Consider the following 144,179-nt stretch of genomic DNA (forward strand, 5'->3'; position numbering starts at 1 on the left):
AAAACTTTTTTCTTTCTGAGAGCTAAAAATCAGGAGTACTTTTTTTCTTTTGGTTTAAGATTGTTCAGATTGCTCATATTCTCTCTTTGTCTCTGTGTGTTTCTTTAACATTTTATTGTGGCATATATGTAGAAAGTAGAATGGTATAATGAACTTTCCATATATTCATCTTTTTACCTCCGGAATTACCAACATTTTAACAGTCTTAAAACCAGTAGCTTTTAAGTACTTACGTTTGGCTCTTCTAGACAGACTTTTTTCCCAGTAAACTTTGGAGCTAAATTAGGTCTCCCTTTTAAGATTTCAGTTGCCTGCATATGTTTATTTAATACTATTCTTTTGGGAATCAAAAGAAGTTACAACACTGTGAAAACTTTATATTAGCAATTGTGGGCCATGAATTGTGAATATTTAGGCATTCATATTTGTACATGTCAAGGTAGGATATAGAATTATGCTCTACTAACATACAGCCCCCAAATCTCAGTGTCTTCTAACAGATGACTTATTGGCTTTGTTACTGGTTTACTGGGGACTCTGCTCGGCCTCATCCTCCTCAAGGACCCATGATAAGGGAATAGTTACTGCCTTGTATGTTGGTAGCATTGTCACGGAAGAATTAGAGAGCAGAGTAAATACAGAGTAATACTGTCTCTTTAGGCTTCTTTGTGGCATTAAGGCATAACATTTCTATTCATGTGTCACGTGTCAAAGGAAGTCATGTGGCTGAACATACTACAAGGGGATGGAAGAGTGCAAAACTGCCTTGTGCAGAGAAGAGAAACCAGAAAAATTTTGTGGATAGCACTAATAACTATCATAGCATCGTGATAAATATAAAATCTCATCTGCCTTTGAACTTTGTGTTAACAGCTCAGGTTTCAAGACCTGTTTACCATTCAAGACCCAGTGTTAGCAATGTTATTACAATTAACCTCACTGTTTTCTTAACTCTTGCTTATTTAATTTTGAGAAAGAATTTGCATGCGGGGTTGAGGGGAAAGAGGGAGAGAGAGAATCTTATTAATAAGCTCCACACCCAGCACAAACCCATCATCGCCTGGAGATGATGACCTGAGCTGAATCGAATTGGATTCTTAACCCACTGAGCTACCCAGGGGCCCCAACTTTTGTTTATTATAGTTATTGTGTTATAGTTATAGTTATAGTTATAGTTATTGTTATAGTGTAAAAGCCACTTTTAGATCAGATAATTAGAAAACCAAAACAAACAAACAAACAAAAAAAAAGGTAATTAGAAAACATCTTCAAGAGAAGAAGTGCCGGTTTCTAGATTAGATCCCTGGTCTTTCTGAAAGATAGACTTTTCAGTTCTCTCAGGTGATATAGTGTACCTGGGAAGGGGCAGAATAATTGTAGCTTCTTTACTTTTCTTTAACTGAGGACCATCATCCTGTTGGTCCTGCCCTCAGTCCTGCCCTTCATCCTGTTTTAAGTAGCATTTTGGGCTTGAATTCTGACATCAGTAAAACCCCAGGTCAGATCATTGGAATGTTTCAAGTGGGATTCAGGATTCTAGATCAGTTCTTTTTGTTAGTGTCTTTTGCTTTTGGAAACTGGGATTGAAACATATTCTGAACATCCCATATTATATCAGTTATAGCACCAGCCACATGTATATCACCTTCTGGAGGAAACTACCTAAACCCCACAGTCCCTGCTCAAAGGTCCTCTTGGATGGTCCTGTTTTATACCCCTCAGAAATGTGTGCCAGACACAATGGCTACACCTGGCTTGAAAAGATAAGTGAGGCCAACTAGGTCTTCTCCCTTTCTGAGAATTTTACTTCTGAGATTGGGATAGAGGCCCTGAGTCTAATACCATGTCTTGAGAAGGTAAAAGACATGATCATCCATGGACAGTCTGAGGAGGTCTGAGAGCGTGATGGTGGTGAAAAAAAGAGACAGAGTAGAGTTGATTGCCTGGAGATGAGAAGTCAGCCAGCTTCTAGAGTCTGTGTTATATCCTGTGGTCCTTGAGAAACAGCCTGCTAATTCCTGCTGCTAGAGTCCTTGTGTTTTTCAGAACCTTTGCATTTCTGCTTTTCTATGTGGGTCCTGGCTCGGTGATCATTTCTGTCCTGCTTGGCTTGGGATTTCTGGGTTTCTTGCATGCATTTTGTAGAATAAGATTAGTTACTAGTACTTGTTACATAGATCCAGGTAAGGGTAGCCGAGAGGTATTACTCTCTCAATGTATAAATCTAGATGAAGACTGCTCACGGCTGGTATGGTGGCTCCATGATTTTCTGAGTTCTTGGTTCTAGCTTTCTTTCTGCCGTCCCGGGGGTAGTTTTCTTCCTCATGGGCTAAAATGGAGCTTTAGCTATCACATTTGTGTTCCAGCAGGAAGGAGGAAGAGCAGAAGAAAGGGTAGTCTCTCGTCCTTTTAGTCTCTAGAAGTTATATACAAGACTTCTATATTTTATCTAGAACTTCACTGTGAGGGATACTGGGAAGTGTTATCTTTATTCCAGCAGTCTATGTATCTAGTAAAAATAAGGTCTGTAACTGCTGGAAAAGGGGGCATGAATATTGAGCTGACACTTCTTAGTTCTGCTTTATGTATCTTGAGGCAGTCTCTGTGCTTTGGTATGAAGAGAATAAATTTCTTCTCAGCATTTCCTTCTTTATTTTGTACCCGTTGTACTTGAGTTTCTGCTCCATGGTTTCAGCGAAAGTAAACAGACTTGTGTGTTCATTTATCAAACATTTTTTAAAAAGATTTTATGTATTCACAAGAGACAGAGAGGCAGAGACATAGGTAGAGGGAGAAGCAGGCTCCCCGAGGGGAAGCCGATGAGGGACCCCAGGATCACGACTTGAGCCGAAGGCAGACGCTCAACCGCTGTGCCACCTAGCCCAAAACAATGCTTTATTAATCTCATCTTATTCCATATATTCTGCATAAGCTGACAGCACTTTAACTGACCTGAATTTTGTATAAAATTCCATTTCAACCGAAGTTTATTGTGTAGATATATCCTAAAGCACCACTAATACCAAAGATCAATGTTTTTAAAAGACATAAAAAAGTAAATGAGGATGCGATTTAAAGTGAAACACCACCGGTAAGTCAGTTAGTGAAAAGACTGTCACATAAAGAAATGTTCAAAAGAAAACTTGGTTTTGATAAAACTAGGAAATTGGATTATCTGGAAAACTGAGATTTGCTATGAGAAGAATTTTCTATGACATAAAGCACTGTACATACAGTGATATGTATATTGCTTTTTTACCATGGTAGGTTTAGGGATTTGTTTTTAAAAAGCTTTTTTACTGGGGGTACCTCAGTGAGTTAAGCAGTGACTCTTGATTTTGGCTCAGGTTATGATCTTGGGGTCCTGGGATCAATGCCCGGTGTTGGCTCCCCATTCAGTAGGGAGTGTGCTTGAAGATTCCCTCTCCCTCAGCAATGCAATAAAGCATTGTTTCTGCAGCCTGTCTCCTGATATGTGGAAATAGTTTTGTTTTTCAGATCTCTTCTTTGAAAGGGTGTTTTCTCCTTGATTATTTTACTTGGAGCACATTACTACCATTGAGCCTCTTCTGTTTTCTCTGTCAAATTATGTGTTCATTGTGTATGCATTGAAAGCACTATTTTCCATAGTAGATTATTTGGATTAATTATAGTTTTAAATTTTAATTCTTTACTATTTTGATATCAGATACTTTGGGGTTATCCCACGAAAAAGTTTTCTATAAGAGAACTATAGTTGACCTTTGTTTTTTTTTTGTTTTGTTTTGTTTTTAATTTTTTATTTATTTATGATAGTCACAGAGAGAGAGAGAGGCAGAGACACAGGCGGAGGGAGAAGCAGGCTCCATGCACCGGGAGCCCGACGTGGGATTTGATCCCGGGTCTCCAGGATCGCGCCCTGGGCCAAAGGCAGGCGCCAAACCGCTGCGCCACCCAGGGATCCCTATAGTTGACCTTTGAACATGGGTTTGAACTGTGGGGATCCACTTATGTGGAAATATTTTTCAATAAATACAGTACTGTGAATGTGTTTTCTGTTCCTTAAGGTTTTAACATTTTCTTTTCTCTAGCTTGTTTCGTTGTAAGAGTATACTATATAGTATATAAACAAAATATGTGTTAATTGTCTGTTTCTCTTAGCAGTAAGTAGTTAAGTTTTAGAGTTATACACTGTTTTTTTTTTTTTTTGACTGCACAAGGGTTGGCACTTCTAATTCCCATGCTATTCAAGGGTTAACTGTATTTTTCAAAAGTGGAAGGTAGGAAAGACATATCATCAAAAGCATTTTGGAGAAATCAGTGGCTAAGAGACCAAAGGCAATTATTTTTCTATATTGAATATCATCAGCTCTGTGCTAACTCTTAATCTCTTTAGATTCTCTGCTTTGAATGACATGTCATAATAATGACATCCCAAATAATGTTAAATATTTTTCATGTTTAGAAATGAAATTAATACCTAGGATTTGAACTGTCTTACATGTAACATTTGTTTCTTTTGGGGGCACCTGGGTGGATTAGTGGTTGAGCATCTGCCTTTGGCTCAGGTGATCGATCCCAGTATCTTGGGATCAAGTCCTGTATTGGACTCCCCACAGGGAGCCTGCTTCTCCCTCTGCCTATGTCTCTACCTCTCTCTCTGTGTCTCTCATGAATAAATAAATAAAATCTAAAAAAAAAACAAAAAAAAAACCCAACCCAGAAAAACACATTAGTTTCTTTTTGACAGAGGTAGAAAATAAGGGCAGCCTGGGTGGCTCAGCGGTTTAGCACTGCCTTCAGTCCAGGGCATGATCCTGGAGACCCGGGATCAAGTCTCATGTCGGCTCCTTGCATGGACACAGTCCTCTGCCTGTGTCTCTGCCGCTCTCTCTGTCTCTCTCATGAATAAATAAATAAAATCTTTTAAAAATATCTAAAAAAAAAAAAAGAAGTAGAAAATAATCCTGAGTCATTATTCTGAAACAGATGGAACACAGGTCACCTCAGTTTTCTGTTTTTATCCTCTTTGTGCCTGGAACTGTAGAGGGATACTTTCACAGAATGACAGAATCTTAGAATTTCAGGGAATAGACCAGCTATATAATGGGAATCCAGTGCAAAATGAAGATGTGGGGCCCCTTTTCATTAAAAAAACTATTGAGAACTTGAAGACAGTGATGGCAGAGCATTCACCCAATTTACGGCCCCTCTAAGTATGGTGCCTGTGTAATGGCACAGGTCACGGATCCATGAAACTGCGCTGCAAGGAACTCTTGGAATTCATTTAGTGCAGGTCCCTCCATTTATAGATAAGGACATGTAGCCTTTATATGCAACCAAATGCTGGTTAATTGTTACTTTATACTGTATAGGAAGATCAAAAACTCAGCATTAAAGAATTGATGCTTCTGAAGGTTTTAATTTTTTTTCTACCTTTAAATCTGCAGCCATAGTTAGTGTGATTTAAAATTCTTATCAGTTTTTCTCAGTAATCATAAAAATAGTGATGTGAGTAGTTGAAATAAATAATCCCAAAGAATTTTATCCTGAAGTACTCAATCTCCATCCAACAAAGTCTTTTGTTTTTTCATCGATTATAGTTTTTGTCCTGCTGCAAAATTTATTGGCTTAGATTTAAACTTCTTTATTTTCTTGTAAATTCTCTGAGAGCTGGGAAAGAACCTACAGGATAGGGAATGAAAAGCAGCCAAGGCCCTTTAAAAAAATCTGCACTGTAGATGAACAAACTCTACAACTGAGAGTGATACCTGTATCATTGTGGCAGATGTCCTGTTGCTCGTAGGACTCGTGGAAGAATAGGCAGCGTGTATTTATTAAGGAAAACCTGCTGTACATACTCTTGTGCTGTAGTTTGAGCTATTAATCACAGATTCTGTTTGGTTTTTGTAGAATCACTTTAACTGTGACTGCTGATAGAAATAAATGGAAGCAACCTGCTATGTAAGCGTGATTCATGGTTAAATCACTTTAAAATTTGAATGTTGACCCTATGATGGCTACTCTTGGGGGGCATTTTTGTATCTTCATTAGCTTCCACAGTTTTGTATGATGTTTTAACTCACAGACAATAAAATGCAAGTAAAACCTGGTCTTCTAGCCTTGCAGTCTCAGCTGAATACACTGTTTAGCTCACTGAAGAGAACTTTCAGAAAAGTTTATTATGAGTAAACAAATTGTTCATAACATGTGAGAATTGAGAACACAATGAAGTTAAGGGAGTTTGTAATGTAAATAGTTACTGTGTGGTAGAGCTGTCTCTCTCACATCACAGAAATCAATTTAGCTGGTGAGCAACAGTAAGAATGGTTGCCCTTCTAAATGAAATCGTTTGGGGGTCATTTTTAATGTTTTGCTTGCAGTGTGGAGTTGCCTGCTAGAGTGCTGAATACACTTGACCTAACTTTCAGCTTTTGGACTTTTATTACAGTCCAGGGACTAACAAGGAGCCTTTGCTTCTCTGCAAGTTCAGGCCTATGATGTGGATCCTGGCCACCTCTTATACCACTGTTTGGGTAAAAACTAAGCAGGAAATATTCCTGTTTGAGAATGTTACTCTTTACAAAAAGGCCTTGAAATTTATTAAGTGCTTTATAGATGAAATTCACTAATGTGACAAACATTTATAAAATATGTATGATGTATAAGGCCCAGTGGTAGAGTGGGTGATAGATAAGATATAATTCCCATCTTTAGGAGATTAGACAAAAATAGCTGTAGTTAGCATAACAAATGTGATTCAGTGATTTAGTCATGGTTTGATAGTTATTAAGCACCTACCACTATGAATCAGACACTGTGTTCGATGCTGCATTCAGAAGTGCTCCTTCAAGGACTCACAGTCAAATGGCTGAACTTGGCAGACAAAAATATAACTGCGTGAAGACATCAGTAGAAGTGATATAGAGGGGAAGTCTGAGGAGGTGAGAACCCGTTCCTTGAGTACTAGCAATGTGTTAGCAGGCACGGTCCTAAGTCCTGGGAATACAAGACCTCTGCCTTTACGGACCTTTGGCCTGAATCTTGTGAGTTCAACAGATGGACAAACAGAGGCCATATGAAACAGGGGAAACAACATATGTGGAGTCATGGAAGTGGGACACAGCATGGCGTATTTGGGGAAGTCAGTGGGATTGAGTGCTACTGGGGCAGGGCACCTGAAGGAGGTGCAGAATGGAGCTGAAGTGTGTGGTCAGGTATGGTAGGCAGAGTCCCAAAGGCTCTGCTTGGAACTCTGTTCTGGCTGGGTCCTGGCCCTTCTTTCCAGGCTCCTCTTCAACGACTGTCTCAGAGAAGTCTCTCCTGAGCACGCATTGTAAAGGAACTGCCCAGTCACCTACCAACATGCCACTTCCCTTTTGTTTATTTATAGAGTGTTCCTTATTAGCTGACACTTTTGTTTATTGTCTGTATCCCAACACTTGACTAACGTTCCATGGTCTGTGGTATTGGTTGCTGTACCCCCAGCACCTAGAACCTAGCATAAAGCTTGCATTTAACAAAGGTTCATGGAGTAAATGTAGGTATAGTTTTTTTTTTTTAACTATGAATTTTGGATTTTATCATGTGGACAAGCAGTTCTCAATATTATTGTTTCCCAGATTCCTTTATATTTAAAAATTATTGGAGACCTCAAAGAGTTATGGTTTTGTGGGTTATGTCTATTGATATTTATGGTATAAAAGATAAAAACCTAGGCATTTAAAAAAACATTTTAATTCATTTCAAATAAGCCCATTACATGTTAATATAAATGTTTGGCTTCTCATACCAAATAGAAGATTCTTCTATCTTCTTTTGCATTCATTCCGTTGTGCTATCACATGTCATGTAGCCTCTGGAACTCAGCTATTTATGACAGACTGAGATAAAAAGGCAAATAATAACTTGGTATTAGTTTACAAATAGTTTTGACCTTGCAGACTCTTTTAAAGGGTATTGAGGACCCATGGAGATGGTCCCTGTATTACCATTTTAAGATTTGCTGCAATAGGTAGTTAGTTTTGAAACTTTTTAGTAGTAAGAATACATTTTCAGTTATCTTCTACCAAGCTCCAATGTATGGGACAGGTAAAAGTGCATATGTGTTGGAGGAGGATAGGGAGGAAGAAGATGAGGAGGTTCCTAGGGCCCTGCTTTTCCTTTCTCATTTCTTTAGCTAAGCTGCCAAAATGAACCAAGGGAATATGATGTGTGTGAGTGAGAGTGCTGGGGGTTCTGGCAGGTGAGCATACTTGGAGATTTTCCAGTTTACCATAGCTTAGCCTTCAGTAATTTTTTTGCGCCTCTTTGAATCATAGTTTTATATATCATTTTAAGCATTGAAATACTTGTATTAATATTTTATCAAAGCCATTTTCCTTTAAGTACAGTATCATAGGTTTGCTTTCATAAAAAGATTTATTTGCAACCAGAGGCCTAATTTTGTTTCTGAGGTTTACTTTTTCACTGAAATTTGCAGCAACCTTATAGAAGTATTTTTACATCATTAGACATCATCTAACTCAGGTTTTTTAGACAATTTTTCTTTGCATGTTTGAGCATATGTAAAAATTTAGTCAAGGCCCAATACATAATCAAGATGAAAGTAAGGAGCTGAAGGAAGTCTAATTGTAGTTGCCAAATAGAGGAAAGTTCTCATGGCCTGGAGAGGGGAGGAGAATGGCCCGCAGCTAGTTGGAGTGAGAGTGGAGCTTGGGCAGAGCTTTAAGCATTGTTACCACTAGCTGATTTTGGTATGGTACTCTATTGAAGTAATGTTATTTGTCTGCCACAGGCAGCATTCTCAATTTAGTTTATTTTGTTACATGGAACCATTTCTTTCTTTCTTTCTTTCTTTCTTTCTTTCTTTCTTTCTTTCTTTCTTTCTTTCTTTCTTTTTTATTTATTTATTTATTCATGAGGGACACACAGAGAGAGGCAGAGACACAGGCAGAGGGAGAAGCAGGCTCCATGCAGGGAGCCTGTTGTGGGACTCGATCCCAGGACCCAGGATCACGCCTGGGCCGAAGGCAGGCGCTAAACTGCTGAGCCACCCAGGGATCCCCCATGGAACCATTTCTAATTTTTTGTCTTTAAAAAGCTGATTGCAAGTTTCCTGTAAAGCTTTTGTTGTTGCAAATAAATCTTCTTTAAGTTTTGCCAGTCCTGTCCTTAGGGCATTTTATTTGACAGACAAAAGTAGCTCTGCTGAAACCTTCTATTCATTACCATCATTATTACCTGTATCATTAAAAGAGGGAGATCATGTATTGTATATAATTATAACACAGTATTTATTAATCTCCAGCTTTATTGTCTACCTTACAAGACATGGAAGGAAAAATTGAGTGATGTGGAGAAAGGCAATGAAAATAATTATAGGACTAAAAGTACTGTCTTGGATTTGGAGTTAAATATTTTAAGACCATGATTTAATAAGTCAGCTTTATACCTGATTCTTATGAAAAGAGAAAGCCCTGTTAAAGAGTTATAAATAGGGTACATCTCCATTAAAGAATGAGATATAATTGGACTAATTGCCTTCTGGATTAGGTAAATTTAACATTTATAAGACCTGCCTAATGGTGATAATTACATTCTGAGTATCTTTAGAAATATGAAAGAATACTCATTTAACTTTTTTTTAGTAAATATTTAAGTGCCTACTTTGATCTCATCATAATTTTATTTTAATTTTATTTTTAAAGATTTTATTTATTCATTCATAGAGATACAGAGAGAGAGGCAGAGACACAGGCAGAGGGAGAAGCAGGCTCCATGCAGGGAACTCGATGTGGGACTCTATTCTGGGTCTCCAGGATCACGCCCTGGGCTGCAGGCGGTGCTAAACTGCTGCGCCACTGGGGCTGCCCATAAGTTTATTTTTTTAAACATTTTTAAAAAGTTTAAGTAATCTCTACTCAGTGTGGAGCTTGAACCCATGACCCCAGGATCAAGAGTAACATGCTCTTAACAGCTGAGCTTGCCAGGTGCTCCCATAAGTTTATTTTAAAATTCCATTTATTTCAGTTTTATTTTTGGAATAGGTAGCATCATAACTTTTTTTAGTATCATCTCCAATTATTGATATTAAAATGTGCTGTGATTTCTTTGAAGTAGGTCAAGTCATATAGTATTAACAAGTCTGTGGATTGCTTCTCGTTGTACTTTACATCAAGAGAAGAGAAAAAGGGGAGCCTGAGTGGCTCAGTGATTGAGCATCTGCCTTTGGCTCAGGTCATGATCCTGGGGTCTGGGATTGACTCTCATGTAGGTCTCCCTGCAGGGAGCCTACTTTTGCCTCTGCCTATGTTTCTGCTCCTCTCTCTGTCTCTCATGCATGAATAAAAATCTTTAAAAAAAAAAAAAAAGAAGAGAAAAATACTTATAGTTTCATGTTATTTTATGTTTAATAAAAAAAAATAATTGTTACAATGTTGTGGGGAAATAGTAATAGGTGCCTTGTTGGAGATAGCAGTGCCCCCCCAACCCCTTACTCCTGATGCTTCTACCTGACCATTCAATTTCTTCTTTCTTTCTGATTGCTCTTACTGCTTTTTATGATAGAATTTAGTTTGCTTACATTTTTTGTTTGCTATCTGTAGGTCTCCTTTCACATAGAGTTTTTGAATGCATTAATCTGTTTAGTTTACTGATATATGCACATGCCTAGAACAGCATTTGGCAGATATTTGTTAGTTTGATGAATTTTTTTCTTTTGGTCCTTAGAAGTAGAGATACATCTGGGAAAAATGCTCAGTGAGGAGACTATTCAAAATATTTAGAGGCTCATAAAACAAAAAAACAACAAAAACCAAAATGTTTAGAGACTTCAGTTTCTAGAAATGTGGCAGATTACAGATATTTTTTTAAGTTCCTCTTTATGAAACATTAAAAATACTGGACCAAATACTCAGTATATTTAAAGAAATGCATAGTTGGGCTAACAAGTAAGGAACTCCTCAGGGGTCAAAAAAAAGAAATCTTGAATCTAGAGAGATAAACTAATGGTGATACTGGCTGCTATGCTGGGAGTTCTGGTATTTGTAGATTCCTAGAAGCCTAGAGCTTTGGACTTTGCTCTTAGGGTGACTATGGGGTACTAGGTAAAGTCTAGGGATCCAGCAAGGTGAGAGGTTGCAGAGACTGTGAATAAAGCTGAAATTTCCTGAACAGTGTTGGTGGGTAAACCAGGGGAAAAAATGAAACATTTGTCCCATGTTGTGGGGGAAATGTTGAGTGGGATAAGAAGAGTTGCCTCTCTCAGCCTTTCATAGGAAAGATAAGTCTTCCTTGAGAAATGGTAATGACAAGTTCAGTTTCACTGGATTTGGGGTTGGGGCTCATACTACTTGAATGGAGCAAAAAAACCTAAGCCAAGAATTTTGTGAAAGTGGTCTCAGGTTGTTAGGCCTGAGAAGCAGATTGTGAGGAAACATGGAGAGTACAGACCTCAGGGAATTGACACAGATAAAGTTTCTAGGAACATGAGCTCACAATTAAAAAAAATAAAAAACACTTCATATAAGCCACCATGAGTTAATCAGCTGAACTAGGAAACCGTGTAGTCGGGCATTCAGAAACTGCAGATATTGTAGTTGTCAGGTACAGAATAGAATATAAATATTTAATGGGTTCAGAGAGTATAAAAATATGGCTAAGGAACAAGAGACTATCAAAAGTAGTTAGACACGCTGAATTCAGCAATGTATAAAGGAAAATACTACATATTGAATAAAGGGTTTATTCCAAGAAGACAGGCTGGGAAAATTAGAAAATGCATTAGAAAATCTGTTTATGAAGTCATCCACAAAAACAGTTTAAAACTTAATTTTAGGGCAGCCCCAGTGGCGCAGCGGTTTGGCGCCGCCTGCAGCCTGGGGTGTGATCCTGGAGACTTGGGATCGAGTCCCACTTCGGGCTCCCTGCATGGAGCCTGCTTCTCCCTCTCCCTCTGCCTGTGTCTCTGCCTCTCTCTCTCTCTGTCTCTCATGAATAAATGAAATCTTAAAAAAGAAAAAAATTCAGTATTCTTTTAGTATACAAAAAACTAAGGAGTAGGAGAGATATTCCATAACCTTCTTAAGGCATTCCTCATCTCTCCAGCATTGTATTGGAGCTGCTAGTCAGTCAGTATGGTCAAAAAATAAATAAGGTAGATAGTTAGTTTCAAGACTATAAGGAATGAACAAAATGGTTTTCCTTCAAGTCAGTTTGAATATGTCACAGAAATTCAAATCCACAGATAAAACTTTAGGGTTTATAATAGTTACTGAATATAAGATTAATATAGTAAAATCACTTCTATTATTCTAACCTAACAGCTTACAATAAAGTGATATTTCACAACAGTTTAAAAAAAAAGCTACCTAGGAATAAATATCAAAAGGCAAGATCTTTATATAGAAAGTTATAAAAGTTATATTGGAAGACATTAAAGAAGACCCAAGTAAATTTGGGGACCAATTATGTTCATAGGGAGAAAGTCTGTCTTGTAAATTTATCAAGTAATCTGTATTTAATATATAAATTCATGCCATAAAAACCGTGCAGGGAATGGTTTTTATTGCTTTGTTTTTGTGGAACTTGACAAGTTAATCCTAAAATTTTTTGGAAAAGCAATGGCCAAGAATAGCCAAGATAATTTTCTGAAGACCACTTGTTCTACTAGATTTTAAGACTTAATATGAAACTTTAGTAATTGAAATCATGTAATAATTGGGTAAAGATAGACAAATAGGTAATGGAAGAAAATTGAAGTGAAAAACAGAACTGGACATACTTGGAAATCTGATATATGACAGAGCTAATGTTGCAAATCAAATAAGGAAATGGAATACTCCGTAAATGGTATTGTTACTTAGCCACATTGGGGAAAAAAAAGATTTCTTACCTCGCATCATATGAAAAAAAAATAATTCCAGATGGATTAAAAACTTAGTTACGAAATGAAAAATGTAAACTTTCAGAATAAAACTATTTTATGACGTCAGGCTTTCTTAACTAGATGCTAAAAGCAGAATTGTTACAGGAGAAGGTGAATAAATGTGGCTATATTAAGGTCTTTTATTTCTTTACAACAGAGTGCAGAGATTAGTCAGAAATACAGAAATAAAAGATATTTCTAACATAAAATTGACAAAATTTTTATCACAGTAAATATACATACATATGTATGTATATATGTCAGTACACATATACACGCCAATGTGAAAAAGAGAAATGGGCAATAGAAAAACCATTTCATATAAGAAAAATGAATAGCCACTAAATATTTGTCAACAAGGAAATGTAAATGAAAACTACATTGATTACAAAACTTGGACAATTCAAGTATACCACTGCTGTACTCTATGGCAAAAGTCAGTAAACTCTGTAAAGCTCCACAGAGTAAATATTTTAGGCTTTGCTGGCCATACAGTCTTTGGTGCAGTTACTCAGCTTTGCCGTGATAGTGCAAAAGCAGCCATAAACCATTCGTGAAGAAATAGAATGAGTGTGGTTGTGTTTTCATAAAATTTTGCTTATAAAAATAGCAGTTTGCTAACCCCAGCCCTGTGGCACCAAAGAAAAGTTGGTGAACTATTAACAAAAGTTAATAAACTATTAATACAGCAATGTGGACAAATCTTAAAAACATGTTGGAGTAAAAAGGTAGCAAAAGAATCCATTATACTATGATTCTGTTTGTATAAGTTTTGGAGGTGACTATAAAGAGTACAGATGTATGGATTTTACCATGATTACTGGGATTTGACTGATTTTGAATTCTGGTCTTGACAAAGTCTTTGTGACTTTGGCCAAATTACCCAACCGTTTAAAGCGTCAGTTTTCTTAATCTGTGAGGTGATGAGTTTAATAGTACCTAGCTCACTGGTTGTTGGGAGGATTATGTTACAGAGTGCCTCTGAATGAGCTGAGCACTCAGTAAGTTGTGTTTTCCTTCTTTAACTTTTATCCCCATTAAAGAAAAAAATAGCCTTTATAGCTTTAGGAACTCTAGTTATTTTTTTTTTTTATCCAGCTTTCCATGGCACATGGCTAATGGGACTAGTAGTAAGGCTGGAAATGTCTTGAAGTCTTGATGAGTAATGTTTCATTTCTTTATTTAGCACAGTTTATGAGACACTCTGTTGTTTTTTATTTTTTTAAAGGTTTTTATATTTATTTTAGAGAGAGCATGAGTGGAGGGAGGGGCAGAGGAGAGAATCTTCAAACAAACTTCTCCCTGAGCAGGAGCACCAGCCCAAGATCATGACCTGAGCCCAGTCAGCTGCTTAATGGAGTGAGCCACCCAGGCGCCCCCCCCCCGATATTTTTAATTAATTATTTAAAATAAATATTTATTTGATGGGATCCCTGGGTGGTGCAGCGGTTTGGCGTCTGCCTTTGTCCCAGGGCGCGATCCTGGAGACCTGGGATTGAATCCCACGTCGGGCTCCTGGTGCATGGAGCCTGCTTCTCCCTCTGTCTATGTCTCTGCCTCTCTCTCTCTCTCTCTCTCTCTCTGTGTGTGTGTGTGTGACTATCATAAATAAAAACAAACAAAAAAATTAAATATTTATTTGAGAGAGTACATGAGCAGGGGGGGAGGGGCAGACTGAGAGGGAGAAGCAGACTCCTCACTGAGCAGGGGCATCCCAGGATCATGATCGGAGCCCAAGGCAGATGCTTAACCTACTGAGCCACCCAGGCACCCCTCTGCTTTGTTTTAATGTCATGTTTAAATTACCCAAACTCATTTTTTAAAAAATATTTTATTTATTCATGAGAGACACAGAGAGAGAGAGGCAGAGACACAGGCAGGGGGAGAAGCAGGCTCTATGCAGGGAGCCCGACGCGGGACTTGATCCCGGGTCTCCAGGATCAGGCCCCGGGCTGAAGGCAGCGCTAAACCACTGAGCCACCTGGGCTGTCCCAAATCACCCAACTCATGGAAGCTTGCTAACTATTGACAGAAACAGCATCCGTTGTCACTTAACGTTCCTCTGTAGCATTTAGCATTATGGAGAACTTCTTTCTGAGAACTTAGTTCTTGGTTGGTTTTATGTGTCCCTCTAGATTCTGCTCTGACCTCTTAGACGTTTTGGTTCGTCAAATGTGCATGTTCTGCTTACTCCTAAAACTTATGACTTTTCAGCTTCCTCAGCTGAAACATGAAGATAAAACCCACTTGAAAGGTTTGTTATTAGGCTAACATTTTCCTATACACTATTACCTGTAGAGGAACCGTATACCCACAGATTCAGATTCATTTATGCTTGGGGTAGAGTCTTGTATGAAGACAAACAACTTTGTGAGTGGTTCTTCTTCCATTAGAGCAGCAGTCATACCTGGATGTAATGTGTATGGAACACTGCAGGCAGGCTGACATTTTCCCCTTGATCTCCGTGCCCTCAGCCAGGCCACCTGGAAGCCTTTATCACAGGTATTCATGGTGACTGAGGCCTTCCTAAGAATGGGACGTTGTCTAACTCTTCTTTGCTCTCCCTGATCTGGTGAAATGGTTAGCATAGAGTAAGTGGTGTTATTAAATTGAAGTTGAATGAATGTATTCATGCCTTGATTTTGTTCACAAAACACTAATGTTTGCAATATTTGGCCTGCCAGAGTAGGATGTTAAATCCATTCATAATCCTAACTTAGCTTTTAGCCATCTGGAACAAAGTTAAAAGTTATTTCTTTGTATTTCAGAAGATTCTAACATATATAAAAGTAAAAGAAATAGTAAAAGGAGTCCCCTTAAACCTGTATCCATCTCCCATATTCAGTGAAGGTAAGATTTGCCATAGGTGCTTCACCTTTTTTTTTTTTTTAAGATTTTATTTATTTATTCATGAGATACAGAGAGAGGCAGAGACATAGGCAGAGGGAGAAGCAGGAAGTAGGCTCTCTTTGGAGAGCTTGATGCTGGACTCAATCTCAGGACCCCAGAACCCTGACCTGAGCTGAAGGCGGATGCTCAACCATTGAGCCACCTAGGTGTCCTGATGCTTCACCTCTTAATTCCCTCCACCCCTGACTCCCAAGCACAGGTATTTGAAAGTAATACAAGACATCATGTCATTTTACCTCTAACATTCTTCAGTATGGCTCTTTCAAAAATGAAAACATTTTTTCAAATGTAGCCATAATGCTGTTGTTATTCCTGATAAAACTAACAATAATAATTCCTTAGTATCATCTAATACCAGTGGGTAGTCAGATTTCCCCAATGGGCTCCAAAATGTCTCAGTTGGTTTATACATTCAGGAGTTAAATCCACACATTACATTTGATTTTTATGGGGGGGGGGGAACCCCACAACTCTTTTATGGAGAAATAGAAAAATACCTAATTTTTATTATTTCTCTTCCTTTCTCCTTTGCTCTTTTTAAAATAACTCTCCCTCCAGATTAAGGTTCTTTATCATAAAACCATGAACTTTGGTATATCAGGTAAAGCTTTTATCTTCCCCTTTAAGACTGCTTTGCTGTTCTTTTTTTGGTAATCAAACACTTCATGTATATAGGGCAGTACTACAGTTAACAGCACAGCAAAATGCAAAACTGAAAGTTATAGTTAAATTTAACTGTTCTCTGCAGTGCTGTTAGTACTTGTCATTAAAGCAGTAAAATTATTTTACATTCATTAAAAAGTATATGCTCTTCGATAATGTTTAAATGTATCCTAACTATTTTAGTTATTCCTCTTGAATTTATAGTTATAAGAAGGAAGCTACATCGAGGCTATAACATAGTATGTGTGTTTGAAAAAAATCTGTGAACGTAATAAGTTCTCTAAATCTGAAATGGAGAAGGGTCATCTCCAGAAAAAATTCTTAGTTTTTATTACTAATAAAGTAAAACATGTGCAACTGTTTAGTGTAAGTAGGAGAGAGAACCCAAGTATTTAGAGGTTTTTGCAGAATACAATTTTGAGAATTCAGTGGAATTGAAAAAATGTAGATGAAATATTTTGAGTTATTGATATGAATATAGCAAGATTCTTTCAGGGATTTAAAAAAATTTTTCCCTGTTAACTTTCTATTACCTCCTCCTCCTTCCTCCTTCTCCTTCCCCTTCCTCCTCCTTCCTCCTTCTTTCTTCTTCTTTTTTTAGATTTATTTATTCAAGAGACAGAGAAGGCAGAGCCATAGGCAGAAGGAGAAGCAGGCTCCCTGTGGAGAGCCGGATGTGGAACTCAATCCCAGGACCCTGGGACCACGACCCCAGCCAAAGGCAGGCATAACCAACTGAGCCACTTAGGCGTGCCCTTTTCTATTACATTCTTAAATGTAAACATCCTAATTGCAGTGGATTTTTGTTTTTGGTTCTGAGATCAGGAAGCAAATCCTATTATCTGCCCCCAAAGGGCTAAAAAAAATTCCAGGAAAGGCTCTTGGGATGATATGGCCTATTAAGCATCTCAGCTAGTATCCTTGCAGAAGCCATCTGATTCTGCCAGATTGAGGGAGTGAGGCAGAGAAGAGTTATTCACAGAAACCAAAAGCAAGGGTCCAAAGAGTCGAGTAAGATCAGCAGGAGAGAATGCAGAGCAACCACTAACCTTATAAGCTAAGTAACAAAATTAAGTGGCATTAGGGAGAAACCAAATAAGTGAGAAATCAAATTAGGAAAAAAAAATCCACAAAAATGAATGTACCACATTGCTGACTAGCTAAGGAAAGAAGATGAAGAGTATGTTTTGCACTGCGTGGTATCTTTGAGAAGTCATGACTTACTAGATCATTATCTTTCTGTAACAGACCAATAAGTGAACAAGAGTTTTTGTTTTTGTTTCTTTTGTTCCTTTTTACCGGATAACTATTTCAAACCATTATCTTGGGCCAAAATCTAGAATCTGCCTTCATTCCAAACTTTTGTTTTCATCTGGTCTGTTGAGCAAATTTTAAAACCTTTTAGGTCCCAAAGGTCATTTGAGTTAATATACAAGTAACATCAGACAGTGTTGTAGGTGAAGTAGTAGAGAACTTTCCTGTTTGCAATTGTACAAGGCAAGTTTCATCTGAGGTACTATTGTCTTGTGATATTTTTGCTGCTTATATGATTCAGTTGTGGAGACAGAAAACTATGGCAGTGAGCTCTGGGGAATGCATGGAGAAGGAAAAATAGGGAAAAGGGAATGACAACAGAGATTTCCATTTAGTCTGCAAATTGTTTTTGGTTTTTCTCATCCCTAGTCTAGAGCCAAGAGACTGTGGGATTGTTTGTTATCCAAACCGGCGGTAGCAGTGCTGGTGGCAATAGTATAGTAGCTGTCTGCTCTCTCCAAGTGTGGTTGGCCTGTTTCTAGTGAATTCTTTATCCACTTTGGTTGGCCACCTCATAAAGTGTATGTGTTGCCTTTGTATTTTTTCTTGATCTGTGGGCCAGCGACATCTGTGGTTAACATTTGGGAATCTGTTTCAAATCTGGGAAGTGAAAGAAAGATTTTTTCTTAATAAAAAATTGAAAATATATAGGAAAGTACAGTAGCAGGATCTGCCTTTCCCTTATGTCTTTTTTCCCCCAATTTTCTTCTTTGTCAATTAAAAATCCTCTCTAAAGCACCTTTTTGGGGGAGGATCTACACCCCTCCTTCCCCCCCGCCCCCAAAGATGCTTTTAAAGAGGACTTTTTTCCTCTTTAAAAGAGAAAGTTGTGTGGCAGCTGTGTGGTCCTCAAGGGCTAGACGTCTGTCTTTCTGCTTTGCAGTCCTTAGCTTGAGGCTCTCTTTCTCAAGGTCATCTCATGGTTGCTGAGAAGGCCCTTGCACCCCTCATGTACTTATCCTAGGCAGGAGGATAAGAAAGGAGTAAGGGCAAAGGGCCCATGTCCCCGTGAAGTCCTTTCCCATAGCCCCACCCAGTGATTTCTGATATTATCTTATTGGCTACCTTAACCTGCTGGGCAGGCCAAGATGTGTAAATTGCCACTCTTAGTAATAGAGCAGTTTGATTTGTAAGACAGAACAGGAAAACAGGAATTTGGTGAAGAACTAGCGGTCTGCCACAATTTAGAACTTTTATATTAAAAAAAGTTTCTGTATTATGGATGTCTTTCCCTTCCTCCTTAGAACTATCCATAATGTGAATTTGGTATATTATATTCCTGCATATTATTCTGGCACAATTTAGAACTTTTATATTTAAAAAGTTCTTGTATTATGGATGTCCTTCCCTTCCTCCTTAGAACTATCCATAATGTGAATTTGGTATATTATATTCCTGCATATTATTCTGGCTTTACAGTATATGTTTGTGTCTATGAATAATGTCTTATTTTAATATGCTTTAAAACTGTGGAACATACTATACATATCCTGCACATACTGCTTTTTTTCATTCAACAACGTTTATCCATATTGATGTACATAGTTCTAGTTTAATTTTAACTACCATGTATTTTTCTGTTACACAGTCTCCATTTTCTTCTTGCTATACATTTAGGTTTTTACCTTTTTCTACTGTAAACAATGCTGTAGTCTTTGTATAAGTCATCTTATATGTGTGAGAGTCTCTCCAGGGTAGGTTCCTAAAGTGGAATTACTGAATAATGGGGTAGTGCTTATTTCAGCTGTTGTAGGTATTGCTGGATTGCTCTCCAAAGTAGCTGTGCCAGATTATTACACTTGGAACAATATTGTATGAGTGTCCCATTTCTTTATTCCTTACTAACAACACTTGTGTTTTGCCAGTTTGATGAGGTCAAATTCATTTTCCTGTATACTACTGAAGTTCAGCATTTTTTCATATGTTCATTGGCTATATACATTTCCTTGCCTCTGATTTACCCATTCTTTTTTAAAGATTTTATTTATTTATTCATAAGAGACACACAGAGAGAGGGGCAGAGACACAGGCAGAGGGAGAAGCAGGCTCCATGCAGGGAGCCCGATGTGGGACTTGATCCTGGGACTCTAGGATCATGCCCTGGACCGGAGGCAGGTGCTAAACCGCTGAGCCACCCAGGGATCCCCCCCCCCCCCGCCCCGATTTACCCATTCTGTGCCATTTTTCACTTGTGTGTTGAGTTGGAAAAGTTTGTTTTAAAAAAGGTTTTTAAATTTTATTTGACAGCGTGCATAAGCTGGCAGGAGGAGTGCCCTGACTTGGAAAAGTTTTTCAATACATTCTGATATTGTTTCTTGATTATTTCCCCTAGTCCTCGATTTCTCATTTAACTATCCACGATGTCATCTTTGGTCGTTTTTAAAAAATTAATTTTCGGAGCACCTGGGTGGCTCAGTTGGTTACGCATCTGCCTTCAGCTGATGTCATGATCCTGGGGTCTTGGGATAGAGTTCCAGTATAGGGCTTCCTGCTCAGTGAGAGCCTGGCTTCTCCCTCTCCCTCTGCTGCTACCTCTGGTTGTGCTCTCTCACTCTGTCAAATAAATAAATAAAATCTTTAAAAAAAAATTTTCATGTAGTAGAAATTACTTTTTCCTTTATGGTTTGTATTTTGAGTATTAAATTCTTACCTGAAGATATGAAGATATTTGCCTATATTTTAAAGTTTTAGAACTGTATATCCTTAAATCTTTAATTCTCTTGAACTTGTTCTTTTGTATGGTGTGAGGTAGGAATTTTATCTTATTTTTACATGTGGATGAACATTTATTAAACAGCTCATCTTTTTCACCCTGATTTGTAGTGCCACCTCTGTCATATATTAAGTGCATATTCATGTGGGTCTGATTCTGCACTCTCCATTCTGTTTTATTGGTTCTTTAGTCTGTCTCTGCCAGTGTATCACACTGACTTAATTACTGTAGCTTGATATATGGTAGACAGTTTTTTCACCCTGTTCAAAATTTTACTGGCTATCATGGTTATGCTCTTCCATGTGATTTTAGCCTACTTTTAAAGTCCTGTAAAAAAATTACATTGAGTTTTTTGAGTGGAACTATATTAAGTATATAGATTAACAGAATTTATTTCTTTAATAGACCATATTTGAGCATGCTGCTCTTTTTATTTTTTTAAAGATATTTCTAAGCAATTTTCTAGTTATTGGCAAAAAGAATTTATCGAATTTTGCATGTTGAACTTGTGTCCAGCAATCTTACTAAAAGTTCCCATTGTCCTTATTGTCTTGGGTTTTTCTGTCATTTTCTTTTTTGTTGTTTTTCTTCTTTTCAATTCTTTTTTTTTTTTTTAAAGGTTTTATTTATTTATTCATGAGAGACACAGGGAGAGAGAGGTAGAGACACAGGCAGAAGGAGAAGCAGGCTCCACGCAGGGAGCCCAACGTGGGACTCAATCCCGGGTATCCAGGATCACACCCCGGGCTGAAGACGGCACTAAACCCCTGAGCCACCGGGGCTGCCCTATCCAGTGCTCTTTAATAGTAGTTTTTACATTTTGGCCACAGTTTATAATTGTTGTTTGTGGGAGGATTAGTCCAGTATAAGTTGTTTCTCTTTTATGTGTGTCTTTCATGATTTCATTTTTTTAAAGGCTTTTTTTTTTTTTTAAGAGCAGTTTTAGGTTTACATTAAGATTGAGAGGAAGGTAGACAGAGTTCCCATATGCCTCCTGCCCCCACACATACATACCTCCCCCATTATAAGTATAGTTTCTCCTTTAGCACCTCTGAGAGAGCCTGACTTTTCCTAAATGTGCTCAACAGTTTTCCCCTTGTGTCCTATTGATTGAGGTTTGGTCACTTGGGCCAGCAAGAGGAATAGAACTGTCATGGCTAGTTTGAATGAATAATGAAGAGGTAGTCTAGCAGAGAATGATTAGTTGAATTCATTTGGGGTCTAATGGAGCAAAACTTGGGAGGAAGTGGGATAAGGAATAAGCAGTACCTGCTGCAGATGCTATCTTTGTGTCTGGCTTTCTCTCCTGGAAAGTTAATATACAGATAGATTTTTTAAGAGGAGGAATGATACTTTATAGTATTTTCACTGATCTTGATGTTGGATCTCAGTAATATTTACTTGACATTAACTGAACACCTATTGTATGCAAGATTTGGGGAAATACCTATTATGTGCCAGTGCTCAGCATTGGAGAAATAGCTAAATAAGACATAGGTTTTGCCTTCAGGTATGGTTGACCTAAAGTCCAGTGGAATAGGGTGGCTGAAGTGATAAGGGCGGGAAGATAGAGTTATTCTGTAATAATCTGATTTTAGGAAATTTATTTTTCAACAGGAAATGTGGGACATGTGGATTTGGGATATGAATTCATTTGAAAAACCACTTTGGGGTAAGTTGATAGCTGGGAGTGAATGGCTTCAGGGTTGCACTTCTCTTGACCTTGGGGTTTGCTTTTACAGCTATGTAGGTTTCATGCTATTGTTGATTGTACTTTATGCCTCATATATACCTAAGTGAATGATTTATACTAAAATCCCAATTTAGTTATTTGAGAAATGTAACCATCAAGCATAGTCCCAGTACTAATTAATCAATGCATTCATAGCTCATTAGGGATGTCAATTTGAAGACTAGATAAATATCAGATTTAGAAATAAAATGTTTCTTATTTCATAGGATTTAACCTGCTTGAGCTCACCCAATAATCTTGTCATGTGGGCTTGAAATCACCTATCCATCAGTGTTGAAGATTCAGGGTTGGAGGCACCTGAGTGGCTCAGTCAGTTAAGTGTCTGACTATGGCACAGGGTGTGATCCAGAAGTCCTGGGATAGAGCCCACATGGGGCTCCCTGCTGATCAGGGAAGCTGCTTCTCCCTCTGCCCCTCACCCTGCTCATGTGCTTGCGTGCGTGCGTGCTCTCTGTCTCTCAAATAAATAAATAAATACATCTTTTTTAAAAAACAGTTTGCCTCTGAACTTTTTTTTTTTAAAACAATACTCTGGCAGTTTGAATAATCGTTGCATCAGTGCATAAAAATTCCTGATTTTCATCTAAGAAAAGTTCCTAAGTTTTGTCTAAGAAAGTGCCTCTAGAACTGCTATTCAGTATTTAATGTGTGCTGTGATCTATAAGTGATGTGCATTACCTCCTTTAATTTAGTGAAATGGGACTGTAATTTGGGCATATTTTTTCAAAGGAATAAAGAGCCCCAGGTTTATGCAAATTAAGAGTAACATTGCTAGGATTGCTTGGCCTAGTCAGTGTTGGAATTGAAATTGGAATCCAAATTTAAATTTCAGCAGTTGGCCTAACTGGAATACTACTCTCTTTCTCTCTCTCTTTTTTAAAGATTTTATTTATTCATGAGAGACACAGAGAGAGAGAGAGGCAGAGACACAGGCTGAGGGAGAAGCAGGTCCCACCACAGGGAGCCGGATGGGGATTGGATGGTGGGATGGGAATCACACCTGAACCAAAGGCGGACACTCAACCACTGAGCCTCCCAGGCGTCCCTTACTTCTCTTTTAATATGCTGATTGTGTTGGGGGCTCCCAAGGCGACCCCAGGTTTAGTGATTGGCTAGGACTCCCAGGATTCAGCATAAGTCATAATAACAGCTAAGACTTACTACAGTAAAAGGATACAAAACCGAATTGGCAAAGGGAAAAAGTTACATGGGGTGAAGTCTGGAGGAAACCAGGCACAAACTTCTAAGAACCTCTCCCAGTGGAGTCACACATGATATGCTCTAGCAGTGAATTCTGATAATACATGTGAAGTGTTATCAGCTGGGGAAATTCATTAGACTCTGTGCCGTTGTCTTTATTGGGGCTATTCATGGTGGCACACTGTGCCTAAGATGCACCAAAATTTCAGTCTTCCAGAAGGAAAAATAGGTGTTTTGCACAAACCATATTGTTTGTACAAATAGTTTAGGCACAGTTAGGTACATTTATCATTTAAGTAAGTTTTATATCAGTGTAGGGAATTGTTTATTATTCAAGTTTCCAGATGCCAGTCAGGGCCAACCTTGCAACCAAGCCTTTCTAGGGATAGTAATATTGAGCCTGGTGTGTTAACTTTTATCCTGTACATTGATTTATTTAAGCAGATTGTGATTATGATCATTTAGCTTCTGAGAAATAATAAGAGAAGTACATAATATGGCAAACCAAAGTGCTTGAATGGTGTTCATGGCGGGGAGTTCCCATGACTGTATTAATATATGGTTTTAGATTTTTCTGGAAGGACTCCTCCAACTTAACATAATGTTCTACTCCCAGCTAAGGTTTATTAAGAGCAAAGGATGCAGTACAGGAATAGCAGGAAAAAGCTATATATACAGGTGACTGCTAGGAAGATCAGATACAAATGTTCATCTTTCCTCTATGAGGGATCACATGGACATGATTTTCTGTGGCCAGTCCTGGTGACTAAAACGTAGGACCCCAACCAGATACCAGGTGCACATCATAAATCTTGATACTTACTTTAAACAATGCTGACAGCCTGATAGATCCTGATCCACTGCCTCTAACATCCTTACCCAGTGACTGAACATTCCAGGAGTTTAGTTCTCAGAGTTTGGCCAGGGGTCTTTGCCATGGCTCCAGGCATTCCCTGCCCCCATCCCCCAACCCTCAGAGTAGCAAGGACTCAGTAAAACAGACCTGCTGTGTTAACTCTTTCTTCACAGTATCCTACATGAAATAATGTTGCCTTTGTTAAATATAGCATTTAATGCCGATACATTCTTTAGAATATGATATTCTAAACTTAGAAAAAAAATTGATAGTAAATATAGTTCCTAACTTTCACTTCTCTTAGAATTCTTTAATTCTTTTTACTTCTTTTAAATTCTTTTAGGGATTTGTATAATGGTGACTTCTCGATTTACCATTTTTGTCCACAACTATTTGTGTTATATATGTTAAAGAAGAGTATAGGAATATGATTTTAAACAGTTAAATTAAGATATTACAAAATTAACTTTCACTCAGTGAAGGTCTTCCCTGTGAACATGATAAGGATGTCTTTTTTATGGAATTTGCAGATGCACAGAAATACCAGTTTTGCAGAAAAAAAAAATAACATATAGCTTAAAAATTGGCTGATTCCACGATTTGAAACCAGTCTTTATTACTTTATCTGTTGCCATTTGAAACCTGTATTGTGTTGTGCAAAAAAGACAAAGTAGATAGGGAAAGTTCCATGCTTAAAAATGAGAAGTTCTGAGTTAATGAAGTTATTAGGTTTCTTTGTTGCAGAACTTCACAGCACCTTTAGAGCAGTAATATATAATATTATCTCAGGGCATATAGAGTATATACATTTCCCTAACGTACTTGACCATGGAATTTATTTAGTGAGAACTGGCAAGTATGGGTCTTGCAATTAATAGGGTTCTTGAGAACAAAATAGAAGAACAGCAAGCAGGAAGCCATTAAAGAGTTAAGTAAAGGAAAGACAAAACCGCTATAGAAAAAAAAATTAAGACCTTGTTGCAGAAAAATTTAATAAAAAGTTTAGTATAAGATACTGCCTTCTGGTAAAACCTATTTAGAAACTTCCCTATCTGTATGTCTTTTTCCTGCCAGGTTTCCTGAGTTGATGTTTCTCTTTTGTAATGTGAATGGTGCATCTCTTAGATTGTTTAACATTGTGGTAAAGGGCTCCAATGGTGTGGATCATTGCCTTCAGGCTTGCACCTTCTAGGTTAGGTACCTGACATGGTATCAGGAACATTAGTTGGCCAAGACTCAGTCAGTATCCAGATAGCCTGGAATGAACTGTGACTCTAAAATGCTGAAACTTTTTTTTTTAAAGGTATAGTAGACATAAAGGGTACTGTACATTTAATAATGATGTCATTTTGTAAGACATTTTTGGAATTTTTCTTTTCTCTTTTTAACATTTTTTAAGAATTTATTTTAGAGAGAGATGGACACAGAGAAAGTGTGTGCGCCAGTGGGGGGAGGGAAAGGGACAAGCAGACTCCCTGCTGAGCGCAGAGCCCCACAGGGGGAGGGGGCTGGGGGGTGGCCTCAATCTCCTGACCTTGAGGTCCTGACCTGAGCTGAAACCAAGGAGGCTTAACTGACTGAGCCACTCAGGTGCCCTTGGAATTTTTCTCTTAAATGGCTCTTGAGTTGAACTCCTCATCTCCAGCTTTTTTATGATTTATATCACTTTTTTAAAAGATTTATATCATTTTTAAATTTATTTTCTCAGAACAGTAGAATTGTTCCACCATATACATGTAAACTTTTAACTACTAGATTTCTTTTTTCAGTAGGTGGAATATCATTCTCAGTAGTTAGGCTTGTTATAGCAAAGGAAGGCTAGTTGGTCAAAAGTAGCCAAGGCCTTCCTCAAGAAGGAATGCAAGGTGAGAAGACTTCTTTAGCATATATCAAGAATTATTAGAAAGTTGTAAGAAAGACAGCAGTGTGGTGTAAGGGTAGATGGACCAGTGGAAGAGAGCACAGAACCCTGGAAACCTGGTATATGGCAAAGTTTGCATTGCACACCTTCCATACATTGTACCAGGACAGTTGGTTATCCACATGGAAGAAAGTGACATTGAATCTCTTCTTAAACTTGAAAAGGTAAAACTTAAAAAATTTTAGACATTATTTTTAATGATTTCTAGATAAGAATTTCTTATGACATAGAAAATGTAAGCCACAAAAGACACCTGTTATTAAGAAGACAAGCTATAAACTGGGAAAAGATTCTTGCAGTACATGTAACTAACACAAGATTAGAATCCGGACTGCACAAAAATATTTTTTTTTAATTTTTTTTTAATTTATTTATGATAGTCACAGAGAGAGAGAGAGAGAGGCAGAGACACAGGCAGAGGGAGAAGCAGGCTCCATGCACCAGGAGCCAGACATGGGATTCGATCCCGGGTCTCCAGGATCGCGCCCTGGGCCAAAGGCAGGCACTAAACCGCTGCGCCACCCAGGGATCCCTGCACAAAAATATTTACAAACTAGTAGGAAGAAGGCAGAACAGCCCACTGAAACAGTAGTGGACTAGACTTCATAGGCACGTTAGAGAAGAGGAAATGGAGTAACCGATAATGTTCAAGACAGTGGGGAAATACAAATTAAAACTATATTAAGATACTAACTACACACTCACCGGATTGTTAAAAAAATAAGGAAGTATGGCATCAATAAGTATTGCCAGGGATATAACACATCCAGAGTGCTCATTTTGCTTACTGTTTTGCTTCAACCACCTGGGAAAACAAATTGTTCATATTTAGTCATATTTGAATATATGCATACCATATGTCCTAATACCCTTATATGTGTACTCTAGATCAGGGGTTGGTGTGACAACTCATGAGTTAAAAAAGGTTTTTAACATTTTGAAATGGTGAGATAAAAATTGTGTAATTTGTAACATGCAAATTATATGAAATGCAAATTTCAGTGTCCATAAAAAAAGTTCTGTTGCAATACTGTCATACCTGTTTCTGTATCATTTATAGCTACTTTTGTGGCATAGTACCAGAGGTGAATGGTTACACCACAGATCTTCTGTCTTGCAAAGCCTAAAATATTTACCATCTTGCCCTTTGCCGCACCACTCTTGCCTTGCACCCCTTACTTCTGCATGTGTGTGCCAGGAAACATATTTAGGAATGTTCATAATAGTACTGTTGATAATGATAGAAGCCTAGAAAGAACCACATATCCATTAAGCATAAAATGGATAAATTGTGGTATGCTATGCCAGTGGAATATTATTGAGTAGTAAAAACAAATTGTAACTGCATGCAACGTATGGATGGGTCTCAGGAATTCAGATTTTTCCATTTATAAGTGGTTCAGAAGCAGACAAATGTAAAGAAGGCATTGCTAAGGATACTAGCAAGGTAAAACTGTCGGGAGAAGAGAGAATGGTAAGTTTGGAATAAAGATTGCCTTTGAGGAGCTGAGGAAGAGTTTTTTTTTTTTTTTTAAGATTTTATTTAAGAGACACACACACACACACACACACAGAGAGAGTCAGAGACATAGGCAAAGGGAAAAGCAGGCTCCATGCAGGGAGCCTGACGTGGGACTCGATCCCAGGTCTCCAGGATCAGGCCCTGGGCTGAAGGCAGCGCTAAACCGCTGAGCCACCCAGGGTGCCCAGGAAGAGATGGTATTGGAAAGGGAACTTTAAAGATTATATTCTTTTTTTTTTTTTTTCGGTTTAAAGATTATATTCTTAGACTGGGTGATGGATATATAATACATGTGCGTTGTGTTGTGATTCTTTGTTTCAGTGATGTGTCTTCTATATACTTTTGATATTTGATATATTTTTGTAATTTGGAGCACTAAAAGGTATCTTTTCAAGTAGTATAGTTTGCCTCATAATGTGCAGTTGTTTATAACTAGTGTATATATCTAGTTCCCCTAGAAAGGGAACCTCAGCAGTAGACCAGAACCTGCTTGATTTCACCTATAGGTCTCCTGCTCTTTCCTCCCCTCTCCCAACACCCCAAGTGTTCTGGTTGTGTTAGGAACTCTCCTAAGCAGAAAAGGGGATTAATAGAAGGATTGCTGCTGTTTGCAGAAGCTAAGGAAGAGTCAGGGACTTGGTCACCCTCAGGACCCTTTGCCTCTTGTTCTGTATTTGGGTTCATTCTCTTGGACTGCAGGTGGGCTTTCTCCATGTGTTGGGCAGTGTAGCTGACTGCACAGCCACATGCATATCCTCCAGCTCTGTGACTTGAGAAGCCAAGGGGTGAGGTTCTGTGGTTGGCCTGACCAGGTCACTTGATTGTCTTCTGGCCAGGTGGCTGGTCCTGTTTACCAGGAAAAACCTTTAGGGGAGGGCAAGGAGAGCAAGGGTCAGGATCATGAACCAGGAAGCCCTCTCGGTTTGTGTCTATTTTATGCCTGTTCTTTACATGTAAATCAATATATGGAATTTGATACAGCTTTGTAAATATCAAGGCTAGTTTGAAATGACCCTTGAGACATTTTATGTTGCCTAGGACATGATATTTATTAGTAGTTGGGGAGGTAGAGGGGTTAGAAATGTCTGTTGAGGGCAGCCCTGATGGCCCAGCGGTTTGGTGCCGCCTTCAGCCCAGGGTATGATCCTGGAGACCCGGGATCAAGTCCCACGTCAGGTTCCCTGCATGGAACCTGCTTCTCCCTCTGCCTCTCTCTTTCTCTCTCTCTCTCTCTCTCTCTCTCTCTCTGTCATGAATAAATAAATAAAATCTCAAAAAAAAAAAAAGAAGAAATGTCTGTTGAACATATTACTTAAAAGAAAAATCAAAATACAGCATCACCACAAAGATCTCTTTTACTACCCCTTTATAGTCACAGTCATTTCTTCCTGACAAGGACATTTAAGACATTAAAATATTTGAGTCAAAATAGACATTATCTAAACTTTAAGACATATCTGCTGTATTCCAAATGACTGGAGGACACTTAAACAATTGGCAATAGTGTTTAACTGGGATGAGGGTTTATAGATCGTTTTGTATCTTTTCTTTTACTTTTTTGTGTTTGCCAAGTTCTTTGAGCATATATTACTTTATAATTAGGAAAAATACTAACTTTTAAAGATATTGCTAGAAGTTAAGTCAGTTTATCACCTTGTAGATTGACATTCTATTCAGGATACTGGTAAATTTTATAGGAGCCTGTACTCTGAGTACATATGATAAACATGTTTCCCCAACGTCTGAACTTGGAGAACTTGCAGTAACACCTGGGAAACAATTAGAGAAAGAGAATATCCAAATTTACATGGAATGTACACATCATTTTGTATATAATTTTTAGACTAGTTCTTAACTAATTTTTGTTAAATATTCAGAGTATGCTGATATCTAAAAATTGGTTCATTTTTGGCTGGTGAATGAGTCTTCTCAGTGCCAAATTTTAGTAAGTAATCACTTGACAACTCATAGACAGTGGGAGATATGTTGGCCTAAACACTTCACTGTAAATGGAAACTATAAAATTAAAAATTAAAGGACTAGAGCCATACTTACCTTAGCCAGTAGGTAATAGGCCAGAATAGTTGCGACTTTGTTTTGACAACTTTGGCTTCAGTTATTATCTGTTCATAGATTTACTTTTGTTACTGGTATAAGGTAGGATCTAAATTTATTTTTTACTGTATGGAAAGCCATTTGTCCACATATCAGTTTTCTACTCTGATTTGTAGTAGCACCTGTCCAGTTTTCTGTACATGTATGGATTTGTTTTAGAGAACCACATGATTTTAGATTCTTCTGTTTTATTATAAATCCAGTCCCAATAAGCTTCCTTTGTGTTTTAATTAGAATTGTATAAAATTTATATATTAATGTTGGAAAGAGGCTATTAATTTTTTTTTTCTGAACATAATATATCTAGCCATTAGTCAATTCTCTAAAATTATATTCTTCAATAAAGCTCCACAACTTTTTCTGTGTCTTGCACATATTTTGTTAAAGTTGTTTTTTTTTAAGATTTTATTTATTTATATGAGAGAGAGACAGCAAGAGAGCACACGAGTGGGGGGGTTGGGGGGGTTGGGGGAGCAGCAGAGGAGGAGAAGTAGGCTCTGTGCAACGGGGAGCCCAGTGTGGGGCTGGATCACAGGGATCATGACCCAAGTTAAAGGCGACACTTGGGGCAACCCCTGGTGGCTCAGTGGTTTAGCGCCGCCTTCAGCCCAGGGCCTGATCCTGGAGACCCGGGATCGAGTCCCACGTCGGGCTCCCTGCATGGAGCCTGCTTCTCCCTCTGCCTGTGTCTCTGCCTCTCTCTCTCTCTCTCTCTCTCTCTCTCTTTCTCTCTGCTTCTCATGAATAAGTAAATAAAATTTTAAAAAGAAAAAAGTATGTTTATTGTAGGTTAAATAATTTTCTTTCTAGACCTTTTTTGTTACTGAAGTCCTATATTGATGAATAATGAATTACTTCCAAAGTTAATGGCCTTAAACAATAGACATTTATTATCTTGTATTTTCTTTGGGTCAGGAATGCAGGAGCAGCTTAGCAGGGTGGTATTGATTCAGGATCTTTCTGGATGTTGCAGTCAGAATGTCAGCAGAAGCTGTAGCCCTCTGAAGGGTTGATTGGGATTGCTTCCAAAGGGGTTCACTTCCATGTCTGGCATACTGTTTGTTGGCAGGCTTCAGTTTCTTACCGTGTGGACCTCTTTATAGGGATGCTTGAGTATCCTTCTGAATTGGTGCTGGTTTTCCCCAGAGTATGATCTGAGAGAGAGCTAGGAGGAAGAGTGTTTTTTTTTCTTTTTTTGTTTAAAAATTATTTACAAAAAAAATTTTTTTTACTTATTTATTTATTTATTTGAGAGAGAGAACATGCGCGTGTGTGCACAAGTGGTGGGTGGGAGGGGGAGGCAGAAGGGAGAAGAGGCAGAGGGAGAGGAAGAAGCAGACTCTCCGCTGAGCAGGGAGCCTGATGCAAGACTTGATCCTGAGGACCCTGGGATCAGGACCTGAGCTGAAGGTAGCTGCTTCACCTTCTGAGCCATCCAGGTACCCTGGAGGAAGTGCCTTGAAATCACACATTCTTACTTCCACTATATTGATTAGGAGCAAGTCACCAAGTCCAGCACCATGCTAGGAGGGAGATCACACTCCACAAAAATTATTTTGCATATTGAGTTTTTAAAGTCTGTCTGCCCCGACAATGTTGCATAGGAGCAAGGGCTTCTGTCTGTATATCTTTACCTTAGACTCCTCCTTTGGGCCCCAAACTTTTGTATCCTTGGCTGTGGCTAATCTCTCTTCTTTTGTTTTTTTTCCCCCCTAATCTCTCTTCTTGAAGGTGTCAGAGTTACTTCCTACCTAACACACCCAAAGTGAAATTTAAGTTTCTTCCCATCTTGCTTCTTCCTTTCTTCCAAAAATCTGTCCTTTTTTATTGGTCCCTGTTTCTGTGACTGGAACCATTCTGCAACCAGTGGTATAAGCCAAGATTTCCTCCTCTTTCCCCTTATCTGTTTTGTCCTTAAATCCTGTTGAGTTTGTCCCTGAAAACCTCTTGAATTTGCCCACTCTTAACCAGCTCCAGCTTTATCTCATGTCACAACTTCCTCTTGTTTTGTCTTTGATTCCCTGACCTTTCAGTGTTGGGCTCCTTCCTACTACAGAGCCCTTACTTCTCACTGCCCCCAATGCTTATTTTCCCCTCAAATCATGTCTTCCTCAGGGAAGCCTTTCTGACAAAGTCTGATCTTTGTAATATTTATATTGCTTTGTACTTCCCTTCAAAGCAGGTATCACTAGTGAAGTTTTATATATGTGTGACTGACTAACGCCTGCTTTCCTGGAGCCAACTATAAATTTCATAAGGGCAGGGGGTGTGCATTCTTTTCATTTTTTTTTAAAGATTTTATTTATTTATTCATGAGAGACAGGGAGAGGGAGAATCAGGCTCCATGCAGGGAGTCCAATGTGGGACTCGATCCTGGGACCCCAGGATTGCACCCTGAGCCGAAGGCAGACCCTCAACCACTGAGCCACCCAGGCGTTCCCTGTTTATTTTTTTATTCTGTACATTTGACACATTCCCTGTATTTACTGAGTTTGTGTGAATATGTTGATTATAGTTCTGATTGAGAAATAAACAGAATATATAACTAGTAAATAAAATAATTTAGCCATCCTTACGAAGTCTTTTAGTTTTTCTGGCAGAAGTTCCAGCTACAAATTAAATGAATAGATCTATTGCAAAGTCCTGTCTTTCCTACCTCTGTTGGGTCAGTATGATGCAGAGTTAGTGATCCTAGGTGCTGAGGGTACTGTGTTCTTGTGAGAGAGAAGGTAAACACTGTAATGTACCCAGAAGTGTAAAGCTTTAGGTCTAAGAGAATGAAGCTTCCATTTTCTCCTAAAGGTACCTATTGTCAAGTTGTCTTCTTAGGCTTGAAATTTCCAGAGAGCCTTGGTTAGGAGTTTGAGGGCTAGGAGAAGATTATTCTTTAGCCCTAGAAAATGCTGATTGATCTTTGGAGGAACTTGGCAGTATGACATGGAGGGTAGGATCAGAAGTTTACTGATATAATTGATCATTATACTGTGACATAAATTCTGATATAACTTTACTTATTTTTAAAGATTTTATTTATTTATTCATGGGAGACACAGGGAGATAGAGAGAGGCAGAGACACAGAGGGAGAAGCAGGCTCCATGCAGGGAGCCCAATGTGGGACTCGATCCCAGGACTCTAGGATCATACCCTGGGCCAAAGGCAAGTGCCAAACCACTGAGTCACTCAGGGATCCCCTGATTTTATAACTCTTTAAAAAAAAAAAGATTTATTTATTTATTTATTTAAAAAAGATTGATTTATTGATTTATGATAGAGAGAGAGGCAGAGACACAGGAGGAGGGAGAAGCAGGCTCCATGCTGGGAGCCCAATGTGGGACGGGATCCCGGGACTCCAGGATCACGCCCTGGGCCAAACGCAGGCGCTAAACCGCTGAGCCACCCAGGGATCCCTGATTTTATAACTCTTTTTTTTTTTTTATTTTTTATTATTTATTTACGAGAGTCACAGAGAGAGAGAGAGAGAGGCAGAGACACAGGCAGAGGGAGAAGCAGGCTCCATGCACCGGGAGCCCGACGTGGGACTCGATCCCGGGTCTCCAGGATCGCGCCCTGAGCCAAAGGCAGGCGCCAAACCGCTGTGCCACCCAGGGATCCCGATTTTATAACTCTTAAAATAAAAGTTAACTTTTAAAATAAAGTAGGCGGGGATCCCTGGGTGGCGCAGCGGTTTGGCGCCTGCCTTTGGCCCAGGGCGCGATCCTGGAGACCCGGGATCGAGTCCCACATCCGGCTCCCGGTGCATGGAGCCTGCTTCTCCCTCCGCCTGTGTCTCTGCCTCTCTCTCTCTCTCTGTGACTATCATAAATAAATAAAAAATAAAAATAAAAAAATAAAAATAAAATAAAATAAAGTAGGCAGTCAAATGCATTTCAAATGGAAGGTTTTTGTTTTTTAAAGATGTAATCCATTTATTTGACAGAAAGCACAAGTTGGGGGGAATGGCAGAGGGAGAGGGAGAAGCAGGCTTCTGGTTGAGCAGGGAGTCTGATGTGCGACTCGATGCCAGGACCTGGGGATCATGACCTTTGCCAATGGACTGAACCACCCAGTCACCCCCTCAAATGGAAGATTTTAATCTATTATTTTTAGGACAAAATTCTGAGCTTTATGTGACTTCTGAGATAAATTCTCGAGTGTGTCATTTCAGGAAATGTACACCATTTGTCTCCTAAAATCAGCATTGTTTCTTTGCGATATTCCCTCATATTTATTTATTTATAAGGGGATTGAGGTTGAATTTATTGAAACTTACCCTTTTAGATGTAGTTTTATAAGTCTGGACAAATGGACAGAATCGTCTGACCGCTAGCACAGGCAAGGATATGGAATGTTTTCATTATCACCAGTTCTTTCACACCCTCTTCTGGGCAGTTCTCAGTTTCCTCCACAGTTCCTGGCAACCACTGATTGATTTCTGTCCCCATAGTTTTGCTTTTGCCAGATTGTTCTATAAAGGGAATCATGCAAGTATACTGTATATAGCACTTTGTGACTACTTTCAGTTAGCATAATGCTTTTGAGATTCATCCATATTATTGCATATATATCAAGAGTTCTTTTTTTGTTGCTGGGTTAGTATCTCAGTGTTCAGTGTACTATACTTTGTTTATCCATTCACCAGGTTTGGACATTTGGATTGTTTCCAGATTTTGATGATTACGATTAAGCTGCTATAAAGATTTGCATACAGGTCTTTATGTAGACATCTATTTTCCTTTCTCTTAAGTAAATAGCTAGGAATGAAATTGCAGATTATTGTGGGGAGAAACTACCAAATTTGTTTTTCAAAGAGTCTGTCCCATTTTGCACTTCCACCGGCAACATATTACAGTTACAATTGTGGCAAATCCTAGTTCACACTTGGTATTTTTCTTTTTCCCTTTAGCCATATAGATTGACACGTAGTGGTGTTTCATTGTGGTCTCAAATAGCAGTTCCCTAAAAGGTAATGATGTTGAACATCTTTCCATGTGCTCATTTGCCATCTGTATTACTTTTTTGATGGCAAGACTATTCAAACCTCTTGCTTCTTTTATTGGATTGAGTTTTTTAAATTGTATTTTGAGAGTTCTTTATATATTCTGGATACAAGTCATTTATCACATATGTAATTTGTATTTTCACCCAGTCTGTGACCTGTTTTTTATTTTCTTAATTGTCTTTTGAAGAAGATTTTTTAAAAAAAAGATTTTATTTATTTATTCATGAGAGAGGGGGGTTGCAGAGACACAGGCAGAGGGAGAAGCAGGCTACACACAGGGAGCCCAGTACGGGACCCAGTCCTGGACCCCGGGATCACAACATGAGCCAAAGGCAGACGCTCAACTGCTGAGCCAGCGAGGCGTCCCTGAAGAAGGTTTAATTGTGAAGTCCAGTTAATCAATCTTATGATTTGTGGTTTTTGTTTTGTTATGTTCTCAGAAACTTTGCCTAACCCAAGGTCTCAAAGACTTTTTGCCTCTCCTTTATCTATCCTCCTTTCTGCTACACCTCCTACTTCCTCCATACTCCTTTTCTCCCAAACACGTACATACCCACTGCATTTGATCTAAAATTTTTGAATCTAATTGTTCCGCCTTGGAAAAATTAAATAGGAATGAATACAAACTAATAGACACTTGCATTGAAGTAATGCATTAAAAATAACAATCAGCAGATTTTTGAGAACATAAAGCTACATTTGAATTCCAGATGCTGTACTAGCAGTCCCATTGTTTACTTTGCCAGTGTCCAGAAGAGGTAGCTTTTCATGTAAAGTAGCTCAAAATTTATATTTATCTAGCTTTTCTGGAGAGAACTATTGTTTCATGATACTGTGCACTATAATGTTTCTGGTTTTCCCCTCACCCTAGTTGCCATAGTCATCAGTAGTTGCTCACCACACGTGACGTGGTATCAGATATTTAGTAAGTACAATTTTGAGGCAAGAAAATGACAGTAACATATATCCTTGTTCACTGTGCAGTCAGGGAATGTTGGTTTGATGAAAGGAGGAGTATAGGCAAGAGAGCAAAGTCCCAGAAAGAGCAGAGCACAGATAATACTTTATAAGTATCGCTTAGGGTTTTTTGGGGTGCTTTTCAAGTTGCTGTCTAGCAACCTTGTGAAGAAGGCAAGAAATACTTTCTTTTTCATAGATAAGCTCTCTGGCCTATCCTGAATTGTTCAGGTGAATACCTCTGATGCCCACTGTGGAATGTAAAGGTGTCCTTCGAGAAGCTGCTGTGTTGCCCATCAGGCCAGTCCTTCAGAGCATCTGTTCATTTGGCTTTTGTTGTGAGGCACATGTGCGAAGTATGTGTTTCCTCCATCCACTTCATCTGAATGCACTTGGCTTGTCTCCTTCCTGGTCTGCAGGGACCTAGGCCTTTGAATTTCAGTGTCGGCTGTTCATCAGAATGACTCCCGACCTCTGAGGCCCCTCAGTATGTTCTAGAGCTCCCCCCAAGATGAGCTCCTTCTGTAGCAGAAATGTTACTAGTCAGACTATCCCAAGTGACTTTGCAAATATGGTGACAGTTCCTCCAGTCGTTTTCTTATGGTATTTTCAGAGATTGAGGGACAAGGGTGGGGGAATAGAAATTAAAGATCAGGGAAGTCTGAAATTACTGTCCAAGCCAGGATTAGGTCTCAGATTTTATCATACTCTTTTTCTTCCCCGTTATACTTTCTCTGAGTGTTTGTGAATGGCTGGTGACTGCAGTGTTTTTAGAATGGGATTCAGTGGAAGAGAGATAAGAATTAGCCCAATAAACTGCTGTAGCACAATACTAGGAGAACTCCTATTGCTCCTTGGGACCTGGAAACTGAATGAATGGTCAAAATGGACTGAGAATCTCTGGTTTCTTAAACTCTTGTGGCAATTAGTGGCTTAGCATTTAATAGAGCAGTTGAATAGAAGTTAAGCCCTGTGTGTTTGATGGATATGAGATAGTAGCTCACTATTGTTTTCATTTGCATTTTCCTAATTATACTTAATTGAGTGTTTTTCCACATTTATTGGCTATTCAGGTTTCTTTTCTGCACAGTGCTTGTTTATATCCTTTACCCATTTTTTATTTTTTTTAATAATTTTAAAAAAAATTTTATTTATTTATGACAGTCACACACAGAGAGAGGCAGAGACCCATTTTTCTGTTGGATTGTTGTATGTTGATTTGTAGGAGTTATTTGTACATTCTTGATACTATTTATTTTTATGTATTTTACAAGTATTTTTAAAAGTCTGATTTTTAAACTTATTCTGAATAGTAAAATTTCATGTGCATGTTAAATTAATCATAGTTAATTTTTAAGGTTCTGACATTTTAAGTTAATCTTTTTTTCTTTTTGTCTCTATAGGTTATGAACGTGATTTCTGATGAAACTGGATTCCAGGAATAATTTTCATGATCTTTGTATATTTATATATATATATATTTTAAAATTTTGCATTTGACTTAAAGTGCCATGAGAAAATTTGCATATTGCAAGGTGGTCTTAGCCACCTCCTTGATTTGGGTACTATTGGATATGTTCCTGCTGCTTTACTTCAGTGAATGCAACAAATGTGATGAAAAAAAGGAGCGAGGACTTCCTGCTGGGGATGGTGAGTAATATTTTATAATAATACATCTGTTTTAGGGCAGCCTGGGTGGCTCAGTGGTTTAGCGCCACCTTCAGCCCAAGGCGTGATCCTGGAGTCCTGGGATCAAGTCCCACATCAGGCTCCCTGCATGGAGCTTGTTTCTCCCTCTGCCTGTGTCTCTGCCTCTCTCTCTGTGTCTTTCATGAATAAATAAAAAAAATCTTAAAAAAAAAAACAACCCAGCATCTGTTTTAGTATGTTACTTGTTTGTTCACTAATTTGGATACTATAAAATTTTATTTATTTTTAGATTAGTAGTAATCCTGACTTCCTAAATATGATCATATTACTAACAGTTTTCCAATGGGTTCTCCCAGCAGTTAAAATATCAAAGTATCATCATGTATAGAATTGCAAAATTCAACATTTATGTTCAGTGTTACATGTACTTATTTTCTGGAGGTTGTGTTACTAGGTAATGTGGGGAAACTAATATTAACTATTGTTAAACTAATAAAAATAGTTGGAACCAACAAAATTGTATGGCATTAATGCCATAAATGCTAAGTGTTAAAATTGCAATATCAGGTATCAAAAAGAGGTTTTTTTCCCTGCCCTCCCATCTCAGTTATGAGGGAAATCATTCTAGATGGATGTAATCTGGAGAGTTCTTTTGGTTAATGCTATATATAGATCCAGTTAGCATTTTAGGGAGGGCTTTTGCAAAGATGCAGCCATATAATAGAGGCCACAGTGAGATTGCAGTTTTGGTATAAAAAAGAAAGGAAACACAAATATGAAGGACCTGGGTTGGAAGTACTAACATTTTTGGCAGTGGATACCTGGAAAATTCAATTTTGAACATTTTGTGTTCAAACCAACAAACAAATGTTGCTTTCTATTTTTAAAATATTTTTATTTATTATTATTTTTTAAGGTTTTATTTATTTATTTGAGGGGGTGAGCATGAGCAGAGAGGACAGGTGAAGGGAGAGGGAGAAGACTCCCCACTGAGCAGGGACCCTGATGTGGGTCTCGATCCCAGGACCTTGGGATTATGACCTGAGCTGAGGGCAGATGTTTAACCACTGAGCCACTCAGGTGCCTTCCCTTTAAGTTTTAATAAAATATACTTTAATTCAAAGTGAGCCTCTTAATTTGCTGATTTTCCTGCTTTACTCTGTGACTCTGCTGCTTAGTAACTTTTCTAGATGACAAAATACTGCCTCCTTAACTATTGTTAGAACACAACTCTGTCTACATTTAACTCAAAGAACAGGTATTACTGTCTACCAGTAACTCAGATACTCTTTTCCCAAATGGAACAGATTAGCTTATCTGCCCCCCCCACTTTAATTCATTGCCATTTATAGTGGGAGCTCATGGTGTTCTGTTTGAAATGCAAAGACATGAAAGAAAGAAGATTCACTTGGTGAATGTTTTGGGTTTTTTTCCTAAAGACTTATTTATTTATTTTAGAGAGAGAGTGTGAGCAGGAAGGGGACAGAGGGAGGGAGGGAGGGAAGTCGACTCACTGCTGAGCGCAGAGCCTGACATGGGGCTCAATCCCACTACCCCAAGATCTCGACCCAAGCTGAAATCAAGAGTTGGATGCTCAACCAACTGAGCAGGCTAGGTGCCCCATTGGTTGAGGTTTTTAAAGCTCTCATAATTGCTGGGCAGTATATTAAGTGCTACACAGCTCAACAAGAAAAAAAAATAAGACAAAATGCCTCCCTTTGGGGAACTCACAGTCCAATTGGAGAGAAAGAATAATAGTAAAAACCTGATAGAATAAATAGCATTCTAGAGATGTGCATACGAGTAGAAAGGAAGGAACACGTGTGTGAGAAGGTGCAATAAGTAAAGAATACTCATGTTGAGGAGTATCGAGGTGAACAGGTGTTTGTTAGGTTTGATGAATAAGCAAGAGAAAGAAGCATGTGCGAGATGAACAAGTGAGAGAATAGAGTTGATGGAGAGAGAATATGAGGCAAGAGCACGGATGAAACTTGGGAGGTTAGCAGAGGCCACGTCAGGAAGGCCTTTTATGGCATGCTAAGAGTTTTGGATTTCTTTATAGGCAGTGGCATGTCATTGAAGGCTTGTAAACAAGGGAGAAGGTAACCTGATGAGAACCGGACTGGGAGAAGGTAACCTGATGAGAACCGGACTGGGAAAAGGTAACCTGATGAGAACCAGACTTTCAGAGGAAAGCTTTTGGTGGTCCTGTGGTTGAAGTACTGGAAGAGAAGGAGCAGCAGAGACTAGCTGTGAGGCTGTTGTGAGAGTTTAGAGAAATTCTTGGGGCCTACAGTAGAATGATACTGAAGTATGTAAACAGTGGAATTTACATAACATGAAGAGCCACTAAATGTAGGTGATAATAGAAGAAGAGTTTAAGATACCTCTCAGGTTTCCCTGTTTGATGAGTTGATAGAAAGAAGTCCCCCAGAGGTGGAGCAGCTTTGACAGATGGTGAAAAGATGAGCTTGGCTGGTAGTATTTGACTTGGAAGTGCTGGTAGAGATGTTCTGCAGAAAACAGTGGTCATGGTGCATAATGTAGGTGGTAGTGTAAGCCGTGTCTGTGCTGAAGGCTGTACCAGGAGCACGCACAGACTTAGACAGATCAATGTTGGAGAGCATCTTGGAGGTCAGTAAGGAAGAGAGGCTTCTCAGGAAGTCAGGTGGGAGGAGACACCAGAGAGAGGGCGGTCACAAAAATTCAGGAGTATTGTTTGTCAGAGATTTTACCTGAGATGAAGATAAGGTGTTTCTGTATGTTTGGAAATGGGGTTTCTTCTGACTGTGGCAGGTGCCATTTCAGTGCCAGTGGATTTGATGTACTCATGAAGGAGTTGCGATGTGTAGCTTATTCTTTTAGGAAGCTTCAACACAGGGGAAGAGAGGTGGTGGTGCATGGGGCACCTGGCTGGCTCAGTCAGTGGAGCATGTAACTCTTGATCTCATGGTTGTGAGTTTGAGCCCCACATTGGGTAGAGATTACTTAAAAATAAAATCTTAACGAAAAGAAACAACAACAAAATAAGAAAAAGGGTAGTGCACCAGTTAAAGGAATGGAGGCAAAGTTGTACGTGTGCATGTGTTTTTATGTACCTCGAGGCGGAGGTTTAAAATATAAAGGACAAATGTAATAACCCGAAAGAGCAAATTCTTAGCAGGTAAGACAGTGTCGTATCAAAGCCATAAGAAAAGGATTGTACTTGAAGAAGTTGCCAAGGATAATACAGTTATGAAAGCCACTGTGGCATGAACATCAAAGACAAGAAGTAGCCTTTATACAAAGTACGGAAGTACTATGTAAAGGAGCAGTGGTCCGAGAGTAGCAGTACGGAGCTGTGAGCCCTTATCAGGACTCTTGCGAAAGAATGACTCCCAGAAGAGGTTTGTGAGGTTAGCAGGCTCCCAGGAGGGCAGGTTTGAGTTAAGTCTGGTGGAAGGGGATGTGTGTTGTGGAAAAAGACCAATAAACGGCTTTTATAGTGGGGTGGGGATCTGGGTGTTCGGTGGGACGACTGAGAAGGAGGGAGGTGCGAGAGAAGGACTGAGCAGAGCAGTAAGCCCAAAGGTGAGATGGCAGTATGAAGGGAGAGGGAGTAGGGGGCTGGCAGTTCCAGATGGGGCTTTAAAACAGCGGGGTTGCAAACTTTGTTCCCTATAATCTTAAGGAGTTGATGGGAAAGAAGGGGAAAATGGTTTGAAGAAGGGGGCAGCTAATGCTCAGAAAGAACACCTTGAAAAATCTGCTCCCTGTGAGGTTTTGGTGCAATAGGAGCTGGGAGCTGTCTGTCCAGAGTGGCGCAGCTCTGAAGTCTCAGAGCCCTAAAGTAAGCACCTTCTCAGCTCAGGTCTGGTGAGGGCTTGCAGCGGTGCCCCTGAGGAATGCACCCTGAGGCGACTGGGAGAGGACAAATGGCTGAGGACACCAGGGACATGGATATTCTTAGTGGATAAGCCGGGGGACACAGGGACCAGAAGAGTGTAGGTTTCTTGATAGTACACATGAAGTCTCCGGGCTCTTCGGTTTTTATGGTATTTGGAAAACCAAAACAAAAACAAAAGGCAAAAAAGCAAACAAACAAACAGATAAGTCTCCAAAATTACTGTTTCAGTATTATAAAGATCTCCTTTCTGAACATTCTTTTAACTGCTTTCCAGTACCTACTTGGTGAAATTTATCAAATTCTTATCTTTATACTGTGAATAAAGGGGTCCTATTTTTAAGCAGAATGGATTGATTATCCTTACCATAATGCTGAATCTCTTAAAAGATTATCATTAATAATCCATTTTCTAGGATTTGCTTGTTACTTGCCTACTTCAGGTAATAGTGGGCCTGGCCAGTCTATGTGGTTACAGAGGTGTTGGTGGTTTTAGTTTGTTATGTTTTTCTGAGCAGTTCTGTCTCATAGTTTTATACTTGCATTTTATACCTGAGGCTATCTAAGAATAGCAATATTCTCTTGCTATTAGATGGGGCTCCCCTTGAAAAACTGGGATAGTGGGGGTTGTGTCATGGGAATATTTTTGTTGCCCTTCTGCCTTCCAGATAACTTCATTCCTTCAATTTGTGGGTTTGGATTTTGTATAGAATATTCAGTATTTTTACAGATGCAGTTCAAGTAAGAATTGATCTTTTATGCCAGAACTATACTCAATTTTCAGATCCTTAAAATGTTGATTCAAATTTTCATGTGTGTATGCTAGAATTATTTCAGTTATTAAACTTCAGGAAGCCTTTTGATGATTAAAAACTTAAAAATAGTAAAGGCTTTTGGAAAATATTATAATTTTTTGCATGTTTATAGAGTTGTTTGTTGTTTTTTAAATAAATTTTATTTATTTATTCATGAGAGACACAGAGAGGCAGAGATATAGGCAGAGGGAGAAGCAGACTCCCCAAGCGGAGCCCGATGGGGGACTCCATCCCAGAACCCAGGATCATGACCTGAGCCGAAGGCAGATGCTCAACTACTGAGCCACCCACGTGCCCCTTTATAGAGTTTTATATACTAAACACATTACAAATAAATTGAACATAAAATTGCAGCAAGGATTAAAACTGAGAAGGATTTGAGGTAACTTAGGGTTATCAGTGAGTTTTGTTACATAATTTTGGTGTGTTTTTCTTTTGTTTTTTTGGGGGGGGGTTGAAAGAGGGAGAGAGCACATGTGCGCATGATGGAGGAGTAGGCAGAGGGAGAAAGAATTTTAAGCAGGCTCCATGTTCAGTAGGGAGTCTGCTTCTTCCCCTCCCTTTGCTCTTCCCCTTTACCCCACCTCAAATAAACAAATAAAATCTCTTAAAAAAAAAAAAGCTTAGTCAGTTGGCAAACATTAGGCAGGATTTATTTCTAAAAATGGTTTTACGTGAGTTTTCAATAATTTTAAAGTTATTTCCCAATATTTTAATGCCCTCCTAAAATCACAGTTCATTCTGAGAACCAGCGCAAAATTATTTTAAACCATTTTTTTAATGGTTGTCTAAGATAGGTTTTTATAGTCTAGATATAGTTGTTGAAGACACAATAATTTCATATTCTATAGCCTTGGAGTTTGTAGGTTGTTTTGTACCACCATCTGAAACAACCATTTTATAAGTTAGCTTTACCCACTAGTGCTATTCTTGGGCAGATGAAGCCTGGCTGAAGAGTGATGGTTTGTCTACTGCCTTGTTGTTTTTGTGCAGAGACTCTTTGGAGGTGCCTAAAAAAATAAACAATGGGAGAATAAAAATTTCAGCTTTAAAAATAAATAAGTAATGTACAAAACAGGTGTTTTTATCTCATTATTGCCCTCATCTCATTCTCTATCCATGCCTTTTAGATGAGAAGTTTAACATGCTTTTTGCAAGTTTAATCTACCTGAGAACTTCTTTTTCTTGGAACACTTTTTAACATCTCAAAAGTGTAAAACAAGAAACAGTATTTGGAAATTGCTGAATATTACTCTTTTTAAGTTAAAAATTTTAAGATTTTTGTTTATTTGTGTGAGAGAGTGCATGCGTGCATGAGAGGTGTAAGGGCAAAGGGAAATGGAGAAACAGACTCCCCACTGAATAGGGAGTCCAGCGTGGGGCTCAGTACCAGGACCCTAAGATCATAACCTGAGCTGAAAGGAGATGCTTAACTGAGCAACCCACGTGTCCCTGAATATTACTTACTTTATTTATATATACATCAATAGATGACATTACGTTGGATTAGAATTAACTTTCCTGATGATCCACCTTGTTTAAAGGTTATTATAATGTTTATTATCAATTCTAGGATTTCATTTTGACTTATTTTGAATAGCATTTTTGCTGACGTATTAATTCAGTACATAATTATAAATCTCCTTTAAGACATTTTGCTGGACTCCACAAAAGGTACACAAATGAATCAAACCTGAACTAAAAAGAGATCGTAATCTAGTGGGGGACCCACAAGGCAGGTTAGCAGTCATTATAGGAGATAGCAATTGATTAGGATTGTAAGAGCCCTAGATAAAGTGAAGTGGCAGTCAAGAGTAGTAGATGATCACCATAGAGGGATTTGGAAAAGCTGCAGTCAAGAGAAGCTGTTTTAGCTGGCCTTAAAAGACAAGTAGGTGTTTGGTGGTATTGCAGAAATAGGACTGAGGAGGTCCATGGGAGAGGACTTCTCTGAGCAAAGGCACCAATGCAGGAAAACGTGAGGCACATATAAAGGAAAGTAGTGAGTTGCTATTTGACTGAAGGATTAAACACTAGAGTGGGGGTAGGGAGGGGCATATCTGTGAGGGCTGAGCAGGTAGTATGTTTGGAAAGTTAGGTTAAATTTCGTATTAAAGAGTTAGACTCTAGGAGATCATGGGAATACCACAATTAAAATCATGCTTTAAAGAGGTCAATGTGGTAATGATATTTGAGATGGAAATGCCAAGGTTGTGCATGATTCAGGTAAGTAGTGTAGGGTGAGGAGGTCTTGAGTGAGGACACTGGTGTGAAAGAGGACAGGGTAGCCGCTAGGAGGTTTTTACAGACTAGGAGAGAATGGACTCAGAAATGGCTCTGGTTGTCACGGCACAATTTAAACTCAAATGTTATTAAAAAGAAAGAGTTATCAATTGCTATAAAATTAATGTTGAGTTTCCTCCGTATTCTTAGTTCTAGAGCCAGTACAAAAGCCTCATGAAGGTCCTGGAGAAATGGGGAAACCAGTTGTCATTCCTAAAGAGGATCAAGAAAAGATGAAAGAGATGTTTAAAATCAATCAGTTCAATTTAATGGCAAGTGAGATGATTGCACTCAACAGATCTTTACCAGATGTCAGGTTAGAAGGGTAAGTACCTAGTGTGGTCCTGATAGCATTGAATTTGAATGAAAAGTGTGTTCTGAATTCCCAATAAATTATACTTCAGTGTTAATTGTTCTTAAAGTGAATGGTACATCACTGAGTTACTACTTACCCCACTTAATTAAATACTGATAAAAAATACTATTGATCATTAGGCTATAAATTTTAGGCTTTGGAAAATAATGATTTATCTTAATAGATTAATAGGGGATTTCAAACTTACCAAACAGTTCTAGAATTAGCTTTTTTTAAAAAAGATCCTTTTAAGATGTTTGTAACTTAAAATAGTAATGTGTACAGTCATAGGTGTACAGATTACTGAATTTTTACATATACATATATAGCTAATTATCCAAATCAAGATATAAGTGTTATATGAATGAATATTCCATAATATATTTACACATTGATAGACATTTGGGTTGTTTCCTCATTTTAACTATTACGAATAAAGGAGTTGTGACATTCTTGTGCATGTCTTCTGGAGGACTTTGGCTCTTGTTTCTATTTGGTATATATAGGGGAAAGGAATAGGTTATACATTTATACAGTATTAGTAAGTGCTGCCAAACAATTTTCCAGGATGATTGTACCAATTTACACTCCACTACCATTGTTAGAGGCCCAGTTGCTCCATGAGAAGAAGGTAACAAGGTATTGGCTAGAGAACAGCAGGCTCTGTTAAAAGCAAAGGTTCTACACACAAAGCTCATGGAACAAGTGAACATACACATTTGGCTCCTGAGACCCTACCACCTTGCCTTCTGTGGTTCCCATTCATGCCAGCAACCAGGCCATCCTTTTCCAGGCAAGAGATTAGAGTATCATTCTTTACAGAGTAGGACTAGATATAGAGGGGGGAAAAAACCTCACAGTAATCATCACTCTGAGCTAATAGCTTTTTGGTTCCCTTTTTTTTTATAACAAATGTGTAACCGAGGAGTACTAGACAATGACAAGAAACCTTCAAACATGGAAAATACAGTTCCTAAAAGAGAAAAATGCAACCTGGAGGACACAAAATTATTCAGGGAGAAGAAAACTTTAAAAAGAAATAATTAATAATCTCAGTGAAATAAAATCTGTTACAACCATAAAACAAGAATAGGTAGGGTACTATTCGAAGGATACACTAGGAGAACCAAAGAGTGTTGGGAGTTTAAAAAGCAAGCAAGAAAGACAAGGACAAAACCCAGTGCAACTCAGCCACAACCTTGGAAGCAAAGGAGCAAAAAAATTCCAGAAGAAAACATTTTTCCAACCTAGAATTCTGTATCTGTCCAAATTTGTATTCAAATGCATAGGTTAAAAACACATTTTTGGAAATGCAAAGTCTCATAACACTGAATTGCCACACATTCTTTCTTGGGGAATTACTGGGGGTTATGCTCCACCAAATGAGGACCCAGACTCAGGAAAAGATGGATGCAGGATATGGAAGACAGGAGATTTGCCATAAAATGAATGTGGTGGGAATCCCTTGAGGATGGTGAAGGGAGAGCGCTGGATCAGCGTTATTAGGCTGAGAGGCAACCATCCAGACAGAAGCAGGTCAGGACACGCACACCAGGAGAGACTTCAGCAAGGTGGATGGATGATGGTATAGCTCAGTGCCTCAGTGCCTCTGGAGGAGGTTTAGATGATGGGGAGTTTGGAATGCAATTAATAAGTGCACAGAAAATCATAGCAAGGAAACATAATTCCAGGGAAATCTTGGAAAAGTTCAGAGAAAGCAAAAGCAATTATATAGTTTACTACACGGCACAGCTGTGAATAAGTCCTAAAAGGTAACCATTTAATATTGTGCATATAAAAGTTAAACTGGGGGTGGGGGATGGAGAGTATCAGTGTGTTCATACAGCAGGTTGTTTGAGTGGTGGTCAGTCAAAAGAAGCTTCGTTGTAATCTTGGGTTTTCCCAAGCGGTTAACTCTACTGAACAATGTAAGAATTACTAAAGAAAGCTACACTCTTCAGAGAAGCCTGCAGTTGAAATTTTAATGGTGTCTTTGCTAAAAAAGCCTTGATTGTTACTGTTCCTGGTAGAGTGTTTTTGTAACTGCAATAATTCCCCTGTGTACATTACTGTTCTTTTTTTTTTTTTTTTAAATTTTTATTTATTTATGATAGTCACACAGAGAGAGAGAGAGAGGCAGAGACACAGGCAGAGGGAGAAGCAGGCTCCATGCACCGGGAGCCCAATGTGGGATTCGATCCCGGGTCTCCAGGATCGCGCCCTGGGCCAAAGGCAGGCGCCAAACCGCTGCGCCACCCAGGGATCCCTACATTACTGTTCTTAATGCATCTTACTAAGCATTTATGTTTGGAACAGTGTTCAAATGATGTGATACACATGCTTGTACGCTGAATTTCGGGCTTGATGAGGACCACCTAGATTTAAAAGTCTCACTTCACACAACCTGCTAACACAAATTCCTTGCCAACCATTTGGTCTCTGTGGGAATGGGCCACTTAAGAAGGTGTCACAAAATCACTACTGTCACTGAGTAGCCTTTTTATACCTTCTTACTCCATCTCTGTGCCAGTAACTTTTAAAGTTTTTTGTTAGTTTAACTTTTATTGTGGGGAATTTCAAATGTATACAAAAGGAGACAATAGTATAAGGAAACTGTGTGTTCATCACCTTGCTTTAACAATGCCTGATAGTCTTTTTTCTTATTTATACCCTTTTAATGTCCCCCCAACCATCTCTGTCTCCTGATATTTACACCTGTATGGGTCTGCTTCCTACCTTGTACTAGGGTTGGTCTGTATGACCAGTAGAACACAGTATAGGTGATGGAATATTGCTTTCAGAATTAGGTTATAAAAAGTACACTGTGGTGTTTTTTTTTTTTTAAATATTTTATTTATTTGTTCATGAGAGACACGGATACACAGGCAGAGGGAGAAGCAGGCTCCATGCAAGGAGCCTGTCGCAGGCGGGACTCAATCCCGGGTCTCCAGGATCAGGCCCTGGGTGGAAGGTGGTGCTAAACCACTGAGCCACCCGGGCTGCCCTACACTGGTTTCTAATTTGTTTTTTTACTCTCACTTGAGTCATTAGCTCCAGAATTAGCCAGCTGACTTGATAGTGGCAGCCCTGTGGGAACACACGTGGTTTGTGGCCCTTTGTGAATAACCAGCTAAATGCGATTAGAAGCACATTGTCCAGTTCCAGGCAAAGGTGTACCATTTGTAAATAATTTCAATATGTATCTCTGAAAGATAAAGACTCGTGTAGGAAAGAGGTCATGATACCACTTTATACTTGTTATTACCATAATATTTTCAGAGCTTATCTGTGGTGTAGCATGGATCAGTACTGTATTCCCTTCTCTGGTTGAACAGTATTCCATTGAGCAGATTTACCATACTTTGTGTGTTTATCAGTTGATGGACATGTAGGTGGTTTGCACATCTTAGCTATTATGAAATACTTGTATGAATATGCACATGTTTTTGCATAGACTTCTTAAAAATTATCTTGGGTATATACTTAGGAGTTGAATTATTGAGTCATATGATAATTCCGGGTTTAACATTTTGAGGAAACACCAACTCCCCCCACCCCTCCCAAGACCAGACAGAGTGTCTTATCTTACATCTTTCCTCAGCCTGCATTTTGCAGACTGCATCACTCTGATGTCATTGACTATTCCTGTGTCTCTCCCTTTGCTGCAGATTGGTAGGTTAAAGGCATGTTGTACCAGTATCCTTCAAGTCAGCTAAATTGTGTGATTATGGTACTAAAGGTGCGCAATCTAGTCAGTCATGTGCTGTATCACTGTTGGAAAGGTCTCTTGTATGTCTCATCTGCCTGTTTTTCCTTTTTGGAATGCCCATTAGGCTTTGGACTACTTGAATTGATTCTCTTAGTTTCTTATATTTTTGTCTTTTCTTGTCTTTTTTCTCTTCCAGAGAAAAATTCTACACTGTCTTTGAGCTATTCTCCCTCTGCCCCCTCCCCATTCGCACGTGCGTGCTCTCTTGCTCTCTCTCATAAATAAATAAAATCCTTAAAAAAAATTAAAAGTGAAAACATGTTTAAAATATTTGTCTTAAAAAAAAAAATAAAATAAAATAAAATATTTGTCTTTAGGGATGCCCGGGTGGCTCAGCGGTTGGGCGCCTGCCTTTGGCTCAGGGTGTGATCCTGGAGACCTGGGATCGAGTACCATGTCGGGCTCCCTGCATGGAGCCTGCTTCTCTCTGCCTATGTCTCTGCCTCTCTCTCTCTCTCTCTCTCTCTCTCTCTGTCTCTCATGAATAAATAAATAAAATAAAATAAACTTTAAAATACTTTAACTATTTTTTATTGTCTATTTCCATCTTTTATTAGGATCTCTCAGAAATTTCATTTTATTTTTTTGGAAAAACTAACCTTCTCTTTTCTGAACTATTATTTTTTAAAATAAAATGATGTAAACATTCAGTAAGCTATAGGAAATAACAGACTTTTTGTACCAACCACCAGCCTTATTGAATCTTAAGCTGCTATATTTCCTTCCTTCCTTCCTTCCTTCCTTCCTTCCTTCCTTCCTTCCTTCCTTCCTTCCTCTCTTTCTTTTCACAATAGAACTTTATGGCTACAGTAGAATCCCTTTGTATACTCCTCCCAGTTCCATTCTACTTCTATCTAACCATCGTGGTTTTTCCATTTACCATTACTGTTTATATTTTAAAAGTACTTCTTCATGTCTATGTACATAAGTATTTTATAGTTTCATATTTTTAACTTAACAAAGAGTGTAGTATATGAACATTTCCTTTTGCAACTTTTTTAAAAAATATTTATTTATTTCATGAGACACACAAAGAGAAAGAGAGGCAGAGACACAGGCAGAGGGAGAAGCAGGCTCCATGCAGAGGGAGACTGACATGGGACTTGATCCAAGGTCTCCAGGATCAGGCCCTGGGCTGAAGGTGGTGCTAAACTGCTGAGCCACCCTAGCTGCCCCTCCTTCTGCAACTTTTTAAGGGTTGTTTTTGCTCAGGCATTGATTTTGAGATTTATCCATGTCAGTACATGTAGTTCTGGATTATTCATTTTAACTGCTTTGTAGAAGTCTATTGTTTGCATATGCCATAATTTATCTATTGTTCTTTTACTTTATGTATATATATTTTACATTTACAGTGTCTCTGTAAACATCCTTTTACATGTATTCTCTCCTATAGATGTTAACAGTTTTCTCTAGAACAATGCTTTTCAAATTACAGTTCATGACCCTTTACTCACTAATGGATCATAAAATCAGTTTAGTGAATACCTGTTATTTTAATTAGTGAAATAGAAGATATCAGAGTGTGTTTCATGTAGTAAAAGTATTTTTTTCATTAATCATTGTTTCAGGATGTATGTACTCGATTAACATAAAATGTACTTGTTACTGTAGGTTATGGTCAAAAGTGTTTGACAGTAAGAAGTGAAATTATTGTGCTGAGAGGTACTCACTTTTTTATTAAACTCAATTTAAAAAAAAAAATTATTCCCGTGCTAGTTTTACCAATTTACATTTTCCAGCTACAGAGAATTCATGCAGAGGCTAATCCTGGCATGGACTAGGCTAGTATAGGTGAAGAAGTCTTAAAATTCTGATTCCATTTTCAAGATAGAACCTATCAGAATACTAATGGATTGGATATGGAGTAAGAGAAAAGGAGGAATAAGGATTTAGAACTGAGCAGCCTTCTATACTTGCCAAGATAGAAAGAAGAGAAGAATAGAAATATGAGGATAGAAAACAATTAGCATATATTTATAAAAGGCTGGAGTTCAGGGGAGATGTTGAAACTAGAGCTATGAATTTGAACAAGTGAATTTAAAGGCATGGGTTAGTTGAAATAGCCTTCTGAGTGGATGAGATGAAAAAGAGGTTAGGTTAGGTGATTAGCATTTCAGCTTTTGAAGAGTGAGAAGAAAAGGAAGATATAGCAAAAGTGTTAGAAAATATGAGGTATGAGGGGAAAAGTACATGGAAGTCAAGCAAATGTTTTAAGGAGCGAGTGGGCCACTCTGTTACATGCTGCTGAGACAAAAAAAATGAAGTCTGTAAATTGACCAGTGGGTTTCAATGTATACAGGCTGTTGGAACTTACATAAAATTGTTTCTGTGGAGTGATAGGAATAAATCCTGATTTAAAAGATTGAGGAAGTCTTCTAGTTTCAGTAATGGTGGCCTCAGTGATTTAGGTCAGCTCTTCTGTTGAGGACAATTAGAAAGATTATCTATCTATGTATCTATCTATCTATGTATCTATCTATCTATCTATCTATCTATCTATCATTCTATCTATCTATCATTCTATCTATCTATCATTCTATCTATCTAGTTTGCTTGAAAACATCCAGAGGGTAGAAGGCAGTGAAGAATTATGAAACCTAAATATGAAGAATTATGAAGCCTAAATATGGGAGAAGATGAAAACTCAGAGAAATTAGCCTGGAACTTTTACTTTGATGCTTCTGCTGAATCCAGAAGGTGTGTGCCTAAATAGTACTTTTGATACAGCCTTTTGGTGCTGGGGCATGAAACTTGGAGTCCAGAGCCTGTCAAATGTGTATGTGTATGTGGTGGGGGAGAGTCAGCCCTTTCTGCATGCTTTAGTTTTAGGTTCCTAGACATAAGATGAAATTGAAGTAGATTAGCCCTGGTGGTGACTGAAGCCCAAGTTTAAAGCATCTTAACCCAGAAAATTGAATTAACTGGTGCCACTGGATCCCCATACATTCAAATGTAAATCCTCTCTGAAGAAAGCTATCAGGCCAGTAAATTTTTAAATGATATTTCATACACAATGTCTGGCTTATGACACCTGAGGAAACAAGGCAACACATGAAAGAAAACAATAGACAATGGAAATAAACCCAGAAGGACTCCAGGTAATGGACTTATCAGACACAAACTTTAAAATGATTGTACATAATATTCATATGTTCAAGGAGATTTAAAAACAGAATTGGGAATTGCAGCATGAGAACAAGAAACCATTATAAAATAACCAAGTGAAAATTCTGGAATTGGAAAAGTAAAATAATAAAAAATAAAGACTTGACAGGTTTAGCAGTAGATTGATGTAGTGAAAATTAATTGTATTTTTATATCAGTTTTCTAATAAAGGGTGGACAGTAATTTTTTTTTAAATACCACTTAAAATGTAATCAAAATATCAAGTATCAGAAATTCTCTTCAGAGAAAATTCTGGAATGTTACTGAGAGAAATTAAAGATCTAAATAATCAAGAATGCCCATCTTTATGGATGGACAACTCAGTATTATAATATTTTGGGGGATCCCTGGGTGGCGCAGCGGTTTGGCGCTTGCCTTTGGCCCAGGGCGCGATCCTGGAGACCCGGGATCGAGTCCCATGTCGGGCTCCCGGTGCATGGAGCCTGCTTCTCCCTCTGCCTGTGTCTCTGCTTCTCTCTCTCTCACTGTGTGCCTATCATAAATAAATAAAATTTAAAAAAAAATTTATAATATTTTGGGTTTCTCCAAATTGATCTATAGATTCATTGTTTCATAAGATCAGCATGATCTTGAAATGAAAATCTGACAAGGACAAGAAAGGAAGTATTACAGACCAATCTTATTGATAAACATAGATCTAGAATTCTAAATAAAATGTCAGCTGAATCCAGCAATATGTAATGTTAATAACATATAAAAACCAAATTGATTTACGCCAGCACACTAGGTTGATTTAATATTTTAAAATCATTTAAAGTCTCCACATTAACAGGAGTAAAGGAGATATAAGCTCTGTTAGTTCAGTTGATATAGAAAAAGGATTTGATAAAAATTTGTCTTTGGTTAGGACAGAAATTCTAGGGAACTGGGAATGAAAGGGAACCTCCTTAATCTGATAAAATGTATCTGCCAAAACCAAAATGAAACAAAGCCTCTCAGGTTTAATAGTTATTTTGAAAATGTTCCTTTTGAGATCTGGAACATGACACAGATGCCCATTATCACTTCTATTCACTGTGGTGCTGTTGGTTTTAGAGTAAGAAGGGCAAGCAAGAGAAATAATAGTTATATGTGCTGGGAAGGAAGAATTAAAATTTAATATTTGCAATTGATGTTGCAAATCATTGCATGATTTTTGTGTGTATTACAGATATTAATATGAAGGCAAAGCAATAAAGTTCCTAGCATATCACATAGAATTTATTATGATCTTGAGAGAGGGGAGGATTTCTTTTTTTTTTTTTTTTTTAAAGATTTATTTATTTATTTATGAGAGAGAGAGAGAGAGAGAGAGAGAGAGAGAGGCAGAGACACAGGAGGAGGAAAAAGCAGGCTTCATGCCAGGAGCCCGATGCAGGACTCTACCCTAGGACTCTAGGATCGTGTCCTGGGCCAAAGGCAGGTGCTAAACCACTGAGCCACCCAGGGATCCCCGAGAGGAGGATTTCTTAAACAGGGCAGGGAACAATTTGATTATTGGGACTGTATTAAATCCTTCCTATTCATTTTTTTAAAAATTGAAAAAAATACATTGAAATGGCAAGTCATGGGCAGCCTGGGTGTCTCAGCGGTTTAGTGTCGCCTTCAGCCCAGGGCCTGATCCTGGAGACCCGGGATTGAGTCCCACGTCGGGCTCCCTACATGGAGCCTGCTTCTCCCTTCGCCTGTCTCTGCCTCTCTCTCTCTCTCTCTCTCTCTCTCTGTCTCTCTCTGTGTGTCTCATAAATAAATAAAACCTTAAAAAAAAAAAAGGCAAGTCACAGAAGAAATTTATGATACTTATGACCAGCAGAATGCTCAGATCTGGAATATATAAATAACTTCTACATCAAAAAGAAAAAGTGGAAGAGACTTGAAGAAATCATTCATATGACCAATAAACCTATGAAGATGATCAACTTCATTAATAATCGAAAATCACAAAACTAATGAAATACCACTTCATACTCCTAGAGTGTTGATGGCAGTGTAAATTCTTACAGCCACATTGAAAAACATGTCAGTATCTAGTAAAATGAACATTAACATGCTTCCTGACCCAGCCGATCCATACCTAAATATATCTAACAGATGCATGCACATATGCATCAGGAGACAAGGACAAAATTGTGAATAGTATTGGCTCCAAAACTGAAAATAGTCGAAGTGTGTATCAGCAGTGGCATATGGCAGACCCATACAATGGAATACTTTACAGCAGTTGGAAATGAACAAAGGGCACGACGTGAATCTCACCATTATACCAAGGTAGTGTCTCACAGGAATATATATGAAATTATGCTGTCTCTAGGAACCTCAAAAGCAAGCAACGCAAAACAAGTTCAGTGTTAGAGGACAGTAATTCATCACCTTTGGGGAGGAAGGAAAAGGTAACGAGAGCAAAGGGGACTTGCGAGGTACTGGCTATGTTCTCTCTCTCTCTCTCTCTCTCTTTTTTTTAATGTTTCTTTTTATCCCGAGTCATGGTTACAAGGGCATTTGCTTTGTGATAACTCATTCGGCCCTAAATTTATGTTTTGTGCAATCTGCTATACTATAGGTAAAATCAACTTGACGGAAAAGTGGGGGAAACAATGTGGGAGGGTAAGTGGTGGAGGCAGCAGGTGTGGCAGTGCTTTTGAGGTGTTGGAGAAAGGAGAGAAGTAGAGGTGTTAGCTGGGGAGATAGTGCAATTAGGGGGACATTGTCTTTTCTTTTTCAAAGGTGATCTATAATGCAGTATGTTTGTGTGTTGATGGGAATGATCCCACTGGGGGTAAATTTGAGAGGGATGAGTATTACAGCAAGAGCATTTATTAAGTCGGTTGAGAAGGAATGCAGTTGCCTTTAAACAGGAATAGGGATAATTCAGGCCTTGTGTAGTGGGAAAAAAGCACAATGTTCACGACCACACATGCCTACAGGATGGTAAATGTGTTCATGGGAGTATGGAAATTCTCTGACAGCTTCTGTGTTTTCGGTGAAATTGCCACCTGTGAGTGAGGAGGATGGGAAAGGTATTGGAAGTCTGTGGACATGTGAAACAAGCATGTTGAAGGAGGTGAGTAGGAAATGCAAGTAGAATGCTGCACCGCGCTGAGAGCTTGCTTGAGGTTTGTGGTTATAAATTGAGAATGAGGCCATTTAGCATGCTCGTTTATTTTCTTTAGCCATATTCAGCAGTTCAAGTGAGATGCAAAATCAGCAAAAAATTCGATTTAGCTAGGATTGGGATATTCCAGCAAGTGATAGGGAGCTAAAGCATGGTGATAGTAATAAAGAGCTATGGATCTAAGCAGAGTATAGGACCTGTAAAACATGAAGAAGGCAACAGAAAGCTAGAAGAGGGAGGGTCTGGAGTGGAGATGCCGGTGAAGGAAGCTAAAGATCTGGGATTATTGGAGTCATTGAGTTGGAAGAACAAGGATTTGGGGTGGGGGTAGTGGTGACCAGAGATTGTGATGCTTAGAATGGAGGTGATCTGTAATGGGATGGTCTAGAGGGTATAGCATGAAAGTATGTGAGTTGTGGTGAAGGACAATTTCACTGGAGGAGAGCAGAGCAAAGATCTGAGAAGCCAGGGTATTGAAAAATGGACCACATTGATGCTAAAATGACTGAGAATGTGATGACAAGACTAGCGTTGGAACTAAGGGAAGTGATGGACGACAGTGACAGAGATGGAGTGGCACCTTTAAAGGACATGAGGCTTCTTAGGGAAGAGGGAAAAGCAACAATCTTGAATCAGCAGTAAGGAAAAAGGAAAGTATCTACCCCTCATCTCCAGACTCCATGGTACATGTGGTAGGGAAGGAAAGCCTCTTGAAAGATTACTCAGGAGGTGCCTGGCTGGCTCAGTCGATTAAGTGTCTGACTCTTGATTTTGGTCATAACCTCGTGACCTCACAGCTTGTAAGATTGAGCCTCGAGTGGGGCTCCCCACTCAGTGTGGAGTCTGCTTGAAATTCTTTCCCTGTCCCTCTGCCCCTCCCCCTCACTTGCTCTCTCAAATATAAAATAATCTTTTAAAAAAAAACTATTCAGGAAGTGGTCTTCTTGGTGACTTTTTAATTAGTGCTAGAAGATGAATATTCAGAAAAGGGATTATGAATATAGCTGATTTTATTGGTGACAGAACCATGAATTCCTAGGAGCATAGTGGAAAGATTTGCAGGTGTTAACCTAAAAAAATAAAACAGCCAGTTATTCTACCTGCAAAATGGGTTTATTTGGGAATAGCAGAGAATTGCACTTCAGGACAAACTACGCAAAACCATAGGCAAATCCAGTGATAAAAGGGGAGACGACTTCTATGGAGGAGGAAATTGGGAAGAGGGTCTTTTTTGTTTGAGAGAGTGTGCACGTGGAGAAGCAGAGAGAGAGGGAGAGAGAAACTTTTTTTTTTTTTTTAAGATTTTATTTATTCATGAGAAACACAGGAGAGAGAGAGAGAGGCAGAGACACAGGCAGAGGGAGAAGCAGGCTCCATGCAGGGAGCCAGATGCGGGACTCGATCCTGGGTCTCCAGGATCAGGCCCTGGGCAGAAGGCAGGCACCAAACCTCTGAGCCACCCAGGCTGCCCCGGGAGAGAATCTTAAGCAGACTCCCTGCAGAGAGACTGAGCCGCCATCCAGGCACCCCAAGAGAAGCTGTTTTGAATGAAAGCTCATTAGAGAAAAGAGTTCAGGATGATGATGGTTTCTCATTTGCTGGGGTGCAGGCAGGTAGTTGATTTCTTGTAGAAGATGCAGGGTACATCTTTTCCTGTTGGGACCTGTAGCTGGTAATTCTTTCCTGTTGTTGACCCTTCTTCTGTTGGGGTCTGTAATTGACATTCTTTTTGTAATTGAAGTTGGGTGGTATGGCTCCCCCTTCCTCACTTCCCCTCCTAGCCTCCTGACTCTGTTTTTGTGAGGTTTCTCTTCATTAATTTCCACACAGGTCAGGAGCTTTAGTTAGCCCAATAGCAATTAGGATTTGGGTAATGTACGATAACTAGAAGGCCTGGGTTTTTTGTTATTTGTTCATATCATTATCTTACAGTTTTTAGTACATTTTCACTAGGTATATAATTATGTATTCTTATTTCTAATATTTTTTGTGACTCTCCCCCTTTATTCCCCCTCCCTTTTAAAAAAAGACTTTATTTATTCATGAGAGACACAGAGAGACAGAGGCAGAGACACAGGCAGAGGGAGAAGCAGGCTCCCTGCAGGGAGCCCGATGCAGGACTCAATCCCAGGACCCCAGGATCACGCCCTGAGCCGAAGACAGATGCTTAACCACTGAGCTACCCAGGTGTCTCCCTTTCCCCCTTTTTCATTAATTTTTTTAAAAAAGGATTTCTTTATTTGACAGGGTGAGCACAAGCGGGGGGAATGGTAGGCAGAGGGAGAGAAAGAAGCAGATTCCCTGCTGAGCAGGGATCCTGATGCTGGGCTTGATCTCGGAACCCTGAGATAATGACCTGAGCTGAAAGCAGATGCTTAGCTGTCTGAGCCACCCAGGCACCCCTTCTTTAAATAATCTTGCTAACGAGTTGCAATTTTTGATTTTCAAAAAAGAAATAACTTTTCCTTTGTTTTATCTACTTGTTTTTTTTTAATTTGTTTTCTGTGTAATTATCTCTTTTGTGTTTAATCTGTCCTTTCTTAAGTGCTTAACCTATTATTTAAAAATATTTTTGGGGATCCCTGGGTGGCGCAGCGGTTTGGCGCCTGCCTTTGGCCCAGGGCGCGATCCTGGAGACCCGGGATCGAATCCCACGTCGGGCTCCCGGTACATGGAGCCTGCTTCTCCCTCTGCCTGTGTCTCTGCCCCCCCCCCTCTTTCTCTGTGTGACTATCATAAATAAATAAAAATTTAAAATAAATAAAAATAAATAAAAATAAAAATATTTTTGTTTTCTAGTAATCATTAAAAACTATCTGTGAATCACTTCAGTGCAGCTTGTTTTACATATAGTATTTCATCCTTATTTATTCCTTTTTTTTTTTAAGATTTTTTTTTTAAGAAAGTATTTTTTTTTTAAATCAAAATTTTTTTTTAATTTTTTAAATTTTATTTTATTTTTTATTTATGATAGTCACAGAGAGAGAGAGAGAGAGAGAGAGGCAGAGACACAGGCAGAGGGAGAAGCGGGCTCCATGCACCGGGAGCCCGACGTGGGATTCGATCCCGGGTCTCCAGGATCGCGCCCTGGGCCAAAGGCAGGCGCCAAACTGCTGCGCCACCCAGGGATCCCTTTTTTTTTTTAAAGATTTTATTTACTTATTAGCACTCGTGCAGAGAACCAGAGCAGAACAGGGAAGGGCAGAGGGAGTGGGAGGAGTAGACCCCCCCACTGAGCAGAGAGGCTGACATGGGGCTCCATCCTAGGACTCTGGGATCATGACCTGAGCTGAAGGCAGAAGCTTAACATACTGAGCCGCCCAGGTGGCTTATTTCTTCCTACGTAGTTGGTAATTTCCATTTGATTTCCACTTAACTCAGGTTGACCTAGAAATACATTTAATATTTCTAGGTATATTTCTCTTTGCCTTTTGATTTTTTTGATTTTTTATTAATGATTTCTAGATACACTCATCATGTTCAGAAAACATGACCTATATATGAACATGATCTATTTCAAATATATTGAAACCTCCTTCGTGACCTAAAAGGTGTTGAATTTTTAAAAAAATAATTCCTCTGCAGTTGAAAATAACTGGTTGTTTTGTTGCCTTTTACTTCTGGATTTTTTTCTGTTTCATGGTGCATGCTGTATTAGATTCCGATTAATTTGTATTTTTTTTTATTTTTAATTTGTATTTATTTTTATTTTTTAAAGATTTTATTTATTCATGAGAGACACACACAGAGAGAGAGAGAGAGAGGCAGAGACACAGGCAGAGGGAGAAGCAGGCCTCCTGTAGGGAGCCTGACTTTGGACTCAATCCCAGGTCTATCAGGATCATGCCCTGGACCAAAGGCAGGCGCCAAACCACTGAGCCACCCAGGCGTCCCTAATTTGTATTTTTAAAAAACCTCCCACTATGATTATGTGCTTGACAATTTCTCAGTTCATTCTTTTATTTTTCAAGGCTGCATCATTGGATACATTTATTGTAATTGATAGTATATTGTTGTTTTTAAACCTGTTGTTTACTGGACGTATATTAATTTTTTTACCCTGATTTTGACCCTGCTGTACTGCTTTTAGTCTAACATTTTCCTGATGTGTCTGTTTTTTTATTTCTTTCAGCCATCTGTAAGATTTTATTTTAGATGTATCTTTACTAAATGGCTGGATTTATATTTTCAGTTCACTCTAATCATTTTTTAGTAGGTGAGTTTGATACATCTACATTTATTGTGACTGTTGTTAAATTTGGACTTACCTTAGATTGAACAACATAATGAAATTGATATTCAACCATTTTTTACTTATGAAAATGAGTTTCATAAAGCTCAACCTAATCTTGTTTTGTTTACTGTTCTTTTCATTTTTTCCTCCTTTCCCTTCACTACTTGATACAGTTTCATCTGATAAAAATTTTAGTACTTATATTTTCCTGTCTCCTGGTTTAGAAGCTGCACATTTTATTTTTCTTCCTTTAGTGTAAGACCTGAGTATATTGTAATTGTCAACATGTGGATTTATCTTCATCTACATGCTCAGTTAGTGTATTTTGATCTGAGTATTCAAATTCTTCAATTCAGGACATGGCTGGCTGTAATCTCAAATATTGCTGAGGTACCATTCCTTCAACCCATTCTGGAATTACTCATATGCATAGACTAGAGCTTCTCAATCTGTACTTTTATTTTTTTCTCTCCTTTGTCCCTCTTTGAATTATATCTCAGTGAATTTCTCACTAATCTCGATAGTGGCAGAGTCCAGGTCTTACTTGCCATTCACTGGCTTTGTTGCTTTGGAAGAGGTAATCACCTTTCTGTACTACAGGATCCTTATCTGTACAGTAAGAAAAATAACAAGGATTGTTGTGAGGATTTATAGTGCTTGAGATACTTGGTGGCACCTAGGATACAGAGAAGGCCTCTGTTTAGGGAGTAAGCTCTAGGTCCCAGTACGAGTCTGATGAAAAGCCAATTACACGCATGCTTTTCCATCCCCACTCTTTTTTTTTTTTTTTTACTAAACATTGTCTGGCTTCCAGAGAATATAATGAAATGTTAAATAAGAAACATCAGATTTAATATTTAATGATTTCTGCACACAGATGAATAAAGCTGGCCAGCAGTTACTTTTCAGACTAATTCACAGAGGTGAAAGAGTAAATAGTGTGGACAGGCCCTAGAGTGCAGCTCTTTCACTCCCTTTTCTGAATCCAGAAGAGCTCTACTTGTTCTAAGTCATGGGCTTAACTAGTAGTATAGCTGGCAGTATCCAGATGATCCTGTACCTGCCAGGAACCTTTACTGTCTTGTAGAATCTCCAAGGACACATTTCCTGCAGGGAAACTTGAGGAAAGAATGATATTGTTCAAATGTCAAGAAGAGTTAAAAACAATCAAAGAATAATGTGTAAGGTGTGATCCTAGGGAAGGAACTTTGAGGCAAATTCCAAGTCACCTAAGGTGGCAGTTCCATCCTGTATAGTTAGTCTCAGGTGTTTAAAAAGTAATAATACCATTCAGTGAGTGCTTAGTTTGTACCAGGCACTACATACATTATCATAGTGAAGCAGTTGCATAAAAAAGTAGTATGCCCAGATGACAGATGGGGAACTCAGACGTGGGGAGATTAAATGATTAGTGCAAAGTATGGTTAAAAAGTGATCCAGGGGGCAGCCCCGGTGGTGCAGCTGTTTAGTGCCGCCTGCAGCCCAGGGCGTGATCCTGGAGACCCTGGATCGAGTCCCACAGTCAGGCTCTCTGCATGGAGCCTGCTTCTCCCTCTGCCTGTGTCTCTGCCTCTCTCTCTCTCTCTCTCTCTCTCTCTCAGCATCTCTATGAGTAAATAAATAATCTTAAAAAAAAAAAAGCGATCCAAGTGAAATCTGTCATTGACAAAGCATGTAATCTTAAACACTGTGCTCTGCCATCCCTTTTATGGTGGATCTTCATTGATCTTGTCTGTGAGTACACAGAAGAGAAATTATATAACATTGCCAAACACTGCCAGACAGGTAGCCAGCCATCTTAAGAAATACTGATTTGTCATGGGTAAATGGTAGTGACGAACTAACTTTAGTGGATATCGAGTACTTAAAAAAAAAATCATAGCTGAAAGGGACCTAGAGAACAGAATTGGATTATATATGCATACTCACCTTGACTTAGAGTAAAGCTGCTTCCTTTCCCTAGGCCGCAGTTTACTTATCTGTAAAACTGGGAGAACAATGCCTCTGTCTTACGGTTGTTGAGAGGATAAAGTGAGGTAATCATAAAAAACTTTTTTTTTTTTAAGATTTATTTATTTATTCATGAGAGATACAAAGAGGGAGAGGCATAGACACAGGCAGAGGGAGAAACAGGCTCCCTGCAGGGAGCCAGATGAGGGACTCCATAGGATTCTGGGATCATTCCCTGAGGCGAAGGCAGCCGCTCAACTGCTGAGCCACCCAGGCATCCCATATAAAAACTCTTCATGCCATTTCAGGCCCTAAGAGGGTTAAAATAAGTATAATGAGACTTTAGCAGTTGAAAAATAATATAAATAGTAATTATCATAGGACTTCAGTTCTACATTCCTGAATTGTTAGGTGTTTGTGTGGATTGATTCTTTGGTAAGCCTAGTCTTACTGAGATGATCACTATCCTAAGCAAATTTAATAATCTCCCTATTTCCCAAAACACTGCTGAGGCACTCAGGCAGGCACCCAAACTAATTCAGACCACATAGTGAAATTTGATGCATTAGAGTTTATTCAGTAATTCTTTCACTCACTTAGGACAAGAGTGCTTGTTGTGTAGGCCATCTTTTAATTACTGTTATACATGGAGACGGAGATGAAACCACTTGTGTTTTCACTCATTGTGTAAAAACCAGGGATTTTCAATCAACTTCGGCTCCACTCCAGTATGTAACTCACTCCCATTAAAAGCATCAATCCATTGTGGTAGTGATGGTATATTTTCAAAAAACCTGCCCATCTCCCCTCATCCTTTCTTAGCCTGTGCTCTCTGCCAAACAAAGGAGTAAACCAGGGAAGAGAAAGGCATGGGATATGAAAAACAGAAGATTCAATGTGCAGGACAGCTAATAGAATCCCCGTCAGAGGGCAGCCTGGATGGCTCAGCGGTTTGGCGCCGCCTTTGGCCCAGGGTGTGATCCTGAAGACCCAGGATCAGGTTCCACATCGGGCTCCCTGCATGGAGCCTGCTTCTCTCTCTGCCTATGTCTCTGCTTCTCTCTCCCTCTCTCTCTCTCTCTCTCTCATGAATGAATGAATGAATAAATTAATTAATTAATTAATTAATTAATTAAATCTTTGGAAAAAAAAAAAAAGAATCCCCGTGGGATGAGAGAGAGAAAGCCGTGGACCACAGTGGTGCAGGCACAGAGGCAGCCTGCCCAGAAAACTTCAGGAGGGATTGCTTTAGGAAGATCTCAGTCATAGTTGGTGCTTCTGAACATCTTAAGAGACTAAACAATTTGTAGAGTCTGGGTTTGAATTAGTGACAAATACACAGAAAACTAAGAAAAGGGGGAAAAAATAACCTCGGCTAAAGTAGAGGGCAATGTTGTACAGAAAAGGAAAAAGTGTTATATTCACAATATATGAGTCAGCTATAGATAGCATTTTACATAGTCCTTATATAAACTTTAACAATCAACTGAATTTCCAATATAACTACTTTGGGAGGCTGAAGGGAGTAGCAAGTGAATGTATTAGGATGGGGATAGGAGGGAAATAAATCATTATATTCTCCACTAAGTTAATATGTAATATCTAGAACTTGAAAAAAAATGAAAATTCAGATACGGTATCTAGAATTCTGGAGGTAGGGATCCCTGGGTGGTGCAGTGGTTTAGCGCCTGCCTTTGGCCCAGGGTGCGATCCTGGAGACCCGGGATCGAGTCCCATGTCGGGCTCCCAGTGCATGGAGCCTGCTTCTCCCTCTGCCTGTGTCTCTGCCTCTCTCTCTCTCCCTCTCTCTCTCTCTCTCTCTCTCTTTCTCTTTGTGTGACTATCATAAATAAATAAAAATAAAAATTAAAAAAATTAGAATTCTGGAGGTAAATACCAAGAGAAAGAGGTCAAAGAATTGCATATGGTTTCCTTTATGGAAGGGGAGCGATTGGCTTTTTGAAACAAGCTTCGCACATTTGTTTATTCTTTAATGTTTTTATTTTTCTTGTAGATTCCTAATTGCTATGTCCTGTGGTAACTTTGTTTTTAACTAAAGAATTGCCAAACTTTTTGCCAAAGTGGCCACAGACATTCCCACCAGCAAAATGTACAAGGGTGCTAGTTTCTCCACAACCTCATCAACACTTATTTTTGCCTATCTTTATTCGTATAGCCATTCTACTGCAGGTGAACCAGTATCTCATTGTGATTTTAATTTGCATTACCTGTGACTAATGATATTAGGGATATTTTCATGTACTTATTGGCTATTCTTGTATCTTTAATGAAATTTCTCTGGATTTTTTTTGCCCATGTTCTATCAGATTATCTTCTTGAAGTTTGCAGAATTATAAGAGTTACTTATTCTAGATCCAAATCCTTTACCAGAGCTATAATTTCTAAATATTTTCTGCCAGTTAGTGGCTTGTCTTTTCCTTAGTGATACCTTAGAAGCACAAAAATTTTTAATTTTGATGAAGTCAAATGTATTAGTCTATATCATGCTTTTAGTACTGGTCTATATCATGCTTTTAGTATCATAGCATGCTAAAAGCTTTCCCCAAAGGTCAGAAGCAAGGGAAGGATGTCTGTTCTCCACTTCTATTCAACATTGTACTTGAAAACAGTTCAGAACTTAGGAGTATATACTGAGTATAGGAGGAGAGCTCCCAAGAGAAACCCAACCCACTCTTTCTGTTCTGAGGAATGAGAAAAGGGATCTCTTAAGGGTTCGTGGAGAAAACCTCCTACTCTTGCCTCTTCTTTTTTTCCTCTTCTCTGCTATCCCAATCCCTAGATAGTATGCCAGGATAGCACAGCCATGGGAGCAGTGCCAGGCAAACAGCTAAAACTCTTGAGGGAGGGGAATCTCTTTGACCAGAGAATCTTTGGTCCCCAGAGCATGGGTAGACTCTCCCATGCTTCTCTTTTCCTGTCTCCTGCTACTTGGCCTAGAGGACAGACTTGGGCGCAAGCAGTGCACAGCAGACTGAGAAGACTAAGTTTTCTAGCTATGTTGGAACGTCAACATAAAAAAGGTCCATTCTCCCCATTCAAAATTCCATCAAGAGATTTAAAAATATATTTGGAAAGGGAAAGGAAATAGCAAAAATAATTTTTTAAAAGAATAAAATTGGAGGAAATACAGTGCCCAATTTAAAGACGTACTAAAAGCTACAGTAATCAAGATGGCATGCTGTTGGCAAAGAGACAGACACAGAGATTAGTGAAACAAAAGAGAGTTCAGATGTAGACCCACATGGATATGGCTATTTGATTTTTGACAAAGGTATAAAAGCCATTCAGTAGAGGAAAAATCATCTTTTCGACAAATGATGTTGGGACAATTAGACATCCATATGCAAAAACATGAATCTCAGGTGTTTTATGAGCATTAACTCAAATTGGATCATAAATCTAAAGCTAAAGTCTAAAAGTTTATAATTTTAGGGAAAATATTCAAGATCTGGCATTAGGCAGAGAGTATTGAGACATGACACCAAGAGCATAATTTCATAAAATAAACAATTGGTAAGTTGAACATCAAATTTTAAAACTTTCACTCTGATAGAAACACTGTTAAGAGAATGAAATGATGAGCTACCGGCTGGGAGAAAATATTTGCAAACTATACCTCCAACAAAGGACTTGTATCAGAAATATGAAGAACTCTCAAACATAACCCAATTAAGAAAAATGAATTCAGTGAAATGTTGGCAAAAGACCTGACACCCAAGATACTATATGGATTGCAAATAAGCACATGAACAGACATTAACCATTAGAAAAATGCCAATTAAAATCATAATGAGGTACCACTCTATGTGTCTTCAAATGGCTACAAAAATAATTATAGTATCAAGTGCTGACAAAGAGGGCATTTGGAACTCCTATACATTTTTGGTGGGAATGCAAAATGATATAGTCTCTCTGGAAAACAATTTGGCAGTTTAAAAATTACACTTACAAAGTTATACTTACCATGTAACCCAGCAGTCCTATCCCTGGATATTTACTATAAAGAAATGAAAACATGTTTACATAAAAGACAGTACCTGAATTTTTATAGCAACTCACTTCATAATAGACAAAAACTAGAAACAACTGGTGAATGAAAACATTGATAGATCAGAACTGACTTCTGGTTTACTCTTCAGTAAAAAATAACAAATTTTAGGTACATATAATTTAGATGAGTCTCAAAGACATGCTGAGTGAAAGAAAACAATCCTCCAAGATTACACACTGTATAATTCCATTTATAGGATATTTGTGAAAAGACAAAACTCTTATAATGGAAAACATACGAGTTGCTAGGCATTACATGTAGGGGAGGTGAGATTATAAAAGGATAACAAAGGGGGTTCTTTGGAGGTGGAACTGTTCTGTTTCCTGAAAGTGGTGATAATTTTATGAATCTGTGCATTTGTTAAAACTCAGACAACTTATTACCCCCTTCAAAAAATGATACTGTTGGTAGGTATGGAACAGCTAAAACTATGACACACTGCTGGTGAGAGTGGAAATTACTACATGCTCTTTGGAAAACCATTTCTTGGTATCTGCTAAAGCTGAGCCTCTATATTTCTTATTGCCCAGTAATAGAAAAATGCATACATGAGTAATCAGCAAAAAACATGTACTTGAGTGATTTTCACAGCACTGTTTATAGTAGCCCAGACTGGAAAGTATCCTAATGTTTATTAATATTAGAATAGAAATGGAATTGTGTATGTGTACATAGATACTCCTTTAAAGGAATACTATGCAGCAGTAAAAATAAACTTGCCCATAAAAACATGGATGATACACAATGTTGAAGGAAATAATTGATACACAAAAGAATATGCTCTGGATCAGTTCTTAAAGTGTAGCCCTGGGAATTTGGAAGTCCTTCAGATCTTTTCAGGGAGACTGCAAGGTCAAAAAGTTTTCATAATAATACCAAGACAGTTATTTGACCTTTTTGCTCTGATTCTTAAGCTAGTCCACAGTGGAGTTTGAGAAGCTTTATGGATCAGGATCTAGCAGGGAAAATGAAATCCTCCAATAATTTGAACAGAAAAAGTTTAATATAATTATTAACTATGATGGGGTGACTGTAAGGAGATAAAGACCGTCATAAAGTATATCTTAGGGTTGAGAGTACCAAGGAATGAAAAACATTGAGAGGGAGCCTGCTCCCTAATGCTGGGGTTCATACCTCTTTGGAGAATATGATTGCTGCTCACTAGACCTAGACAGTGGAGAAATTTGCTGGTTACCCCTGGGGAGACGTGGCACAGTACCCTTCAGAGCGGGGGCTGGTAGGCAGGCCTAATCAGCAGGAAATATACTTGAAGTGTATTTGGGCAGGAAGTCAGAGCCAGAACTGGCAAACAGGAACCACCCTTTTGGGGTGCAGAAAGCCAAAACTGGGAAGCCAGCTACTGAGTGAGGTACCTGGGAGACTTACTGAGAATCTGCCTGAGCGGGGTGGATGCTACTGAAACTCTGTGGGGATGATGCATCTGGGTGCCCACCACACACTCCACTGGCAGCACCAAAGCAGGGAGGAGAAGAAAAATGGAAGTGTGCTGGCACCAGGAAGGGAAGTTCCTACTTCCTACAGTGTGCCTCCCAACACCCCCCATGTGTGTGCACACTGTACAAAGCTTATCTATGCCTCTTGCCAGCTGCAAAGAAGAAATGCTTATAGGAGCCAGTTTTATCACAGAACAGTCAGTGGGAGGGTATATTTGGAGCTAAGAGGCAATAAATCCATAATGGGCACACACTGTGATAGTGATGGATCACCTCTCTCATAGCATAATATGTGTTTGTGGATTCTTAGGTTTATAAATTGCTATATTAGTTTATAGTGTAAATATCAAAATATAACTTACACAAAAGTACTTTGGATCATCAGTTTTTAAAAACACAAAGGAGTTAGGAGTCAAAAAATTTGAGAACTACTGCTCTGTATTACTCCTTTTAAATAAAGTTTAAAAAAAAAAGGCAGAACTCATCTATAATGCTAAATGTCCAGCATACTGGTTACTTTGGGAGGGGGCACAAAAGAAACCTGGATGTCAGTCACAGTCTGTTTCTTCATCTGGGTGCTGACTACGTGATGCATTCACTTGGTGGAAATTCATTCAGTTTCATATTTGTGATCTGTCTGCGTTTTGGTATGTATATTATAATTTCAGTAAAAAGTTACACCCCTTCTTTTCTCTCTTTCCCCAATCTATACCCTACCCTGTTGAACTTACATGTAACTTTTTTTTTTTTTTTTTAAGTATTACAACCCTACACTGGCTAATTTTCATTCATCAGTATGAAAGACTCAGTTGGGGGGCGGGAAGGGGAAAGCTGCTTGGTAACACCTCTGTGGCCTTCCTGTTCCTCTTCAGCTCTGTGTCTTCCACCGTTAGAAGAATCCCCCCACTCCTCACCTCCATGGGGACAAGTGGTCCCTCCATGGAAGTTGCTAAGAAGGCTGAAAGAATCTTTGGTTCTCCTTGAGCGCCTTACGTTTTTCCCAGGTTGGGATAGGGGGTTACCTGTCCTGAAATGAGTTATGTTGACTTTTTAATATTTATTCTATATTTTCTATGTTTTAAAAGAATATTTAGGAATTTGCTGTGTTCTCTGAATGATTAAATGTCACTGTTTGATTTAGGAAATTATTTGCCCTTTTGTCTGGATCCTAAGATGTGCTTTGCTTTGTGATTGTTCAGTCCTCTTGTGAATGATTTCCATTTTAGTCTCTATTTGTAGTCTTCTTATAGTCTTTACGGTCTTCCTTTCCATACAGTTTCAGAATTATTTCCTGTATCTTCCAAGAAATAAATAGGGCTTATTTTCTTCAGCAGAATCTGCTCCCTCAGAATTTTCTTTTCTTCCTGTCCACTTGCTAGTGCTGCACATGGCTGACAATACTGTTTATACACTGCCCATTTTGCCTAATCATCTCCTATGTCTCACTCAATTTTGTTCCTTTGTTTTGGTGAGTAGCTTTGTAGTACCCCTGGCTATTCTGCTTCCCAGTTTTCCTGCAATAATGAGTAGGATTAATTTGGGAAAAGAAATCATACGTGACTTAGTCACTTAAATAATATTAGAAATTCTCTTTCTGAACCCCCTTTACTCATATACAGGCCCCATTACCCGTTTCAAAGTCCTGTGCCAGTAGTCTGTGAATCAGGCATTCAGGGTGCATCTTCTTATGAAATCATGAGTGTCTTGGCTTGCTCATCAATGGTGTACCTGAAGCATAGTACTGATTATGTATGTGTAATCTAGCCACGATTTATAGCTAACAGAGTTTTGATGGGAAGCTGTCCTCAGAAGTATTATTTGGGATGCTTAGGGCACATTAGTTTTCCCAGAGCCTATGCATCTGGTCTTCTGGGACTCATCTCTGCCACCAGGACTTGGAGAGAAGGAGCTGTAGACAGGGCAGCAGGCTATGCATAGGTGGCCTCCTAGTGAGGCTTGGAGTGAACCTAGGGTGAGGGGCATGGACTGTGGTATGGAAAAGGAGGCTGTGGGCCAGTGGCTTGGAGTGGGGTCACTAGTCTAGAAGAAAGCACACCATCAAGGGGCCTGAGAATGGTCAAGAGGATGGTAGGGGTTGAACAGGGATATAATGAAGGACAGTGAAAGCTATTCGTTTTTTCTTTCCTCCTTGGAGAGAGGGGGGACTGGTGTTTGATGGACCCACAATGAACTCTCCTCTGTTTCTTCTTTCAGCCACTGTCCTTTGTCATGTCTTTCCCCTTCCATTTTCCTTTCATTCCAGCTGCCAGCTAGCAGCCCTAGGGTGGCACTTTAAGCAGGTAGGCCATCGTGGCCGCTTCAGAAGAGGGGTTTGTTGGTATTTTTTTTTTGTTTCTCTCCCCTTTTTTCCTGTCTATCTCCACTCCCACTGGCAGATATAACACATGAGATTAGAGGGACCACAAGGTTTGAGGAGCTTGTGAGAGCTGGAAATAAAGGTGGAAAGAGAAGACTAGAGCCAAAGTTGCAGTTTGGAGATGCCTATGAAAGAGTTACACGTGCATTTATTAAGAGTGCTGATGTTCTAAACTGCATTCCCGAATGTCTGGTTGCTTATTGCCATTACTGTTCTCGGCTCTGTGGTCATCCTAACAAGACTGGAAGAAGTGACCGTCTTGCCTAACAGAGTGCTGGAAACATACAGCTAATACATTGATTTTTATGTGCATTTGGTCTCTTCGATGGTTGCATTTCTAGACGTAGTCTTTACTATGCAAGGTGCATGTCAGTATTTTGGTATGGAGGAAGCAGCATCAAGCGAATGTTCAGCAGAGCATGGACCGTAGAGTCCTCAGTTAGGCTCTTCCACTCCCTTGTGTCTTTCCTCAAGTTCTCCTCTGAAATGTGGCTCCAGTACCTCACAGAATTATTATGGGTACAGGAACCCCTCTTCTGTGCCTAATAGAAGATAGATACTCAGTAAATACTAGTTCTCTTCTTTTGTGGAAGGTATATTTTTTTAGATTATTAAACTGCATCAACTTCAGTGGTTATGATTTTTTTGTTGAGTTGGATTCTTGAAACAGACAACGTACTAATAACATTGTCCATTAAATTTCTGAATCAACAGAAAACATTGATCAGGAAGAGGTGCCTAATTTTAAGAATACAGTTGATATCTTTAAGATAATTTAAATCTAAACATATAACTTTAAATAGGTACTATTTATTAAACATGCAACATTAACCAAAACTTAAATAAATGAGCAGTTACCAAGAGTCCCACCACTAGAGCAAACTGTCTTTATTGTTCAATTACCTCTTCTACTCCAGATGCATTGAGTCTGCTGTTTTAACAGTCACTTTTTATAAAGGCATTTGCTTTGTCTCTAGGTGTAAAACAAAGGTGTATCCAGATAATCTTCCTACAACAAGTGTGGTGATTGTTTTCCACAATGAGGCTTGGAGCACACTTCTGCGAACTGTCCATAGTGTCATTAATCGCTCACCAAGACACATGCTAGAAGAAATTGTTCTAGTAGATGATGCCAGTGAAAGAGGTAAATTTTAAGTTTTAATGCCAATAATACGCTACAGCTTTTATCATTAATGGTTAAGAAACGTCTATAATAATTTTTAACCTAATAATTTTATACAAACTTTTAATTTATCCTAAAACTATTTGTGGCATTTGGATTCATTCATATATGAAAAAAATTACCCCCTTGTGAAACTTAAAATATTACCTTAATTAGCATTTAATCTGTCACAGCTTAATCTTATTTTAAAAAGAAATAATGCTATATATTATAAACATTTATGCAGAACAGTGAAAAAACATACATGATATTGTTAGAAATTTTCTTGTGGGAAGCTGCAGCCCTGAGTTAATGGAGAGAGACTGGATCCTTCTTAGAGCCAGGATGGAGAAATTGAGTTGTGTGTGTGGTGGGAAGTACCTCTGGCAGGAAAGTGGAGCCTTATCTGGGTGAGCCTTCTCTAGGTTCTTCCTTCATTTTCCCATTTTCTCCATTCTTAGGTTCAGAAGTGATCTTTAGCTAGTTATATAAAAGGATGAGAAAGGAACTTAAGAGAGAGTGGTATATAATAAGACTCTGATCTCATAAGAAATCTCTGCAGTGACTCTTGCCCAGATATTCTTCCAGGGATCTCAGAATTTTTCACGAGCTTAGAATCTCTCAGACCGTCTCATGAAGCATTCTTTTGGGAAAGTTACATTAATTAAAAGTACCTTGAGCTAACATTATTTTGAATCCTTCATGGAGACTTTATACCACAAGGTAGTGTAGAAAAGGCTCTGCTAAATCCCATCTGTAGAGAAGAAACCTGTTAAATTCAGACATGACCAGCCTTTCCTAGGCTTTTTTTTCACAGCACTTTTGAGGACCATTGGTGTCATGTGTTTGTTCCCCCGATATACCTGTGCTCCCGTGAGAAAAATTTGGAAGGAACTACAAAAAATGACCCTTCCTACCTTCCTTCATTGAGCAGCCTTAGACTTCCTGACCATCACTTCAAGTTCCTTTGCTCCTTCTACTTTCTTACCTAGTCTCTCACTGCATCTACTAAGATGGTTCATCTAAGTATTTTATCTTCTCCTTCCATGACTGTATAAAGTATGTAAATTTAATCAGTTAATCACTTCATGTCTTAATTGTAGGGAGTAATTTGCACATTAATAACAGTTTAAATCTCCCCACTGTGTGAAATTATAGAAATACAAAGAATAACGTATGGTCCTCCCTTCTGTAGTACCGTACAGCTTTTCTTAATGTGATTAAGATGACCATTTATAAACACACAAAGCATCTGAATAATAGTACAACATATGATATAATTACTGTCAAAATGAGTCTGCTGTTAGAGATTAAGAATAGTGTGCTTAAAACAAAAAGTTATTGTTGACAGTATAAGTGTAAACCCTCGTGTGGATAATTGTTTGCTAGGAGGTAATTAGTCCCAGTTTAAGAAAATTAGCTTAAATTCATTGAAGCAGTAATATATACAAACATTGAGTCTGCAAATGACTTGTGTTTGTTTTACTTATATGTTATTTGCTAAATTACGTATTCCTCAATGAGAGTTGTTTTTCTTCAGATGAAATTAATTATTTTTCCATTTCCTCCTTTGTATTCTCTAATATTTTGTTGAGTGCCTGGGAGGGCTGTGTGTAATAGCACATTTTTGTAGGATGCGGTCTCATCAAAGACGTGTGCCCACGGTTCTGAAGTGACAAGGTCACGTATACCAGTCATATTTGCCCTTCCTCATGTGGGCCCTTCTTAATCACTCTACCAGCCTTGTAAATCTCTAAGAGAAACCTGGGTAGAGGTCTGCTTCACAGCTCCACCCGAGGCTCTCCGTCACTGAGCAGGGCCTGGGAGTCTAGTCAGGAGAGCCTTTTTCTGCTTCTTCTTCTTCCTGAAAAGCCTCAGATGTGTGCCTCACCATTTCTGGTAGTTGGGAACCACTAGGTGTTTTGGTTTGTGGTTTTGACTGTGGTCCTTCTATCTAGACTGAGAATTCTCCACTGTAATTTTCTTGGGCTCTCTTGTTTAGACAGTGACTGTTGGGTCCCAGAACCAGAGCAAGCTTTGTTTTTATGTAACTCCTTAAGTTTGCCTTTCTTACTCATGAGACACACACAAGGCACCCTCACTTCTCACCTGGACTACTGAAACAGACTACTGGTCTGGTCTCCCGCAGACACCCTCCCCCTCCCATCTGTTCCCCACACTGCACGCACCATGAGTTTTTAAACATGTCACTCTGATCTTGGCACTTCTGACTAATGCCGTTTCTCCGAGGCTTGTGTGACCTGGCCTCCGCCTTCATCTTTCCTCATATCCCAAACCATTCCCTGCCCACCCCATCTCCACAGTTCAGCTCAGATGTTTACTCAGAATTAAGATATATTTACAGAGGCCTTCCTTGAATTCCCGAGACCAGGTCATGTCCCTTTGGAACACTACACTCCTCCATGGCTCTCATCAGAGTTTTAACTATTTATCTGTCTGTTTAATGACCATCTCCCATGCTAGACACTATATTCCAGCAGGGCTGTGTGCTCACCCCTCTTTCCTCAGTACCCACAGCACTTATTGCATAAACAGTCCAGAATTTAATGAGTGAATGAAAGAATAATCTACCAGTCAGTTAATCCTTGTCTTTACTTCTTATCTGTATAGACTTCTAATTAGGTCACATAGCATGCCTGGTTTGCTTATGGCCTCAGGATACCTGATTTCACAGTTAACCTGCCGAGTTGTTAGTAGCTCCATTTATTACATATGAAGTAGGTGCTATAATTATCCCTATTTTACTAATGAGGTTTAGCATAAACCTAGGGCTTGACCTCTAAACTGCTACATATGTCACTCTCATAACTTTACTGTTATAGGGTCTAAAATGAAGACAGAGTCTGGATGAATCCCTACTTCTTGTCAGAAGTTACATAATTGTCATCTCAGAAGGTTATCTTAAGACTTAGAACTGATAAAATGTTCCTAATCTGAGATGACTGTTGTTTTTCTCACTTTACACAAAAGGAAGCAGAGATTCTTATTTAGTACGGATTAGGAGTCAGATTTATTAGACTCTAAATTACTTGTTCATTCTGCTGCTCTTGAGAGTTCTGCCTAACATTTCTCAGATGTTGCTGTAAGTAGTGAATTTTCTCTGGCACACTTTCTGGCAACCTCATACCCCCTGATGGAGAGATGCCTAGGGATCCATTTATAGGCTAATAGCTATAAAGATACTCTGATAAACAAGATTCTCCTTTATTTTTAGATGACATAGTAGCTTACACCCATAATCATTTAACCCTCGTGGCTTTATTTTTGTAGAATCAGGCTTGAATGAGTAGTTCCTAATCGCTAACTCAGCCCTGGGTCCATAATTCTGTATCATCTGTTAGGAAGACACCTATTTCTTAGCCTTCTTGCTTGAAGCCCACAAAGATCTGGAACAAAGATGCCAAGAAAATTTGTGGAATGGCAACTTTTTTGAGCTGCCAGACCAGAGAATCATGCATTTTTCATTTTATTTATAGACAGGACAGAGTATTTTAAACTTTCAGAGACGTGGGACTTGGGAATTAGATTGCTTTGATTCTTAAGAAGACTTTAAGCTGTCTGATATTTTTGGGAAAGCTTATTGGGAGACATCTTGCATATGACACATCCAACCTCAACCGGTCTGAAGCACTAGAATATATCCCACACCCTACCATTAAACTGTGAACATAAAATAATTTAAATGTGTATCAGCCTAGGTGATTCCACAGTTCTGAATTGTTCTCTTTCTAGTTTTCTTCTAGGATTTCTTTTTAAAAAATTTTAAAAAGATTGTTTATTTATTCGTAAGAGACCTGCAGAGAGGCAGGTACACAGGCAGAGGGAGAAGCAAACTTCCTGTGGGGAGCCTGATGTGGGGACTCAATCCCAGGACCCTGGGATCATGCCTTGAGCCAAAGGCTGACTCTCAACACTGAGCCACCGGGTGCCCCTCCTTCTAGGATTTTTTGTTATGAGTGAAAAGATGAGCTTTGAAGTCAGGCAGACCTGGGTTTTAATCTTGGATCCACCCCTTAGCAAGCTGTGTCACTTTGATGGTTCATTTTATATTATGAGCCTTGGATTTCTGTATCTAAAATATGTGTAATGACAGTCTCATGGATTTGCCGTTGTCAGAAGTAAATGATATAAAATATGTAAAGAGTCTGGCATTGTGCTAGACAGAAAATGATAGCTACTTCCACAAAATTTTGCTCTTCACCAAGATTGGTTCTCTCCTCACCTTTTTATTCAGAATGGAGTTATATTTCTCTGACCTAAGATTTTGTTCATAAAATCAGTGGTGACCCAGTAGGAGTTCTACTCCAGATATACATTTTTTATTTATTCATTAGAGACACAAAGAGGCAGAGACCTAGGCAGAGGGAGAAGCAGGCTCCCTGTGGAGAGCCTGATGTGGGACTTGATCCCAGGATCTCGGGATCATGACCTGAACCAAAGGCAGATGTTCAAACAGTGCGCCACCCAAGTGCCCCTGTACTCCAGATATTTTACAGATACCGTTTTTTAGCCCAGCTACATTAGGAGATACATTAGCAGAACTGGAAATGATCAGTATTTTGGTATGATGGGAATATATAGGCCTTTCTCTTTCAAATCTTCATATCCTGATTATTTCATTATTGATCATTCTAGTCTCACCAGTGCAAACAGGCAAGAACCATGTCACTCCTGTTTGTCTTTTCATCTGTGCTACATAGGAAGCCCTTTGGGTTCCCATGGTTAGTATTTAAGGAGACCCTTAATACATATATTGTGCTTCCTGGGACGGTCCCTTTACTAGAGTCCTATGGGACAGATCTAGTCCTAGGAGTCCCAACAGTTCTCTTTTCACGTTTTTTCTTCCCTAAAGAGATATCCTTATACCTATCCTGCTGGGATGAGTTGAAAAGACATTTGACCATACCACCCTCAATAGCTTCTCTAGCAGAAATTCCATAAACTAACCTGATGAGGAAGCTGAGCCTTTCCTACTTTTTAAAGTCAGGTATGTACTTTGGAGGCAGGACTTCCTTGGCTTAGGGACATAGCCTCTATCTCAACATTCCAGAATAGTTACTGATTTCATTTCATGCAACCACTTTCTCTCCCTTTCTTTTTTCCCCTTTTTCTTCAATTGTCTTTCCCTCTTAAGACCTTTATTACTTAGACCTACTTGTCTGCTAAGGAACTCTGGTCTTACACTTATAGTCTAGCATTTCCCCTCTGAGCTTGACCTCACTCCTTGCCTCTTGATAGAAGAACTGGATTGTCAAAGACTGGTAGTCAATAAGACAGGTGGTTTTGGATTGGATTTTGAAGAACTCCCACAATTACCTGAATTCTAACAGCTCTTGCATATTCTGTTCCTTCTGTCTATTGAGGTCTGGATTTAATGCCTTTTTTTTAAGATTTTATTTATTCATTCATTCATTCATTCATTCATTCATTCATTCATAAGAGACACAGAGTGAGAGAGAGGCAGACACACAGGCAGAGGGAGAAGCAGGCTCCATGCAGGGAGCCCGACATGGGACTTGATCCTGGGTCTCCAGGATCAGGCCCTGGACTGAAGGTGGTGCTAAACCGCTGAGCCACCTGGACTGTCCTGGATTGAATGCTCTTGAACTGCTTTTTCTCTGCTCCTAATCCTTAAGCATGACTAGAAAAAGAAGTGAGCTGCCAGAATTGCTTAGGAAACTGGTGACATGTCTGTCTGTGTTTGAGCCTGAGCTCAAAGGCTCTCCTGATTCTTCATGTAATAAGGTAGAGGCAGCTTTAGGAGATGCTCTCAGGAATAAAAAGACTCCCTCCCTGTAGTGAAAGGGGTTTGTGAATCAGGGCACCTTACCATGAGTGCTCAGTAAATATGTGGTGAATGAATATTGCAAAAAATTGCTTTACATCTAGGTAGCACCAGGTCAGTCTTTTTATTTTTTGTTCTGTTAATTTTTCAGACTTTTTGAAAAGACCTCTAGAGAGTTATGTGAAAAAATTGAAAGTACCAGTTCATGTAATTCGAATGGAACAACGTTCTGGATTGATCAGAGCTAGATTAAAAGGAGCTGCTGTGTCTAAAGGCCAAGTGATCACCTTCTTAGATGCTCACTGTGAATGTACAGTGGGATGGCTGGAGCCTCTCTTAGCCAGGATCAAACATGACAGGTAATTTTCAGAAGTCTGTAAATTTGTTTTCGTTTGTTTGTCCTAAACCATATGGTAAGCTGCAAAATTCTGTATATATAAATAAATGCACAAGTAATTTCCTCTGAAGTTTCCTTTAAAATATCTATGAAAAACTCTCTAAATTAAAAGTGAAGACAACCGTGAAGAAATGTTTGTAGTCTTGTTGATGAGGCTGGATTAGGAAGCATGTTGTTCACATGTATACATACCTTAGGCTCTATTTACTAACTGGGAGGCAGAACAGAAGACCGTGAATCAGGAAAGGTGGGGTAAAACCCTTTATTGTCCCTGCTGTCTAAGGCTAAAACCAGGCCAGGCAAGTCATCTCCTCCCTTCCTCTCCTACCTTACTGGGACTATATCACGCACCCTATAGCACAGCAAGAAGAAGGGGATAGAGAGATACACATTGTATCCTAAAGTGCTTGATTATAGTGGAAAAGCACTATAATCTCGTATGATACAGGAAGAGCAATGGGAGCAATGCAGGCCTTTTTCAAAGAATTGCCTACTGCTGGTCCCTGGCATAATTGTGTATCAGGAGAGAAGCTACCTTCCGTCTGCTAAACTTAACATTAGTTGAATTTCTTCTTGTCATTGCACTTTGAGCTAGAGGCTATTTGTGCCAATTTAACATTAAGGTTTTGATTTCAGCAAGGTAAACCCATACTAGTCGAGTGAAGCATAGCAAAAGCCACTCTATCTGTTCTGTTTGTTAAGATACTGGGACTACATCTCACCCCTTTAAAGGTGAATAAATAGGGAAAACCAGCATTTGGGCGATGAGAAGATCCAGCAGCTTTAGGAAGGAGAACACTGCCTGCATAAGGAAGAGGCAGGAAGCATTTATCCCTGTAAATTGTTTTCTGTGAGTAGTAGATGACTGATCTGGGAAATACTGGCTTGCACGAAGACCACACATAAGCAGGAGCCTGGACCCACGGAGAGAAAGCAGCAGTGTGAGGAGATGACAGAAATAAAAGGGGAGATGACTAGAATGACAACGACAATTTCCAATTTGAGCTTCGTAGTAGATTAGGTGTCCTGAGTAACATTTCCACCTGAAAGAGCTTAAATGCTGGATATACTACAAAACACATTTTTAAACACATCATTGAGCTTGCACAGAAGTCAGAAGTTTTGCAAATGTCAAAACAAACTGAGACAAATGAGTGGTCCAGACACTAAAACCAGCTCTCACTAAAACTTGGAGAGTTTCTGTCAAACTTAGAGGACACAGAGCCTCTCTGCCTTGACAGACAAATGGATAGGAAGATAGGAGACCAGATCTAGGCCCTGCCTGAGGCTGGAAGGTGAATAGCAAACACCTGTGTGTAAAGCTAGGCTCTTTTTATCTCTGTGTGAGTGAGAATAAGAAATAAATACTACCATACCAAAGAAAATTTGCCTGTTTCAGCCTTGCTATGGGGGTAGTGATAGGGAAACAGATCGCCTCTAATAATTTGTAAATATAGAAAAGTACGGAACCAACTCAGCTCTTTATGAGACTAATATAACTTTGATATCAAAGTTAGAAAAGAAGTACATGGAAAAATTACCCAAACCTACTCAAGAACACTAACACAAAAATCTCGTATCAGAAAACTTGAGTTTTCCACTGGGAGGAAAAAATAATTATATTATATATATATATATTTAAAGATTTTATTTTATTTTATTTTATTGAGAGAGTGAGACAGCAAACAAGCATGAAAGAGGGAGGAGCAGAGAGAGAGAGAGAGGGAGAAGCAGACTCCCTGGCTGAGCAGAGAGCCCTGGGGACCCTGGGATCATGACCTGAGCCCAAGGCAGATACTTAACGATTAAGCCACCCAGGTTCCCCAATATATTTTTATTTTTATGTGAAAGTACATAAAAGAATACACGAATAATTGGCTTAGTTTAATAGTACAAAGCAATTCACATAATACATCCTTATTAGCATTTCTGAAACTTTGATTAAAACTGTATCATTAAAAATCTCTGATCACAGGCAGCCTGGGTACCTGAGCGGTTTGGTGCCGCCTTCAGCCCAGCGCATGATCCTGGAGACCCAAGATCGAGTCCCACGTCAGGCTCCCTGCATGGAGCCTGCTTCTCCCTCTGCCTACGTCTCTGCCTCTCTCTCTCTCTCTCTCTCATGAATAAATAAAGAAAATCTTTAAAAAAAAAAAACTGATTGCTTCAGTAGATACAGAAAAATGTTCATTTATGATGAAAATGCACATCCACTTATGAGTAAAAGTACTTAGTGAACTATTAGAGAATGTAAATTTTCTAATCTGAAAGGATGGCTTAAAAAAAAAAAAGCCTTAGCTAACAAACATATTAATGGAGAAAAGTTGAATTTTTTTTAAAGAGAGAAAGTGAGAGCACATTAGAGGGGGAGAGAATTTTAAGCAAGCTCCATCTGCAGAGCCTAACACAGGGCTTAGTCTCAGGACCCTGAGATCATGACCTGAGTTGAAATCAAGAATCGAATGCTTAAATGACTGAGCCACCCAGGTATTCCCCCCCCCACCCCACGAATAGTTTATAAAAGATACAGAGCATCCTTATGATGCCCTAAATTACTACTCTTACTTAGTATTATTAGGAATCTTAAGTTTTGGGATCCCTGGGTGGTGCAGCGGTTTGGCGCCTGCCTTTGGCCCAGGGCGCAATCCTGGAGACCCGGGATCGAATCCCACATCGGGCTCCCGGTGCATGGAGCCTGCTTCTCCCTCTGCCTGTGTCTCTGCCTCTCTGCCTCTCTCTCTCTCTCTCTCTCTGTCTCTCTCTCTCTCTGTGACTATCATAAATAAATTTAAAAATTTAAAAAAAAAAGGAATCTTAAGTTTTACAGTAATAGAAGAAATAAAGGGTGTAAGGATTACAAAGGAAAATAAAATACACAAGTGCTGTCAATTGGAGATGATGTCTTAATGGAAAAAAAAAACTTATACAAAACAGTAGACATAATAATAATTTAGCAGTATTGCCTAATATAAGATCTCTATAGAAAAGACTTCTCCACACCAGCAAGGAATAGCTAGGAAAGATAATGTAAAAAGAAAAAAAGAAATACCATTTATAATAGCAATGGAAATCATAAGCTATATAACAAAATATACATAGAGGCGCCTCGGTGGCTCAGTGGTTGAGCATCTGCCTTTGGCTCAGGGTGTGATCCCAGGGTCCTGGGATTGAGTCCCACATCAGGCTCCATGGTCAGTGAGGAGTCTGCTTGTCCCTCTTCCTCTGTTCCCCTTACTCCATGCTCACATGCTTTCATGTTCTCACTCCCATAAATAAATAGATAGATAGATAGATAGATAGATAGATAGATAGATAAATAATTAAATACATAAAATAGAACACTTGAAATTTACTAGAAGATAATCTAAGTGGAGAAGAGGATAATATTCACGGATAGAAAAGTAAAAATACCAGTTCTCCCCACACTGATCTATAAATTCAGTGCATTTCCAGCTGTAATCTTAACAGAATGTTCTTGGAGGAACTGACTTGATTCTGTTATGTTGAAATCATATTTTTAAAAAGGTAGCTAGGAAATTCTTAAGAAGAGTCAGGTGCAACAGGGCTGGCACTACCAGACATCAGGACTTTTTCTGAGGCTAGATGAATTGTGATAGTGACCTGTTGATGCAGGAATTCACAAATAGACTAGTGAAACAGTAATGACTAGAAATCATCCCATGTTGATATGGAAACTTGACTTGCGACAGAGAAGGTGTTGATAGTTACAGCAGAGAGGAAAAAAGACCATCAAATAAATAGTGCTAGAATAATTGGTTATCTATAAGGACAATAAATGAAGTTGGACACTTACTGTATATCCTAATAAAATCAGTTCCGTAGGATTAAAGACTTAAATATGAAAAGCAAAAATAGAATTCTTTTTGAAGACCATATAGGAGAATATCTTTAGATTCTGGGGTAGGGAAAGATTTCTTAAGACAGGAAAGATGAAGATGGTGAGGATATGACATACTCTAGAATGTGGCTGCCTGGGACTATAAGTAAGTATACCTTTCCTAGGAAGGAGCTGTAGTCTTGTGGAAGTTTTTGTAGGTTTATTAAAAAAATCACAATTCCAATAGAAAAAATTTTAAATATCTGGGGGATAAGACAATTTGTATGAAGAAATATAAATCTATGGGGAAAATATCCTTTCTAATAACTAGAAAATATAAAATTTTAAATTGTGAGATGCTATTTAATATTATTGTATTAGCAAAAATATAAGAAAATCACACCCAAAATTGATAGCATTATAAAGAAGCTGCAGGGAGAAACATATACTATACTTATGTATATGGAAAGCAATAAAGATTAGTGTTAGAGAAAAAAATTATTTCCATTAATTTGGTTAAACCCATTCCTATCTTAAAAGGAAAATAGTTGTTTTATGAACATGTTCACTTAGTATTTTAATAGCAAAAAACTGTGAGGAACACAAATATCTACGAGTTTATTAAGAAAATTATTACCTTAAAATGATTAAATATGTAGTCATTAAAAGTATTATTTTTGGAAACTATAAATATCTGGAGTGTTCTCACATGTGGCAAATACTTAAAAAGTATGAACAAGAAGGGATGGAAGGGTTTTAAGGGTTGTGAGTATAATAAGTAATTATGCTGAGGGGCGCTTGGGTGTCACAGGCGGTTAAGCAGTCCGACTCTTGTGTTCAGCTTGAGTTGTGAGATAGAGCCTAGGATTCCACTCAGCTCAGAGTCCCCTTAAGGCGCTCTCTCCGTTTGCCCCCTTCCTCGCATGTGCGCTTGTTTGCTCTGTCAAATAAATCTTAAAAAAAATTATGCTAACTTGGTAGATTATAGCAGGAAATTTTCCCACCATCGCTTTTAACATTATAGAATGTATTTTTATTTTAAAAACACTTAGCATATAATTATAATATAGTTGTCATGCTGTGCCTCAAAAAGGAAAGTGAAGATTTTTTCATTTGCTTTTATAATTTTAGGAAAACAGTGGTATGTCCTATCATTGATGTGATCAGCGATGATACTTTTGAGTACATGGCAGGCTCTGATATGACCTATGGTGGCTTCAATTGGAAGCTCAATTTCCGCTGGTATCCTGTTCCCCAAAGAGAAATGGACAGAAGGAAAGGTGATCGGACTCTTCCTGTCAGGTAATTAATTTGTCAAACATTTTCCCTTAAGTGCTATTGACAGGGAATAGTGGAGCTTTGGGAATCATATCAAAAGGATTATTTGTGTATTTTGAGCGACGTGAGGCATTTGTATACATACCATACGTATTATTATTTTAAAGATAGCTTTTTCCTCTGATCAATTAATAAAGTAGGGATTTTTCACTTAGATAAATCTAGTGCACCTGAGAAGTGATGGTGACATGTATATGTTCTTTCGTCCCTACATGAAAACATTTTGCAAATCTGTCAGATTTGTGCTTTCAGTTGTTAAGGATAATAATATTTAACTTTCAGTCCAGCTGTCACTTAATTAATTGTAAGTGTAAGTGTAATGTGAAAATATTACCTAAAAGTGGGTCATAGCACCAAAATACAAGCTTGGAAATTCAGACTTGTACCATCTGGATCGTAGTTACTGACTGATGAGGTTAGAAAAGCTTGTTTCAGATATAAAAATAACCAGAATTGACAGAAGTATAAAAAAAGATTTCTGTGAACACATTCTGACTTTTCCCCTGTTTTATACTTTATCATCTATAGATTTTTTTCCAAAAGGGATAAGAATCTTTATGCTGTTTAGAACCTTGAAACTGAGAGTATGAGTATCTGAACAGTCCTCAGATTTGTTCGGGCAGCATTTGCCTGCTGCCTCTGTAGTGATGGAGAGCCCTTCAGAGCCAGGCCTTAGCTTTCTCCCATCCCAGGCTTCTCAGGCTTGCTCTTCCTTGAACTCAAGTGCCATTCTGGCAAAGCTGAGGAGAATTTCATTAATTCTATGCTGAGTCCTTTCCTATAGCAGAGGTACTTTCCCCACTCTTTTGTGACAGTTCAAATAACCATCTAAATCAGGGCTTCCTAAACATTTCAGGGCTACACGTCTTCTCTAGTAGGGGGAAAATGTACATGTGCAAATGGAAGGTTGATTATGTAATTCTAGGAAATGTAAAGATCTCAAAACACAGGTCAAGAAACCCCAGTACTAAGTGGTAACTCTGAGTGTTGGCCTGTTTCTTCTGACTTCTAACATAGTAGACTTTTCTTTTCTTTTCTTTTCTTTCTTTTTTTTTTTTTTTTTGTCTCTTCTAAAAGTGCATCCTAATTTTTATGTGGAAATGACTATTTCTACTGGAAAGGCAAATGCTACCACCCTTCCAACAGCATGCAATCTGTATGTTTTAGGGCATGGAATCAGAGGTGACAATTCACCCTAAAAATGTGATCACCATAGTCTCCTCTGTCCCTAGAATTTAATTATTTTCTTTTAGTTAGAGTCCATTTTTCTCCATACTCATCCTTCACGGAAATCAAATTGTTAACTGGTATCCATTTATTCAGTCCTTCTTCATTATCATTTCTCTACTTAATTCCACCTATTTGCACCCACTGTACATCCCTGTGCCATGTTCTGATGAATTGGGCCCCTCTTCTGCAGGGGAAGTACCATTCTTGGTCAGTCAGACAGTCCCCTTAGAAGTATACTAATTGTATTCTTTACTTCATCTCCTTTCCTGAAAGGTTTCTATAGTAGGTATAGGAAAAGGTCCTCATTGTTTCATCCTATTTGATCTATCTCTTTGCAATATTTGCTGCATTTTAGAACCTACTGTGTTAGAGTTGCTAACATGAATCTAGTTGGCTATATAGTCAATTAGTTAATATAGTCAGTGTAGTTGTGAGGAACTATGGGAAGGTACCCAGTCAGATGGAGAGAATTATGACATCTAGCTTCAATTTACAGAGTTTCACATGGAAGCTTAATCAGGACCTGAGGACCAAGAAAGGTACTGAAAACAGGAGAGGTCTTGGGACAGGACAGAGAAGGCTGTCAGGGCACAAAGTGTGACAGTGGGTAGGCCTAGCAGTCAGCATGACAGGGGTAGGTCATGTCTGAAGACCAAATAGCACAGCAGAAAAACACAGAAAATCCTTAGGTTTCTGTGAAAGTTTCTGAAGAGTGTAAAAAGCACTTACTCTCTATTTATAAAAGGTTAATGAAAATACTTTTAAAAACAAAAACTGAGGACACCTGGGTAGCTCAGTGGTTAAGTTTCTGCCTTCAGCTCAGGGCATGATCCCGAGGTCCTGGGATTGAGTCCTGCATCGGACTCCCCACAGGGAGACGCCTTCTGCTTCTGCCTCTCTCTCTCTGTGTCTCTCATGAATAAATCAAATCTTTAAAAAATAATAAAATAATAAAAATAAAAACTGATTGTAAATTTTAAGTTATTAAAATTAACAGTGTAGTATTATGATTGAATTGCAGAACACCTACAATGGCAGGAGGCCTTTTTTCAATAGACAGAGATTACTTTCAGGAAATTGGAACATATGATGCTGGAATGGATATTTGGGGAGGAGAGAACCTAGAGATTTCCTTTAGGGTAAGTTCCCTTTGAAAAAAATGATCTTTGAACCTCAAATATAGATATGATTTAATGATTCATATTATGTATCTCAAAATAAAAATTGAATTTCGTATGAATTTTGTCAGACTTCAGAACCTCAGTTCATAAAAAAATTCATGTTTGTATTAAGGGTTCCTTATACACTGTATCTTAAGCAAATAATTCAATGATCTTAATAGTTAAACTATAAAACTTACACAAGATTCCCTAGTTGTTTTGAATTTCTGTTATTTTCAAGGAAGTAATTCAAGCTCTAAAAATAAAAAACAATATGTAGTTTCTATATGCTACTATGGTACTTGACTGCCAAAAACATAATTTCACTTTCTGTAATATGCTTTGTCCTTCTGTTGTGAAAATTGTTCTCTTATATAAAACCTGGTCACTTTACTGGCTTTACATTTTTCAATAGAAAAAGGCAAAAGAATTCTGAAATTGCTCCAAGGTAATTTAACCCAATCAACCTTATATAAAACTCTCAAGCATTTCACATTCACTAAAATCAACATGTTAAGTGACACTCTATTTCTGAAAATTACCAACTTGAGACACATAGCTCATAGTGGAAACCACATTGAACTGCATTGTAATATAACCCAGCTACCTCACTTCATTCCTAGTGGATCAGTTTGCTGTCTTATAAAAGGAGAGATTTGGACTCTAGATCATCTTTGTGGTAAAAGAAGTCTAAGGTGTGTGTGCAGGGAAAAATATTTATTGATGACCTAAATCAACTGAATTATTAGAAATTTTCTTAGTGGAGCACCTGGGTTGTCCAATCTGCCTTTGGCTCAGTTCATGATCTTGGGGATCAAAATCCTATCCAGCTGTATCACTTTGTGAATCCAGGAAAACTTTAAAGTAGAGACACTGAATATTTAACAAAATCAAAACTTCTCAAAATCTGTTTTAATTGTGAATAACAGATTTTTAGCTTACAGAAAAATGCATTTTGAAAGGAGCAGAAGGATAATTTCATTAAACTAAGAATGTAAACCCAAGCATGATGATCTTTCTTTTCCTCTTTTTGGTTTTTATTCCCATGAAGATGACAGCACAGTATGCGGTCACTGTCCCAAGGAATAACTCATGAGAGATCCAGTTTAGATTTCTAGGGTCTGCTTAATGTACAGGCTCTGACAGGTTTGGAAAAGGAGGAACAAATAGGACTCTGGCCAAATACTCCATAGTCAAAAGTTTTTTGACTATAAACCATGCATGTACTACACACAAAATTTAAACTTGTTTTAAAATATAAACAACTCAAATTTGAACTTACAATCTTTTTTAAGTGTTGGCCTGCAGTTAGAAAAATATTGTTCAGACCTCTGTTTTTTCTGCATTTAGCCTTTAACCTTTCTTTTCTGAATTTAACCTTCAACTTTAGGTTTGATCAGAACTAAAAATTCAGGGACACCTGGGTGGCTCAGTGGTTGAGCGTCTGCCTTTGGCTCAGGGCATGATCCTGGAGACCTGGGATCAAGTCCCACATCGGGCTCCTTGCATGGAGCCTGCTTCTCCTCTCTCTGCCTGTGTCTCTGCCTTTCTCTCTGTGTCTCTCATGAATAAATAAATAAAATCTTTAAAAAAAAAAAAAAAGAACTAAAAATTCAGAAAAGTACAGTTCTGAGGAAGCACTGGCTTTATGACCATATAGCAGGCGCTCAATTGAATGTATGGTCATGATTCAATGAAATTTTAACTGTGTACATCCATAGATGTGAGAAATTTTTTTAAAGCTATCAGGATCTTATTATGGTCTTCTTTGCTATTGTTTTCAGATTTGGCAATGTGGAGGAACTTTGGAGATTGTCACTTGCTCACATGTTGGACATGTGTTTCGGAAAGCCACACCTTACACATTCCCAGGAGGCACAGGACAAATTATCAATAAAAATAACAGGCGACTTGCAGAAGTGTGGATGGATGAGTTCAAGAATTTCTTCTATATAATTTCTCCAGGTTAGCATTATTTTGCATTAAAAATACAAGACTAGAACCTTCTTGTCCTTGGTCTTAATGCATCTGAAAGGTAAGAAGGAGGTAAAAAAAACTTTGAGAAGAGGCAAAGAACCAACCTCACAGGGTTGTCTTAAAGAATAAAGGAAATCACACACAGTGTACAGAGTGCTTAGCACAATGCCCAGTATATTATTAACAATAAGATTTCCAGGCCAGTATTGCAGACATTACCCTCAGCCCAGGTGTTACCAGTGTTCTGTATTTATTTTTAACCTAAATGTCATGTGTAATGTTTATATGAAAATTCAAGTCTCTCAGGGCCAGTGCAGAGCACTGGAGCATGCCTCAAGGGACCTTTATCCAGGAACCTCTCTGCCATTCACAGTTTTGTGGGAACAGTTGTTCCATTAGCTATAAGTCTTCCTGACATTGTTAGCATTCCAGCCTCATTTTTTAATTACCACAAAACCAACAAGTCACAGTTCACACATGTCAGTGAGTTGTATGAGAGAAACCTGACCAGAAATAGTTGCTCTGCTTAAAATTTGGGCAGAAGAATCTTGATTCTTGTTTTTGCCTTCACGTATATGAGTTTTCTGATCCTGTAAAAACTTACATTTATGTGTAATAATGCTAGCACTGTATTTCATTCTCACATAAATTTAATTTTTCTTTGAAAAAATAAAACATAAATATATTTCCTTGTTTTAGATTTTGAGCAATGGATTCATGATATCACTTGTGTAGTTATACATCACCAAAATGGTACCACTTTTCCCATTTGCCTGGCTTGTTAAATGCAATATTTAAATAGAAATGTGTTACCTAATAGAACATGAATAATTGAGAGTCAACTTCTTTCTTTCAACAGGTGTTACAAAGGTAGATTATGGAGATATATCATCAAGACTTGGTCTAAGACACAAACTACAATGCAAACCTTTCTCTTGGTACCTAGAGAATATTTATCCTGATTCCCAGATTCCACGTCACTATTTCTCTTTGGGAGAGGTAAAATATATAGATTCTGTGCGGTTGTTTATGTTCTCATTCATCAAAAACAATAGACGTTAAAATTATATCACCTCAAGTGTGAGAAAGTTGTCAGTTAAACTGTCTACCTCCTCACTTGAAATCTTGTTAATTTTTCATTGTGTTATATTTTATTAAAATAGTAATGCTCCCCCCCCCCCAACCTTTCAGAGTTGAACTCCTGTTTCAGTAGTTTAGTGTCTTCAGGCTTCTTGTTTTAACAGACTGATCCACTTAGTTAAAAGCATATATTCCTAAAGATAATATCCTGGTGTTAATTAACCTAACGAAAGAAGTAAAAATAAATATTAAAGAACTGACAAGGAACGTTGAAAGACCACTTATAATATGTCATAGCAGCAAATGATATGTGTGGACAGGGCCACAACCAGGCCCCATCCCAGGATTGAATCGTCCTGAACTCAGAAAAAGTTAATCCTCCACTCCATAGGAGGCTGTCACTTCTTCAGTCCTTCCATTCATTCAATAAACATTTGAGTATCTACTATTTATAGTAGAAATAGTAGATACTATTTTAAAATAATAGATACTATTTTACATACAAGGAATATAGTGAATAAAGTGAATAAGTGAATAAGGTGAATATAGTGAATAAAGTCTCTGTTCTTGCAAATCTGCAGAGGAAACCAGGTTTTTAAAGTACACGGCATGTTAGGTGGTACTAAGGGCAAGGGGGAATGAGAATGGCTGGTGGGCTTATGTAATGATGCTGTTTACGTTTTGGTAGTTGAAAAAGGCCCCTGGTAGGAGTTTTGGTTTTTGAGCAGAGATTTAAAGGAAGTGAATGAGCAAGCCATATGAATTCTGGGGGAAAGAGTGTTCTGGGCACAGGGAAAAAGAAATATAAAAGCCCAGGCAGCCCGGGTGGCTCAGCGGTTTAGTGCCACCTTCAGCCCAGGGTGTGATCCTGGAGACCCAGGATCAAGTCCCACGTCAGGCTTCCTGCATGGAACCTGCTTCTCCCTCTGCCTGTGTCTCTGCCTCTCTTTCTTTGTTTCTCGAATAAATAAAATCTTAAAAAAAAAAAAGCCCTAAGACGAGAGTGTACTTGCCTCATTCCAGAAACAGCAGAAGCCAGTTGTCTGGAATGGAGTGAACAGGGGAGGGGAAGGTAGTAGAAGATAAGGTTGAGATGTACTGAGGGTCAAATCACATAGAGCTGGTTGGCCACAGTCAGCACTCTGGGTTTTATTCTGAGTAAGATGGGAAGCCAAAGAGAGACAGGCAAACCTTCATTGGGAAATGATCAAGTTGTCTGCTATTTGAGCAAAATTGTGTGGAGACAAGAGTAGAACTAGGGTATTGGTGAAAGGAAAGGGTTGTGAAGGACTGTGTTAAGATTTTCACTGGAGAAACTAGGACAGGGAAGTTGGCATTATTGAGATGGGAAAGCTTGTGGAGAAGGTACAGGAGGCATTCAACAGTGCAATTTGGGACATGTTAAATTGCATCCAGGTTAAGATACAGGGTAGGTAGTTGCATTTACAAATCTGTAGTCTGGATGAGTTTGAGGATGGAGATCTGAAATTAAGGATTGTCAATATATCGGTAGTTTTTAGAACAAAACTGCATAAGATCACCTTGGGGAGAGCAAGTGTAGTTGGAGAAGAAGAGGGAGGACTGAGGACCAAGCCATAGGAAACTCTACAATTTAGAGATCATGTAAAGAGAGAGAATTAGCCAAAAAGATTTAGAAAGAGTGACCACTGAAATAGGAGAACCAAGAGAGTGGTGTCCCGAAGACTAAGTGAAGCATGTATTTCAGGAAAGAGGAAGTGGTTGACTGTTGAGTAAGACTAGTACAGAGAAGTGGCCATTGGACTGGCACGGGAGAAGTAGAAGGTGGACTCCTTCTCACTGTGTCAAAAGGGTTCCCATGGAGATTGGTAGGAGAAAATCCCCGATGGCTTCAAAGAAGAAGAGGAAGTGGAGATCATGAGCAAGGGCGAGTCTTGCAAGAAATTTTGTAGTAAAGTAGAGCAGAGAAATGGTCAGTAGCTGAAGGGGAATATGGAGTTAAGAGAAGGGAATATGGAGTTAAGAGAAGGGGTTTTTTCATTTGCTAAAAAAGAACTATTGACTGCTGGAGTCATGTTTAGTAGGTGGTCATGAGAAGGAAGGCTGAGAAGGCATGGAATCTGTGGAAATAGGAAGGAAGGTGGAGGGAGTTGGTGATATGTGTGAGGTCAGTTGTTGATTTGAGGGTAGAAGCAGTTTGTGGTGGAAATGTGAGGAAATTCTCTGATTCTTCTGTTTCCTTATTGAACAAAAGATCATCAGTTCAGAGTGAAGAGGAGGGTATTGATGTTGAGGGTTTGGGGATGGAGAAGAGAAACAAAGTAGAGTATCAGAGAACAAATAACATCACAGAGGGGAGCCTAATGGCTGATGGTAGTGAGTTGGAGTGAAACCATTCAGCCCATGCCAGGGTGAGCACAGGCTACCATTTGTCCTTAGTAGTTACTGAGGCTACTTCAGGTTTGACTTGTGCTCCTCTGAACTTTGTTGTGACTTAAGAAATTCATCCTCAAACAGGTAAGGAGTATGCTGAGTTTTCTGCTTCATTAATGAGACTCTGTTCCCTTTGCTATACCCTCATTCCATTCAAGGAAGGCCCAGAGTAGGGGATGTACCTATAGTACATATAGGCAGTTGCTCTTATAACTTGCCTTTGTTTTTTTGTTTGTTTGTTTGAATTTAAATTTTACTTAGTTAACCTACAGTGCGATATTGGTTTCTGGAGTAGAATTCAGTGATTCATCACTTAAATACAACACATCACAGCGTGTTCATCACAGCAAGTGCCCTCCTTATTTAACCCAACTCCGACCTACTTCCCTTCCTGCAACCTTCAGTTTGTTCTCTACCATTAAGAGTCTCTTACGGTTTCACTCTCCTTCCCCCCACCCTTCCCATACTGTTCATCTGTTTTGTTTCTTAAATTCCACATGAGTGAGATCCTTTGGAATTTGTCTTTTTCTGACTTATTTCACTTAGCATAATACATTCTAACTCCATCCACATTGTGGCAAGTGGCAAGATTTTTCTTTTCTTTTCTTTTCTTTTCTTTTCTTTTCTTTTCTTTTCTTTTCTTTTCTTTTCTTTTCTTTTCTTTTCTTTTCTTTCTTTCTTTTTGATGGTTGATATTCCTTTTTTTTTTTTAAATACATACACATGGGATCCCTGGGTGGCTCAGCAGTTTAGCCCAGGGTGTGATCCTGGAGTCCCGGGATCAAGTCCCACGTCAGGCTCCCTGCATGGAGCCTGCTTCTCCCTCTGCCTGTGTCTCTGCCTCTCTCTCTCTCTCTCATGAATAAATTAAATAAAATCTTTTTTTTTTTTTAATCTTTTTAAATAAATAAATACACACACACACACACACACCCCACATCTTTATCCATTCATCAGCTAATGGACATTTGGTATTTGGGCTCTCTCGATAGTTTGGCTTTTGTTGATAATGCTGTTGTAAACACCAGGGTGCATGTACCCCTTCAAATCTGTATTTTTGTATCCTTTGGGTAAATACCTGGTAGTGCAATTTCTGGATCATAAGATAGGTCTTTTTTTTTTTTTTTTTTTAACTTTTTGAGTAACCTCCAAACTGTTCTCCAGAATGGCTCTACCAGTTTGCATACCTACCAACAGTGCAAGAGGTCTCCCCTCTCTCCACATCCTTGCAAACACCTGTTGTTTCATGTGTTGGTGATTTTAGCCATTCTGATGGGTGCGAGGTGATATCATGGTTTTGTTATATCTCACTGATGATGAGTAATATTTGGGGATCTTTTCATAAGTCAGCCATTTGGATGTCTTTGGAAAAGTGTTCATGTTTTCTGCCCATTTCTTAACTGGATTATTTGTTTTTGGGTGAGGAGTTGATAAGTTCTTTATAGACTTTGGATACTAACTCATTATCAGATACATCATTTGCAAATATCTTCTCCCATTCTGTAGGTTGCCTTTTAATTGTGTTGATTGTTCCTTTGCTGTGCAGAAGCCTTTTATCTTCAGGAAGTCCCAATAGTTTTTGCTTTTGTTTCCCTTCCCTCTGGTGCCATGTCTAGTAAGTTGCTGCGGCCAGTGTCAGGGAGGTTTTTGTCTATTGTCTCCTCTAGGATTTTGATGATTTGCTGTCTCACATTTAGGTCTTTCATCTATTTTGAATTTATTTTTGAGTGTAGTATAAGAAAGTGATCTAGTTTATTCTTCTGCATGTGGCTATCCAATTTTCCCAGCTCCATTTGTTGAAAAGATGTCTTTTTTCCATTGGATGTTCTTTCCTGCTTTGTCAAAGATTTGTTGACCATAGAGTTGTGAGTATAACTTGCCTTTAGAATAGAGAATGAGTTGTTTGTTTCCCTTGAATTGACCCAATTTTGGATAACACCTAGGCATTGTTCACTGAGCCAAAATACAGGCATATTACAAAGAACCACTTATCTAGCCCACAATGATGATTGCCAAGGCAAGTTTGTTCTTTACCTACCTCTTGCCAGCTGGCTTTCTATAAAAGGAACAGATTTTACTGTCCATGGCCTGCTTGTCACTGCCTTTTTAACGAAGCAGATGGTCTTAAGCTTGTTTGCCCTTAGAATCAGGCCACCCTATGCAGATTAAAGCTTCAGGGAAAGGGGTCGTTCTTAATCACCCACCCTAGTGCTGCTGGGGGTCTCATGCTGGGATCATAGCTCCACCTAAGTGAGCTTTACTTTGTTAAAAACTGGAAGTTAGCCTTTTGGGGGTCTTTTCTTATACTTCAAAGGGTCTAGAGAAGCCTGAAATCATAGGATTTTAGAGTAGAAAGGGGAATGAGAGGTACAAATTTAGAGTCTCTGCCTTCACTAAGTATGACCCTTATAGCCCCTGTAGGACCTGGAACTGAGTAAATGTGTTTCATTGTGTTATCTAATAGCAGTTAATCAAGGAGATATACTCTAAGCAACAACCACAGAAAGCAAATAAGTTAAAGCTTTGACAGTTTAGCCAGTCATGGACTATAACCGATGGCTTCTCTAGGCACATCTAATAGCCCTAAGATTTAATGAGTATGAACTCTATGTCAAGGGCTGGTCTGAGTGCTTTTACAAACGTTAATTCATTTTATTCTTCTATCAACTCTATAAGATATAGGTGCTCTTATCCCCACTTGACAGTAAATTGAGGCATAAGTGAATGGTTTAAACAGCATCCTCAGGTCACAGCCACAAAATGGAAGAGGCAGAATTTGAACATAGGCACTATGGCCTGAGAGCTTGTGTTCTTAACCATTAATACCGATACTCTTTGTCATATCCAACCAAATTTCTCTTATGGCAGAGAGGGAAAGAAGTGAATTCAGATTCCATTATACTAGATTCCAAAAATCCTTTAATTGCCTTCATTGTTCCACCTAGTGGAGATACCAAGACTCTGAAGGAGACTTAGAGCAGACACTAAGAAACCTAGGCTCTGCCTGTTTCCCAGGAATGAGTGTGTTCACAGTTATTTTCAGCTTCCGAGGTCAAAAATAATATTGTAGTGATAGCCATGTACACTTCAGAAAGGGGTTGAAGAGTTGCTAAATCTTTGGATAAGGAACAAAAGCTGATACTTATCATGGTCCTACTATGAGTCAGTTTCTGCTAGTCTTCTATGTGTATTACCACATTGAGAACTCTCAGCAAACCTGAGAGAGGTTGTTACCCCTGTTACATAGATGAAAAAATGAGGTTCTTACAGCTGGCTTTCCCAGTTACTGTGTTCTAAAGAATGCTGAGGTCTAATGTCCTTCAAAGTGCTCCATTAGAAAGCTGGGGATGGCAGGGAGGATGGAGTAGATTTGTGGCCAGAAACGTTTGGGAAATGCTGCTTTTCTATATCTTACGTCCTTCCCTACCACCAGTCCCCACCCCTACCAAGAGTCACAGTATATTAAAAGGCTTTGAGAAGTCCTTCAGTAAAGAAACCTATTTAAATTTGTTTTACCCGCTATTTTTAAAACATATTTGATCATAAAACTGCCATATAGTGGCACATGTGTCAACACTTGGCTGGATGATTTTGTTCAGATCATGGTTCTGGGAATCACTGTCTTAGAGTACAGTTACAGTCTGGTTACAGTCACAGTCTAATGGCCTGTAATGCTAGAGTAGGGACTGAAGCCCAGGTCTGCATATCACCATACCCTAAGCTTTCACTCCCACCCAACCTGCCTTCACATACCTCAAAAGTGCAGCCCTTCCCCCTGACCACCATAGTTCAGATATGGATTGCTATGATCCAAATGGAAGGCTTCCTATTTCCTCACCTCTTAGCATTGTCTCACTTATACAGGGTGCACGTGACCATTTGGGTTTGGCTCATTGGCAAGCCTAGCTCTGTAAGGAAAGACCTAAACAAATCCTATAAAAAGGACCGTTAGCGGGGCATCTGGGTGGTTCAGTGGTTGAGTGTCTGCCTTCAGCTCAAGTCGTGATCCCGGGGTCCTGGGATTGGTCTCCCTGTGGGGAATCTGCTTCTCCCTCTGCCTGTGTCTCTGCCTTTCTCTCTGTGTCTCTCATGAATAAATAAATAAAATCTTAAAAAAAAAAAAAAAAGGACCATTAGCCTACTAACTTTCCCCTTTGAAATAATATAGATCCCCTAAGATTTCTACTAATTCGAGAAAGTATGAACCAGATGTGGGCACTTCCATGTGCCTTTCACAGAGGGCTGAGGGCATGATAACTTGGCTTCATTAACATGTGCATATTGTTTCCAGTCATTGACAAGTTGTCCCTCTCAAACAGTGCAAGACTTTATATCCTATATGTTAGCATCTAGTCTTGCACATCCAGTTTGGTAGCTGCTTGCACATGTGGCTGTATTTAAATGAATGAAAATTAAAATTTGAAAGTCATTTCCTCAGTTACATTAGCCACATATTTAGTGCTCAATAACAAGAAATAAATAATAATAATAATATAATAATAATAATAAAGTACTCAATAGCCACACATGGCTGGTACCTACCATATTGTATGGCACAAGTATAGAACATTCCCATGTGATGAAAGTCCTACTAGACGGTGCTGGAGACATTAACATGAATAGCCAACACAAGAGGTTGTCTATCTTGCTTAGACCCATTCCACACATTTCTTGCTGCCCATACCCTAAGTTGAGGTATCCACATTTGCTTGTCAAACCCACTGTTTTAAAAACTTGTAATTGGGGGATCCCTGGGTGGCGCAGCGGTTTGGCGCCTGCCTTTGGCCCAGGGCGCGATCCTGGAGACCCGGGATCGAATCCCACGTCGGGCTCCTGGTGCATGGAGCCTGCTTCTCCCTCTGCCTGTGTCTCTGCTTCTCTCTCTCTCTCTCTGTGACTATCATAAATAAATAAAAATTTAAAAAAAAAAAAAAAAAAAAACTTGTAATTGGGGGATCCCTGGGTGGCTCAGCAGTTGAGCATCTGCCTTCGGCCCAGGGTGTGATCCTGGGGTCCCGGGATTGAATCCCACATGGGGCTCCCTGCATGGAGCCTGCTTCTCCCTCTGCCTGTCTCTGCCTCTGTCTCACTCTGTCATGAATAAATAAATCTTTAATAAATAAATAAATAAAAGTTGGATAAAAACTTGTAATTACTGAATGCCCTCTATAATTGTTTTTACTCTCAAATAATTTAGGTACATCTTAAAACAACTTTCATAGGGACGTACTATATCAAATTCCCAAACCATCCTGTTATTTTCCTATTTGGTAAAGAAGGACCTCAGGATCTTATTTATGTTTAGGATTATCTACTCCTATAATGAAAAGCTCCCCTCTTTCCTTACATCATCTCTTTTACTTGAAGGGTCCCTGATAATGTAGAATCTCAGTTGCATTCGACATCCCGATGATTACCAAATATCTTACCCAATAAAAGGACATCTCTTACTTCTCTCTCCAAGATAGTCATCAAGATAGAACTTGGAATGTGAGTAAACTAGAAGGAAAGACAGTGCAGTAAGGCCCCTGAGCAATCTGTCAGCCTCTACCGTGCATATGTATATAGTGGAAAGTTCAGATTGACTTTAATGTGCATATGTATTTGCATGTATGTCCATCTAGTTTACCTCTAACATCTTCTGTTTTCATTATTGTCCCATAGATAAGAAATGTGGAAACAAATCAATGTCTAGATAACATGGCTAGAAAAGAGAATGAAAAAGTTGGAATTTTTAACTGTCACGGTATGGGAGGTAACCAGGTGAGTATTTTAGTAAAGTTTTAAAAGAGATTAATTTTTGGATTTGTTTTAATCTTCTGCCCCTTTTATCTCATTACATCATTCAGGAAATATTTTCCTACCTATGAAAAGACAATAATAAAGACCTTTTAGGAGAAGGGAGTCTTCCATCTAATGATTATTTTTAAATGAAACATTTATAAAAGGCCCCTTGTGAGAATTGTATTTACATTACTGTGCATGAGATTTATTTTGCCCTTTTTAGTCAAACAGATGGCAGCCCTTGACAATACACTCAGTGTATAAAAAGAACTCTAGGGGGATCCCTGGGTGGCGCAGCGGTTTGGCGCCTGCCTTTGGCCCAGGGCGCGATCCTGGAGACCCGGGATCGAATCCCACTTCGGGCTCCCGGTGCATGGAGCCTGCTTCTCCCTCTGCCTGTGTCTCTGCCTCTCTCTCTCTCTCTCTCTCTCTCTCTCTCTGTGTGTGTGTGTGTGACTATCATAAATAAATAAAAATTAAAAAAAAAAAAACTCTAGGTCATTTTTTCTTTGTTCTTTACAAAATTAGTGGTAGCTTCTCTGAGTCATTTATTGTCCTAATATTAAGTTAAAAAAATCACATATCTTGAGATACTTGTGTTTTCTCTTACGGTCTATTGGCTACTTTGTTTTACTGTTAAAACTTGTATATGTGCTTTTTTTTTTCTTCCAGGTTTTCTCTTATACTGCCAACAAAGAAATTAGAACAGATGACCTTTGCTTGGATGTCTCCAAACTTAATGGCCCAGTCACAATGCTCAAATGCCACCACCTAAAAGGCAATCAACTTTGGGAGTATGACCCAGTGGTAAGTTATTCAGTTGCATATAAGAATGAAATTATGTGTATTTTGTAGCTAGAAGAATGAATTCTTGTAGCGTTAGTTTGAATATAGATCAAATTGTTCTTACACTCTAAAAATCGACAGATGGAAAAAACAACATAAGTAAACTAAACCTATTTTAATCTCTCCAATAATTAATCTTTTCTCCAGGCCCTGAGTTCTTGTTGCCACTATAGCCACTCTTTTCTCCGTATGTCCTCAAGTTTATTAATCTCATGTGGGGAAATGGGGCCATTAAGTAGGCTGTTTAAATTACTGAATTAGGGATCCCTGGGTGGCACAGCGGTTTGGCGCCTGCCTTTGGCCCAGGGCGCAATCCTGGAGACCCGGGATCGAATCCCACATCGGGCTCCCGGTGCATTGAGCCTGCTTCTCCCTCTGCCTGTGTCTCTGCCTCTCTCTCTCTGTGACTATCATAAATAAATAAGAAAAAAAAATAATAAATTACTGAATTAAGTAAACACTTGGATAAGGGGCACTAGGGTGGCTCAGGTCATGATCCCAGAGTCCTGGGATTGAGCCCTGCATTGGGGAGCTTGCTTCTCCCTCTTCCTCTGCCTGCCGCTCTGCTCCCCCTGCTTGTGCTTTCTCAGTCTCAGTCGAATGAATGAATAATAAATCAGTAAATTTTTAAACACTTAGATAAAAGGTGATCTTTAAATAATGAAATTCTCTGGCTCCTGATGATTTTTCTGTGATATATAACAAAAGTTTTTATATTTTTTATTTATTTTTGTTTTCCTCTCGAACCTTTCCCTCTCCTCATGCACTGTATGTTGTACTCAAATAGAGATGCTTAAAAGGCCAATCAAAGCATTCCCAGCAAGTCTCTCTCTGTGTCGTATATCTGGCTAACCTCCTAACTTGTGCTTTTGCTTTACAGTTCTCAAACCAACACCAGAGTCTTCAGTAATCGCTCTTTTTCCTCTGCAAATGCATTAATTTTCTTTTTCATGTCAGGAAAGACTTCTTACTTTACTTTCTGCATACCATCATGTATTATATGACAGCAAGTGAGTGGCTGACACGCATGCCTCTGGTTCTCCAACCTAAGCTCCTGCCTCAGCCTGACACTCAGAAAGCAGTTCCTGGATGCAAAAGCCAGGACCATTCCTCTTTTTCCTTAACTTCTTTTTTAGTGTTTGCTGTTGCTAAACAGATGATATTTTAAAATTCCTTTTTATCCATTGGCTTGAGATGCACTACTGCTTAGTTTCTTCTCTTAGCTTTCTCTTTCATCTGCTTGGATCACTCTGCTTCTTCATTCTGCCTCTCCCATAGATGTATGTGAAGTCCTGACTTTAGCTTTCTTCCCTGTACTGTATCACACAAACCCTGGTCTACTTTCATCATCAGCCCTGCTGTTCCCAGAACATACCCTCTACTTCTGCACCTACACTGAAGATCATACAGTTCCCTTTGCTCCTTCTTGAGGCACTGCCCAGCTTTGACAGTACCTCCCTGGATCCCAGCCAGCAGTCAGCTCCCTCTCCTAGTTGTAGTCCACTCTGACCTGTTGCCTCAGCTGTTTTGTACTTGTTTATCAGTCTTTTCTGCACTATTACACTATTAGCTCCTGGAAGCCAGAGATTGTACTTTAAAAATCCCAGGTCTCCCTCCAGAGTGCCCAACTATAGTGAAATATTAAATATAACAGTAGCTCAGTTAATAGGACTATTAGAAATGGCTTGAATCATCTATTCTGGGGTTTTTTTTTTTTGTGGCACATACTGGTGCTGTTTGGGTATAGCTGCCCCAAGCACTGTAGGATGTATAGCATTTCTGACTTGAGACCCTAAATGCCAGTAGTATTTAGCATCCCACGGTTATTTTAAAAATGAGGTGTGCCTGGGTGGCTCAGTCAGGTGAGAGTCCAACTCTTGATTGCAGCTCAAGTCATGATCTCAGGGTCGTGAAATCAAGCTGTGTGGCAGACTCCATGGTCAGTGGGGAGTCCTGCTTGCTACTCTCTCCTTTGCTCATGCTTTTTCTAAAATAAATCTTTTAAATAAAAGAAATTCAAGGGATGCCCGGGTAGCTCAGTCGTTGAGCGTCTGGCTTTGGCTCAGGGTATGGTCCCTGGGGTCCTGGGATCGAGTCCCACATCAGGCTCCCACGGGGAGTCTGCTTCTCCTTCTGCCTCTCTCATGAATAAATAAAATCTTTTTAAAAATTTTCTGAAAGCCTCCCAATTATATATGTTCAATGAAAAGTGATAAAATGTTCATTAGGAAACCTAAAACCTGTTTGTAGTGGCTTAAACAAATAGGGACTTGGTAAGTCTGGAGGTAGGTGGCTTCTGGTATAGAGATTAAGTGGCACAGTGATATTGGGATAATTTTGCTGCATATTCCTGGCCTTTTTTGTGTGGCCACAAATGGCTGCTGCTCTCACCCCCATATCCCAACTCAAGGGAGGAGCAAGGGAAGAAGGGACATCACACTACTCCATGTTCTGCTCTTTATCAGGAAAGCCAGAGCTTTTCCTGGAACCCCCTCTGCAAACTTTGCTATGTCTTATGGGCCAGAACTTCATCCCATTGTGACACCTCCCCTCCCACCCCCCAGCTGAAAGGGAGGCTGATTAAACAGACAGGAGATGGGAATGGCTAGTGGTAGCCTACGTATGATCTACACAGCCTGCTGCACCTGTTACTCCTAAAGTCGATATGTGGTTAGAAATTTAAGGAGCTAAAGTAAGTGTACGGGATTTAGAAAGAACCAGTTGTGAGTGTAAAGTTTTAAAACTTCTGGAGCCCTTTCATGGTATCTTTTCTGAGATAAAATTTTAGTTTGCAGGCTGGGTTGTACCAAAAGCAGATCTAAGATAAAGTTTAGTGTTCACAATGTTTATTAGAGATCACCCTTTGCATCAACACCTGGGAGAAGAAAAGGGAGAAGGCAGCGTTGGATAAAGGGGGGAGTCACACCACGATGCAGGTCCCGCAGCCTGAGCCAGCTGCATAGGGAGCGCTGGAAGAGCCTGTCAGCATTGTCCTTCCTCCACCAGTCAAAAACACAGGATCTGGAGGGGAAAAGAAAAAAAAAATCTAACTTAAATTACTGACATGAGGGGATCCCTGGTTGCTCAGTGGTTTAGTGCCTGCCTTTGGCCCAGGGCGCCATCCTGGAGTCCCGGGATCGAGTCCCACATCAGGCTCCCAGAATAGAGCCTGCTTCTCCCTCTGCCTGTGTCTCTGCCTCTCTAGGTCTATCATGAATAAATAAAAAATAAAATCTTTAAAAAAAATTACATGAATATTTTAAGTAAACTCTCCACCCAACATGGGGCTCAAACTCCCAACCTTGAGGACAAGAGTCGGATGCTCTCCTGACTGAGCCAGACAGGTGCCCCTTTATGTCAGTAATTTATAAACCTAAAATCATGAAATCATAGGTTCCAAAGGAACCCCAGAAGTAGAATGCAGGGCCTTATACATGTAGAGACATGGAACTTATCCAAGGCCATGGGGCCAGTCATGTGATATAACCATGTCTCAGACAGACCTGGAACCCTAGATCCAGGACTCTTTGCACAGTATGATACTAGCTTTGATTCTGTTTGTATTCTTAAATTTTTAAGTCTTATTTATATTCTTTATTGCATGCAATTTATGACACCAGGACACTCGTAGCTGTCCTTTCTAAAATAATTTCTAGATACAATTGGGCCAAAATCTGCATTTTAAGGGCAAGGGCCAGCAAATTATCTTTTCTAGTTGACATGTAGATTTTATTCAATGATGGTGACAGCTTTTATCCTCTCCTTCAGAGGTTACAATTAGCTGTGTGTCACCTATTAATCCAGTTGCCTTCATCAAGTTTTTTCTGATGGAAACTAGTCAGTGCTAACTGGGTCCTCTTCTGAGTGACAACAGTCCCCTTGAAAATGGTGTGTTCCAGATAAAATAATTACATTAAAATAGAGGGATGAGTAAGAGTCAGATACATGTGTGTTAGTAGACATTTCACATTTCCTTATAGTTGTCCTCATTTACAGGATAATGCTTAACTTACATTCCTACATGGCTGCTTTGGAGACCAGCATGCAGTAACAGACACACAAACTGACCTACACTAATCACTCTGATGACACTTCTCTGTCCTGACCTTTTGAAATAACTCTAAAAATCAGTGCATCAAGTCTGGAGTGCAAACAAGTACATAGAAAGTTATATAACTATATCTCCCAGCCTTTTATTATGGGCTGCTTTATCAATCTTCTGATCTCAAGATTTTGAGTCTTCAGAAGGACATGAGTTTCTAAGGACTTGAGGTTTAGAACCACAGAATTAATTTGAACAGCCCTATCACAGGGAAATGAAGCAATTTTGAAATAGCTTTTTGAAAATAGGTTGAGGATCCTAAATTAGGAACCTCTAATCTGATCTTTTTAGGAAGCTCAAGCACAAAAAGTGAAATTTCTCAGTGTTACAGAGCTTGGGCAGAATTGGGACTTAGCATTTTGGTCATCTTACTTCAAGTATAACCCACAGTACCCCAGTGCCTTTCTCCCTCCCATATAGCTCTTCTAGCAGCCTCATGTAGACACTTCAGTAGTCACCAAAAATGATGGTTGAGATGGTTGATGGTTGATGTTTTATTTTTCATGTTCATGTTAAGATTTCTTTTCTGTCAACTTTCAGAAATTAACCCTGCAGCATGTGAACAGTAATCAGTGCCTGGATAAAGCCACAGAGGAGGATAGCCAGGTGCCCAGCATAAGAGACTGCAATGGAAGCCGGTCCCAGCAGTGGCTTCTTCGAAATGTCACCCTTCCAGAAATATTCTGAGACCAAATTTACAAAAAAAAAAAAAAAAAAAAAGGAAAGAAAGAAAGAAAAAAAAAAAAAAGGATTGACTGGGCTACCTCAGCATACATTTCTGCCACATTCTTAAGTAGCAAAAAAGGAAAAGTGCTTTCCTCTTGCGGGGATGTAAGGTTTATCAGCCATTAAAACTTAGACTCCTCTCGCTTTTCACTAGCTGTGAACCAGCCTTCTTGTCCAAGGACGTGAAACTACATAGTAGCAAGACTGTGCACACTGATGTTTACAAGATCGAAAGAGTCTTTCATCAAGAATCATTGTAAAGAATATTCAGACCATGAAGCAGTCGACAAAATGTGCTTTCCGAAGAGCTGCACCTTCTACGGTTTGCTTGCACATCAGTAACTTCCACTGAATGTGCTGTCATAATGAAGAGATTTCCAAGATTTTTTTTCTGATTAGAACTGGTAACCAGTATATTAAATATTGATATAAAAATAAGTGAAAAAGAACTGGAACCAGTTTCAGAATCATGAAAACAACATTTTTACAATTTAAGAAGAAACTATATTAAACAGGGTTTAAAAGGAAATTAAAACAGAACTATGAGAAGTACAATTTGTTATAGTATAGTATCAAATTTCTATATAGATTTTATACCTCAGTGGGGAAAAAAATAACTGATTCCAATGACATTCATTTTCATCTGTGATAGTCATGGATGCTTTTTTTTTTTCCTTGGGGTGCTGAAATTGAGCTGAAAAAAAAAAGGCTCTTTGAACGTAGTTTTTAATTGCTTTCAATTTTTTTATTTGGTTTTATGGGCTGTTGGAATTGTAATTTTTAATTGCCTTCAAAGAATGAAGATTTAAAATACTGTCTGGGCTCACTGAACATGTAAGATGTCTCAGTTGCTCTTGGGTCAACTGGCTTATAGACTTTCACACACACAAATTTCTTATTAGATTTTGAACTTCGTAACTTGATTCAGCTGATTATGCTTAATACCCAAGATTCATACTACTGTACTACAGGTTTATTTTCACAGCAATAAATCTTCAGTTCTTTATGATTCCACTCAACAAAAGGCCTGCAGAAGTGATTATTTGGGTATTTAGAGAGGATACATTTGATGGTTTTTTGGAAAACTTTTTTCACTCCACACTCAGATGTGCTTTATTGTCAAGTGCATATTTAGATTCGGTTCTTGAATTGTAATGGTGATTTCCTGCATTTAAAAATAAAATTTGACTGAAAATGTTTGACATTTTTTAAATGAGTTAAGCAAAGAAGTGCAGCTACTATTCCATATTAGTCCTGCATTTCTCTCTAAATTCCATTTAAGTTAAATGTTTTCTTTTTCTCTGATTTTTAATACCACAGAATAACTTCAGAATTAAAAGTTGAGTATAACAATTAGGGTTTTAATTTCATAGAAAATCTCTGACATTTTTCCTGATATGTAAAGCAGTCCATTGGCAAAAGTGTGTGTATTTTCCTTCTTATTTGTAAGATTATATTTAGTTACTTTTTTTTTCTTTGATTATCAAAGACTCACTGCAGGCAGTGCTATTTCTTGTGCCTAAGAATGTTTCTGAACATTGTATCACTAATGCTACTTGCAAAGTTGAGTGTACAGAAAATTTCTTGTTAATATCAAGCACATGTGGATGCTCTAGGGTGAGACTGTAGTACAGAATGCATAAATTTTGTCCCCAGGAAATTTGCAGTGAAGCAGGTGCTGGATGGGTCCCCTCCCCCCCTCCATGAGCTCTGTTAATTCTGTCTTCAGTAGGCCTAATGTTTGAATAAACCAGATGTCTAATAAATTATTTTCATGCTCAGAATTTCAGGTTTTTGTACTCTAGTATAGCTTGGTCTTATTTCTTATTGTAAGAAAGCTTAATAGCAATGTGATTTAAGGTTTTGTTTTTTTTTTTAAGAGGGGGATATGAGTGATTTAATTCATGGGTACTTTTAGAACCTGATAGATAATCCCATTGCCTTTATTTTTCTAATTAAAGAATTCCTAAATACTTTGAAAATATAAAATATTCCTGAGTAGTTGTGCCTTATATTCGTTTTATTTGAAGTTAAAAATGGATCCCTATTCCTTATAGCCATTTGTAGATCAGGCAATATGCTAATCACTGTAAGTCAAATTGGAAAGAAAAGAATGAATCAAGAAGAAAGCTAAGGATGAAGATATTATTGGACCAGTGAAGAATTCATAAATGTGACAAGGATAATCTGAATCTCCCAAATGTATTCATTTTACTCCAATCCCAATCCATTGTAACATCTTTCTGTTATAGTTGGCATTCTGAAAAAATAGTACTTTGTTCACCATTCTGCCATTGAAAGCCAGCAGGTAGGCCATGTCCTCATTTCTCTATTTTATGTTTAGCCGAAACACAGAAGTTCTTCTGTAAGGGTATGGTGCTCCCCCCATCTTTCAAGAAGTGTACACCAAGAGCAAACTGAACTCCAGAGTTACATGTTTTATAAGGGAGAAAGAAAAACAGGAGGTAGGGTTTCTGAGGTGGTAGCTTTGAGCAGAGATATACAAAGAATGAATCATTTTTTTATTCTGGAGAATTAGATATATTCAATTATATAACATTTCTCCCATTCTTTGACTTCTGAAGTTTAACAAGAATTTGCTTGATCTACCAGAACAAATAGTTTTGCAGGAAATGAGGTGAAACCCAGTCATATTGTTTGAATACTAGCAACAATTAAAAATTAAATTTTAAAATCTTATCTGTAATTGCATCAAATAAGTCATTACACAGAATGTTAAGAGATATGTTAAGACTTCTACCCTGAAAACTACAAAATGTTTCTGACACTACAGAATGCTGCAATAAATATATTCATGAATTGAAAGGCTGCATAATGTCAAGATAAGTATTACCCACAAATTGATTTCTAGAAGTCCAATTTCAGTGAAATAAAAATCCTATGAGCCATTCTTGTATAAATTTGCCGATATATATGGAAATCTGACAGATCCAGAACTGCCAAGATTAATGTCAAACGAAGGGTGAGGAGGAGGTTGGAAGACTATACATTACTCAATTTCATGACTTGCTTTAAAATTAATTATAGTAATGGTGAGTGTGGTATTAGAATTAGGACCAATAGATCAAAGAGAGTCCAGAAGGAGACCCATACATATATATGACCATTGGCTTTTCAACAAAAACACAAGACATTTCATAGGGAAAGTTTCTGACCGTTGATGCTTTCACAAAGTGCACAATGTATTCAATATGGAGCACAGGACCTAAATGTGATGAGCAAAACAAATCTTAAACAAGGAAAATATCTTCATGACTTGGGATATCTTTGGGATACCCAAAGATATCGTAGGATGCAAACTTTATAAAAAAAAAAAAATCACCTGATTTCACCAAAATTACACTCTTCTCATCAGATACTAAAGTGAAAAACTGCTGTAGCCAAGGACAAAATAGTTGCAGTACACATAACTGATAGGATTCGTATGCAGGAAAACATTTGAAATAGCTACTACAAAACATGATACAAAAGTGAGTGACTTTAATACACACTTTACAGAACCTATCCAGATGCACAATTAGCCTAGAAAAGGATGTTCAATGTCAGCCATCAGGGAAGGCAGGATGAAATCACCAGGACATGCTGTTGCACACCCGCCCAAATGGTGACAGCAACTGGCAGAATTGTTTAGTATAATCACCTTGGGGAAATAGCTTGCCAGTTTCTTATAAATGTAAATCTATGCCTACTCTCTGATTCCACTTCTAGAGATAAAACGATAAAACCAAGAGAAATAAGGACATTGCCCACATTACAATGCATACAAGAATATTCAAAGCAGTTTTAAGATAACCCCCAGCCTTGGAAACTGCAAATATCCATCAACAAGATAATAGATCATCATATCATAGTTACTGAAATACTAGTCTACGATTTTAAAAAATGGATTGCTGATAGAACAATACAAATATATATAAAAATACTGAATGAAGTATGCTAGACAAACTACATTTAGATGAAGCTCAAGAACAGGCAAAACAAACCTAAGGTGCTTACCTTTGGGTGAATATAGACTTGGAAGTGGCATGAGAAAGCTTTCTGGAATCATGGAAATAGTCTATAAATTGATTTAGATAATGGCAACGTACATATAATTTAAGGTTTTACTGAGTTATATACTTAGGATATATGCATTTTATCAGATGTAAATTATACCTCCATAAAAGATGGGGAAAATAAGACTCACCTGCTGGCATCAGGGTTTTTTTGTTTTGTTTTAAAAAGTCTTCCCCCCCCCCAAAAAAAAAAAAAAAAGTATTCCACTGCTACAAAACACCCAAAGGCTGGCTTAATTTGCAATAAACATACTATTCAGTGAGAGACTGAACTCATAAAATATAGAAAAATCCATAAGGTCCAAGGAAAAAGTTTAAGTATACATAAATAAGCCACAGAAGCAACTTAAATAGAGAAGCCCTTCCTCTCCTAAGAACAAAAGAGAATAACCAGAGTTTGGGGAATGATAGCTCCTAGGCCCTGGACCTGAACAGGGAATTGAACTGAAGATCCCTACATACAATTGGAAAATTCAGAATTACCCCTACAAGTAAAAGGGTACATAAAGAAGTCTCCCACCTTGTAAAGGAAACCAAAGGGTAATCTGAGTCTGCCTTTTGCTAGATAACAAATGGTGATAGGATGATGCTACCACTGTGATCATAAGACCTGCTTCTGTTTTAAGATTTTATTTTTAGCTAATCTCTACACACAATGTGGGGCTTGAACTCACAACCCTGAGATCAAGTATTGCACACTCCACTGACCAAGGCATCCAGGCGTCCCAAGGCCTGCTTTTATATAGATCAAGAGTTTAAAACCACAGTTATGAAGTTTGCAGGTGAAAAAAATAAAGTGAATCTAGATTTATGGCACTTGCTGGAAACTATTAGAATACAATGCCTTTTGGAGGAAAAAAAACACATTAATCTAGGCCCCTATACACCCACAAAAAATGAAATCACAATGATATGCAATAAAACAAAGTATGCCTATATACTGAAACCCAAGGCCACATGGGGGAATAAAGACCATTTCTTAAGGATTTGGGGCTATTCCTAGGGCCAAGGGAAAAGTGGAGAAAGACCAGACCTAACAAAGTATAAAACCAAGCCTCTGCAACATCAGGTTGGTATGCCAATAATCTGCTTTCTTGGACAAAACTCAACAGTCTTCAGAGGAAGATAACATAATACAGAACCCTTGGTGCATCAATCACAATGGCAAGTTGTCCAGTATGGAATGAAAAAGTAATGAAACAAGAAAGTAGCTTTTTTTTTTTTTTAAATAGTCAACAAAAAGCAGACTCTGATGACTTAGATGATGGAATTAGATAAGTTCATCAATATAAGTGGTTTTCTTTTTAAGATACAGAAAAAAATGGATATAATCAAAAGGTAGAAAATTTCAGAAGATACCTAGAAACTGGAAAAAAGAAAAAAGTCCTAAAATTAAAAAAAAAATTTTTAATCAATTGAATGTGACACAATGTCAAAAATGATCTGTGAACTTGACTACAAGTCAATAAAGAATTTCCACACTGAACCACAGATGGAGAAAAAGATTAAGGGAGGGAGAAACAGCCTTGAGGATAAAATACATTCATTTGAGATCCAAGAGGAGAGAATATAGAGAATGGAGCTCTGAGGGAGAATATTTTTCTTTTTTTTTTTTTTTTTATGATAGTCACACAGAGAGAGAGAGAGGCGCAGAGACACAGGCAGAGGGAGAAGCAGGCTCCATGCACTGGGAGCCCGACGTGGGATTCGATCCCGGGTCTCCAGGATCGCGCCCTGGGCCAAAGGCAGGCGCCAAACCTCTGCGCCACCCAGGGATCCCAAGGGAGAATATTTTTCATGCCTCCCCTCTTCACTTCCGTAATTACTAGCAATCTTTGCCTTGCAGATGTATCGCTCCAAATTCTGCCTTTGTCTACACACTACATACTTTCTGTGTCTCTCTCCTTTTATAAGGTCACCAGTTATATTGGACTTAGGGACTTACCCTAATTGAGTATGAACTCCTCTTAACTACATCTGCAGACACTGTTATCACAGTGTTATGGGTTGGATTATGTTACATATCATAAGAAAGATATGTTAAAGCCCTAACCCTGAGTACCCCAGGATGTGACCTTATTTAGAAATAGGGTCTTTATAGAAGCAATCAAGTTACCAGGAAATTATAAGGGATTACCCTTATAATATGGGTATGTAGCTGATGTCCTTATAAAAGGGAAATTTGGACACAGAAGAATGATGAAAAAACACGGGTAGAACAACATCTACATGCCAAAGAATACCTGAGGCAACCAGAAGCTAGGAGAGAGGCATAGAACAGATTATCAGATTCTCAGCTCTTAGAAGCAATCTACCCTGCCAAAACCTTGATTTTTGGACTTTCAGCCTCTAACATTCAACAATAAAGTTCCGTTCTTTAAGCAGAATTTTGGGGAAACACTATCCAAACCAGTGCATCTGCTAACCATTTAAAGAAGAATTAACACCAATCCTTTACTCTTTCAAAAAACAAGAGGAACACCTCAATTCATTCTATGGTGCCAGCATTACACTGTTACCAAAGCCAGAAAAAGAGATCACAAGAAAAAAACTAAAGCTTAATATGCCTATTACAGATGCAAGAATCTTTAACAAAACACTAGTAAACCAAATCAGCAGTATATTAAAATAATTACAAACCATGATAAAGTTGCACTTATCTAGGAATGCAAGGTTGGTTCAACATATGAAAACCCATGTTATACACATTATTTGAATAAAGAACAAAAACCACATGATCATTTCAATAGATACAGTAAAGCCATTTGACAAAATCTAGCACACTTTCATGATAAAAATATTCAACAAACTGGGAATAAGTTCAAAGAAACTCAGTTTAATAAAGGGCCTCTATGAAAAATCCACGCTACAATATTTAACAGTGAAAAACCAGATAATTTTCCCCTAAGCTCAGGAACACAGCAAAAATGTCCAGTCTTGCTATGTATATTCAGCACTGTACTGAAGGTTTTGGCCAGGGCAATTTTGAGGCAAGAAAAAGCAACCACATTGAAAAAGAAGAAATGAAACTACCTCTATTTGCAGATGACATCATTTCATAAATTTAAAAATCCTAAGGAGTCCATTAAAAATTACCAGAACTAATAGATGAATTCAAAGTTGTAGGATACAATATCAATAGAGAAAAATCAGGTATATTTCTATACACTAGCAATAAATAATTCAAAAATAAGTTTATAATTGTGTCAAAAAAGATATTTAGCAATAAATTTAACAAAAAAGTACAAGACATTGAAAAACATGTCACTGGAAGAAATAGAAGATCTTAAAAACCATATGTTCACGAATCAAAAGAATATTATTAAGATGGTACTATTTCTCAAATTGAGTTACAGTTTCCATGCAATTCCTTTCAAAATCCCAAATGCCTTTTTTGCAGATATTGACAAGATGATCCTAAAATTCATATGGAAATTCAAAGTGCCCAGAACAGCCAGAACCATCTTGAAAAAGAAGAAAAAAGTTGGATTGCTCAAAATTTCCATTTCCAGTCTTTGTAGTCAAAGCTACACAATCAAGACAGTGTGGCATTGGAATAAGGATAGACATATAGATCAATGGAATAGAATTAAGAATCCAGAAATAACTCCTACACTTATCCTCAAATAGATATTCAACAAGGGTGCAAAGAAAATTTAACAATAACAGGATCCCTGGGTGGCGCAGCGGTTTGGCGCCTGCCTTTGGCCCAGGGCGCGATCCTGGAGACCTGGGATCGAATCCCATGTCGGGCTCACGGTGCATGGAGCCTGCTTCTCCCTCTGCCTGTGTCTCTGCCTCTCTCCCTCTGTGTCTCTCATGAATAAATAAATAAAATCTTTAAAAAAAAAAAAAGAAAAGAAAATTTAACAATACCAATAAAATGGTTGTAGGGCAACTGAATACCTACATATAAAAGAAGAGAAGTTAGATCCCCTACATCACACCATATGTAAAAATTAACTCAATGTATCAAAGATCTAAATGTAAGAGCTAAAACTGTAACACTCCTAGAAGAAAAAATACCCATAATCTTTATGACATTATCACTGGGCAATAATCTCTTAGATATAAAACCAAACGCAGCAGCAAAGTTAGAAAGCAAATATATAAATAGAACTGTATCAAAACTAAAGCTTTCAGAATATGGTTCAAGATAGCAATGTAGAAGATCCTGAGTTAACATCTCTCTTGGACATACCAAATCTATGGCTCCATATGTAACAATTTCTTCTGACAAAATCCTAAAAACTAGTAAAGAATCACCTTCACATCAGGCCAATGAGGAAACACACACACACACACACACTGAAGAGGGTAGAAAAGACTGAGACAATCCTGCCATAAACACCATGCCTGGCATTGTGACCCACAAGTTGGAGGGAACGTGGAACTAAGCTTCTCCCTGAAAAACAAAGGATTTGTATCCCACATTGGGAACCCCAATTTTTAAGGCACCTGAGATACAGCCCTAAAACATCTACCTTTGGAAACCAATGGAAATCATGCTCATGAGACCCATGGGGCTGTGGCGAACTGGGAAGTGGGTCCTAAAATATTGCATGTGGATTCACTTGCCCCATAGCCTAGAACAGAAGCAGCTCTTTGAAAGGTACCAAGACTTGATGTGAAATGCTCTCTGCTAAATGTAAAGCATCAGTCTGAGGAGCAGGGGCCTGCTAGGATACTCTCTGTGAAACGAAACTGGTGTATGCCATCTTCTTACTCCCTCTCTGCCTTGTTAAAGCTGGTGTGCATCATCTTTTTTTCAAGTGGATGCCATCTTTGCACTTCCCCTCTGCCTTGCTTTAGACAATAGGTACCATCTTCATGCTCCCCACCTGCTGCACTCCAGAACATCAGTATCCCCCAGAGCTTCTACATCCATCTGGTACCCCAGTTTTTATGTCTGATGTCCTGGTTTTTGCAGCTGCCAATCATGGAATGCCCTTGATTGCCTAGCTGGTGGTCAAGGGAGCTTGTGTTCTGGGTCCCAAAGGACTATAACAATTAGAGAGACTGTTCTTGGTAAGCTACCATCCTGAGGGCACTACATAGACAGCAGATTGAAACACACCTGGGTCTGTCTGTAAGGTCTATATGCTTTTCTTTGGGGCTTAGACTTGAGGGGCAGACTTTTGCTTTGGCGTACATTTAGGAGATACATAGGTGATAGGGAATGCAGACTAGGGGATACCCCTTTGAGTTCTCCCTCTGCATCACTACACCTGTTATCTCCCAGAAAGGAGCTTATGCACTCATGTGAAGCCCTGATTTTTGTGGGACATCTGCTAATAGCCTGGCTCTGGTAGCCAATGGGGACTATGCGTGCAGTCACAGGATTGTATATATTTGCATTCTTTAAAAGCTACTGCTAAGAGGTCTGGCTTCCAGTCAGCCTAAACCTGAATGATGACTGATATACTCCCATCTGAGACACAATAAATCTTAGTAGACCTTTGAATACTGGGAGCTATTAAAAATAAAATAGGCTTCTTGGACAATCACAAGGTTTGACAACCAATAGCAAAAGCAGGGTTGAATGACAAGTTTCATCTCCTGCACAAAGCCAATCCCCCAAAACTAAGAGAAGTGGCTGTTCCACTTAATTCACAGAAAGCAACAGAGAGTTAAAAAAATGAAGAGACAGAGGAATATGTTCCAAAGAACAAGACAAAATTTCAGAGAAAGAACTAAATGAAATGAATATAACAATCTACCTGATAGAAAGTCCAAAGTCATGGTCAAAAGATTCTCACTGGGGATCCCCGGGTGGCTCAGTGGTTTGGCGCCTGCCTTTGGCCGAGAGCATGATCCTGAGTCCTGGGATTGAGTCCCGCATCGGGCTCCCGCCTGGAGCCTGTGTCTCCCTCCTCCTGTGTCTCTATGTCTATCATAAATAAATAAATAAAAAACAAACAAATAAATAAATCTTAAAAAAAAGAAAAAAGATGCTCACTGAACTTTGGAGAAGAATGGAAGATCACACCATGATCAAGTGGGATTTATCCCAGTGATGCAAGAATGGCTCAGCATCTACAAATCAATCAATGTAACATACCAAATTAACAAAATGAAGGATAAAAAACATATAATATCTCAATAGATGCAGAGAAAGCATCTGACACTGTTCAACATCTATTTATGATAAAAATCATATCAAAATCTCAACAAAGTGGGTACAGCGGGAACATACTACAACAAAAGGCTAAAACCATACTCCATGGTGAAAAGCGAAAAGCTTTTCCTCTAAGATCAGGAACAAGAAAAAATACCTAGGAATAAATTTGAACAAGGACATGAAGGACTTGTGTACTGAAAACTATGAGACATGAATGAAAGAAATTGAAGATACACATAAGTGGAAAGATATTCCATGCTCACGGACTGGAAGAATACTGTTAAAATACCTATACTCTCCAAGGCATTGAAAATAGTCAATATAACTTCTAAAGCCATTTTTCTCAGAATAGAATCCTAAAATTTGTATGGAACCACAAAAAGACCCTGAATAGCTAACGAAATTTTGAGAAGAACAAAGCCAGAAGCATCATGCTATCTTGTATCAAACTTATTATTTAAAAGAGCAAATAAATTCTGCAGCTTTACTGAACTAAAAGATTCAGTAGAGGAATTCAACAGCACTTGATCAGGTAAGCAAACTTGTAAATGGGTTGTTTGAAAATATCAAGTCAAAGAGCAAAAAGAAAAAAGGATGAAGAAAAGTAAGGAGAGCCTAAGGAATTAAGGGAACTGTTGGATGGACCAATATTCACATTACAGGATCCCAGAAAGAGAAAAAATAGAACAAGGGGCAGAGAATTTGTTTGGGAGAATTATAATGAAAAACTTCCTAAATTTGAGGAAAGAAATAGGAATACAGATTCCAGAAGCTCAAAAGAACTCCAACTAGAATAAATTTAAAGAGAACCATACCAAGACTCATTATAAGAAAATTGTCTAAATTCAAAGACAAAGATATAAACTTGAGGGACTCCTGGGTGACTCAGTGGTCGACCTTCTGCCTTCTGCTCAGGTTATGATCCCAGGGTCCTGGGATCAAGTTCCACATCGTGCTCCACGCAGGCAGGCTGCTTCTCTCTCTGCCTATGTCTCTGCCTCTCTCTGTGTGTCTCTCACAAATAAATAACACTTAAAAAAAAAAAACCCTCGAAAGCAGAAAGAGAAAAGCAATTTGTCATATACAAAGGAACTTCTATAAGATTATCAGCAGATTTTGGGACGCCTGGGTGGCTCAGCAGTTGAGTACCTGCCTTCAGCCCAGAGCGTGATCCTGGAGTCCCGGGATCAAGTCCCACATCTGGCTCCCTGCATGAAGCCTGCTTCTGTCTCTGCCTGTGTCTCATCCTCTCTCTGTGTGTCTCTCATGAATAAAATATTTAAAAAGTAAAAAAATATTATCAGCAGATTTCTCAGCAGAAACATTGAAAGCAAGAAGTAGGGTGATATTTTCAAAGGCTGAGGGGGGGGGGGGAATCCAACCAAGAACACTATCTGGTAATATTATCCTTCAAAAATGAAGGAGAGATTAAGAACTTCCAAGATTGGGCAGCAGGGTGGCTTAGCGGTTTAGCACCGCCTTCAGCCCAGGGCCTGATCCTGGAGACTGGGGATCGAGTCCCACGTCCAGCTCCCTGTGTGGAGCCTGTTTCTCCCTCTGCTTGTGTCTCTGCCTGCCTCCCTCTGTGTGGGTGTGTGTGTCTCATGAATGAATAAATAAAATCTTTAAAAAAAAAAACAAAAAACAAAACTTCCAAGATAAACTGCTAAGGTAGTTCATTGCCATAGACTTGCTCTATAAGGAATGCTATAAGGACTCCTTCAAGTTAAAATAAAAGGATGGTAAAGAGCAACGGAAAGATATATGAAAAGATAAGGCTGTATGATAAATAAACAAATATGATAACTTCTACTCTTGTAATTTTGGTGTAAACAGTTACTTATTTTTTAAGTCATCTCTATACTCCACATGGGGCTCAAACTCATGACCCTGAGATCAAGAATCATGTGTTCCACTGACTGAGGCAGTCAGTCACCCCTTGGTGCATAAATTTAAGGGACAAAAATAAAAATAACTATAAATCTATGTCAATAAGTATACAGTATTTAAAGCTGCAGGGGCGGGGGTGCCTTGGTGGCTCAGCTGGTTAAGCATCTGCCTTTGGCTCAGGTCAGGATCCTGGGGTCCTGGGATTGAGCCCCACACCAGGCTCTTCGCTCAGTGGGGAATTTGCTCCTCCCTCTCCCTCTGCCTGCTGTTCCCCTTGCTTGTGTTCTCTCTCTTTCTGTCAAATAAATAAAAATCTTTAAAAATAAAATAAAAATAAACAAGATGCAATGAGGATATCAATAACAAAGTGATGGAGTAAAGCTGCAAAGGAGTAGAATTTTTATATACAATTGAAGTTATTAATTTAAAACAAAATGCTAACAAAAATAAATAAATAAAACAAAATGCTGCAACTTTTAGATATTTAATGGCAATGATAACCACAAAGAAAATATCTATAATGTGTGTGTGCGCGCGCGCACATGCACGCATGCGTATGGAAAGGAGAAAGGAATCAAAGCAAAAACCGGGTGGCTCAGCGGTTTGGCGCCTGCCTTCCGCCCAGGGTGTGATCCTGGAAACTCAGGATCAAGTCCCACATGGGGCTCCCTGCGTGGAGCCTGCTTCTCCCTCTGCCTGTGTCTGTGCCTCTCTCTCTATCTCTGTCTCTCTCATGAATAAATAAAGAAAATATTTTAAAAATAAAAAAAAATCAGTGAAACAAAAGAAGATGAAGAAAGAGGGACAATAAAGCTACAAGACATTCAGTAAACAAAGTGGCAATGGTAAGTCCTTCCCTATCAGTAATTAATTTAAATATAAGTGTATTAAACCCTTCAAACAAAACACATAGATTGGCTGAATGGATTTTAAAAATATGTGATCTATGTATATGCTATCTACAGGACATTTTTTTTAAAGATTTTATTATTCATGAGAGACACACACACACACACACACACACACACAGAGGCAGAGACACAGGCAGAGGGAGAAGCAGGCTCCATGCAGAAGCCTGATGTGGAACTCGATCCCATGACTCCAGAATCCTGCCCTGGGCAGGCGCTAAATCACTGAGCCACCCAGGGATCCCCTCTACAGGGGACTTTTAGCCCATGTAAAATGAGTTATTTTAGACCTGAGGATACACATGGGCTAAAAGTGTAAAGGCAGAAAAAGATATCCCATATAAATTAACCAAGAATAGAACAAGAGTGGCTATACTAAAGTCAGACAACTTTTAAATCAAAAACTGTTATAAAAGAAAAAGAAGGATATGCTATAATGAAAAAAAAAGGATCAATTTCACCAAGAAGGTTTATGAGTTATAAATATCTATGTACCACATCTCAGACCTCCTAAATATGAGGTAAACTTTGACAAACTAGGAGGGAGAAGGTTCCAGGGAAGATGGCAGAGTACAATACTCTAGGCTCACCTCTTCCCACAGATATTCCTATATAACACCCATATCAGTGTAAATAATTCAAAAAACAATCCAAAGACTGACAGAACTGATTCTCCAGAGCTAAATGTAGAGAAGAAACTACCTCAAAGAGGGTAGGAAGGGCAGAGATGTGTTTGAAAACCATGTGACCTGTGAAACTGCCCAGGGAAGGGAGGGACACCACAGGCATGGAGAAGGGAAAGGAATAGGATTCATAGCCAGGAAAAGGAATCCCCACAATATCTCCCTTTGAAAGCCAAAGAGGCTTAATTACATGAGTTTTTATAATCAGTGGGGCTTAGTACCTGTAGCTTTAAAAGTCAGCAGCTTCACTCAGAGCCAGGAGGGTGACAGGAGACTAAGTCTCCTCCCTTAAAGAGCATAGCAAACAGCCCCACTGAGTTTCACCATAGAAGCAGCAACTTGAAAAATATCTGGGATATACAAGGGGAGATTTATTTGCTAATCTCAGAACATGCCCAAGAGGTACAAGGATCTTTAGGAGATTTCTCCAAGAACAAAAGAACTGGTGACATTTCTCTCCTCTCCATCACCGCCTCCCCGCGCCTCCCCACCCCCAGGCCTAGATATACTGACATCTGTGGGAAAGAGCAAGAACACTCTCCACCTAGCTTGCTAACAGCATGCGTGTCTCCACATTTTCCCATGGACTTGCCCCATCCAGTCTGCCTTCAGCAGGAGTCCATCCAAAGCACTGCCACAAGCATGGCAATCCTGACAGTGGCCACCACCACCCCAAAATGATTCTTGCCCTGGGCAGAGGGGAAGATAACCACACACAACAGTTCAAGTGCAGCCCCAGCAGTGGGCTGGGAGCAGACATTTGGTCTGACTGCAAGCCCCACCCCCCAAGAAAAGCCTCTTAGGAGACAATGCTGGGATAACACCCTGCAGTTTGGGGTGATCATAGCTCTGGCAAACACTTGGGCTGACCCAATTCAAACCAACGGGGCACCAGACTGGCCGCTTAACAAGACAGACCAATCCCTGCTCACAAGAGGCAAACAGAGCCATCGTAGATGACTGGACTGAAAGCAAAAGTGGCTTAACCACAAAAGAGCACGCACGCAACACATATAGAGACAATCCTGAAGTGCTGGGTTCTAGTGAAGTGGGGATACTACATTGCAGGGCACTACAGGAATTCTCTTCATAAGGCCACTATTTCAAAAGTAGAAGATGTAGCTGAATATCCTAACACGTAGAAACAGACACAGAGGGCTAAGGCAAAATGAGGAGACAGAGGAATATTTCCCAAATGAAAGAACAGGACAAAATCACAAGAGAGCTAAATGAAATGGCAATATGCAATATGCCTGATAGAAAATTTAAAGTAATAAAGATACTGGACTTGAGAAAAGACTGCCGGATCTTAGTAAGACCCTCAACAATGAGACTTAAAACAAAAAAGGAACGAATCAGAGATGAAGAAGTCAATAACCAAAATCGAACATACACTAGATGGAATAAATAGACTAGAGAAATCAGAAGAATGGATCAGTGACCTAGAAAACAGAGCAATGAAACACAAAGAAACACAAGAAATAACAAGTGTTCACGAAGATATGGAGAAATAGGAATCCTCTCACACTGCTGGTAGGAATGCAAACTGGTGCAGCCACTGTGGAAAGCATTATGGAGGCTCCTCAAAAAATTGAAAACAGAATTACCGTATGATCCACTAATTTCACTACTGAGTACTTACCCAAAGAATATGAGAGTGCTAGTTTTTTTAAAGATTTTATTTATTTATTCATGAGAGACAGAGAGAGAGGCAGAGACATAGGCAGAGGGAGAAGCAGGCTCTACGCAGGGCGCCCGATATGGGACTCAATCCTGGGACTCCAGGATCACACCCTGAGCCAAAGACAGACACTCAACTGCTGAGGCACTCAGGCATCCCGAGAACACTAACTTGAAAAGATATATACACCCCTATATTTATTGCAGCATTATTTACGATAGCCAAGATACAGAAGCAGCCCAAGTGTCCATCAATAGATGAATGTATAAATATGTGCTGTATGTATATGTATACACACACACACACATTCATATATACATACAATGGAATATTACTAAGCCATAAAAAAGAATGAAATCAAAAAAAAAAAAAAAGAATGAAATCTTGCCATTTGCAGCAACATGGATGGATCTAGAGGGCATATGCTAAGTGTAATAAGTCAGTCAAAGACAAATACCATATGCTTTCATTCATATGTAAATTTAAAAAAACAAATGAACCAAAACAAGACAAGGAAGAAAACAGACTCTTAAATGTACAGAACAAACTGGTGGTTGCCAGAGGGGAGGTGAGTGGAGGGAATGGGTGAAATATGTGAAGGTGATTAGGAGTACACTTGTGATGCCAATGAGTAATGTATAGAATTGTTGAATCACTATATTGTACACCTGAAACTAATATAACACTGTATATTAATTATTCTGGAATTTTAAAAAAGAATAGGAGGGAGAAATAGCAATACAATACTGGTTAAAGACTTCAATTATATACTTCCAATAATGCATAGAATCACCAATTTTGGCTCCAATATCACAATGGAATGAAACTAGAAATTAATAGCACAAAAGGAGAAGAGCCATAAATATGTTGAAATTAAACAATACATTCTTAAACAATCAGGGGATCAAATAAGTTACCAAAAAAACCAAAAAGAGGATACTTTAAGACAAATGAAAAGTAAAGCTCAACATACCAAAACATAGGATGCAGTAAAAGTAGTGCTAATAGGGAAGTGTATCACTGTAAATGAACACTATAAAACAGCAGAAAATCTCAACCTAAATTAATACTTCAAGAAACTAGCAAAGGAAGAACAAATTAAACCCAAAGATAGAAGGAAGGAAATAACAAAGATTAATGCAGAGATAAACTTAGAGAATAGAAAAAACAAATTTTAAAAATCAATGAAACTAAGATTTTAAAAAAAAAGAACATAAATGACATGCTCTTGTCAAGATTAATTCTCAAAAAAGAAGACTCAAATAACTGAAATAATAAATGAAGTAGGGGGAATTATAACCAATGCCACAGAAATAAGTGGCATTACAGAAAATACTATGAACAATGTACACCAACAAATTGAATAACCTAGAAGAAATGGATAAATTCCTAGATACAGTAACCTGCCAAGAGTGAATCATGAGGTAATAGACAATCTGAACAAACTAGTAATGAGTAAGAAGATTGAATCAGTTAAAATCTCCCAACAAAGAAAGCCCAAAACCAGATGGCTTTACCAGAGAATTCTACCAAATGTTTAAAGAAGATTTAACACTAATTCTCCTGAAAATCTCTCCAAAAATTTAAGATGAAGGTACACTTCTAAGCTCTGTGAGACCAGAATTAACCTGATACCAAAGCCAGATGAAATATTACAAGAAAACTGTAGACTAATATCCCTAATATTGATGCAAAAATCCTTAAAATACTAGTAAAGGGATCCCTGGGTGGCGCAGTGGTATAGTGCCTGTCTTTGGCCCAGGGCGCGATCCTGGAGACCCAGGATCAAATCCCACATTGGGCTCCTGGTGCATGGAGCCTGCTTCTCCCTCTGCCTATGTCTCTGCCTCTCTCTCTCTTTGTGTGACTATCATAAATAAATAAAAATTTAAAAAAATACTAGTAAATGTAATTCAGTAGCAAATTAAAAGAATTATACAGATGAAGTCGAATTTATTCCTGAAATGCAAGGTTGGTTCCACATAAAAAACTCAATGTAATATACCACATTAACAGATGAAGGGAAAAAAAAAACCCCACATGATCATCTCAGTTGAATGATCATAAACTGTGGTACATCCAGACAATGGAATATTTTTCTGTGCTAAAAATAAATGAGCTAACAAAAAGGAAAAGAAGGAAAAGAAAGAAGCTATTAAGCCATGAAAGTTATGAAGTGATCTTAAGTGCATATTACTAAGTGAAAGAAGCCAATCATAAGGTGCCACATGCTGTAGGGTTCCAACTATATGACACTCTGGGAAAGGCAAAATTATGGAGACAGTAACAAGATCAGTAGTTGCCAGGTGTAGGGGTGGAGCCAGGAGGTAAGGGATAGCTAGGCAGCGCACAGAGGATTTTTAGGGCAATGGAAACTCTGGTGTTATAATGATGGGCATATGTCATCATCCATTTGTCCAAACAAGAGCGTTTGGACAACACCAAGAGCGAACCCTAGGTAAACTATGGACTTTGAGTCATTGTTGGTAACAAATGTACTATTCTGGTGAGTGATGCTGGTAACAGGAGAGGCCATCCATGAGAGGTTATAAAGTAATGGGAAATTTCTGTACCTCCGTCTTGATTTCATTGTGAACCTAAAACTGCCCTAAAAATATAAAGCCCTAAGAAATAAAAGAACCGAAGCACTAATGCATGTGACAAAATAGATATGCCTTGAAAATATGCTACATGAAAGAAGCCAGATTCAAAAGGACACATTCAGTTATGATCCTAGATATGAAATATTCAGATAAATCATTCCATAGAGAAAATAGATTGGTTGTCGACAATGCTTTGGGGAAAAGGGGTTGGGGAGTGACTGGAAATGGGTACAGGTTTATTTTTGAGATTATAGAAATGTTCTGGAATTAGGTAGTAGACATGGGATACATCTTGTGACTATACTAAGAAGTCTTGAGCTCTTTACGCTTGAAAAAATAACCAAGTAAACAAGAAGTTGTAAGTAAAATAAATTTCATATAAATGAAACCTGAGAGCCTCTGTCACCAATAGCCCTGAACTCTAAGAAATTCTATGAAAAGTTCTCTGCACTCAGTGAGGCTTCTGCTTGAGATTCTCCCTTTGCCTTTCTCCCCACTAAGGTGTTCTCTCTCTCTGCCTTTCTCCCGACTCAGGTGTTCTCTCTCTCTTTAAAATAAATCTTTATTTTTTTTAAGATTTCCTTTATTTATTTATGAGAGATAGAGAAAGAGGCAGAGACACAGGCAGAGGGAGAAGCAGGCTCTTTGTAGGAGCCCAATGTGGGACTCAATCCCGGGCCCCGGGATCATGCCCTGAGCCAAAGGCAGACACTCAACTACTGAGCCACCCAGGCATCCCTAAAATAAATCTTTAAAAAGAAAACCTATGTAATCAAAACAGTGTGGTACTTGCATAAAGATAGGCAAATAGACCAGTGGGATAGAATAGGGAGCTCAGAAATAATCTCTTGCTTATACAATCAAATGATCTTCAACAAGTGTGCCAAGATCACTCACTTGGGAAAGAAAAAATCACTCCAACAAATGGTATTGGAAAAACTGGGGGCACCTGGGTGATTCAGTTGGTTGAGTGCCTGACTCGTGGTTTCAGCTCAGGTCATGGTCTTGTGGGTTATGGGATTGAGCCCCAAGTCAGGCTCTGTGCTCAGCAGGGAGTCCACTTGAAGATTCTCTCCATCTACCACACCCCTCACTCACACTCTCCTTCTCAAATAAATCTTTAAAACTCCCCGAAGAAGGTATACAGGTGGCCAGTAAATATTTGGCAAGATGCTCCTCATCAGGGAAATGTAAAATCGAAACTACAATGAGATATCACCACACACCTGTCAAAATGGCTGCAATAAAAAAATACAAGAAATAAGTATTGGTGAGGAGGTGGAGAAAAGGAACTCCCTTACACTGTTAGTAGGAATGCAAACTGGTACAGCCAGTGTGGAAAACATGGAAGTTCCTTAAAAACTTAAAAAATAGAATTACCTATGACCCAGCAATTGCACTACTGGATATTTACCCCCAAAATACAAAAACACTAATTCAGGGGCACCTGGGTGGCTCAGTTGGTTAAATATCCAACTCTTGATTTTGGCTCAGGTCATGATCTCAAGTTTGTGAGATTAGGCCCCATGTTGGTCACTGTGCTGGGCAGGAAGCCTGATTGAGGTTCTCTCTTACCCTCTCCCTCTGCCCCTCACCCATATCTCTTTCCCTCTCTAAACAAGCAAACAAAAAACATTAATTCAAAGGAATACATACATGCACCCCTATGTTTATAGCAGCATTATTTACACTAGTCAAACTATGGAAGCTACCCAAGCATCCATGAATTAATGAATGGATAAAGGAGATGTGGTGTATATACATAAAATGGAATATTGCTCAGCCATAAAAAGAATGAAATTTTCCTATATGCAACAACATGGATGGAGCTAGAAAGTATAATGCTAAGTGAAATAAGTCAGTCAGAATATGATTTCACTCATATGTAGAATTTAAGAAAAAAATGAAAACGAGTGAAGGAAAAAAAAGAGACAAACCAAGACACTGACCCTTAGCTATAGGGAACTGCTGGTTACCAGAAGGGAGGCGGGTGGGGAGAGGAGTTAAATAGGTGATGGGGATTAAGGTGTGCACTTGTCATGAAGAGTACTAGGTGATGTATGGGAGTGTTGAATCACTAATCGTGCACCTGAAACTAGTATTGCACCATGTGTTAACTACACTGGAATTTAAAGAAAACTATAAAACTTCTTGAAGAAAACATAGGAACAGCTTCATGACATTGGACTTAGCAATGATTTCTTTGATATGACACCAAAAGCAACAAAGGAAATAGACAAATGGGACTACATCAAACTTAGAAACTTACTCAGCAAAGGTCACAATCCACAGCGTGAAAGGCAACCCATGGAATGGGAGAACAGGTTTGCAAATCATGTATTTAACAAGGGCTTCGTATCCAGAATACATAAAGAAATCCTACAGCTCAACAAAAAAAATAACTTGATTAAAAAAGGTCACAAAACTCCCAACAGACATTTTTCCAAAGATGGTACACAAATGGCCAAGTATATGAAAAAATGTCCAACATCACTAGTCATCAGGGAAATGCAAATCAAGGCCACAATTAGATATCACTTCATACCCATTAGGATGGGCAATCTAAAAAACAAAATAAGTGTTTTCAGGGATGTGGAGAAGTTGGAATCTGTGCACTGTTGTAAAGTTATATAACCACAATTGAAAACAGTATGGAGGTTCACCAAAAAAATTAAAGGTGGAACCACCATATGATCTAACAATCCCATTTATGGGTATAAATCCAAAAGCATTGAAAATAGGGTCTCAAAGAGATATTTACACACTCATGTTCATTGCAGCATTATTCACAACAGCCAAGAGGGATAAAAACCCCAAATGTCCATTGATGGATGAATGGATAAACAAAATGTGGTGTGTGTATACATATATACATATATATATAATGAATTATTCACTCTTAAAAAGGAAGGCAATCCTGTTACACACTACAACATGGATGAACCTTGACCACATTATGCTAAGTGAAACATGCCAGTCACAAAATACAAATGTTGCAGGTTTCCACTTACATGAGGTAGCTAAAGTCAAATTCATTGAAATAGAAAGGAGAATGGTGGTTACCAGGGGCTGGGATAGGGGCTGGGAAGGGACTTATTATTTGATGGGGTCATTTCACAGCAATGGAAATATATTTAACACGACCATACTGTGCAGTTAAAATAATTAAGATGGTAAATTTCAGGGCAGCCTGGGTGGCTCAGCAATTTAGTGCCACCTTCAGCCCAAGTCCTGATCCTGGAGACCCAGGGTCGAGTCCCACATCGGACCCCCTGCGTGGAACCTGCTTCTCTCTCTGCCTGTGTCTCTGCCTCTGTCTCTCTGTGTGTCTCTCATGAATAAATTTTTTTTTTAATGGCAAATTTCATGTCACTGTTTTTACACAAGGAAAAAAAAGAAATGCACCAGATGCTGGTGAGGATATGGAGCAACAGGAATTCACATGCTGCTGGTAGGAATACAAAATGGTACAGCCACTTGAAAGACAGCTTGATGATTTTGTTTTTTGTTTTTTTTGTTTTTTTTTTTTTTTACAAAATTAAATATACTCTTACCATAGGATCCACTATTCACACTCCTTGGTACTGGCCCAAAGGAGCTGAAAACATGTCCACACAAAATCTACACAGGGATATTTATAGCAGCCTTTTCATAATTGCCTAAACTTGGGAAGCAACCAAGATGTCCTTCAGTAGGTGAATGGATGCATAAACTGTGGTACATCCAGACAATGGAATATTTTTCTGTGCTAAAAATAAATGAGCTAACAAAAAGGAAAAGAAGGAAAAGAAAGAAGCTATTAAGCCATGTAAAGTTATGAAGTGATCTTAAGTGCATATTACTAAGTGAAAGAAGCCAATCTAAGGTGGCCACATGCTGTAGGGTTCCAACTATATGACACTCTGGGAAAGGCAAAATTATGGAGACAGTAACAAGATCAGTAGTTGCCAGGTGTAGGGGGTGGAGCCAGGAGGTAAGGGATAGCTAGGCAGCGCACAGAGGATTTTTAGGGCAATGGAAACTCTGGTGTTATAATGATGGGCATATGTCATCATCCATTTGTCCAAACAAGAGCGTTTGGACAACACCAAGAGCGAACCCTAGGTAAACTATGGACTTTGAGTCATTGTTGGTAACAAATGTACTATTCTGGTGAGTGATGCTGGTAACAGGAGAGGCCATCCATGAGAGGTTATAAAGTATATGGGAAATTTCTGTACCTCCGTCTTGATTTCATTGTGAACCTAAAACTGCCCTAAAAATATAAAGCCCTAAGAAATAAAAGAACCGAAGCACTAATGCATGTGACAAAATAGATATGCCTTGAAAATATGCTACATGAAAGAAGCCAGATTCAAAAGGACACATTCAGTTATGATCCTAGATATGAAATATTCAGATAAGTCATCCATAGAGAAAATAGATTGGTTGTCGACAATGCTTTGGGGAAAAGGGGTTGGGGAGTGACTGGAAATGGGTACAGGTTTATTTTTGAGATTATAGAAATGTTCTGGAATTAGGTAGTAGACATGGGATACATCTTTGTGACTATACTAAGAAGTCTTGAGCTATACGCTTGAAAAAATAACCAAGTAAACAAGAAGTTGTAAGTAAAATAAATTTCATATAAATGAAACCTGAGAGCCTCTGTCACCAATAGCCCTGAACTCTAAGAAATTCTATGAAAAGTTCTCTGTACTGAAGGAAATGGTAGCAGATGGACATTCAAATCTATAAAAACAAAAAGCACTAGAAGTGATAGATACTTGCAATCACAATAGGAATAAATTTATTTATTTTTTAATATTTTATTTATTTATTCATGAGAGACAGAGAGAGAGAATGGCAGAGACACAGACACAGGGAGAAGCAGGCTCCATGCAAGGAGCCCGATTCAGGACTCGATCCTGGGTCCCCAGGATCATGCCCTGGGCTGAAGGCGGTGCTAAACCGCTGAGCCACCTGGGCTGCCCAGGAATAAATTTAATGAAACATATTCAAGATATTTATACAATTACAAAGCACAGCAAGAGAGGGACACTTGGGTGGCACAGTCTGTTACCTGCCTGACTCTTGGTTTGGGCTCAGGTCATGATCTCAGGGTGGTGAGATGGATTCCTGCATCAGGCTCTGGGCTGGGCGTAGAGCCTGCTTAAGATTCTCTCTCTCTCTCTCTCTCTCTCAATCCCTCTGCCCTTCCCCCCTCCTCTGTGTATGCACATAATTTTTTTTTGAGGTGGACAATCTTTTTCTAAAAAAAATAAAGCACAGCAAGAGAAAAATAAGTAAAACCTTAAAAATGGAGCGATAAATCAGGCTTAATTGGGAGACTCCAAGCTTCCAGCTCCAAGTAATGTCAACCCCTTTCAAGGATCTTGAAAACTAGGGCATTAGAGAAGTTCAGAGGGAAGTTGTCTGGCCCCACCTCTCCTCTCCTCTCCTCTCCTCTCCAGCCTCAACCCCCAGCCAGGGCCAAGATGGCTGTAGCAGTTTTAGGCACCACGTCTAGAGACCACATTCAGAGGGAGAAAGGCCATCTCTCCTCAGGGGCAAGAAAAGTTTTGTAGAACCTCACTTTCCCAGCACACCTCCCATGGCTCATGGCCTGGTTGGGACACGCGGCCCCTCCCCAGCGCTCACTGATGTGAGGGATGGGAAGACACTGAGCTGTTCAGTCTAATCTTTTAGGTAAGAGGGGTGTTGAGAAAGCCACCCAACACCACCCCCAGTGCATGCTCATATCACCCCTGCCCTCCTTCTCCAGGGTCCACACTAGGACTCCCCTCCAGTCTCTACCTGGTGTGTGCTCACTCTGTGATGCTGTAGGAGCAGTGGTGTCCCCTCTGTTCCAGCTGCCAGGAGGCCCATGGCTTTGTGATCTCCCTCCAGCCCCAATACAGGACTCTTGGTTGGGTCCACATGTGTGGACGTCATCTTGCCTTCACCTACCTTTCATACCTCTGTTTCTCCCTCTTCTAAATTTCCTCATATCTCAGCAGATGCTCCCAATGCTCATTGGTCATAAAAAGAATAAAGTTTATTCAGCAAAGGCTCACCAGGAAGGGAAGGCCCCAGTCCTTTAGGAGGCACTGGCTTAGCTACAAAGGAACTCCCACGTCAGTGACCAAACCATCTCTGGAGGCCTGTTTGATTCTCTCAGTTTGAGCCAAGGGTTTCATAGCAAACTAAAGTGCATATGAAGAGAAGTGGTTGAGCATCAAGTGCCTGTGAGTCCAGGATCTCTGTTTCCCCCATTTTGGGGGAGGGGTTGGGAATCCACTCAGTCAACCAACAGCATGGAAACTGGCTACTAAGAAGTCTTAACCTGAAACGGCTTTGTTCCTATCACTGTCCCCCAGCCATCATTTGGGGGTTTCCTCCATTTGAGAACAGTTCCCTTAAGAACACCTTGGTCCAAGGGCACCTGGGTGGCTCAGCAGCTGAGCCTTTGTCTTAGGTTGTGATCCCGAGGTCCTGGGATTGAGTCCCACATCAGGCTCTCCCTCGATCTGGGTCTCTGCCTCCTCTCTCTGTGTCTCTCATGAATAAATAAAATCTAAAAAAACAAAAACAAAAACAAAAAAAACCTTGACCCATGTTTCATGACTTTTTATCCACCTTCATTTGTTTCATTCGAATATCTAATCTTGAGCTGAATTCTCCTTCTGGTTCTCCTCCTTGCCAGAGTGTTTTCAGTAGAGGCAGAGAGGGTGCAGCAGGAAGTGAGGGGATCTTCCAGTCAGCCTCGCCCTTGTTCTTCCCTATAGTGCCCTGTAGTGCGAGGTGGGATAGCCCTCTAAGACCAACCCCCCGGTGTAAGGTCCCTTTGCCCCCTTGCTTCTTGACTCTTAGGAATCAGAGCCCCCTCCTCAGGCGGCTCTCACCGTACATGGTCTGCTGTTCAGGTGGCAGTGGGAACCCCAGCAGGCCCACCACCTGAGCAGATGAGCAGCGTGGGTGCTGCCCATGCTAGACTCCCTCCTGGCAGGCACCCTGCTCTACTGAATGAGGGTGCATCCAGAAGGGGGACAGCTCCTTTAGAAGGATGCCCCCTGGCCCGGCTCCCTGTTTAGGCTCAGGCACTCAGGTTGAACAGGGTAGAGGTCTGAAGGCAGAAGGCTGGGTCCGAAACTGGCGCCTCCCTGTAGGCCTGTGTGGAGGGGCTACCCTACTGCAGCTCCTGCTTCGTATGCTGGGGAGAATCTTTACTTTGGGCCTCTGCCACATTTCAGTACAGCAGGTGACACTGCACTGCACGTCCTATGGGAGGACAGGAGAGGGAAGGGCACATGGGCTCTGTTCCTAATTGTGGCATGTGACTGGCCAAAGGGAGGGTGCCAGCTGTGAAAGGGGACAGTGGCACTGTGGAAAGAGCATGACACGAGCTTCAAGTCAGATAGTCACAGGTTCAAACCCAGAGCAGGCCACTTACAGTTGAGGGATCTTTAGATTTGGGCTTTGGTCCCATAGTCTCTAAAATACCTTCCTCACTGGGGAGTTACAACACCTTGACGGCTTTAACAAATGATCTTTTCCTTCCCCAGTTATCATCCGCTTCTGCTGAGGTGGGGCCTATGGTGACAGCAGCTGCACCTGCCTGTGGGCCAGACCATACCAGACCCAGTCTGGACAGCCACTAGAGGATCCAGTTCAGAAAAATGTGAATTTGGTCCTGCTTCCCCACTGCATGGCTTGATTCAACTCTAGCCAAGAAACATTTAAAAATGCAAAAAGTGAGAAGAGACAGGATAGTAATTACTCTTCAGCACTTCCATTTTTACTCAGTTGGGCACCCCACCTGATCTTGCCCCTGCCTCTGTCCTGCACCTGAGTGTGCACCTGCCAGGGAAGCTGGTCTACAGGGGCTTTAGGGATAAAAAAGAGGACCTGAAACAGAGGACCGAGAGAAACATCTCAGCCAGTCTTTCTCATGATTGCAGATTCAACACACCTAGACACAATATTAACAGGGAGAATTCAACATTAGATTAAAAGGACAATTCACTTCAGTCAAGGTGGAATTGTCTCAACATGTAACTAAGGTTCAACAAAATATCTATGTGTATATTGTATCAGTAAATGTTTGATAAAGCAGTGGTAGTAAGAGCTTGTTGCAAAAGCAGGTGTTTGACATGATTTTTTTTAAGTACTCTTGTACTTTGTTATTTTAAACCAAAAGCCAAAATTATATTTTATGGGAAAACCCATAATAGTGACTTTGCTATTTAAATCAAACAAAACAAGGATGCCTGTTTTCACTATTACCACTTACCAGTGTTCCGGAAGTTCTGGGCAATACATTAGGACATGAAACAGAAAGGAGGAAAAAATATCATCAAGAACAATTTGTTCTCATTATTTGCATATGATTGCCATTTATTTGTTCATTAGTTCACCAAATATACACTAAAAGCCTTCTCCACATTCCATACCAGTAAGAGGCTCAGAATATCAAACTTACCGTCCTCACAGAGCTGACATGAAGAGGGAAGGTGGAGAGAGAAAGGGGGGTGGGGTGTGGGACACAAGTGAAACAAAACAAAGAATGTGCCTTAAAGAAAACTCAAGCAGCCAGTGAAGTAATAGAGGGGAGGGAGCCATTCTCTATCAGGTCAGCCTACCTGAGGAAGGGCTATTTGACCACAGCCCTAAAGGTACCAAAGAACAAGCTGTAGGGCAACTGGTCTGCATTCCAGGTCAGGGAGTAGAGAGGGCAAAGCTCTTGGACAGGGACAAGGTTAGCAAACAAAGATTAGTGCCCAAGGAATAACTAGGGGAAGAGGAAGGGCCCAAGACAGGGCCAAGGAGCAGGCAACCAGGGAGTTAACTGTTGTAGGCAGAATAATGGCCCCCAAAGATGTCCTAATGCTTGGAATGTGTGATTGTGTGAGGTTACTGGACAATGGAGAATCAAGTTTGCAGATGGAAATAAGGTTCCTTGTCATCTGACCTTGTGATGAGGAAACTATTCTGGATTTTCTGGGTGGTCCCAATGCAATCACAAGTGTCTCTAAATGTAAAAGAGGGAGGCAGAAGGGTCAGTATCAGAGTGAAGTGTGATGTAACAAGGACTAAACTGGCCATTGCTGATTTTGAAGACTGAAGGGGGCCATGAACCAAGGAATGCAAGCAGCCCCCAGACATTAGAAATTGTGAAGACACAGAATACCTCCTAAAATCTTCAGGAAGGAACATAGCCCTACACTTTGATTAGTTTGATTTTAGGCCAATGAAAACTATCCTAGACTTCTGATCTCCAGAATTATACGATTATAAATTTGTGCTTTTAAGCCACTAGTTTGTGTTCATTTGTAACAGCAACAGTAAGAAACTAATACAATGGCAGATCACACGGATTTATTTTCAAATATTGAACTACCATTGCATCCCTGGAATAAACCCGTTTAGTGTTGGTGTATAATCCTTTTTAAAAAAATTTTTATTGGGATCCCTGGGTGGCGCAGCGGTTTGGCGCCTGCCTTTGGCCCAGGGCGCGATCCTGGAGACCCGGGATCGAGTCCCACGTCGGGCTCCCTGCATGGAGCCTGCTTCTCCCTCTGCCTGTGTCTCTGCCTCTCTCTCTCTCTCTGTGACTATCATGAATAAATAAATAAAATCTTTTTAAAAAAAAATAAAAATAAAAATAAAAAAATTTTTATTTATTTATTCACGAGAGACATCGAGAGAGAGGTGAAGACACAGGCAGAGGGAGAAACAGGTTCCCCACAGGGAGTCCAATGGGGGACTCAATCCCCAGGCCCAGGATCAGCCCTGAGCTGAAGGCAGATGCTCAACCGCTGAGTCACCCAGGTGTTCCAGTGTATAATCCTTTTACAGATTGGTAAATTCTGCTTCCTACTGTTTTGTTAAAATTTTTACATCTATGGGCAGCCCAGGTGGCTCAGCGGTTTAGCACCAATTTCAGCCCAGGGCCTGATCCTAGAGACCCGGGATCGAGTCCCACGTCGGGCTCCCTGCATGGAGCCTCTGCTTCTCCCTCTACCTGTGTGTCTGCCTCTCTGTGTCTCTCATGAATAAATAAAATCTTTAAAAAAAAAAATTTTTTTTTTACATCTATGTTCATGAGGGTTACTGGTCTATTTCTTTTTTTGTGCTGTCACTGTGCTGTCTGATAACAGGTTAATGCTGATTTCATATAAAGGTCTGGGAAGTGTTCCCTGGGAGACATTTCTAAAATTAGAATAGAATTCTCCAGATGCTTGGTAGAATTTTCCAGTTAAGCCACTTGGACCTGGAAATATGACAGGATTTTAAACTGCAGCTTCAGTATTTCTAAAGTTACAAAGCTACTTAAATTACTTTATATTAGGTGAATTTGGTAGCTTATACTTTTCAAGGACTTGGTTCACTCCATCCAAGCTGTTGAGTTATTGTGTATAGAGTTGTGTATAGTACTCCTTTGTTGTTCTTTTGATGGTGGCAAGGTCTGTAGTGATATCATTTCTTTTGCTCCTAATACTGATAATTTCTCTTCTCCATGTTTTAAATATGTCAGTCTTGCCAAAAGTCTGTTGATATTGTTGATCTTTTCAAAGAATCTGTTTTGGTTTCATTGCTTCTTTTCCATTATTTTTTTGCTTTCAATTCCTTCGATTTCTGACCTCATTTTTATTATTTATGTTCTGTTTGCTTTGTGCTTATTTTGGTTCAGTTTCTCAAGATGGGAGCTTATACTATTGATTTAAAACATTGTTTCTTTCCTTTTTTTTTTTTTAAGATTTATTTATTTATTCAGAGAGAGAGAGAGAGGGGCAGAGACACAGGTAGAGGGAGAAGCAGGCTCCATGCCCGAAGCCGGACGTGGGACTCGATCCCGAGTCCCCCGATCACACCCCGGGCTGTAGGCGGCGCTAAACCGCTGTGCCACCTGAGCTGCCCACATTGCTTCTTTCTTACCAAAGCATTTAGTGCTATACATTTCCCTCAAGCACCTTGTCAGCTGTGTCTTGCATTTTGATATATTGTATTTTCACTGTCATTCAGTTCATTCAATTGTCATTCATGTTCCTTTTTTTTAGGCCAAAGATTAAGTCTCAAGGGCAACTATGTATTTTTTAAAAGATTTTATTTACTTATTCATGAGAGACACAGAGAGAGAGGCAGAGACACAGGCAGAGGAAGAGGCAGACTTCTCTCGGGGATCCCGATGTGGGACTCGATCCCAGGACTCCAGTATCATGCCCTGGGCTGAAGGCAGAAACTCAACCACTGACCCACCCAGGCGTCTCAACCTATGTATTGTTTAGAAGGGTGTTGTTCAGATTCCAAGTGTTTGGAGATTTTCCTCTTATTTTTTTTTATTTCTAGTTTGAATTTATCATAGTTAAAGAGCACAATGTTGGGAAGCCTGGGTGGCTCAGCTGTTTAGCGCTGCCTTCAGCCCAGGGCATGATCCTGGAGACCCCTCTCATGAATAAATAAAATCTTAATAAAAAACACACACACACACACACACACACACACAATCTGTAGGATTTCAATTTTTAAACATTTGTTGAGATTTACTTTATGGCACAGGATATGATGGATCTTGATAAATGTCCCATGGGCACTTGAAAAAAATGTGGAATCTACTGTTGTTGGGCAAAATTTTTTTAAATTTATTTATTCATGAGAGACACAGAGAGAGAGAGGCAGAGACACAGGTAGAGGGAGAAGCAGGCTCCATGCAGGGAGCCTAATGTGGGACTCGATCCCAGGACTCCAGGATCACACTCTGGGCTGAAGGCAGGTGCTAAACTGCTGAGCCACCCAGGGATGCCCCAGTAAAATGTTTTATAAATTTATAACTTATAGGGCAGCCTGGGTGGCTCAGCAGTTTAGTGCTGCCTTTGGCCTAGGGTGTGACCCTGGAGACCCGGGATCGAGTCCCACATCAGGCTCCCTGCATGGAGCCTGCTTCTCCCTCTGCCTGTGTCTCTGCCTCTCTCTCTCTCTGTATCTCCCATGAATAAATAAACAAAATCTTTTTAAAAATGTATAACTTGGGATCCCTGGGTGGCGCAGCGGTTTAGCGCCTGCCTTTGGCCCAGGGCGCGATCCTGGAGACCCAGGATCGAATCCCACGTCGGGCTCCCAGTGCATGGAGCCTGCTTCTGTCTCTGCCTCTCTCTCTCTCTGTGCGACTATCATAAATTTAAAAAAAAAAAAAAAAAAAAGTTTGGTGGAGCCTGCTTCTCCCTCTGCCTGTGTCTCTGCCTCTCTCTCACATGAATAAATAAATAAGATCTTAAAAAAAAATAAAAAATAAAAATGGGGATGCCTGGGTGGCTCAGCGGTTGAGTGCCTGCCTTTGGCCCAGGGCATGATCCTGGAGACCTGGGATCGAGTCCCACGTCGGGCTCCCTGCATGGAGCCTGCTTCTCTCTCTGCCTATGTCTCTGCCTCTCTCTGTGTGTGTGTCTCTCATGAATAAATAAAATCTTTAAAAAAAATAATAATAAATAAATAAAAAATAAATAAAAAATAAAAATGTATAACTTATAAATTTATAGGTACTGTTGATGATGAATTCTTCTACATCCTTGTTAATTTTCTTTTTTTTAAAGATTTTTTAAAAAATTATTTATTCATGAGAGACAGAGAGAGAGAGGCACAGACACAGGCAAAGGGAGAAAGCAGGCTCCATGCAGGGAGCCCAACATGGGACTCGATCCTGGGTCTCCAGGATCACACCCTAGACCAAAGGCAGTGCTAAACTGCTGAGCCACCCAGGCTGCCCAATCCTTATTAATTTTCTAAGTGTTCTATCTAATGTTCAGAGAGGGATGCTGAAGTCTTGAAGTACTTTTTTGTAGATCTATTTCTTCTTTTAGTTCTATCAGTCTTCACAGATTTTGCAGTGCTATTGTTTGGAGCATGCACACACATTTAAGAAAGCTAGGTCTTCTTAAGGGATTGACCCTTTTTATTATTAATGTTCCTTTGGATTCTTGATCATTTTCTTTGACCCAAAATCAACTTTGTCTGACAACATAATCACATCTGCTTTGTTTTGATTAACGTTTGTATATCTTTCCCAATGTTTTAATTTCTAACCTACCTATTTGCGATATTAGGAGTTTCTTATAGACAGTGCACCGTTGGGGCATTTTAAAATTCAACTTCCCAATCTCTGCCTTTTAATTGGTGCATTTAGACCACTTATATTTAATGTAATTATTGATGTGAGGAATAAGTCTCCCATTTTTTTAAATGTTTGTTTTGCTTTAATTTCTCAGTTCTCATTTTCTTACTTCCCTGTAGGTATTATTTTAAGTCTTTATATATTTGTTATGAACCTGAAATTTTTTTAAAGTACGGAGATTTCCCATATACTTTCTACAACTACATAGCCTCCCTCATTATAAACATCATTCACCAAAGTGGTACATCTGTTACCAAGGCTGAAACTATGTTGACATATCATAATCCCTCACTGTCCATAGTTTACCTTAGGGTTCACTATCGGTGGTATACATTCTATGGGCTTGGAAATATGTATAATGACATGTACTAGTCATTATAATATCATACAGTGTATTTTCATTGTCCTAAAAACCTCTATGCTCTATTTATCCCCTCCTCCAACTGCTGGCAACTACTGATCTTTTAATTTCTATAGTTTTGACTTTCTATAATATCATATAGTTGACATCATACAGTATGTAGCCTTTTCAAATTGGCTTTTTTTCCACTTAGTAATATATATTTAAGTTTACTCCATGTCTTTTCATAACTTAATAATGCATTTCTTTTTGGTGTGGAATAATATTCCATTGTCTATGTGTACCACGGTTTATGTGTCCATTCATAAGGAAGGTTTAATTGCTTAGTGGCTTCTACGTCTAGGCCATTATGAATAAGACTGCTATAAAAATACATGTGTGGGCTTTTGTGTAGACATACATTTTCTAATCTGCATAAATACCAAGGAGTACAATTGCTGGTTGCTGTGGTTAGAGGTGGTTTAATTTTGTAAGAAACTGCCAACTGTCTTCCAACCCTTCTGAATTCCCACCAGCAATGTAGGAGAGTCCCTGCTGCTCCACACACTTGTCAGCATTTGGTGTTGTCAGTGTTCTAGATTTTGGCCATTCGAATAGGTATGCAGTGGTATCTTGTTGTTTTAACTGGCATTTCCGTGGTGACATATGATGTGGAACATTTTTTCATATGCTTATTTGCTGTTTATCTTCTTTGGTGAAATGTCAAAGTCTTTGGTCCATTTTTTAATTGGTTGTTTTCTTATTGAGTTTTAAGATTTCATTGTATATTTTGAGTAACAGTCCTTTATCAGATATGTCTTTTGCAAATATTTTCTCCCAGTCTGTATCAAGAGTATGAGAAGAGGGATCCCTGGGTGGCGCAGCGGTTTGGCGCCTGCCTTTGGCCCAGGGCGCGATCCTGGAGACCCGGGATCAAATCCCACATCGGGCTCCCGGTGCATGGAGCCTGCTTCTCCCTCTGCCTGTGTCTCTGCCTCTCTCTCTCTGTGACTATCATAACTAAGTAAATTTAAAAAAAAAAAAGTATGAGAAGAAAAGACACAGTCTTTCACAAAGAAGTTTTTTTTAAACTTTAATGAAGCCCAGCATATCAATTATTTATTTCATGGACTGAGCCTTTGTGGTTCTATCTAAAAGGCATCCCTATACCCAAGGTCATCTAGTTGTTCTCCTATGTAGTTGTCTAGGACTTATGGTTTTGCATTTTACATTTAGATCATCCATATTGAACTAATTTTTGTGAGGGGTATAAGGTCTGTATTTAGGTTTATTTTCTGGTAGGTGGATGTCCAATTGTTCTAGCACCATTTGTTAAAGAGACTATCTTTGTTCCACCATGTTGCCTTTGCTCCTTTGTTAAAAACTAGATTCAGGGAGTTCTTCTTTGGGGCTTTCAGTTCTGTTCTATTGATCTATATTTGTCTGTCTTTTCACCAATACCACTCTGTCTTTATTTCTGTAGTATTATAGTAAGTCTTCAAGTCAGATACCATCAGTCCTCCAACATGATTTTTCTTCATGATTTTTCTTGACTATTTGTGGCCTCCATATAACCTTTAGAGTCAGTTTGTTGATATCCATAAAGTAACTTGCTAATTTACCCTGAGGGTAGGTCTTGTTAAGAACAGAGTGCTCTAGCATATTTCAGAATGGTTACTATCCTCACTCCTTGCCAGATGCCCTGTGGTATTTTTTCCCCTGACATTTAATTTTGAGAATCTGGTTGAACTCCTGGAGGTAAAGCTCACCATATTGTGGGGGCTCCCATAGAGCAGGGTCCCCAAGCTTTTCTCTCAGACTTGTCCACATTGAGTCTCTAACAGTTATAGGTTTTCTTACACTGACACTGGTTTCCATAGTAGATTCTAATCATGAATCTCTGCTCCTCTGTTGGGCTGGGACTCCCTGTAACTGCCTGACTCTGCAATCTTGGGGAAGTGGTTTGCCTTGTGTCCTCCCTTTTCTTACGGATTCAAGAATTGTAGGTTTTCAGTCTGTTCAGATTTTTACTTGGTAGGATGAAGTAGCAACTTCCAAGCTCCTTACATGCAGAACTGGAAACCAGAAGTCCTTCCTGTAGATTTTAGACTTCCATGAATATCCTGACCATACACATGAGATTTTTAGATCAGAAATAGGTTTCATATTACAATTGACCTTTGAACAATGCAAGGGTTAGGGGCATTAACCCCTCATGTAGTTGAAAAATCCCCATAGAACTTCTGACTCCCCCGAAAGTGAACTAATAGCCTACAGCTGACTGGAAGCCTTACTGACAACAGAAAGAGTCAATTAACACATATTTTGTATGTTACATGCATTCTTACAATTACGTATCCTAGAGAAAAGGGAATGTTATTAAGAAATTCACAGGGAAGGGGTACCTGGGTGAGATCAAGCCCTGCATCAGGCTCCCTGCTCAGCAGGGAGTCTGCTTCTCCCTTTCCCTCTGTCGCTCCCCCAGCCTCACCCACATGCCCGCGTGCTAATAAAGATCTTTTTTTAAAAGATCTTTTTAAAAGATCTTTTAAAAAAGCAGAAAATCATATTGGAAGAGAAAATATATTTACAGCACTGCATGTATATTTATTGAAAGAAAGTGTTTAGGTGGCCAGGACAGGGGCGGTGGGCCTGGCCTACAGATGGTGATGTTTAGCAGCCCGGTGGCCTCAGCTCAGCAATAACAGCTGCCAGAGAGGTCTGTGGGTGGCAACAGCAGCCTGGAAATGCAGTACAGCTGCCTCGTCTGCCTGGCAGTGTGCCACCAGCCCATGGTCATCAGCAGCTGTGGTCACATGTGATCATGCGGCCTGCAGGAGGCGGCCAGGTGGAGACCCACCCCCAGGAGTCTGTGCCTGGCTGGCAGGGTCACAGGCCCTTAGTTACCCTTGCACAGACCCAGAGCTGGAACAGAGGACCAGGGCACTGGGGCTACCAGCCATCCTCACCCGCTGGGTGTGTTTGTACATTTTAGCCCTGCCTTCTTTTTGCCAGCCCTGGGGGCTACTGATGGTCTTGGTGGGCCTCCCCAGATACTCAGAGGCAGATGAGACCTCTGTGACAGTCGCCTTAGATTCAGTCCTATGGAGATCGTGCTGGACAGTTGTAAATAAATGCCGTGTGGCTTTTATGGTCATCTCAAAAAAAAAAAAAAGGGGGGGGGGGGGGAGAAGAAATCCACCTATAAGTGGATCCACACAGTTCAAACCTATGTTTTCAAGGGTCGACTATATTTACCTTACAGAAAATGACAAGCATGTGCTTCTGTGTCCCTGAAACAATGCAAGGAGAGCTACATCAAATGCAAAGACACACTAATGTTTTAAGTAAGGAACACAGAAATTTGACCATTTATGTACAAGAGAAAGAGGCTTCCCCCTCTTTGCTTTGGAGAGAGTCTCCTTGGAAACATCTTACTCCTTTGGAATTAACATCTCCAGGGTCCAAATAAACTCAACCTGTCAGCTTTTAAAATGTACAAATGTCTACGTGTCCTGGGTTTCATCCCTCTTGAAATTTCAAAAGCCATTACCGAGGAAGATAATGCCTTAACCTAGGTTTCCATCCTAGAACAATTTTTTTTTTTTTTTTAAATCTTGGAGAAATAAGACAAAGCTACTGGATGGAAGTAGTTAGCTCTGCCATCAGGGAAACAATAATTGCAGATCTGATCCTAATGACATGTGCAAAATAACATCTCTGATGGGGAAGTGTAAAAAATTCTCTATTGAATATTAATTTCTGAGTCTCTGGAGTCTGAGGTTTTAATAGCAATACTGAGAAATCCAGGAGAGATGTATTCTCAAAAAAAACCCAACACCTTTCATTCCTTCTACCCTTCCCCATTTAAAGTCTTGACTACTTTCTCTGCATATGATGAGAACTACATCAGAAAATGCAATAATTTTTTGTTTCAATCAAACACTTTAAAAAAAGGATTGTAGGGATCCCTGGGTGGCGCAGCGGTTTGGCGCCTGCCTTTGGCCCGGGGCGCGATCCTGGAGACCCGGGATCGAATCCCACATCGGGCTCCCGGTGCATAGAGCCTGCTTCTCCCTCTGCCTGTGTCTCTGCCTCTCTCTCTCTCTCTCTCTGTGTGACTATCATGAATAAATAAATAAAATCTTTAAAAAAAAAAAAAAAGGATTGTATTTATTTGACAGAGAGAGTACAAGCAGGGGGGCAATAGGCAGAGGGAGAGGGAGAAGCAGGCTCCCCACTGAGCAAGGAGTCTGATGCAGGGCTCAATTCCAGGACCTTGGGATCATGACCTGAGCTGAAGGCAGAGGCTTCACAAACTGAGCTACATAGATGCCCCTCAACCAAAAATTTTAAAAAGTCAAGAGGAAAAGGAAAATCTATTATATTTACTCATATCTTTATTCATTTTTTGTCTTCCTTACTGGTATTCTAAGATTCTTTCATTTTTTTGGTAATAGCTTTATTGAGATCTAGCTCACCTATGTACAGTTTATGGATTCCAAGTATACAATTCAATAGTTTTTAGTATATTCATAGAGTTGTGCAACTATCACAATAATTCAATTTTAGAACATTTTCATCACCCTGAAAAGAAACCCCCTACTCTTTAGCTATCACCCTCTAGGTCCTAGGCAACCACTCATGTACTTTCTCTCTGTGCAGATTTGTCTATTCTGGAGAGTTCATATAAATGGAATCTTGAAATAACGTTTGGGGGATCCCTGGGTGGCGCAGCGGTTTGGCGCCTGCCTTTGGCCCAGGGCGCGATCCTGGAGACCCGGGATCGAATCCCACATCAGGCTCCTGGTGCATGGAGCCTGCTTCTCCCTCTGCCTGTATCTCTGCCTCTCTCTCTCTCTCTGTGTGACTATCATAAATAAATAAAAATTAAAAAAAAAATTAAAAAAAAAAAAAAAAGAAATAACGTTTGACTTTCACTAAGCATAACATTTTCTAGGTTCATTCTAGAAAACTGTAACACAGATCAGTACTCCATTCCTTTATATTACCAAATAATATCCCATTGTGTGGATATACCATATTTGATTTATCTATTTATCAGCTGATGGACATCTGGGTTGTTTTCATTTTTTGGCTATTATGAATAATCTGGCATGAACATTTATGTAGAAAATTTCTGTGAGACATATGCTTTCATTTTACTTGGGTACATATACAGGAGTAAAACTGCTGAGTCATATGGAACTCTGGGCTTAAATCTTTGAGGAAGCGCCAAGCGGTTTTCCAAAGCAGCTGCACCATTCTACATTCCCATCAGCAAGCAGGAGGGCTCCGATTTCCACATTCTCACCAGCACCTGTTATGGTCTGTCTTTTCCATAACAGCCATCCTAATGAGTGTGGTGGATATCTCGCTGTGGCTATGCTTCGCATTTTTCATGTGACTAATGGTGTGGGCCTTCTTTATATCTGATTATCAGCCATTGGTTTATCTTCTTTGGAAAAACGTCTATTCAGATACTCTGCCCTTTTTTTTTTTTTATTGGAGTTCAATTTGCCAACACATAGCATAACACCCAGTGCTCATTCCACAAAGTGCCCCCCTCAGTGCCTGTCACCCAGTCACCCCAACCCCCCGCCTACCTCCCCTTCCACCATCCCTTGTTCATTTCCCAGAGTTAGGTGTCTCTCATGTTCTGTCACCCTCACTGATATTTTCACTCATTTTCTCTCCTTTCCCTTTATTCCCTTTCACTATTTTTTATATTCCCCAAATGAATGAGACCATATAATGTTTGTCCTTTTCCGTTTGACTTATTTCACTCAGCATAATCCCCTCCAGTTCCATCCACGTTGAAGCAAATGACGGGTATTTGTAGTTTCTAATGACTCTGCCCATTTTTAATTTTTGTAAAATGACTGAATTGTTAGAGTTCTTCATATATTACAAATGCAAGACCCTTACCAGATATGGGATTTGAAAAAAATCTTTTTCCATTATGTAGGCAGTCTTTTCACTTAAAAAAAAAAAAAAAAAAAGATTGGGATCCCTGGGTGGCGCAGCGGTTTGGCGCCTGCCTTTGGCCCGGGGCACGATCCTGGAGACCCAGGATCGAATCCCACGTCGGGCTCCCGGTGCATGGAGACTGCTTCTCCCTCTGCCTATGTCTCTGCCTCTCTCTCTCTCTCTCTGACTACCATAAAAAAAAAAAAAAAAAGATTGATTTATTGAGAGAAGTGAGGGGAGGGACACAGAGTCTCAAGTAGAGTCCACACTGAGCTAGAGCTTGACATGGGGCTTAATACCATCATTCTGAGATCACAGCCTGAACAGAAACCAAGAATTGGTCAGTTAACCTACTGTGCCACCCAGGCACCCCCAAGTCTTTTCACTTTCTTGATGAAATTTTTTAAAGTACAAAAGTTAAAAAATTTTATGAAATTCAAATTATCTATTTTTTCTTTGGTTTCTTGTGCTTAGGGTTTCCTATTTAAGGAAAAATCCTTGTCAAATCCAAGGTCACAAAGATGTGCTCCTATGTTTTCTTCTGAGAGTTTTATTTTATTTTACTGTTTTTTGAGAGAAGGTATGAAGATGGGGGGAGGGGCAGAGGAAGAGGTAGAGAGAGAATCCCAGGCTCCATGCTCAGCTTAGAGCCTAAAGTGGGGCTTGATCCCACAACCCTAAGATCATGACCCAAGCTGAAATCAAGAGTCAGACACCTAACCAACTGAGCTGCCCAGATGCCCCCTTCTGGGCCGAAGGTGGCGCTTCCCAGATCACACCCTGGGCTGAAGGTGGCGCTAAACCCCTGAGCCACCTGGGCTGCCCAAGATTCCTTCTTTTAGCACTTCCTGTGTTAAGAATTTCTTTTAGTCATGCTTTTAAAATTTCCAGGGGATCCCTAGATGGCTCAGTGGTTTAGTGTCTGCCTTTGGCCCAGGGTGTGCTCCTGGAGACCCGGGATCAAGTCCTGCACTGGGCTCCCTTCATGGAGCCTGCTTCTCCCTCTGCCTGTCTCTAGGTCTCTCATGAATAAATAAAATCTTAAAAAAAAATAAAATTTCCACTGGAAACTGTTTTAGTTTTTCTTCATTTGAGAAGGTCTTGATTTACCCTTCATTCCTAAAGGACATTTTCAAAGAATATGAAACTGAGTTGACAGATCTTTTCTTTCAGTGCTTGAAAAATGTCCTGCTTCCTCTGGCTTCTATGCTTTGTCATTTGGATTATTTTTCCTTTATAGGTAAGGTGTCATTTTTCTCATTGCTAAAGTTTTTTTGTCTTTACAGAATTTTTATCATGTTTCTCAGTGTGGCTTTCTTGGGCTTATCTTGTTGGGGATTTGTTCAGCTTCTTGAATGTGTTGGCTTCTAAATTAGGGATGTTTTCAGCTATTATTTCTTTGAATACTTTCTCAGCCCCACACACTTTTCTCCTCTCCTTGAGACTCCAGTAATACAAATAGTAAATCTCACTGCTCCCTGTGGCTCTGTTTTTTTGTTTTTTTTCTCTATTTTTCAGATTGGGCAGTTTTCCATTTTTTATTGTTTACATGTTTGTTTACTTTTTTATATAGATCTTTTATACATATATAATCCTAAATATAAAACCTAGGCTGTCATAAAGTATATAATTTATATGTATAGGTATTTATAATAATTATTTGCCTATAAACCTCAGGACCCCCTCAATCCCTCTCAAACAATGAATGTTAATCTAAGACATCCACTTGCCAATTCAGACCACTTTTGTCACCTCTAACCAGGTTGCAATACCCTCCTATCCTCACCCTCCCACCTTCTTTCACTTGTGCTCAGTCTCAAGAGACCACACCAAAGCAATTTTGCCACAAACACATTAACGAGATGACCTCTTAACCCGGCAAGGAGCTAAGTACAGGACAGCACCAATGGACAACTGGCCAACCAGACATTCTGGAACCTCTACCCAAACTTTTCAGTACAGACTATGGCTCAGACCACTTATCAAGCAAACACAAATCTTCACAACTGCTCCCAACCCAACAGAGTCATATTGTAACTGTAGCCGTCTCAGGGACCCAGCAGGACTGAGGGACAGGTTCTGTCCCGACAGAAGTTCAAGGATGGGAACATCCAAAGCCCATTCGGGTAGAGAAACTCATCTGTGAGTCCTGGGAGTCGTTCACCTTCCAGGATGCCCAGAGCCCTGGCGGGGGGGGGGGGGGGGGTGTGTGTGTCAAAGCCCCAGGAAACCAGCACAAGCCCCAGGGGCTCCAACCAGGCTTATATCTGGCAAGGTCAAAGGCTGCAGCCACCCAGAACACAGTTACATTCTCAAACCAGAAAACAAGATGTGCCGGCCAGCAGAGGAAGTAAATGGGCGTCTGCTTGGTAATACTCAGTGCTGTCCTTTCACTATCCGCCTTCCACCACCTACCATAGCCCATTTCTTCTTTCTTCACAGCACAAACTGGCCCCAGGAGAAAAACGCAGCCCCTACTCCCAGAAGCCGAGCCACGCTAGTGAATACACAGGCTACAGCTGGCCCTAAGGCTACCCATCCTGAGCACTGCTGTCCAGAAAGAGCTAGGGCTTAGTCACGTTAGTGCAGTTCACACAGGTTTTAGAAAAAAAAAGAAATACACATAACACAACACTCAGGTACTCACACACATCCTCAGGGCCAGTAGTTCCTCCTGCCTGAGCTGTGAGCTATCCTGAATTCATCTCAGGAGACCATCCTGCCTCTTCCTCCAGCCTTCCTTCTGGAGAACAGCCTGGGCATGTTGCTCTCTCTCTCCACCCAGGCCAATCACCAGTCCCTGCTATGGGCATGCTGGCTCCTCCACCCCAATCCCACCACCAGAAAACGCTCCCTTGTTTTGAACCCCATGAGGGCAGCTGAGTGCCAGGGCTGGGGCCGGGTGGGGAGGAGTCGGGGTGGAGGCAAACAAGACACACCATGAGGTTTAGGGTGTGTGGGGAGAGTAAGTGCGGGTCCAGGTGGGGGGGGCAGGCACCGTGGGCTGGGACGCACTAAGCCATTAGGGGAAACTAGGGAGCGATGCAGTCAAGCCTCCAGCCCTGCCGCCACGACCGCTGCTTTAAAGGAAGCCGTATCTAGGCTCTAGGGGGCCCACGGGGCGGCAGGTGGGTCCAGGGATGAGAAACACCTGGGTGCCCCAGGTGCCAGAGGCTCCCCATCTCAAACTCCTTGTTAAAGAGTCCGGCTGGAGGGCAGCCCTGATGGCTCAGCGGTTTGGCGCCACCTTCAGCCCGGGGTATGATCCTAGAGACCTGGGATCGAGTCCCGCGTCAGGCTCCCTGCATGGAGCCTGCTTCTCCCTCTGCCTGTGTCTCTGCCTCTGTGTGTGTGTGTGTGTGTGTGTGTGTGTGTGTGTGTGTGTGTGTGTGTGTCTGTCTGTCATGAATAAACAAATGAAATCTTTAAAAAAAAAAAAGAGTCCTGCTGGAGCCTCTTGCCGGACCTGGGGCCCCCCGAGACTGCGAACCCTGGGCCAAGGTCCAAAGCCAAAAGTACCCAAAGGCGCCTTTCCGTTCTGAAGTTTCCCCAGTCCCCGGGCCTTTCCCCTCTCTGTCCTTGCTCCCTACTGTTGAGCCCATCAAGTGAGTTTTCCATTGCAGCTATTGTAATCTTTTACAGTTCCCATTTGGGGCTTCTTTCAATCTTCAGTGTCTTTGGTGGGGCTAATTCTTTGTTGAGAATTTTTATCTTTTCATTTGTTTCAGGCACGTCCCTAACTGCTCATTGAAACTTTTTTTTTTTTTTTTAATAACAGCTGCTCTAACGTTCTTGTCAGATCATTCCAAAATCTGCGTGGTGAAAGTGTGGCTATCTGTTAATTATCTAATCCCATTCAGGGTAGAAGTGATTTTCATCCCAGACATTCTGGGTGATGATGAGACTCCTGATCATAATTAAGTTTTCCGTTTAACCTGCGTCCTGTGAGCGCGCCCGCCTTGGGGAGGAGGACGCGAGCGCCACCTGCTGCCGCCGGGGAAGGACGCGGGTCCCTCCGTCCGCCTCCGCCTCCGCGGCAGGTGGGAGGAGAGAGGGGCCCAGCATGGGGGGGGGGGGGGGGGGCTTCAGGCTCCTCCCTTGGGTTTCTTTTCAAGATTTTATTTACTCATGAGACACACACACACACACACACACACACACACACACACACACACACACACAAAGGCAGAGAGGCAGAGACACAAGCGGGCCCCATGCAGGGACTCGATCCCAGGTCTCCAGGATCACGCCCTGGGCTGAAGGCAGCGCTAAACCGCTGAGCCACCCAGGTTGTCCTCCTCCCTTGGGTTTCTTTACCATCAACCCGGTGAGGGCTCCACGTGGGGCAAGGATAGAAGTCTAGGCTCTCCAGGGGCACCTGGGTGGCTCAGTGGATTGAGTGGCCCCTACTGGTTTGCACTCAGGTCATGATCTCAGGGTTGTGGGATCGAGCCCCACCCATGATCTTAGGGCTGTGGGAAGGAGCCGCACCGTGGGCTCTGCGCTCAGCGGCTCAGCCAAGGAGCAGTCGCCTTGCGATTCTCTCCCTGTGCGCCTCCACCCCCTGCCCCACACCTGTGCCCTCATCTCACTCTCTCTCTCTCTAAGAACAGTCTAGGCTTTCTCCATTTGGAGATGGGGCTGGTGGGACCCACACTTTTCCTGAGGTTTTTGGCTGGAGCAGAACAGTGTTTCCAGCTTGTTAGGCCACCTCTTTCTTGGTCCTGCAGCTAGTGGCAGCAGGCGGGGTTTTTTTTTTTGTTTTTTTTTTTGTTTTTGTCTGCACTCACTGGTGTGTCCAGGTTTTACGCGCCTCTAGCACCCACTCTAGGTATATTGAGCTCGACAATAACAAAACAAAACCCAGAATTCAACATCACCTCTCTCCTCTTCCTCCCACTGCTACCCCCCCACCCAGGTCCTGAGTCTCCAGCTTGTCTGCCCCCTTCTCTCCTCCTGTTGGTGCTTTGATATTTGTTTTATTTTTTTTTTATTTTTTAAAGATTTTTTTTTTTTATCCATGAGAGACACAGAGACACAGGCAGAGGGAAAAGCAGGCTTCCAGCAGGGAGCCGGAAGCGGGACTCATCCGGAGACCCTGGTATCACACCCTGAGCCAAAGGCAGACACTCAACCCCTGAGCCACACCTTTATTTCCATTTTATATATAATGCCCAGAGTTCTTATCTGTACTTAGCCGGCCAAATAGGGAGACCTGTGTTTATTTTGTCTTGTCTGGAACCATAAATCCCCATTTTCATTTAACATTTTGATTGGGTTTTTTAAAGGAGTATTTGGAACATATAGTTAATACAATGGTTATAGTCACTTTTAAAAAATACACAGTAAGACAAGTCCTGCCCTTTCCTTGTATGGCACTGGTCACAGCGGGGGAGTAATCGGCAGACATGGTCCCTGATGGGTGCTGTGCCGGCCCAGCATACAAATAAGGACCTCAGGATGGTAACAGAAATGCCACACAGCAAAAATTATAGGAATTAACCAGCTCGCAAACATAACTTTAAAGCTTTGTACCTGGTGCACTGCCCCCAGGCCTCAAACAAACTAGAAATGATATCTGGGCTTTGCCCTACTAGGGAGAGCCTGAACTTTCAATGATAGTTAATCTAAGTATTTTTTCCTCTGTGTATTTCAGTAAATTGCAACACTGAACAGTGTTTTAAAGATTTAGTTAGGTTATTGCTGCTGTGAGACCAGCGTCACTACTGGAAATTGCTTTATTTCATATGGAACAGTTATTTTCTGTTTAGTGAATATTTTTAAGAGGTGTAAAGCTTTCTGTTCCTAGAATCGCTTAATGTCCTGTAAAATTCCCTAACATAGGCTCCTCCTGTGATTTCTAAATCCACCCCACAAGCTAAGGCCGTGCCAGTCCGTCCAGGGGCCATAGGGCAGCACTACCTACACAACCCCTTGGGCTCCCACCTA

At 39.5% G+C, this 144,179-nt stretch overlaps 1 protein-coding gene across 1 annotated transcript; it reads left to right on the forward strand.

Moving 5' to 3' along the window:
• Nucleotides 1-22,118: 22,118 nt before the first annotated feature.
• GALNT1 (polypeptide N-acetylgalactosaminyltransferase 1) lies at nucleotides 22,119-102,595 on the forward strand. Its single transcript, XM_041748859.1, has 12 exons — nucleotides 22,119-22,179; nucleotides 37,235-37,481; nucleotides 44,613-44,787; nucleotides 69,931-70,097; nucleotides 76,073-76,280; nucleotides 81,288-81,458; nucleotides 83,746-83,863; nucleotides 85,669-85,849; nucleotides 86,721-86,860; nucleotides 95,018-95,116; nucleotides 95,810-95,944; nucleotides 100,626-102,595. Exons 2-12 carry the CDS (start codon nucleotides 37,343-37,345, stop codon nucleotides 100,770-100,772), a joined length of 1,680 nt encoding a protein of 559 aa, XP_041604793.1. The 5' UTR covers nucleotides 22,119-22,179; nucleotides 37,235-37,342; the 3' UTR covers nucleotides 100,773-102,595.
• Nucleotides 102,596-144,179: the final 41,584 nt, after the last annotated feature.

Source organism: Vulpes lagopus, chromosome 1 (assembly GCF_018345385.1).
Source record: "Vulpes lagopus strain Blue_001 chromosome 1, ASM1834538v1, whole genome shotgun sequence".
In the NCBI taxonomy this organism is placed as follows: Eukaryota; Metazoa; Chordata; class Mammalia; order Carnivora; family Canidae; genus Vulpes; species Vulpes lagopus.

What these genes read in the sequence shown, in the direction of transcription:
- GALNT1 (XM_041748859.1), top strand. Translation starts at nt 37,343, where the DNA reads ATGAGAAAATTTGCATATTGCAAGGTGGTCTTAGCCACCTCCTTGATT. An exon ending in AGATGATGCCAGTGAAAGAG is followed by an intron (nt 70,098 to 76,072) that starts GTAAATTTTAAG and finishes TTAATTTTTCAG; the next exon opens with ACTTTTTGAAAAGACCTCTA. An exon ending in ACTATTTCTCTTTGGGAGAG is followed by an intron (nt 86,861 to 95,017) that starts GTAAAATATATA and finishes ATTGTCCCATAG; the next exon opens with ATAAGAAATGTGGAAACAAA.